General features: G+C 38.2%; 1 protein-coding gene across 1 annotated transcript; it reads right to left on the bottom strand.

Moving 5' to 3' along the window:
• Positions 1-10,655: 10,655 nt before the first annotated feature.
• ENPP1 (ectonucleotide pyrophosphatase/phosphodiesterase 1) lies at positions 10,656-78,512 on the bottom strand. The gene is made up of 25 exons (XM_081251268.1): positions 78,248-78,512; positions 45,533-45,605; positions 43,207-43,323; positions 42,348-42,473; positions 41,388-41,448; positions 39,170-39,267; positions 37,207-37,286; positions 36,186-36,305; positions 35,004-35,113; positions 33,557-33,622; positions 33,177-33,249; positions 31,918-32,026; positions 30,807-30,938; positions 28,411-28,442; positions 27,530-27,657; positions 26,210-26,279; positions 25,259-25,346; positions 23,620-23,789; positions 22,729-22,780; positions 21,207-21,361; positions 19,553-19,682; positions 18,400-18,480; positions 17,433-17,565; positions 15,654-15,816; positions 10,656-14,043 (listed from the first exon to the last, which is right to left on the bottom strand). Exons 1-25 carry the CDS (start codon positions 78,485-78,487, stop codon positions 13,873-13,875), a joined length of 2,778 nt encoding a protein of 925 aa, XP_081107394.1. The 5' UTR covers positions 78,488-78,512; the 3' UTR covers positions 10,656-13,872.
• Positions 78,513-121,896: the final 43,384 nt, after the last annotated feature.

The following is a 121,896-nucleotide window of genomic DNA, read 5'->3' as shown; positions in this document are numbered from 1 at the left end:
TGCAATTAAAAAAAAATAAAGGAACAAACTAGTGATATATGTAACAACTAGGATGGATCTCAAGGACATTGTACTGTGTAGAAACAAAAGCCAATATCAAAGAGTCACATATTATATGATTCCATTTATATAACATTCCTAAAATGACAAAATACCTTAATATATGTATATATCTCCTGAATTTGATTTACATGATTTACCTATGTCTTTCTATTAGTTGTTATCTCTGGAGGCCAATGTCATCTTTTACAGATGAACTGTTGTTAGGAGTTAGGGATGATGGAGGGAGGAGGTGGGTGTGACTCTCCAGGGGTAGCTGCGGGGGGTCTGTGGTGATGGAATACTTGATTGCAGTGGCACTTATGAAATCTAAACATCTGATAAAATGTCACAGAACTATGCACACACTTTATACCGTTATCAACTTTCTGTTTTGAAGATGCAATCACCGGGAAAACAGGATGAGGTATACGTGGGACTATCTGTACTGCCTCTGCAACTTCCTGTGAATCTGTAATTATTTCAAAATAAAGAGCCGTTCTTGAAAAATCCAACTAGAGAAAAAAGAGAATATATTAATGTACAATTAATATATTAATATTTGTATGATCAGATTACTTCTTCTTAGTGAATTCTAAGGGTAGGGATCCCATTTACTCATTATACTTCTGCTGAGTCTCTTTACTGACTCTTTATGCCCCAATTTTTATTCTCTAGTACACAGACAAATTCTATCACGTTTATAACGCTTGACTGAATTTAATGATTTACGTGTCAATGTCACTCTATTAGATGCCAAATTCAGGTCTACACCAGTGTCATCTTTGAAACCTGTGTTTAGCACAGCTCCTGGCACCTATTAGGGGTTAAATAAAGGTTGGTGAATGAGTGAGCTATATCCAAATGAACTGTATGGAAGAATGAATGAGTGAATAATTGCAGATAACAGCTATGGGAGTTTAGAGTCTCTACAGGAAATATTTTGGTAAATGAAAGCACCTAATTTACAGGGCACATGCTTATTCCATCAGTCCTGGTTATTTCCTAAAATGAAACAATTCCAAGATGGCCAGCAGGGGGCGAACTGCTCCTCAGTTTAGTGCTGAAATCTACCAAGTACCGTGGCTACAGGAGTTTCCTATATTCAGTTTTATCTCATGTTTACATTTACAGAACTAACAATGTTTCTAAAATGACAATTTTTTTGTTATTTTTGCTCTTGCTATATTTATTTTTGCTGTGAAGCTTAACTGTAAACTTGCAAATTCCCCATCTACAATCAGGATTTACCACCTATCTTGTCACCATGTCCTTCCCCACCCCTCGACTGAAAAAAAAAAAAAATGTGGTCAAACAAACAAAACCCACCTTACTTAAAATATACCATGTTGGGCTTCCCTGGTGGCGCAGTGGTTGAGAGTCCGCCTGCCGATGCACGGGACATGGGTTCATGCCCCGGTCCGGGAAGATCCCACATGCCGCGGAGCAGCTGGGCCCGTGAACCATGGCCACTGAGCCTGCGCGTCTGGAGCCTGTGCTCCGCAACGGGAGAGGCCTCAGCAGTGAGAGGGCCGCATACCGAAAAAAAAAAACAAAAAACGTGTTAACCATTTTTAAGTGTACAGTTCAGTAGTGGTGAATATATTTGCACTGTTCTGCAACAGATCTCCAGAACTTTTTTGTCTTGCAAAACAGATGCCCATTTAACATCTCCCTATTTCCCCCACCTACACACCACTGGTAACCACCATTCTACTTCCTGTTTCTGTGAATTTGACACTTTAGATGCCCCATATAAGTGGAACCATACAATACTGTCTTTTGTTGACTGACTTATTCACCTATGTCCTCCAGGTTCATGTATGTTGGAGCATGTAACAGATTTTCTTTCCTTTTTAAGGCTGAGTGATATTTTATTGTATGTATCGACAACATTTTGCTTATCTATTCATCCATCCATGGACATTGGGGTTGCTCTCAGCTATCGTGAATAATGCTTCAATGAACACTGATGTGCATCAATGTGTCCTTTCAAATATGGAATCAACAGTCGCACACAAATGCCTTAAGTCTCAATTTTCAACTCAGCCTTGTCCCCTTCAGAGTGTTTCACAAACAACTGGAGACAGATTTTGAAGAACAGCAACATCGTATAACACATAACTCAAGTAGTCCTTTCTTCTACCTTCAACAGTCTCTACCATTTCCAGCCTCTGCCCACTGCCTGGTCCCAAAGCCAATGTCACATGTTTCAAGTTGGGCTTATGATACCATCCTTGTTCAGGTATCAATTATATATTTTTGCATAAAAACCTCCCTAAGACATAGTAGCTTAAAATAATGATTTAATATTTCTCATGATTCTGTGACGGTGATCAGCTGGGTGGTTCTTCTGATGGTTTCCTTTGGGGCCACTCATACAGCTGCAGTCATCTGGCAGCCCCATTGGGGCTAGAGGCCATCAGATGGCCTTATCCTCTCATTTGGGCCCTTGGAACCGGCTGTGAGCTGAGCCTCTCTCCTACATATTTTCTCATCATTCAGTAGTTAAGCACTGACTTCCTTACATGGTAGTAGGAGCATTTTCAGAGCCAGAAGCATAAGTGGCAAGGTGACCTCATTGGTGGACAACCTCATTAGTGGAGAAATGTCACTTCTGCCACATTCTATTGGTCAAAGTAAGTCACAAGGCTAACCCACATTCAAGGGATGGAGCAGCAAAGTCACATTGCAAAGAGGCATTTGGAATGGAAAGAGCCAACCATCTATTATAATGGTTAAATAGGGACATAATGGGAGGAAAACCAGTGAAACAGAGAAAGAGAAAATACGGTTGACAGATATGTGAAATCTCTCTGGTATGCACTAAATTGGAGAAATAAGTCAAAGTCTAAAATTATCCAACATAGGATTTTTTAACCTAAGGTGAATTGTACCTTTCTCTGAGACACAATCTCTGAAGAAGATCTCAAATATCCTAGAAAGTCTAAGACAACCTCAGTCCATCTTTCCTCCCATCCCTACACTACCCTTGGACTTCAGAAAATTGGATAGGACATAAAATATTCCTCCCTGACACAGTTTAAAGGAAAACACAAACAACACTCAGACACAACTGGAAGATGATTGCTTCATCTCAGAACAAAATAGGATGAGTAATATAAAAAGAAATGGCATTAAACTCAGCAAATTACTACAGGATATAAAAGAAGGAAGGCTGGAAGGAAGGGCGGGAGGGAGGAGGGAAAGAAGGGAGGGAGAGAGGAGGGAAAGAAGGGAGGGAGGGAGGAAGGAACAAAGGAAGGAAGGAGGGAAGGAAGGAAGAGCTCATTACATCAATCCCATCTAGAAGAAAAACACATAGGTCAAAAGAAATGCTGCACATTACAGAACAGGTTAACAGAAATGTGAATCCAAAAAATAAGAATAAAGTTAAGGAAGGTATAATAAAACAATAGGAGGAGATTTTAAAAGAGGGGATAGTAGGCTCAAAAAAGTAATAATATAGAAATAATAAATTACAAATAAGAAAGAAGAAAATAAACATTACTGAAAAATGGAATCTGGGCCATGTAAGGAGGCTTAAGATAATCATAGTGTTTGAAAATATAACACAAAAAGATTGATGCAATTATCAATCAATTAATAAACTAGAAAGGATGTTAACAGTGGGTGGCTGCATCGGATGATTGTTATTTTCCTCCTTATATTTTACAATATATTTTTTAAATTACCAAAATAAAAACAAAAGCTGTCAATTAGGAAATTGTTATTTTTTTTAAGAGAGGTTATAAAAAGTAGTGAAGTTTGGCCAGGTGGTCTGAAACTAATTTATTGGAGTTTCCAAAAAAGGGGAGAGGTTGGTGAAGAAATAACATCAGGAAATAAAAACCAATCACTTATCTGTCCTTTCCTACAGTGAGAAGAGAAGACTGTGAGGCAGCCAGAGGGAACAGATGCCACAGGGTAAATACTTTAGAGGAATAGAAGAAGGACACGTGCATAGTCAAAGCAGAGATGTGGAATCAGTTCAGAGGTAGGAATCACAGATGTGCGTGTGAGAAAGAAGCATTAATCATTAAGAAAACAAAGCCCTGGAGGAAGTGAGGAGTCAGGCCTGGGGGAAAAAGAAAAAGAATCACACTTCTTCTATGATGGATTAGAAGGAAGTTGGACCAGGTGTGCACACAGAAAACAGGAAAGAAGATGATAAAAGACACATGTCTTGTGCAGTACGGCAGAATTCAAGTCAGAATGGGCCTTTTGGAATTGTGTTAGCATCGCCATGGCAAACAGCAATGTAATGAGGGAATGACACGTACACACTGTTAATCTGTACCAAGTCAATATCCTTTGGTACTGGATACTTTATGCTGTTCAGACATTTATTACCACCTATATAGACATGGGTAAAGATACTTCAAATACTTTATGACTTTTCAAAATATTTTTTGCCTAAATGAATTTTACTGCTTTTTTCCAGATTATAAAATTAATGCATTATAGAGGAACAAGAAACTGAAGATCACCCCAAATCCCACCACTCAGATACAAATATTGTTAATATTTTAGGGCATTAACTTCCAGAGGGAACAATGAGAGCGATGACACTGAAGAGGAGAGAAAGAGAAGAAAAGGAAGAGAAGAAAGAAGAAGGGGAAAGAGGAGGAAAGGGGACTTTATTTTTCCTTTCACCAGAATCGATAAATTATCATATGCCATTTTAGAAGCTGTCGTTTTGAATTCCTATGGTGTGAAGTTTTCCACTTTAGTAAATTTAGATAAGCATCACTTTTTAAGAGTTTATTCTATTATATGAATATACTATACCATTACTGTTTCTCTAGTAATAGTCAACCATTTAGACTGAGCATGACTTTGTATCTTCCAGCAGTTGAATCATGTCTTCTTCAGAACAAATTTGAAGAACTAAAAGTTCTTCATACAGAAGACTGAAGTGTTTGTGGACAATTTTTAGACTTTCAGAACACAGTTATCAAATTGCCGTCAGAGATGTCATAGCATCTTATGTTGTGCTGTCCTCCTCAAGGTCTGACTGCCTATAACTTTGAAACACTGGAGATCTGCATCTTTTTAATCATTTTCCTACATGGTAAGCACAAAAATATGTTAATTAATGAATTAAAACATTTTATGCATTTATGTTTTCTCTTTTCATTTCTTTCCTGTGCATGTCTTAATCCAGACTTTTGCCCATTTTTCAATTGAGGGTTAACGTATCTTTGTTTTGTTTTAAGTGCTTTTTTTTTTAAATTGGTGATATTTCATACTATTAATACACTATTAATAAAGTTATTTCAAGAACTGTTTCAGAGTTCAATTACTGATAGAGTACAACTTGATGAACTTGAACATTTTCAATGTGTTTATTAAGAAGGCAATATGACATACTCCTTAAATGTATGAACTTTGCCAGAACCTGGGTTCAAATCCTTGCCAGGGATAACCCACTAGCTATGGTTAGATGAGTATTTTCACATTACAGGATTGTTGAGAATATATATGTAAATCATTTAGCACAATGTCTGGAAAAAAATAAGTACCCAGTAATGGGTAGTTATTATAACTAACATCACATTTGATCTCAAGATCTTTGTTATCATAATAATATTACTGATTCATTGGTTATTTGAGAATTTAAGTTTAATCATTTGTCAACCTTCCATCAGAGATGGATGGGATGATTTCACCCACCTCTAACACTTCTTGGTTCACTACTATCTTAGCCAATGCTAGATTCCATTGCTCTAAATTTCAAAGATAGGAGGAAGGTGTGGAAAGAGGAAAATCTCTCCTCTTTGGTAAAGGGAAGTTGCCTGAAGTCTGTCTGTTCCAGAAGCTCCAGTGTGGTTGCTACCACCTACTTATTTCTTCCAGGCTGATTTGCTTTCCCCCACAGCAGCAGGTGTTACCTGGAGTTGATGAACATGAGAACTAAGATATTCTCCTGTATGAGATGTAAGGCCCCCTCTTGGGGCCCTAGCTGAACCAAGGCCCCCCCACCGCCATCCCCAAGCTCGGTCAGGGGCTTCTTTCCCACTCAGGTTCGCACTGCCAATAATGAAACTGAGTTTGGTGCAAGACAGGCTTTTATTCAATGGCCAGAGAATGGAGAAAGAGAGCTCATGCTCTAAAGGCATCATCTCCTCTAAGGGAGGGGAGTAAGGGAATTTTAAGGGTCAGACAGGTCATCAAGGCACTAGGAAAGGGGTGGAGATTTCCAGGGGAACCCCAGGCATGCGTGGTCTCCCACACTCCTTTGCACACAGCACCAATTGTGCAAGCAGAGTACAAATCCCCCTGTTGGGCGAAGACCTTAGCATGGGGATGATGCAAAGGTAACTCTTAGACTCCTCCAGGTTTCATCTGCACAGGTGTGGTCCTGTGGTCAAGTCAGGGCCAGGTTTGGAGCAGCTGACTGCTGTGTATCTCTCAAAGCATGTATCTCTCCTAGTACAGCTGCAAAGCACCTCTGCCCAACACCAGGTACTTTTGAAACAAACACAGAGATGTGTCAGGGGAAGTGTCTTTCAGCTTTCAGGGGTTGGTATGGAAACACAGAGATAAATCAAGGCAAGGAAAGTGGTGACATTTAGCCTACTTTGTCCACCATCTTGGATCAAGCCAGTTGATCCAAGCAGCCTGTGGCAGCCTGTTGATAAAACACAACTAGCCTGTATAGTTAAAAAAAGTTTTTGCTCCTGGGGCCTGGGCTACATAGCATGGATGACACTCCCACGCACCTTCACCTTTGCCATTGAATGTTTATGACAGCAGCTTGTTACTGGAGAAACGCTGTGTGCTTTATGGAGAGGTTTTCATTTGACATGTCAAAACTCTGAAGAGTTCCTTGTTTCGTTTTCAGTTCACCAGACATCATACTTTCCACAGGATGTAGTCAATGAAACAACTGTGAATGACCCTTGAAAGGCATTCTTGATCTTTTGTTTATTATTATTTTTTTAAATCTGCATTGTGCACTAGAAACATATCTATAGATGAACTCTTGTTAAAAAATATCCCATTGAAAATTCCATATGGCACTTAAAAACTAGGGATGCAAAGAATAATTAATTTCAGTGTGATTGTCCTCCAGCTGCATTTCTGTAACCTGTGATTCCTTGGCTATCTTAAATGGATATTTTGCTAGGATAATCTCATTGGTTTTTATTCACCTGGGCATTTTTTAAATTGAGCAACTACTATGTGCCAGGCATTGTGCTAGAAACAGAGGATATAAAGATTATTTCTCTTCTCAGTGACAGATGACTTTGCAGACAAGACAATAAATGAAAGGAATATATCAATTTAAGAAGCATGCTAAATCCCAAATGAGAGTTACGTGAAATAAAATTCATATTTATGGCAAGACAGGAAAAATTTAAACATAAAAATTCTTTTCTACCCTTTGGCCTCCCCTCTCCCCCCACTGTGCATTGTGTATCTGCATTATGCATTTACCAAACCTTCCCCTTCAGCAGGAATACCTGCTCAACCATAAACAGCAACATTCTCCTAGCATCAACAAGACAAGTCCTTAGAAGATAACATTCCTTCTTAATCTTGTAAAGGATCATATGACCCACCATCATGGCACTTAAACCTGGATTATGTAAACTGTCAATAATACATCATTTAATGTACAGCCATCTGTCTAAAAAAACTTATATGAACTGTGTCTTGACTTCTAACAGGCAAAACAGTTCTCATAGCTTTCTGAGATGCTCTTCCCGGGTTATAATCCTCAAATTTGGCTCCAATAAAATTTTCCAATTCTTTCTTAAATTGACTAATTTTCTTTGACGGTTACAACCACTGGGAGGAAAGAAATCCCACAGTATAGAGTTGCACTCCTGGTGAAAGAGCACATTCAACATCACTCAATATATATCTCATCAAAGTTATAGCTTTTGGAGATAAGCTCAAAGGATACAGTCTTAGCAAATTTAACAGAAGATCACAGGCTGGGAAAAGTATAGATGATGCAGCTTCTTGGGACTTCTCATTTTCCTTATATGGTTTGTGGTAATGTGTTCTCTTTAGGAGACAATCCTGCCAGGTCCCTCCCTGGAAGCCCCAAGTAGAAGCCAACAATCCCCTTATACCTATAACCACATCACCTTAAAATCATTTTATTTCCTTTTATGGTTGCAGGTTGCCTTTAGCAAGCCATGTATTTAGACCTAGCATGGGGTGGGGGTGTGGGGCGGTGGGGGAAGAGAGGGGTTGGGGACAATCTCTTAGTAGGTCTCGATGCCATCTAGCAACACTGTGCCCAGGTTATGGAACATGGGCGGTTGGGTGCAACTACGTAAGAATGTCTAGCCTTGAGGGCATGTGCTATTTATAATCTCCAAAGTCTAGGAGGGTATGATCCCATGATCGATCCCTTAGCAGGACAGAGACGAGGTTTCAAAAGGACATGTGCATTGGGCTAGAACTTAAGAGGTTGATAAGGAAGTACCAAGGGTGCAGGCATCCCATCTGTCCTGTTCCCCAATTTATCTCTAATGCCTAATTCCTTGACACAGAGTAAGCACAGCTTTGACATTTATTGTCAATCTTGACCTAATTGAATCTAATCTAGTTGCAGTGTCTTAAAGTGTGCTATTAAGTTAAAAAGTGGTGTTATCTTAAAAACAAACAAGTACACAAATAAAAGCCCCAGAGATCTACCAGCCTGTTTCTGTTTTGACCTTAATAAAAGTAACTCTTCAAAAGAATGAAATTGTGTCAAGGTATAGAATAGTTTATGACTGAGAATTTTGAGATTTTTTTAAATTGTGAAAATTTGAGCAATGAGATCTACTCATTGGACTGAGAAAATTTTGTTCTCATTTATTTAAAATTGTTTCAAGTTTTTATTAGCTTATAAACGTTCAGTTCTGAGACTTTTTTTTTTTTTTTTTTTTTTGCAGTACGCGGGCCTCTCACTGTTGTGGCCTCTCCCGCCGCAGAGCACAGGCTCTGGATGCGCAGGCTCAGCGGCCATGGCTCACGGGCCCAGCCGCCCGAGGCATGTGGGATCTTCTCGGACCGGGGCACGAGCCCACGTCCCCTGCATCGGCAGGCGGACTCCCAACCACTGCGCCACCAGGGAAGCCCCTGAGACCTGTTTTGCTTCCTTTAAACCCAGCGCAATGCCATCTAAGTGTAGGCATAAACGATTTTTGATAGTGAAAAATACCTAGACATGATGGGGCAAAATTATCAAGAGATGTAAAAATCTCATTTCCTGGATGTTTATTGAATTGTTTTGTATCTCTATTCTGTGAAAGCCAAAGTCTATTCTGAGTTCTGAATTTCTGATATATAATGAAACTGGATATGAGTTTTTAAAGTAATGTGTTAGATATTTTTATTAAAATCTTCAAATTGCCCCTTGAATTGAGGATTTGAGTGAAAGTATGAAGTTAAATTTAAAACAACCACGTTGGGGTAGGATTACATTGCTTCCTTTTGCCATCCCATGGGTATAATACCTATTCCAGAGATTCTTTCATCTCTAGTACACTAAAACGTATTTCATACCTCTATGGTTTCTGGTACAGATATGATTTCTAGCAAATATCTTTTTTCTTCACTCATTATTTATCTATCACAGAAAGGATAAATGCAAAAATTTTATGTTGAAAAAAATCTATGGAAGTTACAAGTTGGAGACTTTCCTCCTGGTTTCAGACCATTTGAAATACTGGAAAGATATTTATATATGCTTGTCACTGTTACCTAGAAGTACGACTAAATGTAATTAAAATACCGCAAACAAGGATATAGGTCACAAATCAGAAATGGTTAACTCTGTGAACCTGAAATGAACTTCGGATCTTCTTTCCTCCTCCTGACAACACAGCTGCAGTTAATTGTCTACAACCCTTGTACTCAGCACTAATCCCTGGAGAAACACCCCGCCCTTCCTGACCCCATCCTCCAAACACACATCCACATCCAGGCAGGAAAGCAGCCAAGATTCTGTATATACAACTTTTATTTGTAAATTCACATTTCTTAGCTTAGAGACACTTATTCTATAGAAGTTTTTTTTTTTTTTCCCTACCTTACAATATTTAGACTGGCCAAAAAATCAGGGAAAATGCCCTTGGACTGTAGCCATGATAAAATTTAACTTGGTGCTTATGAAAGCACCCACACACCAAATTCCTGTGATAGGCTTCAGCGTGAAGTATAATCACATTTAGTTTCCAAGTTCAAACAACAGTTTCAATTACAGATAAACATGTACCCACAGATCCGGGCTGGACAGTTATTGCAGCTAATGGCAGAAAATAGTCAAGGGGGAGTGGCCATAGCTTATCCTGGAGGACTCAGTGGTTCAGCTCTATCCCGGTGGGGTCTTATCTCCTTAAACAGGACCGACCAGGCCAACTGGCATAACCATGCTCTGCATATCTCTTTACCCTGCTGGAACCTGAACATTCGCCTTCTTCCCCCTAAGGTTTGCCCTCTTTTCTCTGATTCTTGGAAATATTTTTAGGTTTCACCTGATTTTTTGCTCTGCCATGAATAAACTAACCAGGTAGAAAATTATGTATGAGAGTTACTTACCTCATTTAAGAAGTACTCACTGGAGGCATGGCAGCAAAATTAGGGATAAATAAAGGTTTTGCTGTGCATTTGAAAAGGAAAGAATAGCCTTTATTGAAAAAAGTAGGATACATACATTTCCATATATGATCATGTGAATTTACCATTCAAACTGGGGACTAGTCACATGTCTTAAGTAGATGAAAGAGTGCAAGAAAGGGTCTCTTTCAAGACAAGAGAAAAGCAAAAGCACATCATATAAGAGCAACTGAAAGCTAAGTAGGAACAGATGTGGATGCCTTTTCCTTTAAAGAATCAGCACAGAATTTATAGTCTGACATTTCCTTTAAGAACGGGAGACTAACAAAGTAAGAAAAATGAAATAGTTGTATATTGTAAGTTGGTCACAGTGACACTTGTAGAAAATATCAGAAGTACCAGTAAATGGAAAAATGCCCCAAATGTATCCACCCAAGGGAGGCTAGAATGCCATTTTTTCACTTATTCACCTGCAGAGCTCCAATTCATCCTTCAAGTCCTAGCCCAATCATTACCACCTCTGGGAAGCCACTGCTGATACTGCCAAGCAGCACCCAGTGCCTGCTTTGTACTCCCTGGCACCCTGCCCACGGCTCCATTATAACATTTACCATCTCTTAGGGATCATTTACACTTCTGCTGCCTCCTCTCTCTCACCAAGACTGGAAGGATTGTAACTTGCTTTTCTCTGTATTCTTGCTGTCTGGCAAAGGAGAAAGGCATCTATCCATTTAATTAAGATCTGCTAAGATGCTCTATGTAGAGGCAACTGTGTCTGCATGTGTTTTGAAAAATATATAAAAATCAATGAGACACTTCTATAAAGAAGTAGATATCCTTCTGCTAAGTGCAGATAAAAATCTTCATTAGTATATATAAAACAAACATAAGAAGATTCTGAAAGGTGGAGAGGAGAAGGCAGACAGGCTAGGGATCTCGGGACCCAAGGAACAACACTGTAATGAGTTCTGCTGGGTTTTCTTTTAGTTCATATATGCTAGACTTGTTGCTGAAGAAGTCAGCAACCTTGAAATGTCAACGAGTACAGACAAAAAGAAGTCCCAAGAAAGGCCTGCTATCTCACCAGCCAAAGGACCAGAAGAGGAGTGGCCTAGCAAGGGAGAAAACAATAACTGCTCCACTCCAACTACACACCACATAAAAGACCATGATCCCACCCATGCCAGCAAAGACAGTGGTTTGCCAGGTTCTGAAAAGGTGCCCCAAGTCCTCTGCCAGGATAGCATCAGAGGAGACTGAGTAGGAACCTGGTAATTTCATTCCCACCTAGTGATAAAGTTTTCCCTGCCACCCCTGTCCACAACATCAGTGGAGACCACAAGGGGGAAGTAACAAGGTGCCCTGCACATCTCAGCCAGGGAAGCATCAATGGAGACCCAGTGGGAAGCTGAATTCTCACCCTGCCTAGTAACAAGGGTCCCCTCTTACCCCATGTCAATAGATGCTGAGTAAGGAACCTGGCAATAATGAGACAGTGCCCCCAATTCCCCTGCTAGGGTGATGACAGAGAAAGTCAGCTAAAACAGAAAGTTTAAATAAGATCCATAGTTTCATACATAATCCCTAAAATATCCAGGTTTCAGTTGAAAATCATTCACTACAACAAGAACCAGAAAAATCTTCTTGAATGAAAAAAGACAATAGATGCGAACACAAAGATGACATGTGTAGGAATTATCTGACAAGGATTTTACAACAGCCATCATAAAAATCTTCAATAAGCAATTATGAATATGTCTGAAACAAATGCAAAAATGGAAAGTCTCAGCAAAGAGATAAAATTTCTCAGCAAAGAAATAAAAGCTACAAAGAAGAATTAAATGGAAATTTTAGAAATAAAAAAACACAATAGCTGAAATATAAAAACCAGTGGATGGGCTCAACAGCAGAATGGATTAGACAGAGGAGAGAATCCGTGAACTTGAAGACAGACAGAGCAATAGAAATTACCCAATCTGAACAACAGAGAAAAAAACAGACTGGGGAAAAAAAATGTACAGAACCTTAGGGATCTGTGGGACTAAAACAAAACCAGTGAGACTTTCTAAATTAGTAAATAATTTTCAGATGCAAATTGTATTATCTAAATTAGGTCTTTGTGGCCCCTATGCTTTTGAAGAACAAGTATCATATGAAGGACAAATGCAGATCTTTGTTGTATTAATATAGCGCTTATATCAGACCCAAGTAGCCTAAAAGTGAATGTAGCTTTTGAAAGTCCACAGGTTGGTACTAAAGGTATAGTCTATAAAGCAGAGAAATCAAGTTCATTTACCATGACTACTGAGAAGATATAAAATGATGGTAACACATTCTCTTCAAATCAATGGAACTTCAAAATGAACAGCTCAGAACATTATAGCTCTGCTGCTGGTAGCATCATTTTTTGTGCACAGAGGAAAACATTCCTACTCTCTGGATGAAAAATGCCACCTTGCATGAGTTGACAAGCTCTGTGAAGCTTCACTAAGACAAGACACACTTTTAACAGTCTAAAATAACCATTTTGGGAGTTATTTTCAACCTATGTTAAATACCAGTGAGAAGGATGGGAATATTTTTCTTCTTTGGTACAAATGTTAAGTAAAATTTTATAAAAAGATGTACTCAATACAGGTCTTCCCTCAAAGTTTAACTTGAAAGAATCATTAAATCTGAAGACGCCCAGTCACAGTTAAAAAAATAACACAAGATTACATACTTTGGCTTTTGAGGGGCTGTACAGAAAAGATAGAAACAGGGCCTCAAATATTTTTGCTTCCATTAACTTTGATGATTAAAATCAAAATTAACTCCAAGTTAAAAAGAATCCAGAATCACTTTTAAATTCTTGTGAAGAAACGAATGAAACATGGCCTATTCCAATCCTACTCATTAGTGTAGTGTTTGCCAGCATCACAGAAGTTTATTAATGATAGTAAGATTCAAACATCTGGTGTCCAGAAAATGTTCACAGCTACTTCTGCCCTTAAGAGAAGTAGAAGAGCAGTTTTAGGTATGGTCTGTCTTTATTCCCAAATCTGAACAATTCTTACACATTCAGACACGTGCGTGACTCAACAGGAACACTTTCCTACTGTTATGCGGAGGCCACAAGTTTCCCTGAGATGGTTGTGTATCACAAAAGGATTCCCAGTTCTAACTCTGGTCAACAGTCTCCAAACAATGCAATAGTGTAAATACAGGATGTATAAAACAGAAGGTTCTTTCAAAAAGATTTACGGCGTGGTTTTGGAATAGAAAACATCAGCCTTCTTGCTTAAAGGTTGGCAAATGTGTTTTCAACATTAAAATGTCTGAAATTGGCTCTTTTCTTTCTTGATAGAAGCTGAGTCCAGTGATGTGTTCAACATCTGTGATTCGAGCTCTGTGTCGCCTCAACAACTCTTCAACCCATGAGGAATCATGCTTCCCATGCTATGAGGGTGGGAAAGGAAGACGAGTCACTGGAGAGCAGTCAATTAACCTTCCCTATGAACTTTTCATCTCCCCCATTTTAATCAGCCGTGACACCTTGGCTCTTAAATGGCGGATACCACAAGAGTTGTTAGGTATAATCCCTGCTCTTGAGTAGCTCGCTATCTAATACGTACCATGCATGTTTGTTTAATAGATGTATCAAATTTGGGAAAAGTATACGTGGAACAGATGTTCCTCTATTACTTTGGTGCAAGAAACAGCAACAGTATGGAGTTTAAAAATGTTAGAAAACAGAAGCAACATGCCATGTAGAAAGAATATGGAAATTAGCATAAAGAAACTTGGATTCAAGTCCGGTTTCTACCATTATCCTACCAGGTAAACTGAGGCAAGTTATTTAACATCTGAATCCTAATTCTCTTACCTGCACCCTCCTTACTGGGTTACTCTGAAGATCAAATGTAATGATGTGTGCAAATGCACTATACAAATGCTAGTTCTTATCCAAATCAGTTATCTATGTGGTTGCGATGAAGAAAGGATTAGGGGAAGTGGTAAAACGCACTTTCATTTCTGGTGAGGTAGTGAAGTTTTAGCTAATACGAGATCAAAAGAGAATTAAAGCCTTATGTTCTGGCACATGGAAGCAGAGATGGTAGCTAAGGCAAGTAATAGGGATGGAAATCATACATCCATGTGTTGGTATACATATTTCTGAAAATGGCTACTGGAGAAAGTCAGATGAAGAGCATATCCACTGGTTGGTGTGCTATGATTATACTTTAAAGGCATACTTCAATAAAGGTCCATGTACCCTTAAAATATTATTAGTTGGAAATGGTAAATATAGACTTTTCACATAAAAAGGAACAGACCAATAATTTCTACTTTCCCATTAGCCTCCAATCATCCACTACCCAAAACTGCTGCTCCATTCAGTCTCCTCCTCTGCAGCAGTCCTCACTCTGGCTTTCAGGGGAATAGCCCTGACTCAATAGACTACTTGGCCGGTAGATATCTGCCATCTGTTCCAATATTTACAGGAATAAATAAAAAGTACACACAAGGGATCTGTTGTCTCAGGCCAATATCCAGCTAATCCTTAGTCACTATTTCCGTAAGTATGTGTGATACACCTTCAAATAATCCTCTTTCTGGTTCATGTTCAATATTTAGTGTCTTCTAATTACACTGCCATTATAGAATTTGTTAAATGCTTGTATTTAAGATATCGGTAAAATAGCTTTTGGAATGGTACAGATGGAAAAGGAACTCAATGCCTAATTCATGGCACTTAACATCATTGTGGTCAGTGAAATGTAAGCATAAGTCTATTGCTGCCTTTTGTTGCAGGGGAGGGCCCAGAATTCATACACGGATTTAATGGCTAAGCCATACGAAGTCACTAAGTTTTGACATTTTGATCTTACTGTTAGTGCTTTTAACAGACAAGAATGATCTTCTCTGAAGATATGTCATCTTAGAGGATCAAATTTAAAACCATCCTATAATTTTGAAGTACATGTATATACCAGTTATGTTAGATATGACACACACAAACATATTTATGTATCAGTGTTTAAGGTAAATTTAAAAAGGTTACTTACAGCACAGCTCTCACTGTTATCAGTCCTGTGAGGCAAAATGAAAGCCAAGGTATCTAGATTTTCACACTGTGAGGGAGTCTGAGATGTATCTTTACAACTTGTTAGCACAATGAAGAAGTGAGTTGGAATCACAATTTCTTGATTACGGATGATTCTGCTGTTTCTGTAAAATATGGTAAGAAAGAAATAACTTTATTTCTTTAAGTTTAAGAAAGAAATAACTATCTTCCTCTTATTGAATATTTCACTCAAGTATATTGTTAATACAATACATCCCCCCCAAAATTCAGTCAAATAATTAAACATACTGTAAGAAGCTAGTTATCATAATACCTCAACATTTTCTGCCAGATGGAGAAAGAATAAGAATTAGAAGACAGCTAAACACAATCCACATAATGTGATTTTCTATAGAAATTTATTAAACTTTGGATTTTGGGGGGTAATTCTACATTAACAAACTGAAATTGAGACACTAAAGAGAAAATGTCAATTTTGAATATGTACAACCAAGACTCTAAAGCATTACTGATAGTCTTTTATATTCTAGGCAGTTATGAACAGAGAGTGAAAGAGAACTGGTTTGGGACTTTTTTATTCTAGATCCTTCAGAGAACCTATGAATTCTCCTATGTTTTACCTGGATCTTCTTTCCTATCCCATAACTTTATGTTTTTTTTAATTGAAGCATATTCTCAAAGATGTCCCAAGTGACACTTTTACCTCATCTTAATTCTGCCATTTCCTTTGGTCTCAAAACTAGATTTGTTTGAAATTTAAAAAAAAAAAAAAACTAGATTTGTTTGGGTGGTATTTTAGCATCTTTCAAAATTTAAGGTACTGGTATCATTGTTTTAAAACATAATTGTATGTGGAACCATGATACATAAAATAGATGGAAACAGCGCTCTGGTTAAAGCTGTGAATGGGAAAGGTATAAGTTCTCTTCTTTACCCATTCTATTGCTGTCATCTCTGAGGCATTTACATGGGACCCTTATGCCTCAAGGGATATAGTAAAAACAAAAAAACGAAAAATGTCATTTTACAAACTAAAGTGGTCACAGGTATATGTGTGTAAACAGTAATCCCTAAATCTGCCTGAGAGAGTGGTTCTCAGAAAGGGGCTGAATCTCAGTGGATGTTTCATTCTCTTTTTTTTTTACAGTCTGAATAGCAAAATTGCTTCCAAAAATCTTGTAATTATTGTTTTAATAAAGATTAACTAGTCTCTAAAATGTTTTCCCATCTCCTTTATAAAAACAGCACCACTGATGGTTTCTCAAGAAGGTCACTGTATCATTCCCCTCCCGGCAGAGTTGGGTAAAAGCTGTGACATTAGACCAGAGGCAACCCTGGGGCACTACCGCTTTATAAGCCTTCTGCTTCCTTGACTCAGGATGCCTCCAGCCACACTATATCATTCTTCATCTTCTAATTGGCAGTATGCAAGTTAAGACAGTATCTTAACAATAGCCACACAGAGAGATTTTCAACACTGATGTTATTTTCTTAACAAAGGCAGAGTTCAGTATTTAATATGAACTACAGAATTATTCATCTGAGCTGAGTGGGCGATAAACACTGCTTTCATCTAAAAAATATTTAACACTGAGCAAAACATCAAAATTAATCAGATATTTCAAGGGGCTTCCAGCGTAATCAGAAATGTCATGTACATAAATATGAACAGTATCAGATAGAAAAGGTTCTGCTGACTCAGCTGGATGGTAATCTCACTTGAGAGCTGTTTTTAAGAGTAAATGAAATAAGGTCTTACTGTTTCAGAGTCTCTAAGGAATCATAATGTCCGTCATAATCAGAATCAAAGATGGGACCACTGACAACATTGAGACCATTTCTTTCTTCAGCATACCTTTGCAGTAGGGTGCCATGAAAGTAGTGCCATATAACTGAAACAAGAAGAAAGACAGTATAGTTTCAAAAGAACAAGGTGCCATGTTGTCATGTGAAATAAATCAACACCATGATTCAAAATTAGAGTTTGTCATAATTAGGGATAAAGTCAAGTTTGGCCAAGAATACACTGTTCAGCTTTGGCCCTTGGAAGGACTAACCAGCAAATGCTGAATTCAACTCTACTTCAGGCATCCTTAAACATGTACATTATCATGAAGCTGTGATCACACATCATCATTAAGCATAAAAAATAATCATGAACACAAACAAGGCAGGTTATTCAAATTTATTGTTAATATCTGAATTTTTTGAAATATTCAAAAGCATTCTAGATGTAAATTAGAGTAAAACTTTCCTTGTATGCTCTATATTTTGAAATTCTATATGTCACAAAGTATAAATGTATATTTATTCTTATAAGAGTCAAGTATTACAATAATTAATAATGATGTAAAATCTATTCATTTTAAAATAAAAAACAATTATCAAGAACTTCCAAATAGTTAAATAGTACAATAGATTGAAATTTAGTATGTTAGTAGACCGTATTAGCTACATAACTTAGGAAGAACATTACATACTTTTTCCACCAGAAATGCTTGTAAACACTTAAGTACAAAGCATAATAATAACTATAGGAATATATCATAATTCTAATACTTGTAGAATTTTTTGTGTTCTGGTATTCTCAAAGTTAAACAAACCTATAAGAACATATCTGATGTTTAGTCATCTAATTTAGAGCATCAGTCTTATTACATATAAATCATACCTATAATTTAGGGAAATTCATTGAAATTATGAGATATAAGATTAAAAATTTTTACCTTGAAAACTCTGGTACATGGGCACTATATTAGTAGTAAGTAATGCTTCAGAATATACTTGACTTGAACCTTTATTTAATTCTACAAAGAAAATAACAAGGTCAACTATTTCATTCTTCACAAATAACACTAGGAATTATACTTTCTCATGGGAGGCATTTAAAAACATCAGCTGAGTATCATCTTAAACTTGGAAAACTTTCCCAGGTACCGGGTCAAGGGGAAATGCAATGTGTTTGGTCAAGTCCCTTAAAAAAAAAAGCAAAATATTTGGATCTTTTCTTCTTCAAGATGAATTTATCAATGAAACAGAATCTTTAATATGAAAGTCCCAAATTAAACATATTCAAATTTTACCTCATTTACCTTATTTCAACTAAAGTATATTGTGTTGACAATCTTCTTTCCTTAAACTCTCTCAGAGTGAAAAGAAAAAAGAGACTATCTGGCTTCAGAAAAACACCTACTAACTAGAAAAAACATCACAGGATGTCTGCCTCAAAATGCTGTACAAGGCTTCTTTGTGTGCACTTTTGGCTTAGACCTGTCTATTTTTATAATGCAATAGCCAAGTTCTGACTTCAGAAGCTTGCTCTGGGGACTCGATTGGATATTGAGTGTATTTGAGCACCTAGAGGCTTCTGAGTTTTGCCTTTTTAGGACAGATTCAAATTGTCTTCTCATTAACATACAAGTCTGCCACTTGAAAACACAGAACACTTAACTTCAAAAAAAGCCATTCCCTAGGGGCTTTGTATCAGTGAAAGAACAAGCACACTTAGGCTCTCCCTTTACCTAATTCTTTGACAAGTCACATTTTCCTTTTCAAACAACAAAATGGTATCTCCTTCCTAAGAATCCTGATGCATCCTTCTGACCTGAGTTTTCCCAAATTCTGTTTAAAAGAAACGCAGAAAAGTGAAGAATGTTCTACCTACAGTACCTGCACTAAATCCATCACCCTCCAAACAAAAGTAAAAAGGTTTCCAAAACTCAAGTTTTAGACACGAAAATTTTCCCTAATAGTTCTATTTCCCATTCACAGTTTTCACCAATAAATAAACAAGACATACACTGCCCCATAAGAAAGAAAAGGAAATGCAAGAGAGAAAGAAGATAAGGGAAAGGGAAGGTCAAAGAGGAAGAGACTTACGTGGTGGGGAAAGGAACCCATAACTCAGTTTAGTGTTATTTTTATAAAACGAACATTTATGGACAGGTCTAAGAGGAATTCGGAGATCCTGGTAAAGACAATTGGAAAAGTCTTCTGTAGAGAAACTATCCTGAAGAACAAAATGAAAAGGACCATCAGGGATCAGGCATACGGAAGAAAAAGAGAGAGTTTTATAAATATTAAAGGTGAACCACAACATAAAATCATGGAGTTCTGGCTGTCGGTTCATGTCCTTCACCATTTTCCATTTTTCTATGAGAGTATTCATCTTGCTTCTAACCCAAGTGTAAGAACTCTTTACAATATTAGGGTATTAATCATATGTGTGCAAATATTTTCCTACTATGTTGTGCTAATTTTGTTTATAATGTTTTTGTCTACTCAGTTTCAAACTTTTGTGTAGTGAATTGCTGATTTTTAGAGATGAGACTCTTTCATATCCAACACAGCCACAACAGCAAAAGTAGTGGGGCTTAGGGGGTGGAGAAAAGCCACTGAACAGCAATTCGATATGAAAATCTCAGGAGTAGTGATGACTCTGAATTTTTGCAGCTTTCATTATAGAAGAAAACTGAAAATTCAGAGTCCAAGAACACCATAATTAAGGTATTAAACAACAATAAATAGGATGGGGACCTACAAAACACTGGGTAAACTGCTATATACTACAAAGTCAAGTAAAATGTGTTTAAAGTGTTTGAAGATGCTCTTTAAAAATTAAAAATCAAATTAAGGTAAAAACATGTTAATACGTGAAATGTCTGTGTGTATTCGATATATATACACGTCTCCCTATCTTTTTATTTAGCAGTCTTAGTGAGTAGTAACAAAAGCTCTGTTTTTAAAATCTAACGGCTACGGTCAACTAAGCTCTCTCAAATCCCCTTTCCATCCCTTAAGGGCATCCTATAGCTTGCCAGACATTTTCAGTTTTTGAAAATCTGGTCAGTCTAGTTTAAAACTTCACTTCCAGATAAGATCTAAATCTCATCTCCTCCTCCCATTCTCTTTCTTAAGGCCTATTTCCTTCATCATTTATCTTTCTACCACTGCACCCAAGGGACGAGAGTGAGGGGGAATGGTGGTCTTATTCTGGGATATTTTCCCCTACTTCTTTCAAGGCCAAACTCTTCTAGTCTGGGTGGTAGACAGGATCCCTGACCTTTCCCTGGTTTGGTCTGGGTGTCTTCCTATAGGTGGTATACACAGTGAGGTAACTGAGATTTAATGGCCTTCTCCATCACTGAGGACCCCCTAAGATTTGGGCAGCCAAGGGAAATCCTTGTACTTACACAGCTATGTATTTTGAGATAAACTGATTGTAAAACTGAGTTCATTAAATTAGAAATTAGAATCATCAAATATTAAAACTGAGAAAAAACAAAAGCAAGGGAGAAATCTTCACTGCACACCCTCATTTCACAGAAGTTTGCTCTGGGTGTCAAAGTTACGTAGCTAGTTAGCAGCAGAGCTAGAACCAGAATCTAATTTTTCTGACTCTCAGTTCAGTGATCTTCTAATTTGGGAACTGATTACAGAGCCAAGATTGACAGTGAGAAACTATGCTTTCAATGTTTTGCTTAATGATAATATAAAATAACCACACAGAGATAAAGAGGTGACAAATACTTGCATTTCTGTGGATGGTGTAGGCTGTCCAAAGGGGCATCAGGATGTCATGGCTGTAACCACTCACAAACTGGTGCTGGTAAAGCAGACAGACAGTGTTGTTCTTCCAGAGAACTCTGGGTCTTCCATAAGGTAGAGTGCCATGCTTAATAGCCTTCTCTTGGGTCATAGGGGGAAAATGAAACCACCATTCAAATATACTTAGTGTGCATGATATGATAATACATAATGATACACTGATCTAATTCTTTCCTCTACTTAACCCTATTGAAAAATTATTTGTAACTATAAAATTAAACTAATTACAAAGAGCAGAACTATAAACAATTTTTTAAAAAAGGAGTTCACTGCAGTTTTTGCCTATGAAGATTCTGAAAGATCAATGTAATACTAAGATATCACAAGATACTACATGAAATTGCTAGGAATTTCAGCAATTAGGACTTAAATTATATTACTAAAATACTTTAACATTGTCTTTATTACTTATTTTCCAGGATATACTACAGAAGGAAAATTTTCTGGATGATGTGTGTACCTGGAAAGCAAAAGTTCAAAACTGAGATTATGAGACTACACTGAATGAAACAACAATAGTATGTATACCATTTACTGCCCCTTTTTCCAAGCATCAGATGCTTTTTTAGAGTCCTTTGTATACATCATTGAATTTAATTCTTATAGAGCCCTAAGTATTAAGGTTATATGCCCATTTTATAGATGAGAAGACAGCAATGTATGAGAGTAAATGCTTTCTCCAGGGACATACGGTTCCTAAGCTCATATGCAAACCCATATCTACTCAGTTCCAAGGTGTCACTTTTCACCACAAAACTTTGCCACCTTGGGGCCATCAGAGATTTCTCTAATCTGAACACTTGCAGAGATTTTATATAGAGACGTTCTACATGAATAGAACTTCATTCATATAAATGAATGCAGAACTTCATTCATTCTGCATATATGAATGCATAATTCACCTTTTTATTTCAGCAAGAAAAAGCTGTGAGCCAAGTAACTTAAGGATCAGAGACTGTGTCAAAGTGATGCTAAATATCCACATTTCATCAGCTGCCTGCATATTCGTAATTTTCATTCAAAAGTCATGAAGAAATAACTTTAGATAAATAAATCAATTTATACTCCCTTATAATTAACTAAGAATTAGGTAAGATAGAAAGCTAATGGGTATTTTAAATGGAAATCTGAGGATCTATTATTATAATATTGTATAAACCTATAAATATCTTCAAAATCTCAAAACACTCCACTAAGTTCATAAAGAGTGATTCAGCTTCCACTAATTGTATTACATGCTGTTTCCACTGTAAACACGCCTTCTTTCCTTATGACTAATAGTCTAGACTATCAAGCTAAGAAATCTCTCCGGTTCATCAGGTGGTCCTCCATTACTACCTTATTTTGTTGGTTATTCTCAAACAATGACCCGAAACTAATTCTGTGGTTCACATTGTTGAGAAAAAGCTTGCTTCCACATCCCAGGCTCAAGACTAAGCATGCCTTACCTTCTGCCATTGTCAGATTCAACTGTGTCCGAAAATCCACAATTGGCAAAATCTAAAAAATTGATACAATTTTTAAGGACTGAGAAACATGCTTTCATTTTGTAATAAATGAATTTTACAGCTTAAGTATTCCACCATAGAACAAAGATAAATTTAAAATCATTTTGTGCAAGTGAAAGTTATTTTTTTTGAAGAAGAGATAAAAGAATAGGGATAACAGTTGCAAAAAGACAAAATTGTTAGCATAACATAACACAAGTCATTGAAAACAAGAATGTAATTGCTGCTTTATAATTCTTATCTCTATTCTAACAGTCTTTTTACAAGTCTAAATTAAACCTAAAGCAAAATGGAAAGCATAAGATGAGCTACTCAAATGTCTATTTTTAAGGACACTCTCGATTTTGTTCATAACTTGTCATATATTTTCATCTCCTTACAACAACTGTATATTAAGATAGGAGTAAAAAAGGAAAAGTGTCATAAATCCATTTCATGCCAAAAAATGACATTTTCCCTCTAAATTTAAAATAGGTTGGGGTGTATTTTAGAAAAGGAATATTGTGATTGGTTCATAAAAGACCTCTCTGCTACGATATCAGCACGGATTCTGGGATTCAGTACATTTCAGGACTCAGCTAGACCTCTCCCAGCCTGCAGCCAAATCAAGTCTCGACACAGGGGGATAAAAATAGAGCGAGAGTGCAAAAACCCAGAGCAGGAAAAATAAATAAGAAGAAGGTCAGCATGTGTCACTGGAATTGAAAATAAATATATTATTACTCCCACTCATAAATTTTAATTTAATCATTATGTATTTCTACAACATATGCTATGCAGAGGGTGTTAAAAAATCATATCCACGGGGCTAAACTTCTTGGGACTACTTACCGAGGGATCACACGAGCAATCAAGGCTCTCTCTGGGGGCTCTTGTGAAGGGGCACTGGACCAAGGAGCGGAATTCTTTGGGATGCTTTGGGGTATAAACAGGATTCTTTAGAAGGTGGTTAAGGCTTCCATGAGTTCCATTATTAGGAGCTGGTGTTAAATTCAGTAAATCTGCATAATTTCAAGAATGGTAAATAAAGATTTACTTAGAAATTTCAAAACTAAATAAATAGTAGACTTGCACTATGAATTTTATCTTTTAAAGCCAAATCTATTTAAGAGTCCTTAACTCTTTACCTAAAATAAAACTATAAATCTCTCTCTCTTAGGTTGTAGAGTATTTATGACCATGCTATTCTCAATGGAAATACTGATATGCCTGCTGAACTTCTCTATAAAAATTTCTAAATTTTAATGTATACAATAAATATAGTTATCTCCTGTTGAATTCTTATTATATGCCGATCAGTAGGCTAATATATTTTTCTTACTTAATCCTCAAAACAATTTAATAAGTTATTGTCAATATTTGGTAGATGAGTACAGGCAGACCTCGTTTCACTGTACTTCATTTTACTGCACTTCAGAGACACTGCATTTTTTACAAATTGGTTTGTGGCAACCCCACATTGTCAGATGACGGTTAGCATGTTTTAATAATAAAGTACTTTTTAATTAAGGTATGTACATTGTTTCTTTAGACAGAAGCTATTGCACACTTAATAGACTACAGTATAATATAAATGTAACTTTTATATGCACTGGGAATCCAAAACCATCATGTGACTTGCTTTATTACAGTATTCACTTTATTGCAGTGGTCTAGAACTGAACCTGCGATTTCTCTAAGGTATGCCTGTAACCAGAGTGCTTAGCTCAAGATTTCAAGCTACTAATGTGGTAGACCTAGGATTCAAAACCAGCTCTGTCCAAGTCTAAGACTCACGCTCTTGATAATAATGATGGCAAACACTTATACACTAAAGCGCTTATTATATGCCAGGCACTGTTTAAGTGCTTTAGGATATATTAACTCATTTAAGTATACAGGCTCTCACTAAAATAATTATACTTAGAACATATTTAAGGTTTTACAAATGCCCAGTATTGTTATCAGAAAAAGGAAGTATATTTAAAATGCAATACTCAACCATAAAAGTACTAATTTGGAAGGTACAGAGTAAACTAAGAACGTATTCAATATGTCCTCCTCCATTTCTATAACCTTGACATTGCCATCCATTCAACTATTACTGCTACCAGAGGATCCACCTGTTTTGTCTACCTTTCACAACCCCAAACTCTTTTCTCTGGCTTCCACCCTGATCCGGTTCAACTGTCATTTAATGAAGTCCAGGGCCTGGCAAAGTACTGGGCACTTGGGATGTACAGACCTGCCTACTCTGAGTGTTGTATTTCACCACTGTGCAGTCTAGTGGAAGGAACAGGTCAGTCATCAGACGATTATGTTCTGCACATTTTTTCAGTGACTCTGGGTCAGGAAGAAGAAAGGTGGAAATATAAGGGTCTGTCTTGCTGTATCATCACTTCCAGAAAGGTGCCCAACATGTGACCTACTTTTGATAATCCTATTCCAGCTCTGTGTTCAGAAGGGAGAAAAGATGCCTGTTCACACTTACCACACATTAAGTTATAGACTTCAATATTTTCAAAGGAGTCAACTTCAATGCCATGCTTGAATCCAGGTCCGTAGCCAATAAAGAGGGCCTACGTTGGCCAGAAAAGAAACAGTTTATCTACTCATTTCAGTTATGTATGGAGTTGGTCACCAAAAAGGTATTTTATATCTTCCCCATTGTACATATATAAACTGGTTATATTAAGGTAAGTGGAAAAATACTGTTCCCAGTGGACTTTCTAGGATATTATTTTAACCCCTGTTGCACTTTTAATCTAAGGACATCTAGGTTATTTTTCTTAACTGTATTATAATTCCTAACATGACAATCAGAACAGAATGATGATGAAATCCTTTTTCAACTGTGAAATGGGATCTAAATCTCACTCTCACCACACACAGTGCCGTAGGGATCAAATCAGAAAATTATTATGAGTATATCTTGAAAATTTTAAAGTGCTAGGTAAATGGAAGGCATTATTATTTTGGGGGCGGCTGCGCTGCATAGCTTGTGGGATTTTACTTCCCTGACCAGAGATTGAACCCAGGACCTCAACAGTGAGAGCACGGAGTCCTAACCACTGGACCACCAGGGAATTCCCGGCATTATCTTTATTTAAAACATAACTATGATATCTTTTCACCTATTAAATTACTGGCTTTCATTTACTGTGGAGCAACATTCTTAATGAAGCACAAATACATACAAAATAATTACTAGAAAGTTAGTATGAGGTATAAGTCACATTCATAAAACATGAATATAAATATTTAACAAAATTCTATTAATTTATTTAATGTCCAAAGTAAAACAGCTACATGAAATTATAAGCTTCATTAATTCTCATTCAAGACATATAATGACAGTCTATGATTTTAAGTCTAAAACTTTATATATCAGTTTTTTCTTCAGATATAAAGTATAATTTTTACGTATAATAGGTTTACTCACTTGCATATTTGAAAATGCATTGTCAGAGCCGTGAAATCCACCTCCACAATATTTCCTTTCTGAAGGATTCCTAATTTTCACATAATATAAATTAACAATGTAAAGTCCATTCATAAAGTAAAACTGACAATCATGACATTATTTCCATTAATAAAGAGTAACTATTCTCTAATATTTTTCTTTAATATTTTTGTACATTTTTAATATTCTTTGATAAAAAACAAGTAACTATTGTTAAGCAAATCAAAAAAAAGTAAATAAAACCACTTGTCTTTGAAAAGCATTAAGGGGCAGCCACCTTTATCTTTCATTTTGTAGACGAATCAATTATAAGCAATATGGTATAAAGGAGAAAACCATTAGCATGGTTTTGAACCCTAACCATACTATTTATTCAGCTGTGACTTTGGCAATTTAATTATCTTCTCATGGTTTCAATTTGTCATGCTGGGTTTATAAAAATTAAATGGTTTGTACTAAAGAAGTGCTTAGAACACAGTAGATGCTCACTAATATTAGTTCTCCCATGAAGGTGAGGACCTCCTCTTCTTTCATATTCTTTTTTCTAAACACTGAAAGCACAGCTCTCTAATAAAGCAGAGACAGTGCAATTCTGTTGACTGAATTCTGGTTCCCTGCTTAGGTTTTGCTGGACAGGGGTATTTATCATCCCTGGCTTCCTGGCAACCATACAGAGTTAATGATCAAGTTTTGAGATATTAACAGTACGAACCATCCAAATAATGTGCTGAACACACCAATAAACTGAGGTTTATTAATGGACTAGTATAACAAGAATGAAAAAACAGCTCTAATGAAGAAGGTAATGGCTCATTATTATAAAGAGTTTTGCCAATTATTTGTTAGACTCTGAAGGTAATATTAGGCATAACTGTATCATGCAGAAGAGATACAATGGAAGGTGGTTACACAAATGTGGAGCATAAGAAATAATCAAGACGGATGTGAGGGGACACAGCAGTGGTTCTCAGCTGGAGGTGACTCCCCTCCCCAGGGGACTTCAGGCAATGTCTGCAGATATTTTTGGTTGTCACAACTATAGAAAAGGTGTTTTTTTCATCTAGTGAGTAGAAGCCAGGGATGTTTTCAAATATCCCACAACAGACAGGACAACTCCCCAACCACAAAGAATTATCTGATCCAAAATGTCAATAGGCCAAGGTTGAGAGACCCTGGGATAGAGTGAAGAGAATCATATTTGTAGTTTTCATATAACAACATCATTGGAAAGGGCCCAATGGTTACCTTGAATTACTATAAGATCAAGCTAACTTTACCTGGGAGATTGTCAGAACTTACAATGCAAGTTGCCACTGAGGGTCCAAATAGAATGTCAAGGGCTCAATCCTGTCACTTTTGGCAAAGTGCAAACGCTTGGGTAAGAAATGTTTCAGGTAAGGTTTGAAGTGCTGGTTTGGTTCCTGGCACTGAAATTGTAGAAGGCAAAGAAAAACCATTATTTCCATATTTTCTTAAGTGTAAACTTCCCTTGAAATTGCTTTCTAACTCCATATGAATTTTTTCTCACAAACATTTAATCAGTATGCCCAATAAGTCACAGATGCAAATAAACTGAGTTCTTACTACCTATATAAAGTACAAGTTGAATATTCCCAACTATTGAATATTCTTATTTTTCTAGAAAAATCATAATTATTACATGAGTCCCAGTATGCTTAGATTGAGTCACTAGTTTACCTTTGTGTTACTACTGATGATCATATTTTCAAACACTCTTATAACAATTTTAAGATTTTTTTTAAATTGTAAGAATTTTCTATCAAGTAAAAAAATGTAGTATAGATAAATCAGCACTAGGACAAAAGCTTATTTTAAAAAATAGGCATAAGAAAGACTGGTAGAAAATACATCATAATGCTAACAGTGTTTATGGTAGTACAGCTATAGGATTTTCCCTTCTATTGTTTTCAGTTATTTCTTGTACTGTCATATAAATTTAACAATGTCAATAAATAAATTCTTAAAATTTTTTAAACCTACATTATTGGGGTATGTCCTTAAAGATCTTTAAAAACTACAGAGCATTTAAATGTTGGCCCAGATACTCAAAAAATTAGATTAAATTCTACAATCCCAAGAACAAATACTGAAACTTTCTTCTAAATACATTTTATATAAAACTAGTAATAACAAAGTAATGGGGGGAAAAAGATACTCACAGAAAGATTTTTGGCAATGCCTTCATAATTAACTGAAGGGGGGCAAAGATAAGAATTAATAGTTGAATGGTATGCTACCATTAGAAATAAAAATAATACAAAAAATATATAATGTCAGACTCAAGCCCTGTATTTAAATACCAAAGCTGGTTTCAAACAGATCATTTAAACCAGGGGTCCCCAACCCCCAGGCCACGTACCGGTACCGGTCTGCGGCCTGTTAGGAACTGGGCCACACAGCAAGAGGTGAGCAGTGGGCTAGTGAACATAGCTTCATCTGCCGCTCCCTGCCACTCCCCATCGCTCCCCACTGCTCGCATTACTGCCTGAACTATCCCCCCTCCCCATCCGTGGAAAAATTGTCTTCCACGAAACCAGTCCCTGGTGCCAAAAAGGTTGGGGACCATTGATTTCAATTATTATATATTAGCCATTGACAGGAACAAGACAGATCTTTAGGAACCACCCAACCTCCACTACCACCATGCCTGTGAAATTATGTCCTATTGTTAAGTGAAAAGGCAAGTTATAGAACATCAGTTTATCCATCCATCATTCGTACGTGTGTCCATTCATCCATCTGCCTGTCCACCTGCCTATACATCCATCCGTCTATCTATCTGTCCATGCATCCAAATATCTATCCATCCTTCCATCCACCCATCTAGATCTGTATAATGTCACTTTGTAAAAATAAAAATGAATGTGTTTTACACATACATAGCAAATACCTGGGAAGACACATCCCAAATCTAAGTATTTATCTCTAGAAAGAGGAACTGAGTTGTGAGTTAGGGGGATTTAGGGTGGAAAACTGTTACTTTTTACATACTTTGATATTCAAGGATAATTCCAGAATTTCCAAATAAGGACATAGGGGAATTTAGAAGTGAGGGCAGGTAGAAGAGTTTTGAAATTGAATTTGCACAGCAAGCCCACAGTGTACTTACTTAGTGTACTCTGTGCTGTGAACAATAACTGCCTAGCTCCCTACGATTCTTTTAGCTATACTTTACATAAGTTTGAGAAAATTATCCAGATAAAAGAATATGTACTGTATATATATTTTAATGTATGAATGTAGATACAGAAATATGTAATTTTTACTTTAAATTGGGAAACTTAGGGGCCTAATTGAGATAAGGGTGTGGCTAAGCTTAGCCATTCTATCCTAAACATCTCTGGGGACTGCCATTGCCTGTATAGTTTTATAACAGGTTTTATAACAATCATGTACTACTTTAATAAATTTTTTAAACACTAATTAAAACTTGTAATTGTACAAGTTAGAGTCTGTGCTTTGGGTTACTATGTTAATATATTTGCATAACTATTTTCCTGCAGGGAAATATACTTCTTCTCATGAATATTCAACAGTATCTACTGAAACATATAGCACTGCATATACCCAAACCTAATCCAATGCTGATGACTGCCAGAAAAGCTCTTTTCTCTTTCCATTTCAAAGGTAATTGTAACAAAAAGATAAACAAAACTTCCCTTAGTATTTGCAAATTACCAAGGATGGTAATCAAAAAGAGGGGTATAGGGTTTCCCTGGTGGTGCAGTGGTTAAGAGTCCGCCTGCCGATGCAGGGGACACGGGTTCGTGCCCCGGTCCGGGAAGATCCCACATGCCGCGGAGTGGCTAGGCTTGTGAGCCATGGCCACTGAGCCTGTGCGTCCGGAGCCTGTGCTCCAGAAAAGGAGAGGCCACAACAGTGAGAGGCCCGTGTATGGCAAAAAAAAAAAAAAAAAAAAAAAAATAGGAGTATAATAGAGGTGCAATCAGTTCTGAAATAGGCTTGACTTTCAAAAGAATGAATATTTAAAATTTCTTGGTAGTTTAGTTTGAGTACAACATGGGGTCAAGAGAGAATGTGAAATTTCTTCTTCTCTGTTCAAAAAACACATTCTTATTGTTTTTTGGAATAGTTTAAGAAAGTCATTTCTGAGAACAGAAATTAGTTGCTTATAGAATTAATCATCTCTGCCAGCATTCCTCCTCATAATGGAATATTATCCTATAACATCTGTAAATTATTTTAATGAAATGACATTAATTAAAGTTGAATAAATGTAGCCGAACTTTTTTCTTAAGTTTTTATTTTTCTAGTACAAGTAATCTTGAACCCAACACAAGCAAAAGACACAACGATAACATAAAATTGTACCAATTCATCAAATAATATTCTTAGCCATGAATAAGAGATAAGTGGTTAGACTTGTGCCCTCACATCTGGTTCCATAAAATCCCTTTGGGTGCAGAAGATCAGCCCTGGAGATTTATTCATGAAAAGGAAATTAATTGATCCCCTTTAATTTAGAGACATAAGGATTCTGAGGAATGTATTGTGAATATAATCATATTCAAAATTAGCATAGAGATATACTTACATGAATAGTATTTATCTGGTACATCAGAGGGTCTCAATCGAGCTGCAGGTCCATATATAACTTTAACATTTTTAATATCCCCCAGATATTTACTCAGATACACATATTTCTTACAACTGCCTTGTTCCATGCCTAGGACAAAAAAATCCCCAAACATGTTACAACTTTAATAAAAAGCATTTAACATGTAGGACAGAATTTCTTTCACTTCCAGAATTTAAATCAATAAACATGAAGTCAGCTCTCATGACAGCTGAACATCTAATAGGTAAGACACAGAATTTCATGTATATCTACCACGTCACTTAAAAAAAATCTTTTCCCTTTCCTTCATCCAAAATTAGTGTTTCTTCTTACTTATATATTACAGTATTTTTATGTGAGTGATGAGGAATATCACAGTTTTAGACTGAATATGAAAGCGTAGTTACTTTCTCAGAATCACCTAGCATATTAACTATGAGTATAAAAACTCTCAACCTCATTCCAGGACTGGGGGCTTCTTTAGGATACAGCTTCTTAGGACTGTTTCTAGAAATAGCTTTCAGTAATTATTTCTGAAGCAAACAATAATAACAACAACAAAAAACAAACAAAAAGAACCTCTTTCCTATTTTCTTGTATATACATCGCTTTTACAGTCCCAAGGCTATACACATACATGTTCTAAAGGTCACAGTAAGTAAAAGTTAACTTAAAATATTGCCAAAATTAATACATACTGCTTTTAAAAGTCAGCTTTATCATGCTAGAGAAAACAGAAGCAGCACATAATAATCTATTTAAATTACACCTAAAATTTTTAGAGTAGATTTACCAAAATTTAATATTAAAAAAATTGTCTTAACTCTCCAAGTTCCTGGTGTAAGCCCTCCCCAAATCAGGAGATGAGTGCATTGTGGCTAATAGGCTCTTAGGTTTCTGTGAATTCTATGTTTCCCTTGTGATTTATATTTAATGTAGTATTTTCTAAAGGCCTTCTACAAGAAATCACATTTAAAAGAAGGAATTAACTACAAAAGTCAGAGGAAATAATAAAACAATAATCAACCAAGTAAACTTCTGGGGGCACCATTTAACCTGAAGGAAAAAGGATGCAAATTCAGGTTACCATGATCTGAGATAAGGATGAGATTCAAACATCTATGCAAGTTCAACTCCTTTAGACCATCCATCAGCATGCCAACCATGTTGTCAACCCTCTGCAAAGCTCTGATGACCTAAGAAAGGGAAACAATCTCATGTCATGCAGTTAAAAGTATTCATGAAATGCTTCTTATAGTTCTATGTACTTAATTTTTTAAAATTAGAACTTCTAGGAATACAACCCATTGTTTCCATACAAACTGTATTATTTTGCATATGAATATCACAAGGACACAGAATGGCGTATGATTTTGGCAAATTACCTCTGGCTCTTCTCTCCTCCTCTCTCCAGGCAAAACCACCGGAGGCAATTTCTTGTGCAGTTTTGCCTGTGTCTTCGGTACTGTATCAAAACAGTCTAACCTTTATCTATAGTCTGTGTATTTCACTGTATTATGAAACAAGCTCTTTCAACATGGTCTTTCTTTCACTCAAAGATATCCAAGCAACGTGGATTGGAATTTTTAAGTATGACGATAAAGTGGGTTTCGATGAGCCAATAATACTAGCATTTAACTGAGTTTATAAATTGATGAATATGATTTGAAAAGCAATGGGCTCGACTTTGAATGAAGATGAAACAGAAAAGCAGGTACTTTGGGAAATCTTTAGTGAATAGAAAAAATAGCACTGGTCTTAAAACTTATGTGATCTGATAATCAATTACAAAATGATCCTTAGACTTACTTGTAGCCAAACTGACCTAGACACGGGTCTTAACAGTGAAAGAATAAAAAGTATACTAGCATCTGGCCAATTGTTCAAACCAAGATAAGAACTACAGGAAACTTCCATTTGTCTAATTATGACATGGCCGCATTGATGGCCACACATCTCCCACCTCTAAGAAGGAGAATTTCTACTTACCTGAAGGACAGAATCAAAGAAGGGCATGTGGGTTGTTAACCACACTGAAGTTACTGGAGATAGGTTTTGATGGAAAAAGTACAAAGGGTGGAGCATGACAGGTCTCATTTGAAATTGAAAATATAGAATTTAACTCATCACTGGTTCAATTTAGCACTGTAGATAGTGTAAAACAAAACAATGCTCCCAACTCTTTTTGATTAAAGTGCATCTTTTGGTTTAATAAAAATGTGCTTAATACTCACTCTTTCCAGAAATCATGGATTCTTACAGAATGGTCTAGAAACCTACTCAAAGCAAGGTTCAGTTAAATATTACCAGGTTTAATGAAGTAATCACTGATAAAAATATACTTACTTCACTGCTGACTGGTCCATAAGAGTGACCTGAAGAATCTGGTTCTTCTAAATACAGAGTGTAAAAGTGTGGTCTAAATCAAACAGTATCAAAATGTAATATTTTACGAACACATTGTAAAACAGAATAGAAAGAATAATTCAACAACTGATAGTGAATAAAAGTTAATACAACACTGGGGTAACATTTCTAAAATTGCTGAGAAATAATTTACATGTTTAGAGTTCTTCAAAATGTGGCTGGAATAGGGCATTAAAGAGTTCATTTGGATATAAAACATCATAGCCAATAGCAAAGTTTTCCTGTCATCTATTTAAAATATTCTGACATTTTTATAAAACAAAGGAGTATTTTATGACAGAAATTAATCATCTACATACCTTTCATCTTTAGGAAGCTGCAGCCACTTAAGAACAGCTAAAATTCTTTCTTCAAATGGTACTGAACTAATATGAAAGATAAACAAAATGAAAACAAATCTGTGACAACTGTTTGGGTTTAAGATATAAATGTGTGTCTCACTGAAAATTGCATTCAGAGACACTAAAACAATTCAAGGCATCAAATGTGTTCCAAGCAATGTAAGAGTTTCATCTGAAAACTTAAAATTGTTTTCCCGACAAAGAAACGAACATTAAATTTTACACATATGGAAGATGTAGCCGGGTTTAAAAGATTTGCTTCCTATACTCTAGCTGAGGATCTTACTCCTGGACCTGAGAATAGCAATTGCTACAGCATGAATAACCCATATGTCAATACACTCTTCAAAGAGGACCTCATGAAGAACTCACTCATTGATGACTCTTAGTAAAATTGGGAAGTGGACACCTAATGAGCAGACAGTTCTCCAGGCAACAATTTCTGGGCAGAATTAACGACACCTTCCTGTGGGCACAGGATTTTGCTTACACGTCTCCATCAGAGTGCTTGCCCAACCTCAAGTACACTTAGCTGTACCTTGAGAAGGTCTCTATCAGACCTTGAGAAGCCAGAGAACATATATCACTACTCTTCAAATCCCCCAGGCCTAGGACAGTGCCTGGCACATAGAATCTCAATAACCGTCTATGGAATGAAATTAATGGCAAATAACAAGGTGCTCGTGTGAACCATAAGGAATAAACAAGAGCATAAGGTCACCAAAGAAAATCATTATGCATTTCTTGTTTGGAATTTATGAACTTTTCCTTTCGTCCCTCAAATACATTATCGTATTGATTTTATGACATAAATTTCCCAAGTGAAAGACAAAACTATTTTGCTAGTCTCCCTAAAACTCTCCCAAAGAGAGTTTTCCAGAAAAAAAGTTTCTGTTTTTTTCGTGGTACCTCATGGATTTTGAATATCACAGGAAGGTTACTCCAATCAGTTCTCACGTTAAATGGAACGTTTAACAAAGTAATTTGAAAATGTAAATCCAAGGGTGCCATTAATATCTTCTTTTAAATAATATTTCCAGATACCAGAGAGTCACTCCTACCTGTGTCCCTTTAATACTTTCACCTCCTTCTCCTTGTTCTTTCTCCCTAGAGTAAAAATGTGCAGGACCTCTACTTTCACCAGGACTTCAATCTTATTCCTGCCCAAAGATCTGAATGCGAACTCTAACATGTTACCAGTGCTTTCTAGAAAACCTCCAGGAAAAAATTCATCATAGTTTTACTGTCCATCTATCATCCATCTAAAACTCTTTGAGACAGAGCTCTTATTCTGACAGGTCTCATTTTTCAAACAACATATCATTCAAATGTGAGAACTCAGGCTATGATAAGAAAATAAATAATTTTATGCTATAGGTCCTAGAAAAAGTACAGCTATACATACCCATTATACACCTTATAGATGTCTGGGAAAATTCCATTAATTTTCACATCTGATCCTGGCCAAAAAAATGTGCCCGTCTTCAGGCCTTGATATTTAGCTGTAAGCCAAATCTGGGGAAGCCAGTGAAGGAAAGTTAGGAAATTATGCAAGCATTCATTTCTTAGGAAACCATGTGTTCACACAACACCAATGCTTTCCTCCCAAATGCTAGAATGTTTTTGACGTTAATAAGCTCCAGCAGTTAGACTACAAAATAACAATGTAATATGACTTTGAACAGCAGCAAAGAGAAATTAAATAATCAGAAATTAAATTAACCTAAAAAATATGAACAGTTGGTAACTCCTGCAACTTTTATAGTCATACTTTTACTTAATAGGTTCCTTCTTAAAAGAAGAAAACTTCATGAAAGGAAAAAGAAAAGAAAAATTTTAAAATATACATATCTTTAACTTATTGACATTTTTGCTTATGTAACTAACAATTATTAAGCACTTATTATTGCCAATCACAGTTCTAAATAGTATTCTATAAGCATCCTAGATTATTAATTCAACTAATCATCACAATAAATCTATGAGGTAGTTAACAGTATTTACAGTATTATTTACAGTACAGATATGAGAAAATTGAGGCACAGAAAGAATAATTTACCCAAAGTCACACAGCTTCAAATGTCAGAGCTAAAATTTGAATTTATAACTTGCAAATGCTCTTCTCCTTCCAAGAGGAATATCAAGACTATCCAAATAGACCTTATAGAATTGTCATGGCAATTTATAAAAACTCAAAAGGAGAACACATCTAAATCACAATCAGAGAGAATCTTCTAAGTTAGCAAATGCAAACAAAGTCAAAGTTTACACGTGTAGAAACAGTTAGCTTTGTGCAGATCAAAATATCACCCCCAGACTACTGCTCTTCGCTACTAGGACAAAAAGGTAAAATCAAGCAGAAAAGAAAACTGGCTCAGCATAACCCAAACCCCACTCTGGAATAAACTACATAATGATACAAGCTATATTTAGAGTTACCTGAATTCATCTCTGTTTGCATAAGGATGGCATAAAACATAGTAAATTAAATGAGTTATTAAAAGCTCCAGGGAATCTGGTATTTTACTCTGACAGAAACAGATGAGAATAATAAAAATAATTTTAATAGACAAAACAAACAACTCACTGGTTCTCCTTTGTACCACTCAGGATTAAATTTCTCTTCACTTTTAAGTGCAAAGTAAGCATTCCTTTGGGGATCATACATTTTATTGTCAATGAGGCCATGGGATTCTGGATAAAGTCCCTAAAAATATATAAAATAGAAGTTTTATGCAAGTTTTAAGTTTTTAAAGTTACAGAACAAAATCATCAAAGAGAAATAGACAACTTAAGCTACACGGAACTTAACCCAGCTTAAGGAGAGAAGAACAAAACAATGGGTATTGTTAAAACACAACCAACCGCTCAAGATTTTATGGAGTATTTGTGTTTTAATTTATGTAATAGAGAAAATAAATTAGGAATGATATGGATGAAGTTCTATATAAAGAAGCAGCCTAATTTTGAAAAAAGTACTGTGTTGTCCTTTTGCATTGCTCAGTGAAACATTTCTGCAGAACAAACTGCTTTTTGGTTGGGTCCAAGAATAGCTTGTACCAACACAAACTGAAATATTAATTCTCTGGCTTCAACCCTAAGGCCTAATGAATTCTACTTTTTTTTTTCTGGATTCAAATTAAATCTGCAAACTTTGAGTGAAACAAAAATAGAGCTGTAATCCTACCTAAAGTCAGGCAAAGTGGCTTGCTTAGAACTCGTACATCAACATGATTGGAAAGACAGCTGAGAACATGTGAGGGCAGACAGTCCGGGGCTCAAATAAAGTAAGATAAAAACTAATCAGAAAAAACAGGACCCAATAATCAGAGACTCTTAAATTGAAAGGGAACCAAGAAATCATTTCTTGGAGTCTTTAGTCACCTCTTTTCACAGATGGGAAATGGAGACCCAGAAGGTAAAGTGACCTGCCCAAGGCCACAACTAGTTAGTAGAAAAGCTAAGACCAGAACCTAGGTTTCCTTGCTTAACTACACAATGAAAAAGAAGTTATTTTTTTCTGATCTGAAATCTACTTATTCTCTTGAAAAATGTTACATTTACATCTCACTTCTGTGAACATATAAAAGTTGAAATGCAGAGCTTACTGTGACAATGCTGTAGTGATTGGGGAAAGTTTTTGTTGGATATACTGGTCTCATGTTTTTAGCATATGTTCCACAGGTTTCTACAAGGGAAAAGAATTAAATATTGATATTAAATACAACTAACAATCTGTTTCCCTCATTTAGCTTTGGTACCACAGACTTCTAAATAGTACTAAAAAATGAACCCAGAAGGGATTTACAACCATATAAAAATTCAGGGTGAATTACAAAGCAACATTTTGGATTCGAATTCAATGTTAAGAGTTAGTTTTTCTCTTACTTAGAAAATCATTAAACAAAATAGTTAAGCCAATGAAATAATTATCCCATACTTATCAATAACATTAAGTTCCAGATGGACCATAATGATTCTTGCTAGATCTTTGTCTGCTACTACTTGGTGGTAACATACTAAATTATAGGATGTAGTTATATTTTAACAACAAAAAACTGCACTAGTAGCTAAATCTGAAAAATTAAAACAAGAATGAAGCAGTAGCTGGGATGACAGTGTTCCACCCCAAAAATCCAATCTAGCTAACTCTAGACAAGTCCAACACTGCTCTAAAGATAAAAAGCATCTTCTGGCTTCAAGTACAAGAAAGGACAGAAGTCAAACTGCTCCTGATTTAGCCCTAGTGTCACATTCCTCTTCTGTCTCTACCATTGAAGAGGGAATACATAACTAATGATTCTAGCATATCAATACCCCATTGCCTGAAAATAATCCTCAGATTGGCATGTGTCTATCTATCTCACTGCCTTCCAAATAGTTCAGAATTACAAGCTACATTCCCCAACTACCCAAAGAGAGGACTTAGTCTAACTGTGTATTGATTTCCTTTCAACTTCATATATAGGTACCTACAGCTCCTTAACTCTGAACTCAGGTTCTGAACTCATATTTGGTGCTATGGAAACAAACTTTCCTCCTGATGATAACAAAGGGCCATATTCAAACCTCAAAGCTCATGAGCCTGGCTGGTAAGAACAGAGCCTTCCTTGCCCATGCAAGCTCTCTGCCAAAGACATTTTTATGTCAAATGATTATTTATAAAAACTATTTTCTTCCCAGGAGAAATTAAAAACTGAAAATTTTTAAAGTTCTCCAAATATTATTTTGGCTTGTCACAAAAGAAGTACGATAAACGTACCTATGTATTTACTGAGAGTGACTTTGATGTTTAAACCAACCTCATATACTCAAGTCTAGTAAATAATGTTTCAGAACTCCAGAAGAACACCAAGACAGTGTATTTACTTACTTCTAGTTCAGTCCAGCATTACACTGTGGCTACTTAAATACTGATCACTGATAACAAGCAATGTTCTACAGTTTTTATACCCATATTTAATTTTTTCTTTTTTCAGTAACAATGATGATACAAGTGATGCCCATATTACTGGTGGTTAATGTGATTTAAAACTTTGGCATTAATACTAAGAAAAGACTATTCTACTATTGCATTAGTAACTTATACAATAATCATTCAATTAAGGCTTTATTGAGATAAAGAAGTTGGAAGGATGCTACATGATACTATAAGATAAATAACAAATATTCTATATCTACACTACTAGAAACATAGCAGAAATACCTTCAGTTTTTGAAATGCTATTTTAAGACATAATACATATTAGATAAATCTATAGATAATTTGTCCATAAAAGGAATCCAAAAGTCTAAGAAAAAAAAAGTATATCTTATCTCATCCTTATATCTACATCTATCACCAAGGGATAAAAATCCTAAAATAACTACTATTATCTCAGAATTATTTAAAAGGCAGTTTCAGAACAATTACAATATTAAATACTAGTTCCTTATCATTAGGTTTAACTCTTTTGCAATAGAGGAGTTTAGTAAAACACATTCTGCCAGTATTTTTCGAAAAAAGACTCCCTCCTTAGTCTATCTCACTGAAACTGTGGCACTCCAATAGTAAACTCTGAAGTTACTCACTCAGCTTGCTAATAACAGGAAGAAGTCCACCCCAAGTGTGTAAATATTCTGCCCTGAAACCATCCAAAGAAAATAAGAGGGTAGGAGGCATTTCAAACCTGGATAATGAGAAAGAAAGAAAAAAAAAATTGTTTAAAGAAGAAGAAAGAAGACACAGATCCAGTGAAGGTTTTCCACTGAGGCTGGTATGTAATCTAAGGTAAACTAACAAGCTCAACAAACATCCTCATAAAGAATATTTTGTAAGCATCTATATTCATATAGATGCTTTTATATTTTATTATATATATCATCAAATAGTACTGATTAAGCACTCATACCATTTTGAGCCACCATACAGAGACCATCATTTATGATTCCTGCTATTCCAAAAGCTAGACCAAAAGCAACTAAAATGTAATAATATTTTCCCAATTTGCAAGAGAATAAATGTTAACAAACAGCATGTTTTAAATTATGTTCTTGTTTCCACTATTTTTTTTCTGTAAAAGCATTTTCTGATATTGTCTCTACTTGAAACTAATAGAGAGTATCTCATACCACATAAATTATATACAATATTTAGCTTTTAAGTTTACCATATTTAAAAGATATTAATATTTAATAGAGAAGTTGGTGAAGTATTTACTACATTTAAATATATAAACAACAAAGAAATGATCCAAAGCTAGAAATGAACAAACAATGAAGGTACACATACACACACACACACACACAGATTTACATGTGTGGTATGGAAATCCAAAGAGGGAAGCAAAAAAACATGTATAATGATATACTCAACAAAAGAGAATAACTATGGACAACCATTCCATGGCTACACCAAAACAGGCATGGTTCAGAAATTTTGCAGCTTCTAATGACATCTGATAGACAGTAGGAAAGTCGTATATCATTGGATAACCATGAAAAAACTTTCCACTGAAAGTTTACTCAGTAATTTAAAAATCTGAGCACAAAGATTTACCTTACCTTGCCTTTTCCAACTCTACTGCCTCCCCAGCTTACTCTCATACCCAAACACAAATGGAAAAAGGAGGAAATTTGTGAATAATTTCCACTAACTAGTATTTGTACCATAGTTCTGTTGGGAGACTCTGCAGAATCAGCTGCATATAGTCTCAATGGTCCATGTCTGTATAAAATTATTTCTATTCAATCAACAGAAAACATAAAAACAGTTTGCTGGGCCTCCAGGTAAATATATGGGTATAATAATTTCCCGTATAATAAAATGTGTCCTAAATTATGGTCTTCTTGTAAAGAAAGGAGGACTTATATTTTCCACTACAGAGTCAACATTACAATTGGAAAATAATAGTCAATGTTTAGAAGGAAAAGGAAGATTCGAAATTCATTAAGTGTAAAACTTCCAATATACCTTGGACTTAACAGACATCTTAGGATATATGAGAAGTCCTCTTTGAAAAAAGTCTCTTCTGTTGGAATTTTTTGGGTTTAGTTTTTGCTGCTGTTATTATTGTTGTTTTAAACAGAAAAGAACTCTTCCATCCAACAGAAAACAAAAATACATATTTAAAAAACAAAAATAAATTATATACATAAGTAAGCTAAAATACAGCGTTAAAATGTTTAACAGTCTGGAAAAATCATTATTTTAAAGACAGAAAAATATATTTCTGAAGATTAATAATTCAAATTATATGAATTTGAATTCATATATCTTTGTTCAAGTGGAGCAAAGATAATTATGTTTAATACTGTCACCAAATTTCCACCTGAATTTCACACAAAATTTTTTTGATGACCTTGTAAACATAAGGTATTGTAAAAATACTCTAAATACAAAAATAACAAGTAAAAATTATAAAAATTATGTAACATCTTCTCACAGACACGTTATCCCAAAAATATATAAATGAACAAAAACACACAAAAAAAATAAAAAGAAGTTGTAATTTGCTATAAGTTCAACTTGAAAAGCTTCAAATGAATGTAAAGATCCTTCCTTCCTAAGAAGGAAAACACAAATACTTTCACCCAGCACTCATGAATACTAAATATTTATGACCTCTCTTTTTTCCACTAGCTTCCAGAGTGGGGAGTCATGCCATAATCATCTCTATACCACCAGTGCCAAAAGAAGGCTTAACTAAAAATAATATTTACTGAACCAATGAATAATTATTATTTTTATTTGGAAAGAGAAAAAAATGGTACTCCTAAAAAAAATTAGTATCTCAGAATATAATCTTACCCTGCTGGACACTGTGCATCATTAATGCTCTCACATGTTTCTTCTGCCCAACTTTTCTCACCTAAAACATTTTCAAGAAGTACAATGAGTTAAACACACTCAATAGAAACAATGATTGTGATGCCTGTGAGACACATTAGGACAGATTCCAAAAACAAAATATGTTAACAGATACGTAGATAATATGGGACGTGATTCTAGGGAAACAAAACAAATAAAGGGAGTTATTCTGTTTCAAAATAAAAGTTAGCTGATATCAGGAATTAAAAAATGAATGTATAATTGCAAGACTAAAACATACTACTGTATTTGGGAGAACTTGAAGGCACCTTTTCCATTTTCAAATTGTTAATATTTTCAGCCAAAATTTACAACCCTTCTTCTATCCACCCAACAAAATCTTCTGGTATTAAATCCTTGATGTCTTAGTTCCTCTCATACAGAGCCAGGTTCTGTCAAAGAATTTCAAGGAACCCTGTAACACCTAGACATCATAATGACATCAGTTTACACAGAATCTTATGCCCTAACTTCACATCTACTCTCTCAATGCACAGCAGACATCGTCCTCACTTACTATAAAGGAACCTGTTACATAGTCAGCCAGGCCCGCAAAAGTGATCTTTCCACAAGTACAGCGTTAACTATGCAGCTAATATCAAAATAACATGAGGGGGTTGTAGCAGGAGAGTGAGTGACTACAGATAAAACAACATTGGCCATGTTAGATAATGGTAATTATTAAGCTGGGTGACACAAGCTTCATCACATATTCTCTCTATTCAGGTATATATGTTTGAAAATTTCCTTAATACAATGTTTTTAAAATATTTTTTCAGCCAATATGGTTGGCCAATAACTATGACTTCTAATGTAAAAAATACATCTGTGCTAAACCCCGCTAGGACCTAGGAAGAGGTAAGCCTGCATCTGAACCCGGCGAGGGCATGACCTCCTGACCTCGGCACACGGAGCCATGGTTGATGCAGCAGTCGCCCTTGTCCTTGCAGTCATCCGAACAGGAGCAGAGGCTTCGGGACAACCTTTTCTCACCACACCTGAATTTGTTGCAAGTCCATATCCGTTCTAGAAACAAATATCAACACAATACGCTTCATGGTCCAAATTCAACATGTCCAAAGTGAATACAGAAATGTCTCTGGAACATGATCCATGAAGAGAAAATGGACCATTTTCTAACCCTGAGTCAGTCACAGAACCTACCACCACAGTGGTCAATCTGAACTAAGAGAAAATATGCAGGCAGTAATTATCATTCACTGAAAAGCCAGAATCTCATCATTTTAAAATGTAAACAAACATAATTCTTAGTATACAACTCCCATGTCCGTCTTGGCTTCTTCCACCAGTCCTTGTCAGAGTTCTCAAAATTTAATCTAAACCTGGCTCGCTCTCATTTAAATGTTATTCCATGTCATACGCAGAGAAGACCAAATCAAACAGAAAATTTCCATAGTCTGATAGCTTCACTTTGAAGTTTAAGTGGACATCTTAAGAACTCTTGCTTTAATAAGCCCATAGAAATATTCATATATTTTAAGCAGCCTTTTTGAACTTAGGTGAAATGCAAATTAGACTACATAGGCTGTCAGCATACATTAAAAACAGGCAGTTTTGTTCTCCATAAAACTTTGAACAAGGCAAAATATGTAAATGTCTTTTCTCTCAGAAAATATAAAGGCCAAATTTTTTAAAATCTCAAATGGGTTAGGTAAATCACATACCTAAAAGATGCAGAACTTTTCTTTGCTCTTTTACCAAGGCCCATGACTCCATCTTTTCCCCTGCATATTTTTACCTGGTTCTATACACGTCTCCTGGTAATCTAGACAGCAGTTTCCAAGGTCAACGCAGGCAACATCACAGCGACAGTTCCCAAATGTTCTCTCAAAACAGCGACCTTTGCAACTTTTAACTGAAAATATTGAAGGAGTTAGATGTTTCTAATCATTATATAATTACAAAGCAAACATCAATTAATACACCTAAGTTAGTTATAGTCAGGTTCAAATATTGTTTTAGAAAACACAGATGGGGTGGGCAATAAAGTTAACCAAGAATCTTTTCACAAATGCATGTAGAAAATGACACAAACAGAAGGCAGTAACCTTATAGAGTTTGCAATTTTATCTCTTGCCATAGGAAAAAAAGACGACTTTTTTTCTTTTATATATTATAAACCCTACTGGGGGTAATAAAACTTAAATACTTTTGAATAATAAAGAAAAGAAAAATAAGAAGAGCTTGTTCTGAAGATTTTATGCAGAGTTCTCTAAAAAGTGATAATCTATGAATAGTTCAGAAAGACAGAGAATACCTGACTTACATCATTCTCAGTCTGGTGTAAAGGAGAAGTAATGTGTTTGTACAGAACATGTTCTGCAGGACCCATCTCCCACCATCACCTAAAACATCCATTGCACCTTCAGATCCAGCCTGCTCCCTTGGAGAAACTTTCCCAAACTCCCAGTCTAGGTCCTTTCTCCTTTTCTTAAGTTTGTATAAAACCTTACCCTTCATCTCAGTCACTTACTTCCATTTGTAACTAGATCATTTGGTTAATATCCCAGTCTCACCCTAGAGCACAAACTTCTTAAGAACAGAGACCACATCTGGATGTTACCCAGTACACTGTATCCCTGGTGCCTAGCAAGAGCCTTGACTATAGCTGGTACTAATACGTTTTTGTTAAATGGATAAATGGCAGATATGGAAGGAAAATACTTTTCATTAAAAACAATTTTACATTGTAACTCTTTACTAGTTATCTAGAATAAGCTAGGTTTTTATTGGATTACTAAAAAATCAGGATGGTAAGAAAAAAAATCCACTTATAAAATAATGGAAGTCCAAAAGAAAAAAATGAATAATCCTAGCTCTTGACTGCAATGGTCTCCTGACCCAAGAAGACACTGCCACAGAGTTTAACTCTCATTTAACACCAGGAAACTAGGCAATTTTAAGGACATGAAATGACAATAATAATTTCTAGGGTCAAAAATATTAACTTTCCTGACCCAAGGGGGAAAAGCTATTATAATAATAGCTATTACTTGGAGCTCACTAATATGTTCCTAGTCATTTAAAAAATAATATGCATTCCATGTTGAGTTTGGATTTAAATTGCTGTTTTCAATCATTCGGTTTTATTTTTACATGCCAAACTAAATTCAAGGGGAATTGCTTTGTGTCTAAAGGCTACATAGATGAACACTAAAGTCTATAGCTTTTTAATTTTATTAAACATTGACAGTTTGCTCTGAATAGTTGCCGACTAAATATATAAAATTACATTTCATTCATTTCAACAATAAATGACAGCTTAACAATCACTAAAATTTTTTAAATGACTCTTATTACAATTACAGAAGAGTTGAACAGAATGATTTGTTCAATTTTCAAAACCAAATTCCCTAGGAAGACCATCAGTGATTTTAACGGGGAAAAAATAAAAACTACCTCAGAGCCAAAATAATGACTGCTACAGTGTACTGTGATTCATAGTTTTATTATTCATAGTAATCTTGTCAGTGTTGACTAGATTTCTGTACTCAATAAAATATATATATATACATATATATCTAGAAGCTTAAAAATATCACTGTTGCTTTGACATGTCTGCAATTTTAAAAGACTTACAAGCATGTAAGGATAAGTTTCTGGTTGCCCAGGGATGCTAACTGGTTACCTAGTAACCTCCAGGGCTAACTCCTTAGGGAGAAAAAGTGTTTGAGAGTCACTGGAGGAAGTCAGGGAGAGAGGCTCCAGGAGCACAGCACCAGAACCTGTCAGCCAGCTGCTTGTTTGTGTCTTTGTTCTTTATTTTTTGTTGTTTTGAGGTTTTTCTGTTTGTTTGGTTGGTTGGTTGGTTTTTTGGTCATAGCCCCTCTTCATCATTTTGGGATGAAGTTCTGCAAGTAAATAAAATAGTATATGGCTAAAATAATAAAAGAGCTTCAAGAAAAAGGCTCAAACCAGCATCAAATTTGCACTATCTATGGAGTACTCAAGGGATTAGGACATAACGCTTATCTCAATCACATTCTGAAAAAGGCTGACTAGTACCCCTACACACACACACACACACACAAACACACACACACACTAATTACTATACTAATTACCTTCTTTGGCACAGCTTGGTTTCAACCCAAATATACAACCAAGGATTGTCGTTAACACACAGACTGACAATACCTGTGGAGAGAAAAAAAAATGATGTAGTTTCAAAGCCCTTTTATTTCTTCAAATTTTTATTTCTTTAAATACTTCTAAACTTGTTGGTGCTGCTCTGTTTCCTAATCTGGTGCTGGTCACGTGATGTGTGCACATTGGAAAAATTCAAACTGCACATTTTTGCTTCAGGTATTTTTCTGTATGTATGTCATACTTCAACAAAAAGTTTACTTAAATATTAGCAAACAAATCTATGCCTTCCTGGGTTAATGTCGCCAGAAATTTCCCAGTTGATGTAAATGAATCCAGTCCAAAAACTTATAATAATTAAAGTAGGGAGAAAAGAAAACCTAACAATTTTCTACTTGTTAATCCATAAAAGGCAATATAAGAATATCAGATGCCTCTTTTAACAGTTTAATTACACAAACCTAAACACTATTCTCATATTCACTGTGACAGCTTGTGGGAATGAGCAACAGACAGGGTTGGATGACTACATCCCGGACCCAAATGTTACCACAAACTAGTTGTGTAGAGATTTGGAGCAGGTCACTTTAACATACCAGACATCAATTTACTCACTTATAAAATTAAAGGGCTGGCCTCCTTGGATCCCTAAAAATCTTTCCAGCTCTAACATTTTGCAACTTTCTCATTCTCCACTATTCTTCACTTTGACATTTGACTTTAACTAGATCATTTGGTTAACATGGTGTAAGTGATTACACCATATAACTCCCAAGAACAATGACAGAAGTTTACTTGTGAGTTAGAAAAAAAAAAAAAAAAAAGGAGTCCTCAATAGTTTTCAGTGGAATGGAGTTCCCTTGGCAGCTCTCTGGAATGTCACATTTCAGGACAATTCAATAAAATATGCATTGAGCACCAACTATGTGTAAAGACTATATTATGAACTGAAGGAAAGAGTAAGAGATCCCCCAGGGAGCTTCTACTTTTTGGGAAAAGGCAAAAGCAACAGCACAAATGGCTCATATTTGGTAGACTCTAGGTGCAGAGTTCTATAGCTGTTTAAAGAGGAAAGGCTGGGGTGGCCAGTGAGAAAGAGATCAGAAAAGATTTCATAGAGGAAGCCTCTGGGCTGGACTCTGAAGAGGGGAAATGATGGCATGATATTGCCAGGCAGAGCTGATGGAAGGGAAGAGAGGGCAGAGCAGAGAAAAGCCAGTCTAAGGAAAGGCTTGCAGGAAGGAAGGCATATGGGAGGCGGCAGATGAATGATGAGCAGCCTACTTTGACTGGAACAAAGAATATGAAAAAGGGGAATGGACACAGTGTGGAAAGGTGGCATGGCATTTCCCAAAAGCCAAGATGAAGAGATACTAAAGACAGGAGGGATGGTTGAATGGGCCAGGGTGGGTGGTGGGTAGAGGCTTTTTTATGTTTTCTGAACTCATTCCCTCAAATAAAACATACTGAGTGTTGACTGTATGCTGATCTGTAGTTTAGGTACTGGGTACTCAGTAGTAAAAGAGACATGACCTCTGTCCTCAGCATGCCTACTGTCAAGGGACTGCAGAACTAAAGAGGCAGTGAATGGCAAATAAACTGAGGAAGCAGGTCTAACTCATTTCTAAAGAAAACGAAGGTTAAGGAAAAAAGAGTGAAAGTACAGTGGGTCTAAAATACAACAGGGTCTAGGTCAGGTTCTTTTTTTTAGGAAATCAAAAACCTAAATGTATATATGTCCATGAAAATAGAGAGCCATCAGAAGAAGAGCTTGAACAAATATGTAAAGAATGGCAAATAGAACAAGGTCATAAGAGTACTAATGGATTCTCCTAAGCCTTTAATGGTGGTGTAAACTAACACAAACTTATGGCAGAGTAATTCTAAAGGATCTATCAAAAACAATAAAAATTCTCTTACTGTCAATTATAAATATATAGGGAAATGAAAAAACAGTAAAACTAATCTGTATTTAGTATCCTGTAATTTAAACCATGGAAAATTAAAGTTTTATTTCTTTGTAATAAACCTATCAAGAATAGTTTGAGAGGGAAGGGATGTGGGAACAGATGTATATGTATGACTGATTCACTTTGTTATAAAGCAGAAACTAATTAAAAAAATAAATAAATAAACTTAAAAAAAAATGGATAACCAGTGGACCTACTATATAGCACAGGGGACTCTGCTCAATGTTATGTGGCAGCCTGGATGGGAGGGGAGTTTGGGGGAGAATGGGTACATGCATATGTATAGCCAAGTCCCTTTGCTGTGCATCTGAAACTATCACAACATTGTTAATCGGCTATACTCCAATATAAAATAAAAAGTAAAAAAAAAAAAAAAAAAAAAAAAAGAATAGTTTGAACACTGCTTTATCTACTTCTCACAATACAGAGTGAGAATCTTTTATATGCCTTGGCAAATTGTCACATTCCTTTCTAAGTTTAGATAAGTTTCCAACGTTTTAACCTTTGTACTTTTAATATCATGAAACATCTCCAAAACTTCCATTAATATGAATCTTTGTATCACTGTCACTTCCTCTGGGACATCTTCATCCTTTTCATCACAACCATGCTTCTCATGTCAATAAATTCACTGTCACTAAGTTCCTTTGGCTGTATATCTAGAGTGTGTTGAACAGCGGTAGTGTTTGCCTACCCACAGTCAGCTATCTCTTCCGTAACCCCAACTACATTTGATCTGAATTTCATTTCCAGCATTATCACTTTTCTTTTTTAAACTGCACTTTATCAGCCAATTCCCTCTTTCAATAATTCATTTCTATAAAATGTGATGTAGGTCTACCATTGGCAGATAAAAAAGCAACACAAATATTTGTTTTGCTGTCTGTGCTGAACTGACCAACAGATGCATAGTAACCAATCACTGATACACTTTAAAAGAAGTGACATTGGTCACTGACCATGATATGCATCTGCTATTTGCATAGTGTTTTGTGGACTGAAAAAGCTAGTAGCAAAGATTGTACTTTATGCAATTACTCATAGTCAATAAATCTTAGTTACTGAAATTTGAACCATGTTTTTGGGAGACTGGTGTTATTTAATTAAACTGTGGGAACTGAAATTGTACATGTCGGAGAACCATGCCAAGCTAGCACTGCCTGTACTCTCACAAGTGGGCAGTAATATAGTATATAACATAATAATATATATATCCAAGGATGTTTAATTCAGAACTGTTCGTATTTGAAAAAAAAAAAAACAGAAACAACCTAAGCTCATTATAAGAAACTGGTTTAAACAGTCAGGTTAATGATACAATAAAATACTCTCAGGGGATTAGCCTCAGAGATAGGTGGGTGAGAAGAAGGCTTAAAGATACAAAAACCAGAAAAAGCTGAGGGGTAGCCATAGGAAGTTGGAAGCAGCCCTTCAATCCTTCTCTGTAAGTAAGAAGCATCTGTGGGGAGTGAGGAAGCCAAGGTGGGGCTCTGAAGTGATGAAGGGGGCTTAGGAGACCCCACGTGAAGGATGGCAGCAAATCAGTAGGGACAACAGAGATGGAATCAATAATGGAAGAGTGAACAGACCCTCCAGCTCTGGGGGCCCAGCTTAACTGAGATCATGAATTGTTTGTAATAAGACCCAGAGGCCTGGAATTCCAGGAGTGGGAGTGGGGGAGTGGGGTAAAAAGATAACATGGCATGGGGAGATAGGAAGGGAGGGGAAACAGAAAAGGGAACAAGAGAGTCAAGGTGTGACTGAAACAGCTGAACAGGGAGGGTTAGGACCATGTGAACATGGGTATTTGGATGGAGAACTGTGAGAAGTGAAGGATCGAGCGAATGAAGGAGTGGGAATGAGGGAGGGAGTGAGGAAGGAAGAAGAACAGAAGTTATGGACTCTGAAGAGAATTTCAGAGCCTGAGTTCTCAGAAGTGGGATGGTTTGGAGTGGAGGTGAACCCAAAAGTAGAAACCCGAAATTGGCATAAGGTACTTGCTGGAAGTAAGATGAAAAAGTTCTACTACTTTTACTAGTAATCGGAGTTAAGCTTTTGACAATGAATGAAAATCATGATAAGAGAAGTTATTTATATTCTCAAATTTATTGACTTACAATACGTATTCCCTCACTGCTGAAGAAATTCAGTCATGAAGATGTATTACCAATAACCTTACTGTTCTAACTAAATATAAAACAAAACTTGTGAACAGTTCTGCTACAAATAAGTCTCATCTTGAAGAAAACTATGAAAAAATTTAGTGGTAAGCAAGCATTTAAATTGCAACCATGAGTTTAAAGCATACATGATATATGAAAATCTTTGCCCTCTTGTTAAGCTACAGAAGAGGCATGCTGATCTTTTTAATCACCTCTTTGCTACTAAAAGATGTTATTTAGATTTACCTTTTAGATAATGCATAGCATGAAACTGAAACTAAAGTATGACCATAGAAACAAACATTTCACCTCTGTAAAAGATGAAATTTAAATTACCTACTACTTTGTTACACAACACCCAATCAGAATAGATTTTAGTAGGAAATTTCTCTCCAACAATTAACAGAGCTGTGAAATCTAATTCAATTTGAATTTTCTTCTCAAAGTAGTTTAATCCAACAATGTCAAAATCCACCATCCTTTCATACCTCTATAACACTTTAGGTAGTTTTCAAGTTTTGATATTTTCCTAGAAGCTATAGACAAAATATTTTATCTTAGAAAACATGGAGCTTGGAGACATATAAGTAAAAGTAAAGTTGTTGGAATGTTTTGCCTCTATGTTAGAACAATATTTATTTGGAGTTTCCTGCTTCTTTAGTTAGAGTCCCTGAATCATTTCTTGGACATTTAGTGAACCAAAACAGATATAAAGAAATCACTCAATTTTTTTTCTCACAAATTCCCTTAAACACAGTGGCGTTAACATAATGAGTATTATTCTTTCTTTATCAAGTATTCATACAAATATGTGTCCACTGGCCTTTGCTAAAGGCCAGAGATGCAAATGAAAGCAATTCCTCCCCGACAGAGAAAGCAGGTAGACATTAAAATGAATGATTACAGGGCTTTCCTGGTGGCGCAGTGGTTGAGAGTCCGCCTGCCGATGCAGGGGACACGGGCTCGGTTCGTGCCCTGGTCCAGGAAGATCCCACATGCCACGGAGCAGCTGGGCCCGTGAGCCATGGCTGCTGGGCCTGTGCGTCCGGAGCCTGTGCTCCGCAACGGGAGAGGCCAGCGTACCGCAAAAAATAAATAAATAAATAAATAAATAAATAAATAAAAATAAAATAAAATGAATGATTACAACGGAACTGGACAAGAACTACAGTTGAAATATGTAAAAAATGTTAACATGCTACCAGCACAGTGGAGAGAAGAAAAGGAGAGAATGGTTACAAAAGGCTTCACAAAGAGAGAGGGGGGAAAAAAGGAATTTCCCCTTTAATCAATAAACAAATGTTTGAGCGCCTGCAATACGCACTGGACTTCGATTCTGTGGAGAAGTACAAAATTAAAACAAAAAGAATTTGTGGTGAAATCCCTAATCTGAGTTGATAATCTACTCAGGGCAACAACTCTAGAATTTGTTGATGACAAAGACATGAGACAGTGAGAAGTAACCTAAGAATTAAACTACATAGTGACAATGTGTCACCCATGCACCCATGCATAGGTACAGAAACTATTTTTTAACTGTACAGGCTAGCTGTGTTTTATCAACAAGATGCCACAAAGGCCCGTGGCAAAACCAGACTGAACCAGCTAGATCCAAGATGGCAGACAAAGTAGGCTAATGGTCGCCATTTTCTTTGACTTGATTTATCTCTGTGTTTCCATATCAACCCCTGAGAGCTGAAGGACACTTGCCCTGATTTATCTCTGTGTTTGTTTCAAAAGTACCTGGTGTTGGGCCAATGGTTTGCAGCTGTACTGGGAGAGATACATGCTTTGAGAGATACACAGTGGTCAACCGCTCAGAACCCGGCCCTGACTTGACCACAGGACCGCATCTGTGCAGATGAAACCTGGAGGAGCCCAAGAGTTTCCTTTGCTTCATCACCATGCTAAGATCGTTGCCCAGCGGGGGGATTTGTACTCTGCTTGCACAATTGGTGCCGTGTGCAAAGGAGTGTGGAAGATCGCGCGTGCCCAGGCTGCCCCTGGAAATCTCCACCCCTTTCCTAGTGCCCTGATGACCTGTCTGCCTCCTGACCCTTAAGATTCCCTTACTTCCCTCCCTTAGAGGAGATGGTACCTTTAGAGCATGAGCTCCGCTTCTCCGTTCTCTGGCCATTGGATAAAAGCCTGTCTTGCTGGCACCAAACCCAGTTTCATTATTGGCAGCGTGAACCTGAGCGCGGGAAAGAACTCCCTGATCCTGCCAGGGGGCCTCAGTTCAGCTAGCGCCCCAAGAGAGGGGCCTGGTATCTAATTCAGTAACAAATCTATGCAATGGTGCTTTGTGCAGAGCCAGGGAAGTATAGAAAATAACACCAGTCTGGGAAAGAGAGAGTAACAGTGATTACAGTAGTAGCCATCACTTCTACAGAATAGCAACCATCCCTTCTATAGTACTTACTATGTGCTAGGCTCTTTTCTAAGAGTTTTCTATCAAATCATTTAATCCTCATGATAACACTGTGACACAGTGTTATTGTATTTACCCAGTTTAAGGAAACTTAGCTGCAGAGAGGTTAGCAACTTGCCAAGGATCACAGAGTTGATAAGCGACATGGGCAAGATTAGGACTTAAGCAGTCAGATTGTAAAGGGAGTGGGGCAGGTGGGGGGCACACGGGAGTGTCTGAAAGGTGGCTGTGGCCTTCGGGGCAGTCAGTGTGGAGCTGCTGCGGATTTAAACATGAAAGCGACATGACTGGATTTATAAATTCTAGAAAGATCCTTTGGTGACACTGTGAAAGGCTGTGCCATAAGCCACTCACCTGCCTGTCTTCTCCCAGGAGATGCTCTGTCCTCCTCTGGGTCTTTCCAATTACTGCAGCCCTGACCATGCCCTGGGAGATTTGTTTATCTGTCTGTCTTTGACTGGACTGTGAGCTCCAGGGAGGCGTGGATTTATTGATTCATCTCTGTATTTTCCAGGTCTAGCAGAGTGCCTAGTGCATAGACATTCAAAGTAACTGTTGACCTGAAAAATCAGTAAACTGATTTAATTAAACAATTTGGGGGAAAATTATAAATTTCCCCCTTTTCTTCATCTGAGTTGACAAAGTCAATCAGTTTGTTAAGTGCCTTTATATAAAGGGTGCCTATAATAAATATAGGTGAAAAGCATTTTTTTAGGAAATGGACAATTGCTGGATTTGGTATTCAAATGTGACAGATGCCTCTCCAATTTGAAGATGAATTAGCTGACCACATTGCCTATCAGTCAGTCCTCTGACCTTTTACTCAAGCAGCATGCTTTCTGGAAACGACTCTGTGGGAACTCAGACCTACGCGTTGCTGGAGTCTTCAGGGGATTTCCTTTCCTAGAGGATGAGGATTAGATCCTAATGCAACAAGCCCAGTGCCAAGAAACTCCCACAGGAGGCTCAGAGGTATGTTATGCTCAAAGATAATGTCTTGTTTTTGAAGAACTTTGAACTGTTACAAAATTCAGTGTAGAAGTTAGAACAACTGCTTGAGAGTATTGAGAAGTTTTTTAAAGACAAGGTTCTAACTTTTGCTTGGTCTCTTATATACTCAGTATCATTTTAGTTACATTTGACTTAACTGAAGATTCTCCCAAATGGCAGTGAAATTTTATGTGAAGCAATTTATATAACTGGTCAAATGAAAATGGGGGAAGGAGATACTACGCACTGGACAAGCACATCACTTAGGGGCAAACCTCACACTCAACCTCTCAGTGAAACCTGAACACGCTGAAGAAGCTGACATCTACCTGGCAGAAAGGGGTTCCGTTTCAAAATGGCGAGGGTTCAAATCCCACCTCTGTTCATTCATTTTTTTTCAGCATTCAACAAATATTTCCTGAGAGGCTACCACGTGTTAAGAAGAGTCTCGTGCTGGGTATACACTAGGAAACGAAAACATTTCAGTGCTTTCATGGAGCTTACCTTCTTGTGACTTATAGACAGCCACCAACTATGTGACTTAGAAAAATGTTTCATATCCTTGCTAAACATTATTTTTTATCTATGAAGTGGTGATAATACACACCTCAAAAAACTGGCACAAGCCTTGGACATAATTTACAGAAAGTACCCAGATTGGTGACTGGGGCACTGAGGTGCTCCGTAAATGACAGTTCCTACTAGGAATATCCAACAGACTTAGAGCACTGAGACATTACAGATTCTTCCACAGGAACAATATAACCTTATCAATGTTTAATCAAACTTCAGGGCATTCTTTCTTATTTGCTGTTAAAAGAGATGCCATAAACTAGTATACTAATGTTTCCCTTTTTCTTGGGGGGGGGGTGTTAATTCTGCAGTAATCTGTTTAACAGTGATTGAAGACCATGCACTGGTAAAGAAAATATGTCGAAAAGGTGTAATAGAGAAGAAAAGCAAATTATTATTTTGCAGGGAATGGCTGTACTGGTAACTTTAGTTATACCTATACAGCAGCTCTCCAGCCCATGCCACTGAAAAAGGGATCCATGTAAACACCAATTTGTGTATTAGAGATTACTACAGATTCATATCTGCACACTTAACAAAGATTGGCTGTGGATGGATCCAAGCACTGTGCATATAAAAATCTCTAGAAAAAGTCTGAAACAAACACCTTAAAGTATATATACTTGTCAGAAACTACACTTCCTACACTTTATCCTAAGGCAAAAAAATTATGTACAAATATTTAGATATAAATATATACATGCAGTACTATTTATAACAAAAAATAGACATATGTACAATGTCTAATAATAGGAAAATGGCTAAAGAAAATATGGACTATGTATATAATATGAGTATTATACAGCCATTAACAGTTATGATTTAGAAGAATAGTTAATGACCTGGGGAAAGACACTGCTGAGTATGAACTGCAAACTGTAAAACAGAATAGGCAATATGGTCCTAATTTTATGTTATACATAATACATAGTTTACAAATAGTCTTATCTCTGGCTGATGGGTTCACAGTGATTCTTGTTATCTTCTTGGCACTTACCTTTATTTCCCAGTTTCCACAATGAACCCATATAATTTTAGAATCAGTAGACTGGAGAACCCAGGGGGCTAGCACGGATACTAGTGACCCAGAGTAAAGTTCACCTCATTCTGGCATTTTAGTGATCTTCAGCGTAACAGGAAGTCCTCCCTGCCCACTTACTCTAAACAAACTCTAATCAACAAATTCTGCCTCCATTTAACCTACCTAATCCCTCATTCTTAAATATCAATGAACCACCATGAGTCACCAGTCATTTGAGGTAAGCCTACAATATGAGATCAACAAAAAGAAAAGGTCTAAGATCAACACAAAGGAAAAACAGGGAGGAGAAGAGAGAAAAACATTTAAAACAAATCCATCTAAATAGTATTCTCAATGGGATTCAAGAAGTTACATACAAATCTTGAAATCAAAAGGCTCATACTACTAATATCAAGTAACCAGAATAATAAATCAAAGGCTCACACTTATTCACATCACTATAAAATACCAGAACACCAACAATAAAATGATCTTCAAGTGAAAGGCGATGCCAACTTCACTTCACAATAAGCAGTGAAGAAGTATAAGATCAGAGGTAGTTTTTCCTTGAAGGATAGAACTAACTGTGGAAGCTCTCTGGGCCTAGAAAGGTCTGTGCAAGAAGTTTATTGACTTCTGGTTCAATCTCTTCATTGATTATAGAATTACTTAGATTCTCTAATTTTTCTTGACTCAGTGCTTCTTGAAATTTTTCACTTCATGTGCATTTTCAACTATATTGGTATAAAGTGATTTACAATAATCACTTGTTATTTTTTCAGTGGCTGTAGCACTGAATTTGTGTTCCTTTTTTTCATTCCTGATGTAATTTGTGCCTTCTCTCTTTTTTGGGGTAATCAGGCTCACCATGGGGGATCATACCTTTTCAAAGAATCTGCTTTTTACTTTGTCAGTCTCTTTTTTATTTTACTGATTTCTAGTCTTATCTTTATTTTTTTCTTTCCTTCCATATCCTAGGTCTAATTTTCTGGGTTTCCTTTTATTAAGTTGTTGATATGGACGCTTAGGTTTTAGCTTTTTGGGACTTTATTCTCTTTTAATATTACTTTTATTCTAACTTTTAAACCCCTAAGACATTGTTGTTTTATAAGTACATTTATGTCTACCCAAATATTTACAAGTTTGTGCATTTTAATGCATTTTTTCCTTTACACTTTTCATCTGGAAACATCTGGAATCAGTTTCCTTCTACATAAAGAAATCTTTTAAAACTTTCCTCATGGCAGATTCTGTCAGTGTTTGTTAGTATATACGTGTCTTTATTTTATTCTCATTCTTGAACGGTATTTCTGCAGGGGTATACAACTCCAGTCTGGCAATTGTTTTCTTTCTGCACAGTGAAGATCTCATTATACTATGAGAATTCAGCTGTCAGTCCGTCACACTTGAAGAAAAGTTGTCATTTTTCTCCTATACCTTCAATGATTTTTATTTTTACCTTTGTACTCTGCAATGTTATTCTGTTGCTTTTTGACCTATATTTCTTTTATTTATTCTTTTTACGATTCAATGAGCTACTTGAATCTAAGGACTGATATCTTTCGTCAGTTCTAGAAAACTGTCATCTCTTCAAATAGTGTCCAAAATAAAAGGTAAAAGGGATAATACTATCAGTAATCAGGAAACCTAGAAAGTTTTTTAAAGAACCAAATAAATTTCTAGAAATAAAATGAACAAAATTAATTAAGGGATTAGGCTTCACATCAGAAGAGATGTAGAGTAGTGGAAGACAGAATTTGTGAGCTGAAAAATAGATCAGAAGACATTATCTAGCATGTATCACAAAGAAGGATCACAAGAAATTATCCTTCTAATTCAATTCACTATTATTTCTTCCATATTTTCTTTAAAAAGGACAAGAATTTATAATCTGTGTCTGATAACACTACCGTCTGAAGTCATTGTTTGTTTGCTTCTGCTGTGTGATGCTTCTGTTGTGTGATGCTTCTGCTGGTTCTGCTGCTTTTTGCTCATGTTGCCATTTTCCTTTGTGTGCTTAGTTGTTTGTAACTGTGTTCTGTTCATTGATGTTAAAAATTTTCAGGATTCTTTGAAGCTGAGGATGATGGTGTTTTCCTCCAAAAAGGATTTATGTTTTGCTTCTGCCAAAAACATTGGGGAAATTTCAAGTTTGAGACCACCTTCACAACTTGAGGTAGATAAAGTGAGATCAGCCTGTATATATCTTTATATATGGAGGATACGCCATAAATTACACAGTACCTATGTCCTCCACAGGATGTTCCAACTTCATACAACATATTACATATATAAGATAATTCCCTTATAATATAATACATAGCTTATAAGGTATATAAGCATGCACAATTTCTTCATAAAATGAAATTATGACTTCAAAACCATATCTCAATTTCTAATTGTTGATAGTTTCCAAAAACATATCTTTTGTATCTCTGTCTCTCTGGCCCATGCTCAACCTCTTCAATTTCAATTTAAGAAATATTAGTCCCTGCCAGTACTATTTCAGGAAATATCTCATATGACAACTGTATTAAGCTGAATGTCCTTTACCCTCACAATCACATCAGCATTGGCAATTAAGAAAATAATGATAATATTTATTCTCTCATTGACAGGTCTCAATTAGGAGTCACAGAAATCATTATCGCAATACCAACTTATGACTAGCATAGGTTGAAGATTACAATGACAGAGGGAAGAAGAGGTGCTAAAATGAAAGTGTAATGGGGGAGTCATTTTATGACATTTCAAGCAATAACTAGCAATTTCTTAAACTATAATACACACACACACACACACACACACACACAAAGAATGACAACAAAACCCCAAAAATATCCAGTGTCTTGGTGATCAAGGCCATTTATCAAACCACTGCTTATAAGAGTAACTAGAAGGAACAATCACGAGGCTAATGACAACATAACGGAGAGGAACACCATGGTGGGTTCCTTTGACTCTGGACAGATCCATACGTGTGGGGTAGAACGTGTCACTACCTGCACAAGCCCATCTGCTAAAGCACTTCTAGGACCTCTGTATGAGTTATAAGCAAGCTAAGATCACAAGCCATAGCACTCCCCCTCAGAGAGACTCTTACTTCTATAGACAGAAGGAACCTCTTCTCTGCGGATACTGTATTTTCCACAAACATAAAAGGGAAAATATTACCTTTAAAATGAGAGATGCTAAGACAGGAGTCCACAAAAACAAGCTTCAAAGACGTATCACAGAAATTTTGGTTGACTTTCTAAGAATTCATCATCGACACATTTTTTTACAATAATGATTAACAGAAGTGCTGGATGTATACCATCATTTCCAACAGTACTTCTTCCAATTTATGTCAGAAATATTGCCATGAAATCTGGCACATTTCTTAAGATACAAACTACTTCTCATATTTAGTGAATGGGGGAAATCAGTAGCAGGCTGAATTTAATAGACTTTACCAAAGTGAATTCTAGTCATGAGTAAAAAGAAATATATTCACATTGAGAAACTACACACTCTTCTTTGGTATTTTTTTTCTCATATCCTTTTAAAAAAGAACAGAGGAGAAATAAACTTAGAAGACAGTAGAGCAGTTTTATGAGGTACAAAATATCATTAAATTAATATTTAAATATTTAATGTAATATTTATATTATTATTTTTTAATACTGGCTCTTAAAGGTTCCCCCCATCTGTCACTCAGCGGCTCTGAGCTTTTAACCCTTTCCTAAGTGAGAAAGAAAGATAATGGCAGACATATTTTTTACCATTCAGATATGACACTATACACATGAAAGATAGAGAAGATAATACCCTCAATCAAATATAAATCTGTTAGGAGTCACTGATAATAGAAAGTGCAGTTCAAAACAATTATCTTGAATAAGCACAGTGCTGTACACACTTGGTTGAACCAGTCTCTCGGGCAGATAAAACTATGAGAGTTTTGTCTAAACAATAGTCCAGAGGACGGTTTTGGCACTTTTAATATTCAAGCAAATAGTCATTTCATCATTTCCCTAATTTTCAATGAATTATCCTGGTAAAATAAGCATTTGAAGAAAAGTCTCAAAGAAAGCTCAAATTAGTAGCCTATGGGAGCTAGTAATGATAATTGGAAAATATTTTTTTAGGAGAACAGGTTAAAATGGAATATCAAATTAGAACTCTAGCTTAAGAAAACAGAAACAATGTTAGAACTTTACCATAAACTGTAAGGAAATTATTAAAATTCTATCCATTTTCGATTAAAAATATAAGTCTGGCAAAATTGTAGCCCTAATCTCAAAGAGACCAATAACTCTCGTGCCTTTATATCCAAATTAAGATGTGAGTTACTTCTGGAGCTTTGTGATATTGAGAAAAGCACGTTATCTATAGCCCCTTTATTGGGTTGGACTGGGTATTTTCTCTTCTCCCTAATAAATCTAAAATATCTATGAATCTACTTTCCCCTGACATTTGATCTTACCTTTATTTGGATCACCCCTAACCCCACATCCTGTACCCTCCTCTCTTAAGGAATATTACCCCAAATATATACATGTATTAAGATTTCTTGTTGAACACAGGTCATTGGAATAAACTATTAGGCCTGTCATGAGAAGTACCTGAAACACTAGCCTGCAAGCCTTACTTTCCCAGGTGAAGCAGAAAGGGGGTCAGAAACTCACCTGAGCCATATCCTCCATATCAAAACTTTTCCTGGGGACCCTGCAAGGCCTCCAGAGAACTGCTTTATCTAGGCCAGTAATTCTCCTTTCCTATAGTGTTCATTTTTTCCCCCAAGTTTTAATAAGAAATAATTAACATATATCACTGTATAAGTTTCAGGCATACAGTATGATGGTTTGATTTAAATATATAGTGAAATGATTACCACAACAGGCTCAGCTAACATTCATCATCTCATACAGATACAATAAAAAGAAAAACATGATCATTTATTTTTGTTTCCAAAAGTACCAAACATTTTCAAAGAAAAAACATCCAGTACTTATAACTTCTGCTTGAGTGAGCAAATCACTTCTCCCAGATCACAGTGACTGCTTTCACAGACTTTTCCCTCTGAAGACTTTCCCTCACAGACTTTTCCCTCTGTTTCCCTCTGAAGTTAAAGGTCAAAGCATAAAAGTCCATTTGGTAGTTTAAAGTAATGGTCTCAGCAGAGATTCAGCTTTGATGGCAAGCTTCCTTCCACGACTCCCACACCCTCACTGAATCTTGAGATGCAAGCACCTAATCAACAAGATCAGTAACAGCAAACACCTCAACACAAAGCAGGATCCTCTTAAAAAGCTGGTGGGTAACTCCTCAGATATAGCCTCCTGCCCCTAGAATTTCTATTCACATCCACAAGTGGGTAATGCCCACAAGGGATCACAGAATTATTAAATATCAACACTGTTCTTAGTCTGACGGCTTATTTAACCGTCTTCTGTCTTCAACAGGACTGTTAGTATTGAAAAATACATTTTTGTGGCCTCTCTTTATCTAATCTTCAGAATTACCTTAGCTTTTTAAGAAAAGCAATCTATTGAGAAAAGAGATCTTGAGGGAAATATATAGTAAACTGGATTTCTATCTCTTGCCTTACAACAAAACAACATATGAAATAAATATTTAAAGGTTTAACATGAAATCACTAGAAGAAAATATAGGCATATATTTTTATATTTTTAGGGTGATAAATACCTTTACAAGCATGGCACAAAATCCAAAAATTATAATGGAAAAGCTGATATACTTGATTTCATAAAAATTAGGAATTTCTGTAAAAATTCCAAAAAAAGAACCCCTACCACAAGAAAAATCAGGGTGGGAGAAACTAAGGTAAAACTTTCCAACATATGACAAAAAGTTAATTTCCATGATAGATTATGAGTGTATAAAAGTTAAGTAGAAAAAGATAACTCACAATTTTAAAACACCAAAAGTAATAAACCGGATATTTCGGGAAATAAAACAGCTAATAAAAATATGTCATACGCCTTCATTAAAATTCAAAGGAGTATAAATCAAAGAGTCCCTTTTTTACCCAATGAAATCGACAAATGTTAAAAAGATTGATAATTACAAGTGCTGGGAAGGATATAAGGAGAGACAGGCACTTTCACACTGTCTTCACAGAAGCATAAGTGTCTTTCTCAAAGGTCATTTAGATGAATCTATCTGAATTCAAAATGTCCATATCCTCCACTCTTGCAATTCCAAATCTCTTAACTTATCTGATGGAAAGGTTCACATAAGCAGATAAGGATATGCACAGAGATATTTATTTATTGCAGCATTATTTGTAATACCAAAGACACGCAAATAACCTAAATTTCTGTCAATAAACAATTGAGTTAATATAATGCATTATGGTAAACCCAAACAATATAAAATACTATCCAATTACTTTAAAATTATGTAAATCCATCACTGAAATACTTACTCTTAAAGCCTTCAGCCCCCATGCTGGCAGTCTACTCTGAGGCCTCATGCTGCGACTAAGCCCAGACTATCCTAGGCACAGAGACCAGTGGGAAAGTCCTGAAACTACCTGAAGTGGGAGAGAGATGCCTGGCCAGCATCTAGATGCTCCATTCCCTGTTGCAACTCCAGCCACCATCTGACTGCAACTGCATGACAGACCCTGAGCCACACCTGCCCAGCCAAGCCTTTCCTGAATTCCTGACCCATCAAAAACCACGAGGGACTTTTGAGTCTACAGAGCTGATGACCAGATGCTGAACAGAGATGAATTTATCAAGCTGGTAGTACTAACCAACATGGCTTCCTGACCACATGAGAGAACATGCTTGCTTTTCTTTCTCCCAGACTTTATGCTTAAACCATTTCCACAGCAAAATGGTAAATGAAGGAATCTAATAGCTGATTCTGCTGAAAGTGCACAGCTGGCCAGCTTCATTCAGAGGTAACCACCTGCTTCTTCATCACTTCACAGAGAAGGGAAATGTCTGAAAACTATTCCACAGAGTGATAAAGGGATGTGAGTGCTGTGATGTGTACTTGTGATGTGTGCAATGCACAGAGAGTTTAGGCATATATGTTTACATAAGTCCACTTCTAATTTTCAGGTGGAGAAGTGGACTTCTGGTTACACTCACTAGTTTTATAGCAGCAAGAATGTTAGTAAACATTTAGGGGGAAAAAAATAGGACAAGAGGAGCCTAAAAGTCCTATCCCAGAAAATAAGGGGAGGCACACATACACTCACATACAGACACACACACATGCTCACACAATGATGGGGTATGTCAAAAGGTATAAACTCCCAGTTATAAAATAAATAAGTGATAAGTGCTGGAGATGTAATATACAGTATCATGACTATAATTACTAATACTGTAGTGTATATTTGAAAGTTGCTAAGAGAGTAGAACTTAAAAGTTCTCATCACAAGACAAAAAACTGTAACCATGTGTGATGATGTTTTAGACTTTCAGACTCATCTTCTAGCACCAGAAAGTAAGGGAGTACTAAACACATATACACAATGATGGGGGTATGTCAAAGGGACACAGGAGCCAACTCCCAATGGCCAAAGCTGGAATAATTTGAGCAAAAATATGAACAACATATTAGTAGGTTATAATCCAAAGTGTAAAATAAATATCAATGAGTTAATACTGATATAAATAAATGATTGAATAAATGAATAAGAGTAGACACATCTCCAGTACAGAAGAATTCCAAACAATCTATGTAGATACCCCACTCTCGAGGTGAAACAGAACTCTCTCCTCTATAAGTGTGGGCTGGACACAGTGACTTCCTGCCAAAGAGTACAGAATGGAAAGGCACAAAAGACAATATCTTTGAGGTGGAGAATCCTGATAAACACTACCTCAGCCAGGTAATTAAAGTTAACATCATCGATGATTAAGTCATATTAATAGCATAGACTCTTGATATGGTATGTTGAGAATGACACTTTACCTCAAAAGCATATGATACCCGTCTCAGCATGAGGAAAACATCAGACATTCCACAAATATACATGACCAGTCCTCCTCAAAACTGTCCAGGTCATCAAAAACAAGGAAAGTCTGAGAATGTCTGAGAAACTCAGCCAAGAGGAACCTAACGAGACGTGACATTGAAATGTAACATGGTATTCCTGGGTTGGATACCAGAACAACAAACAAAAAGGACATCAGGGAAAAACTAAGGAAATATGAATAAAGTTTGGACATTAGTTAATAAGGCTGTACCAACACTGGTTCATTAGTTGTGACAAATGTACTACACTAATGTAAGATGTTAGTGACAGGGAACTGGGTGTGTGGTATATCGACACTCTCTGTACTAGCTTTGCAACTTTTCAGTAAATCTAAAACCATTCTATAAATAAAAAGTTTATTTAAAAAGAGAAGGAAAAAAAGAAATAGGCATGAATCCATATTATTCCACCACAAAATTTCCACTATTTAAAAACGTTGGCTACTTTTAATTTTTTTTTAAATGCATGCACACACACATAAATGTACACAATATTTTCTATATACATTTTTTATCAAGAAATTCTTCTATACATAATTTTGTTTCTTTTTTGCATGTAATACTATTTCATAAGCATTTCTTATTTTATCAATAAGTTCTTTAAAATATATATATTATTAAATTTATGTAGAGCCATAGGTTGGGATATAGACCCATTTAAACAATACATGGTATTGTTAAGTGAAAAAGCTGAACCTCCGCTTTATATATTTCAGCGCTATATGATTTTTAAAACTAAACAATGTGCAGACGCTGCTTTCGCATCTGCCACCATCAGTGGTGAAGACTGTGATAAGCTGCCTGGACTTGCCTTCGGGAAGGAAGGAATTACTCCCCTGGCTGCTGGGGGTGCCAGCCGGCAGGGCCTGCCTCAGCTGAAGAGAGCACTTGCCCAATGCCACACCCCTTCCCAGGAAAGCCAGCTCCCTCCTGGACAGCTCTAAATGGTCATGCTAGGAGGAACAGCTCACGGAGTCGGGGGAGGCCTCCACTGAGAGACTGCTTCACAGCTCACCTTGCCCTCCCCGCAGTCCTTTTCCTTCCATAGGAGCTGATCTCAAGGGCACACCTGATAAAACCCCTGGGATGCCAGTCTCCATCTCAGAGTGTTTCCTGAGAAACCCAAACTCTGACACTGTCTTTCTCCTGAGCTTCTATCTCAGAGAAAGGACCTCTTAGTAAATATCAGTATATTGCCCAGGCTCCCTGGCTCCAGCATCAGACCAGGATAAGCCAATGGGAAACACAGAAGATCGGAGGGTGGGAGGACGGGAGAAGTCAGCATACATCTTCCCTGTTCTAGCCTCAGACAGGACCCCTGGCAGGGGCTGCATCTCTCCAGGGTCCCAGCTCCTACAGGGAAGTCCTGGCTGCCAGCTCTGGGTTTCATCAGCTTTTCCCCTTTGCCTTTCCTGCCCTCAAGGTAGTACAAGCTTCTTTCTGGTACTATTCCCTGGGTTGCCACATTGCCATACCATCTCATTTGGCTTTTGGCTCTTCCAATATTTGACTTTCAGCTCTTCCAACACCTTTGTAACTGGTTTCTTATATTAAATTCTCTTGATTAAATTACCAGGTATGGACTTGTCTTTTTCTAATTGGCCGTACAGCAAATGATCAGACATCAGATATACACATACATATACCCCAAGGCATGAACGAAGCTAAATCAAATATAGGCAAAGAACTTTTCATTCTGAGAGTTTACTTGTTTTTAGTTCTCAGCCTCCTAGATGCAAAACATATTTTAATTAGATCTTGCTTCAGTTGGATCTCAAGGGGGAAAAAAAAAAGCACTGCCAAAATAATCCGGAAAACAGTTTGTTTCATTAGAAGCTACAATCAAGAAAGACATGACTCACTAAATAAAAGGAGTATTAAGTCATTTTAGGAAAATATGTTTTAAGTTTTGTTTTAGCTCATAAGACAGGAAAGAGAGGAAACCAGTTTATTAATGGTACAGGACAGCCCTTGCCACCCTCACGCGGAGGATGAAACAGATGGACTAAGAGGTAAAGGGCTATGGGCTTTGTCTAAACGACATTGTTTTTCTTGCCTAGGCAGGTTTCCTGCCTATGCAGGTGGTACGTCAGAGACGAAGAAACACAAAAAGAGAAAGAATATCATATTCAGTTGTTTATGTGATTTATTTCTAGTTTTTTTCTGAAATAATTTTTGGAACATAATGACTAGAGCACCTTGCATTTATTCTTGAAAAATGAGCTCAGTGGAAATAGACAACAAAAAGATAACTTCCAGAGGATTTTTGGTATTCTTCCTGAGAACAGAGAATGGGATTAACAGGGAGATTAAAATGGCCATTTACTTTCTTTAAAGATCCAGTGGTTAGGTACTCAATCACAATTACAGTCGCAACTTAAAGACAGAACTTAAAATCTGGTAATGGATATAGAGGTTTGTAATTTAGGAGGGAGCCATAATTTTAGAAATGTGTCACCTTTTAATGTGTATCTTTAGGCTTCAGTCAACAAAATTACATGCCTTCATTTGGATAAGGAATCTTAAAATTATATTTGTAAAAACATTCACAACTTAACTCCCTTAAGCAACTTCTTTTCTTCTACCAAATGTTTCTTCAACAAACATTTGTTTTATGCACATTTTCATTATTACTTGCTGGAAAAGAACATAAAAGTAAAACACCCTATGACATCACCATCTTTGGCACGACTCAAGTTTTTAAGATGATAAAATGTTCCCTCTGTCTGTGCTGCCCTACAGGGTGGTACCAGCATATCACTGTGAGCACTTAAAAAATGGCCAGCAGGATGAGGAACTGAATTCCTTTTTACACTTTTTAACTTTAATTCATGCAAATTTTAATTTGCACAGTCACGTGTGAAACTTAAAAATCTAGTAGAGAAGAGAAAGTAGTTATGAAATAGCCAAGTAAAAAAATAAGACGGTGCTCTTTCTACACCCAACGTGCTCTCTTTAATTTGTTCTTGCCGCTAAAGCTAAAATGACCTTTCCAAAATGTAAATGAGACTTTGTCACTATGAACAAAAGTGGAAACGAAACCAAGCAAACAGAAAAATATGTCAGTGATTTTCAATTGCTCTTAAAACAAAACCCAAAAGCCCTAAGATGGTCTGCAAGGCCCTGCCTGGACCTGGCCCCTGACTACCTTTCCCGCCTCATCACCCATCACACATCTCTCTGCCTACCAAGCTACCTGGTCATCTCCCAATTCTGGGTCACACCATGCTCCCTGCTACCCCAGGCCCTTTGTATGTGTTGCTGCCTCCCCTCAGAATCCTCTTCTGCTCGCCTGTCACTTCCTCCTGGACACCTTCTTAGACCTCTCTGACTAAGCCAACTCCCCCTCACTACCCTCTCTCACAGCCCTGCATATAAATTCTAGGCAGCACCAATCCCAGCTGCGGTGAGAGACACTCTTGCAGGAGTTTTTGATAAACATCTAGTCCTGTGGGGATGGACCATGAGAACAAGGAGTAAGTCTTTCCTCTCCCCTCACCACCATTTAGCCCCCAGCCTCTTAACCATTACTGCCCACACAATAGGAACTCTATAAATATTTGTTGAAAAAGTTACTAACCATAACCATGATAATAACAATAACCCCTAATCTAGCCTCTACTATCTTTCAGGCACTTTTCTAATTAGTTTACATAGATTAATTCATATAACCCTCAAAACAAACCTGTGAGGTAGCTACTATTACTCTCTCCATTTTATAGGTGAGGAGACTGAGGCATAGAGAAGTTAAGGGACTTGCCCAAGGACACTCAACAGTTATGGGCAGAGACAGGATTCAACTCCAGCAGTCTGGCCCTTAACCACTAAGCTCTACGGCCTTTATATGATTAAGTGGCAACTGCGGTTAAGTGATCCAGGGACAGGGGATACGAGACAAAGAGCAGTAAAGGAACGTTTCCTTTGGGAGGATAAATTCAGTTGGATCCCAGGGGGTACCTGGTGTTGGGTGAGAAAAAAGGAGGTGAAAGACCATTTCTGGGGTAGAGGAAAGAAATGGTCCCTGTAAACTGTATCTGGCGAACAGTAAAAATCTGAGCTGTAATGGAGGTGTGTTTCAACACAGCTGGAACTTTTGTGAGACAGGCATCTTGAGACTCTTTCTGACCCCCTAAATTGGCAAAGTACCACCAGAGCAGAAGCTGAAAAATAACCTGAATCCTTTGAACTTCTAAATCCAAGTTATGCATATAACATGTGCGAGTCCCCTATAACATATGGGACATAGAGTCCCCTGAGGTGTGGGCTCCATACCAGACTCACTCACCAGCCAACACGGTTGCTCCCTCCTGCCTCACACAACTGTGCCAATTAAGCAGATAAAGGGCTTAACATAGGGTCTGACATAGAGTCAACTCAATAGAGGCATATGGGAATTCAACAAACACACAGCACTTACTATGTCATGGGTCTGCTCTGAGTGCTGGACAAATATGGACTAATAAATGGCTACATATATATGTCCCAGGCCTGCAGGATTTCTGTGAATGGATGAAGCTCTAAGTGTTAAGCCCTCAAGTGGTAACACTGTTACCTGAGTAATAAGAAATAAAGCTGAAAAGAAGAGTGCATTTAAGAGTACACAATTTCCCACGTGTTGTGGCAGTCTCTGAGAAATTCTGAGCGGAAACAAAGTGCAAGGAAGTAATTATTTTCAGAAAACTAATAATCGAACCATAAGAAGAGACACAGGCAATGGAGATGGAGTTGAGGGATGAATTAAACAAAAACTGTGTCCTAAAAAATATTTAACTTCTTGGGGAATGATTATGTCTGAGGTATGAGTAGAGATGCTTTCAAAGATTACCCCATGAACTAAAGTTGATAAAAGTCTCAAAATCCCATTCATGAAAGGTGCATTAAAATGCTATCTAGCAGGACTTCCCTGGTGGTCCAGTGGTAAAAAATCCGCCTTCCAATGCAGGGGATGCGGGTTCAATCCCTGGTCGGGGAACTAAGATCCCCCATGCCGCAGGACAACTAAGCCCAAGTACCACAAATACTGAGCCCATGCGCCTCAACTAGAGAACCTGCATGCCACAAACTACAGAGCTCAGGCACTCTGGAGCCACGTGCCACAAATAGAGAAGAGAAAACCTGCATGCCACAACTAGAGAAGCCTGCGCGCTGCAAGGAAGAGCACGCACGCTGCAGTGAAAGATCCCGTGTGCATCAACGAAGATCCTGCGTGCCACAACTAAGATCCGACACAGCCAAAAATTAAAAATTAAAAAAAAAGCCATCTAGCAATGGAAAAATCTCGTAATGGAAATATAAGTTAAAAAAGAAAATAGAACAGTATACGCAGCATGATCTCATTTTTGTTAAAAAAAAAAAGTGATACATACACATAGAAAAGTCCTGAGAGAAAAATACAAAATATTAATAACAGATAATAACAAGTACACAATCTTTATTTTCTCCTTTATACTTTTTTTTATACTTTCTGAAATTTCTGCAATACGTAGTACCTTTATAACAAGGGGAAAATATTATAAGCTCTCTATACAAATATTTAAAACCTAGAAGAAATCCGCCTAATCCAAAACTCTCATATTATGGTCACAGAAAGTGAAACAACTGCTCAAAGGTCACACAGCAAATAATTCTTGTGACTCCAAGTTTAGGACCCTTCACATAACCCGTCTCTCAAGATCTTTGAAGCTTCCCAGAAAAATCAATGTTCTTTTTTCCTTTGAAAGTTTCCAAGAAATGGCAAAGGCATAAATACTTTCCTATGTTAATATTCTTCACATTTACTTCCTGTGAGCTGATCAGTAAGGTATTTAAATAGTGTACAAGCAGAGTTGTTTTGTACTGTTTCTCTGGTTAATCCAAAAAGAGATAAGATCAACAGTCTATTCACAGTGCTCCTAACCTACATCCTTCCCACCTGATATACTTCATTCACCTATTTCTCCTGGTCTTGGAAGTTTCTAATCTAAATGGTGCAGGGTGGCACTTTATAGGAAGCCAATGTGTTTAGGCGATGAAGTATTATGGAGTAAACTCTGTGCCAAAGACACCAAACCTGACTCAATACCTCACCACCACTTGAAAAAGCCCTGGTCTAAGACTCCTTTGTCTTGGTATTATGTCAAGTATACTGTAGATTGTTGAGAATGTACTGAAGTGGAAACTCTGAAGAGTTCTGCTGCTGGAGCAATGTAAAGTGAAATCTACTTGATATTCTGAGAGATGGATGGTTGGATTGGAAAGAACACTGGAGTGTTATCAGATCACAGCAAAGGCAGAAGACTGGCTCAGCGGACAGTGATAAAGAGCAATTAAAGGACAAGCCAAGGCAGGGTAAGGAAAGGAAGTTAAAGAAACAAACAGACTGTGTATGAAATGTCCTGTAGACATGACAAAAGCGGTGGGGCTACTTTAATCAATGTGCCTCTTAAGTTCAAGGAAGGCAAGGGGCAAATGCAACCAGCAGCAGCACCACTTCCACCCAACGCTAACACAGTTGAGGTTAGTAAGGAACATTCAGTAATTTTTTTTTTTTAAATCATAGCAACATGTATGAAGTCAATGACAGGATAAGGGTTGACTGGAACCCCCAGCTAAAGAAATCCAGGTGGGGGCGCCTTCTGTGCCTCCTCATAGCCCTACGGAGTGCTGTTTCTCAAAGTTCAATGTGCAGACAGATCCCTGGGGATTGTGAAAATACAGATTCTGGTAGGGTAGGTCTGGGGTGGGGCCCAAGAGTCTGCATTCTGTAAAAGTTCCAAGGAGATGATGCTCATATGCTAGTCTACAGACCACACTTTGGGTAGCAAAGATGTAAAGTGTCTTCTGCATAAGGAAAAATTTTTAAATTCAGTAACACTGAAGCTTATCAAAAATAACAACAAAAATGACCACTTATTCGGGGCACACTATGTGCCACTTTGTATACTTTATCTAATTTAATTCTCCTAACACCACCACCAGGGTTTTATCAAGCCTATCTTACGGTTGTGGAAGCTGATATTCAGGAAATTTAAGTTATTTGCCTACCTTCAAAAACAGCTAATAACAGTACCAGGATTTAAATCCAATTATGTCTGACTTCATTTCTCAATAAGCTACAGCAATGAGATTAAGAGAATTATTATACTAGTTTTATGATCTTGGAAAGCCCCCTTAATTTCTCTGAGCATGATTTTTTCATCTCTAACATGGAGATAATGGCAGAGGTGTGGTTTAGACCAAACCAGGTGGTAGATGTAAAAGTATTTTGAAATCCATAAAGGATCTTACCTAAATAATGATACAACTGTTGTAAATAGCTGATTCTTTTTATATGCCTTAATTTCCTTTCCCTCTCTCCCTAGTACTAAAAATAGTATTGAATGAACACACCTTTCCTTAAAGCAGATATTCTCAAAACTGTTGGTTTCAGAATCCCTTTATACTCTTAAAAATTACTGAGGACCCTAAGAAGCCTTTTCAGATAATTGTATACATTCTTATTTAAAACTAGACTAAAATTCTTAGTTATAATTTCTTAAAGGCGAAATGCAACATGAAACTTGAAACAATATTAACTTTTCATACCATTATATTAAAATTCATTAGTCTATCTTGCAGTTTGATTGGCACTCACACCCATGCATAATTTTGTAAATCATCCATTGGTCCTTTGGAAAATATTGGTTCACTGCTACGTATTTCTTTCAAATGTTGACACATGTCATTGTACCAGATGAAAAAAATCACATTCCTTACTATCTCCATCTATTTCGTCCAAAAAATCTTTAAGGATTGGGATGCCGTCAAGCTTACAGTGGCAGAAACAAGCTCTCCAAAATTTCAATTTTTACGTAAAAGATCGAATTTTATCACAGGCAGCAGGTACCTCATTTTGTTTTCCTGGAAGTGACAAGCTAATGCTTTTCATTTTTGTGAAAGTATGTGCCAAATACCCAAGTCTGAATCACTGGTTTGTCAGTTGCTCTTTCCAATAAAAATGGTGTTCCATGAAAAAGGCAGCTAGTTCAGCTGACAACTCAAACAGCAGCTCAACTGCTTTCCCTCCAGAAAACAACAGTACTTCAGGCTGCAGCAGACGTGCTAAAGGCAGACTTCCAATGTTGTCGCACAGAATATTAAAAAGGAAGGTAATTTAGGTTCAAATTTAATAAAATCTGCTTCATTGAGGATATTTTTACTTCTTCATTAAGTGAAACTGGCTTTTTTGGTTTTAACTGCAGATGCATGAGGACGTGTACAATTGGTGCCACTGCCCTGATTCCTGCTGAGGGGCAAGCAGTTTTCCGGCAGTGTAAATGGCAGCACAGTGAGAAGAGTGAATAATGTCTATTAATGTTCAAATGGTTTAGATTTCACAGTCCCCTTGGAAGGCTCTTAGGGACCCCTCAGGGATTTACAGACCACACTTTGAGAACTGTTGCTTGAAATACTCTGGCTGAAGCTTTGTTCTACCTGTCTTGCCTTTTGCTTCTAAACGTATTTATCCAAAATCACTTACAGGTACTCTGGAGTAATATGAAACTCTATTTGGAAAAAAAAAATCACATAATAATAGCTAAATTTATTTTATTGTATAATAGCATCATAAAAAAAACTGTTGAGTTTTTCAGTTCACTCTCTCCATGAGAGACCAAAGGCTCCAGATGCTTGCTAATGCCAAAAAACTTATCAAGGGAAAGAAATCAGCTTTTTGGGTTGGCCAAAAAGTTCCTTCGGTTTTAAGTAAACATAAAAGGCATTTTTCATTTTCACCAAGAACTTTATTGAACAACATATTCATTAACCGAACGAACTTTTTGGCAGCCCAATACTTTCTCAGGACTATTCCCTGAAAACCAAGGTAGAGTGATCTTTAAGGGTCTCAAACCACATCAGTGATAGAATATTTGCCACCTAAATCTGTGTAGAGTCCTAAGGTATGGTGAGAAAATGATTGACCCACAAATGAGATATGCTTGCGAAAATCCACTCACTCCAAAACGACTACCATGACTCTATTTTCCCGTTGTAGTACATCTAAAGATATATTAAGAAGGAAACTCAGATTAAGAAGGAAGTCGGGCTTCCCTGGCGGAGCAGTGGTTGAGAGTCTGCCTGCCGATGCAGGCGACGCAGGTTCGTGCCCCGGTCCGGGAGGATCCCACACGCCGCGGAGCGGCTGGGCCCGTGAGCCATGGCCGCTGAGCCTGCGTGTCCGGAGCCTGTGCTCCGCAACGGGAGAGGCCACAACAGTGAGAGGCCTGTGTAACGCAAAAAAAAAAAAAAAAAAAAAAAAAAAGAAGGAAGTCACTTTCCCCCAAATCTGTATACTTTGGAAGCTCACGATAACATGATTATTGACTTCACACTGATAAAAGGGAAATAAATGGGGGAAGGAGGTAGCCATTAGCCCAGAATAAAAATCTGTAGTTAAAAGCCCTTTCAGTTCTCATAGTCCACTACTTACAAATGATGTGACTTATGCCTATAAAGTTAACCCACTGTTTCTAGAAGTGGAATAACTGAACCAACTACATCTGAACAACTTGAGGTACTTGTTTAAAAAATACAGGTTCTTTAGATCCATTCCTTAGTCTGCTCAAGTTGCTATAACAAAACGCCATAGACTGGGTGGCTTAAATAACAGAAATTTATTTCTCACGGTTCTAGAGGCTCAGAAGTCCAAGATGAAGGAATTGACCAATTTGCTTCCTGGTGAGGGCTCTTTCCCTGGCTGGCAGATGGCTGCCTTCTCACTATGTCTTCACATGGTCTTTCCTCTGTGGATGGGTGTGTGTGCTTAGATCTCCTCTCTCTCTTCCCCTTTTTACAAGGCCACAAATCCCATCATGAGAGTTCCATCCTCATGACCTCATCTAAATCTAATTACCTCTGAAAGGCCCCACTTCCATGTATCATCACATTGGTGGGTTGGGACTTCAGCGTATAAATTTGGGAGGGACACAAACCTTCAGTCCATAACTATCTTCTAAATCACTGTCTCTGGGATTGGAGCCCTGGAATCTATGGTCTTTTAACAGTTCCCAGCTGGTTCCTATGCACCCTAATGTTTAAGAAACACCTCTGCGAGCCTCACTTTCCTTATCTGTAAAGTAGGATTGACTGTCACCATACTTTCCTATTTCAGAGTTGCTGATATGCCATGGATCAATTAAAAATATATGAGAAAATGCTTCTGAAAGTGCTATGTAATAATCATCTGAACTTTTACCGCCTACTTTTCCACCAAACGTTATTCTAAAAACCAAAAGTGGGAGGATAAAATGAAAAATACTATCGATAATACCTTTTTTGTTTGTTTGTTTGTTAATGAAGACTGTCAGGGAGGTGGGAGGGGGCCCAGCACAAGATAGACTGACTTAGATGGAACTAGAAAGGATTTTCAGAACTGATTTCTACGTCACTGACCTTATACTTGCTTAAAAATGAGAGGTTTACATCTTCCCACGCTCCCCTACATATGGATGCTCAGCTTGATAATAATATTTTTCTCATCTCTGAATTTGCTCAAGATCAAGGTAAAATTAGTATCTCACCTTATGAGATGAAATTTAAAAAAAGAGAAATGTTAGATTTTAATAGTGGTATTCTTTCACTATTAAGTTATTTATTTCTTCTAGTATAGTTCATATTTTAGACAAATGTCACATTATTTGATTTCTATAATGATATCGATAATATCTTAATTCTTGTAATCAAACCTCATACAATTAAAACAATCAGGAAACAGAATGTTCCAGTTAATATTTAGCTGAACATTCTGATCATTATTTTGAGAAGCCCTTTTAAATATATTATTATTCTTTCTTTCCTTGGTAAATACATAACTTAGCTCTTGTTTGATGCCAAAGGGTTTTCATATTGGGTCAGCACTCTGAGTATCAGTTTTTGTTGCACAGAACTTAGAAGAGTAATCTATGTTCTGCCTTGGGCTCATTTGCTAAAAGGTTTCTTGTTTATTTTTGTTGTTTGGGGGATATTTCATGGTTGATGGAGGCATGTTTATTTTAACCAGAGGCAGATCTCTAATTACAAGTTGTATTCCAAAAGTTTTTTTTCCTGTGTTGTTTGAAACTTGAAGTGGCTTTCCCCCTACCTACCCTCCCAAAAAGTTATGAATCATGATTAAGTTCTTTGGCTTGTCTAAAATGTCCGTAATATAGATGAAATACATTTGCTATGTCTTAAAAGCAACACAGATATTTTGCAATGGAGTTTATCAAACTCAAAAACAAAACTGAATTTAAAACTATTTTCATTTGCCTTTAATACTGATATCTGAAAGAAAGAGTTGACTGGAGGAAGATAAGAAGCTGATAAAAAAATTCCTATAAATGTTCTAAAAAGGTTAATGGTCCCCCGATCTTTATTATACAAAATGCATAAGGTCTCTCAACATGGCTCTAGCGAGAGTCATGATTCACAGTCATGATTAGGATATGATGGGGCAGGAGATGGCAAAACTGAGTGCCCAGAGGTAACTGAAAAAGTGGAATAGAATGGAAAAAAAAAAAGGGGGTTGAAAGGGTGCCTGTGTATTCCTAAGAGGCTGCATGAAGAAGAAACAGCTAAAATATAAATGATGAGAGAGAGAAAGACCAGAATATGACTCAAAGCAGAAGAAGGTAAGTCACAGAAAGCAATGCTGAAGAAAACAGTTTCCTACAAGAGCCACAAAGACTGAATTTGGGGTGTGACAGCAAAGTCACCAAAAGAGAAGATGCCTTGGTATAAGCAAGGGAGACCCATTTGTACCTGAAGGATGGTCTTATTTGTACCTGCCAAACGGCTGCACCTGCCTTGTTTCTTTCTGAGGGCGTGCCCAGTAGCTAGATCTTGATTCTGAATCCAAGTTATCATGGAGGCCCTGCTGGCCTCTTCAGTATGCTGGCCTTAGTTGGGAACTTTTGTTTATCATTCATTCACTGCCTCTTCCACCTCCCTATGTGCTAAACAAATGATATTCCAGTTTGATCTTATCCCTGAATTGATACCCAATGTCATCTCTATTAATGCATCTATATTTGGATTCCTGACTTTCAACTGGCCATATGGGTAAGTGGTTGTGTATTTAGTCTTCCCATCTTGTCCTTTTCCAAGTCAAAGTGTTACTCAGTCTAAGTAAAAGTGTACTTCATTCATTCGACCAAAAGCTGACACTGAGTGTGAGGTACCATCTTAGGCCCAGAAGTAAACACAACAGTCTTGCTGGGTTCCTAGAAACCTTGGGTATGTTTTATTAGAACGCGTGCAACAAACACCATAAGGGGAAAACAGGAGATGACTCTGGCCCCTAAGATGTTCTGGTCATTTTTTTTTTTTTTTGCAGTACGCGGGCCTCTCACTGTTGTGGCCTCTCCCGCTGCGGAGCACAGGCTCTGGATGCGCAGGCTCAGTGGCCATGGCTCACAGGCCCAGCCGCCCGAGGCATGTGGGATCTTCCCGGGCCGGGGCACGAACCCGTGTCCCCTGCATCGGCAGGCGGACTCCCAACCACTGTGCCACCAGGGAAGCCCGTTCTGGTCATTTTTGAAATAAAATGCTCAACTATAGCTGGACAGATATAAAATTTTACAAACCAAAAAGCAATGTCAATTCTGAGTCAGATTAAGAGCAGAGGACTGTCTTGAATATTCTCCATGCTGTATTCTAGAAATAAGATGATATGATGCAAGAGGGAGAGAAAAGCTAACAGAATTAATAACTTTCACACTCAAATTTCTGATAAACAAGGGCAACTTCTGCCGCTCACAAAGAACTCTTTCATCAGAAGGTGAAAGTTGTCTGCACTCACAGCCACCCACACACAAGGCCCCTTATGAACACACACACAGGTATATGTATTCATAAGGACAGCAGAAGGCCACAAACACAAAATTATGCCGTGGAAGAGCTTACTGTACAGTGGAGAAGTGTACTGCAACGTGGTTGAAAATACCTGCCAGGGAACAGGAAAGTTATTTCACATAAATGTCCGTGGCCAACCTCAGTGGAAGCTGACATTTCAGTTCAAAACTTAACTTGGAACCAGTAAAGGCATCCAGATCTAACGTATCTACTGAAGCATGTACTTATTTACCCTTCTGGGGTTTTCCACAGTCTGGCTCAGTGCCTAGGCATGAGTACTTCCAGAGCCCAGGGCCAAAGCCTCCAGAGCAGAGCCTGTGGTCTTCCTAGGGATCAAATGGGGAGAAGCCAGGGTAGGGCGCGATCGTCCCTTCTGCATCTACTCTCACATACCTCCGGCATTTAAGTTTATCTGAAACACTTTCAGAAAAATGCAACAGTCATGTCACCACTGCCTATCTCTCCAGAAGGCAACTCTTGTGTTTATCCTACTAGATAACAACTGTGTGGCTGAGGACCACCTCAGTGGTTGGGCTCTTGTAATCCCAATCCCAGATGCAACTAGTCAACCCATTTCTTCAGGTTTATGAAAAGTGTGATGTTTCACCTGAAAAAGGAATCCCATAATTGCAGCTTCTCTCTAGAAGACATGTCCCAGAGCTCTCTGATGACAACTGTCAAGCTCCTCTTGGAGGCTTTTCCCTTTAGAAGTGCAGCATTTAGGAAAGTCTAGAGGGAAGAAAGGTATTGAAGGAGGGGAGGGAAAGAAGAATGGGTAAGAGGTTTCACTTTCACCTGAAACCATTAGTTAAGAGTTTCAAAAATACAGCAATGAGTTTTGGTGTACATTAATGGCCCACTGTATTTCATCAAAAGTCATGAAGTAAGAATTCTGTCCAATTCAACGTGTGTTACAGCAAGAGACCCCTCCTAATGGCATAAAATATATTGATGATTGTCCTACTTGTAAAAGTACTAAAGACACTTCCATGTCAAAGCCCAGAGTTGCATCATCAGAGCATAAAGAAATGCTTTTTGACCAGCTGACTGCAGGTGTCAAAGACTGAAATGCATGTTCCAAAGGCAGATCTCTGCTGATACCTATTGTGGATTTATAGGTAAATGAATAGGAAAGATTTTAAAATGGAATTTAGCGACTGGCAATTTACCAAACTTTCAAGACTGTAGATTGGCAGGTAGAAGTGATTTCACACGGGAGTTACATACAGATTTGACGTACAATTATGGAATGCCTGCCAAACACTGAAAAGTACTGATACTAAGTTAGGTGATAGTGTTGCAAAAGCTAAGGTCTTCCATTGACAAAAACAAAAAAGGTGACTCAAAAGACTAAAACTAAGTTCTCATCAATATCAGGTGTTCTTAAACAGTGATATATGATGCAGAAATGTATCTTGAGATACAAACAGTATGTGTTTCGGGACACTTACCCTTTGAATCCTAGGCTTATTTTTAAGTACTACTTATATGACACCATCTCTTTAGTCTAGGAATGTTGGCTCCTCAGAGCACTGTATCATCTCCACGATACCCAAGACACAGTGAAAATGGAAATGCTTATGAAAGGAAAGGTTTCAAAAATCAGAAAAGATATCTTCTACACTGCATTGTTTAATCATAATATGTAAGTGATTATATGCTTGAAGGTACACTATACATAGAACTGTCCCTTCCATATAATACAGTAAAATGATTATATCTCCTTGTAGTTTTCGAATTTACTCCCCCACATGCAATGTTGCTCAGTGACCCTCACAAGAATCTTATCTGATGCACATAGAAGTGATGTTGTCCTCATTTTAACATAGAAGAAATTGAGGTTTGGGGAGAGTTATAGGAGGCCCCAGCAATTAATAACGGCCATGAAAGCAAGAATCCAGGCTTCTGACTCGCAGCCCAGCACTTCCTATCATACATGTAGAATGAAAAGCCACCCCACATTTCATAAAATTGACTGTGGATCCTGCAGCTGTCACGACAAAATAGCAGAGGGAGAGGGTGTACCTCTGTTAGCAACAAAAACCGTGTAACCTATGATTGAAAGAGTAGACGAAGAATCATTAACTTTTCTTCACATTCACATAACATGAATATTGACGGAATTTCTGAACAGCTGCATGGAAATTCCTAAACAGAGCCAAGAGAAAAAGTATTTCCTAGAGTTCCTGATACAACTTAAAGAGCTCTGTTAAATCTTTTCAAGTGGAATCGGTTAATGCAAGGAAAGTCAGCAATACTGCACCCAGATTCCCCCAAAAGAGGTTAAAAAATTAAATTAAAAAATAAAATTAAAAAAACAAAACGAAACAAAAACACCTTGTCGGTCCTTCCTAAGACCAACAATTTTCGGGCTGGTCATTTTTCCCCACGAAAAAGCTTGTGCTCTCTTGGTGGGGGAAGAGGTGGGATTTCTAAAGATCTCGATTTTTAACAGCCTGGTTTCATAAACAGGCCCTTCTGAGCCTCAGTAATACAAGTGAGAGGGAACTATTCCCCCCGGGGGTTAGAGAAGGCTCGGCGGTGATTAGCACCGATCAACGCCGGCAGAGGAGAGAGAGAAGGCGTATAGGAGCGGCACAAAAGCTGTCTCTCTCCGTCCCCGGGTGCTGACCGCGCCCGCTCGGAGCGCAGGAGCGGGTGCCGCCCTCCCCGCCCTCCCGCGCGCCGGGACCTACCAGCGAGAGCACTTTATAGGTGTTAGGGTCCTTGGCCGTGCGGGCGCGCGCCGCCTTCTCCAGCGGCTCCTCCCCCACGTCCATGGGGGCCAGCAGGGACGAGGCCGCCTGCGGCTCCCCGGGCGCCTCGGCTGCAGAGCCACGGCCCGGGTGGCGGCCGTTCCCCGCAGGGCCCTCCCGGGAGCCGCGCCCGCTCTCGCCGCCGCGGCTCCCAACCCCCACGTAGCCGTCGCGCTCCATCGTGGCCCTGGGCGCTCGGCTCCCACTGCCCCGCCGCGCCTTTAATAGGCTCCGCGCGAGCCCCGCCCCGCCGCGCCCGCCCCTCGCCGCCAGACCCTTGGCTCGGCGCCCGCAGCCCGACGCTGCGAATGAGGGGAAAGCAGCTCAACGCCCCGGATTATTTGGCTTCCTGTCTGATGGCGGGCGCTCTGTGTGTGGGTTATTTTGGGTCCTTTACGTGGGCGCGTCTTTAACTCCCCCCCTCCCACACCCACTAGCCTTCCCAGCCTCGCGCCCCGGCCACCAGCCGAACACTTGCAGGAATCGCCCTCCGTGGCCTCGCGGCGCGGGCTGGACTGGAGCTGCAGAGCGTGGTCTGCAGAGGGCATGAGATCATGGGGCCCCAAAATAGAGCGTAGGAGAGGGAGGATCCGGCCGCCGGGCTAGTGCAGCTTCTCAAAGGCGGGAGAGTGCAGTCAGGACAGACCTGTGTGTTTCTGGATGGACAAGCAGAGAGGCTATGGGGTCAAGCGTTGGGGGAAGCGACCTTTGTCTCCTACGTAGCAACAGACAAGAATTCCCTCAAAGCCCTGCTATCCACTACCTACGCTACTCAGGACTATCCAACCTTAAAATACCTGAATTTACAAATGCACACATAAAAGAGATAAATATAATAATTTTCTGTGGTTTCTGTGCTGGGGGTGAGGGCTGCTCTTGCTTTATTTGTTTATTAGTTGTTGGGTTTTTTCTTTGTTTTTTTTTTTGCGGTACACGGGCCTCTTGCTGTTGGGGCTTTTCCTGTTGCGGAGCATAGGCTCCGGACGCGCAACCTCAGCGACCGTGGCTCACGGTTCCAGCAGCTCCGCAGTATGTGGAATCTTCCCCCACCGGGACAGCAGCAACAGGCGCCCTCTCAACCACTGCGCCACCAGGGAAGCCCAGTTCATTAGTTCTTTTAGACTTTATACATCGAAAGCTTCAAAGAGTCCGCGCTGCGCTCTCCTGAGATTGCTGCCGATACTTGTTAGCAACGTCAAAATTTCAACAGTCTGGAATACTTTGATACTTTGTTTTTGAACTAGGACACGAACAGTAGGCTATAATTCTTGGTGGGTTTTTCTTCACCTTTGATTCTACAACTTTTACATTTCCTTGCTCATCAATTAGAAAAACCACAAGTGTGTAGTGACGTGAGTCTTGGTTGTCAAGCAGAAAACAATGACTTTCCATACCCAGAACTGACTTTAGTGACCAAGGAAAGTTATACCATCCAATATCAATTAATTTTCAATTCATTTTGATTTCAGGAATATATACAAATATTTTTTTGAATGAGAATGGATGCTTAACAGATATAAGATGTGTGTTGTCCCCTTTAAAATAGTTAACTTGGGATGCTTTCCATTTATATTGCTTGATTGATTCATTCATTCAATAATGAATCCTTCAGTTCAATCTCTTGGCTTCCAACAATGTCAGTGGTCTCCAACAATATCAAAGATGCACAGAAGTATATCTTTCCCAAGTGGCTCTCAGTCTGATCAAACATGGTGAAGGCAGTAAACAAAAAACTAAAACCCAAATTATATATGCATAATAGAATCACACATAGGATATTACAAGAGCTTAGTGGAAAGGGTAACTGACATCTGGAAGAAATAAAGGCCATCCCTCAAAGCACTATTGAGCTCTTTTTTTTTTTAATACCTTTGAGTCAGCTTTCAAACCAAACCACCCAAGAGAAACAGGTTTTCACTACTACAGAGTCACACACTTTTCTACCCCAAACGTGGCTCTAAATTTTCCTTTGACTGTTTCCAAAAATCAGAGTCAAGGACAAAGATTTACGGAGACTGGTCAAATGAGTGTCAAAACTTCTAAAAGCAACTCAACAGAGTCATTCCAAAGTGGCTTTGAACTTGAGAAAACAAATGAAATAAGTGTACTCTCTGCATCCCAAGTCAACAAATCATTTTTTTGCGGTATGCGGGCCCCTCATTGTTGTGGCCTCTCCCATTGCGGAGCACAGGCTCCAGACGCAGCAGGCTCAGCAGCCATGGCTCACGGGCCTAGCCGCTCCACGGCATGTGGGATCTTCCCGGACCGGGGCACGAACCCGCATCCCTTGCATCGGCAGGCGGACTCTCAACCACTGCACCACCAGGGAAGCCCTCAACAAATCATTTTAAAGACCCCACCCATTGGTGGAGAGGACTGCAGTGTCACAAACATCCAGGGACCAACAGGAACCATAAAAGAGTGAGGCAGCCCCCTGTAGGTGATTGTGTGCCCTGTTAAAGGCTATGACACTAACTCAGAAGGACTGTGTGCCCATTGTGGCCAGATAGTCAGATTTTTCAAGAGAAACAGGAAATTTAGATGTTTATGTGAATCCTCCAGACTGCAAAAGTGTGTCTACAAAATTCAGAAAAACAATTTCTTTAAATACTTTCAAGGCTGAACAAAATGTAACACATCAGCAGGGTGGGCCTGGCACTCAGGCCAACAGGATGTGGCCTCTGCCTTATGCTCAGGCCTTGCCTGTGCCAACTGGGACTTTTATGGGTAACTATAAAAATACAGTTGAAACCCTAAAATTAGAATAAAAGTGGATCAAGTGGGCCACTCATGTTGTTTAGCCATACGCTGAGATATAGACAAGTCTTGTCTCCATCTTGTTTGTATTCAAAATGATCTGAGGGACAGCTTCACACTCCAAAGTACAATAAGGTCAAGAGACAGAAACTGCAACAAAACTTCTCCGGTTAGTGTAAAGGTGAACAATGAATGTGTCATTCAATGATTGAGAACTCTAATCTAGTACAGCAGAAAAGATGAGGGTGTAAGATTTTATGATTCCTTAAGTTGTACTGTACAAAAATATGTAAACACTTCCCCCTTGGTGCCTGAAACTTTGGATATGAGTAAGGCCAAAACAGCAAACACAACCAACTTGTTATCTGTGTTTGAACTATGACTTCTCAAAATTGAGAAACAACTCTCTTCTCAGCTTTTAAAAAATGAAATATACTATAGAGTAATTATTTTAGCACCTGCTCCAGAGCTTCTCCAGCTGAAATCCCTCCAATTCTCCAGTGAAACATGGAAGACATCTAGCCCAGTCTAAAATGAAAAAACAAGTTTCTTTCATCTTCATGAGATCTAGAAAAAAAAATTTTTTTTCCATGGCATTAATTTATTTTTCAGACTTTGCCTGACATCCTGATTTCTCTTTCTTTTTTGTAAGTGCAAAAATACTCCCCATGGAAGAAGCTTGGATTGCAATGTGACCTTGTACAGAGTACAAGAACTCTCTGAGCTTTGGTTGCCTCATTTATAAACTGGTGTTACAAATAATAACATAAAATTGCACTAGTATCTCTAAATGTCAACAAAATGTTTTTCATTTTCCCAATTTTACATAAAAATTTAAATAGATCCTTTCCATATTTAAATCACCCAATCTCTACCCCTAAGAAAGAGAATAAAATGATTTAATTTTTACATAAATTATGCATGATTTAAATATTTAAATATAACAACTATAAATGATTTAAATATAATTTAAATATAATTTCTGGGAAGGTTTGAGAACTCCCATTGGATATATGCATCTGCAAAGGGAGAGCCCATGGGATCAGGAAGGGATACCGACCCCTCTGTGATGGAAAAAACACACCTCGTTGTCAAGTAACAAAATCAATGAAATGAGGGCAGAAAGTGAATGCAATTGAGTCATAGAAACTGTGGAAAAATGGCAAATGCAGACCCCATCTAAAGGGAACTGCTGTCCAGTCTTCACTTTTTGGTTGTCCACGGCCTCTGCCACCCCCCATTGTCTCTTTTATACCTCATGTCAAGCAAAACCTGGGGTTGCCAGATAATCTGAATTCATGCCTGCCATTTTGCTATTTGTTTCCTCTATGCCTCATGTCTTTTTTTTTGTCCTTCTGTTTCTCCTTCACTTCTTTAAAATTGTATTTCAAATATGTTTTATTATACCATGTTAATTCCTCTGTTGAATTTTACTTTTTCTAAAGAGTTACTCTCTTAGTAGTTGCTCTAGAGGTTATAATATGCATCTTTAATTTACCATCTACTTCAGATTAATACTGACTTCATTCTGCTAAAATATAACATTGTTTTCTGTAATAGATCTCCATGTTCTGATTCCTCATTTCTGCCATTATTATCATATGTATTAATGTATATGTTATAAAGCCAATGATGCAGTGTTGTGATCATTGTTTTCAACCTTAGGTTTTTTTAAAGAAATTAAGAAAACAGAGTATGCATACAGACGCACACACACACACACACACATACACACACACACTGATTTTTTTTTTCATGAATCTGAGTCAAACTTTCTTACTTCCTTGCAAGTACTGTAATTTTTGGTTGAAAACTGGACTTGTAGGTAATATTTTATAGCTACTCTGGATTCTGATTATTTTTCTGAGAATTTTTTCTTTCAGTACTCTCCTGGACTTAAAACTTCAGATTCTTCCTGCTGTTTTCTATAGATTTTGCCATTTTCACACTCCACCATCACCTCACAAAATCAAGCCTGCCCCTCTGGTGGCTAAAGGCTACAAACTCCCACTGTTCTTATCCAACCGTAGCAGTTTTTCAAGAATAAATGCTTTCTCAACTTGTCTGCCTTTGGTCAATTTACAGAACCCTGAGATGATTGTTAGGGTCATCTTACCTTTGACTATAAGGCCCACTGGGTAACTCCACTGGCTCTCAACTCAGGTAACTTCCACATCCCCAAAAGGCATGCGAGAAGTTCAGTATTGCTCCCTTCCTACAGTAGAGCCAACTTTCATCCGCTACATCAGATTCTGCCTAGCCACACGGTGTAAACATTTTTCATTTGGATGAAGCCCCTCCATATCCATGAGGGGAACGTTCTACCCACAGAGGCCCAACCAGGAAGTAGGGTAGAAGCATCTCTGCTTCAGGCTTTCTATTCAACCTACCTAACACTTACCTTCCCATCCAGGATTTCAGCTCACAAAAGGTAAAGGCATCATAAAGGTGTCTAACTGAGCACTTCCCTCTCACCCTTCTCCTTTCCACACTCCACAGAATCCAAGAGTCAACTTTCTCTCATGGCAGTGTAGCAGGGACTTTTCATGCATCCTCTCCTGAGTTCTGTATTCCCACGGTTTATAGTCCACTGAACATTCAAGTCTTTCAGGCCTCACACTTAATTTGTTTGTGGGAGCTTAAAAAATTTAGAAATTACTTTGTCTCTTAACAACACCTGGCTTTGAAGTAGGTGTTACGTATCCTTGAAGTAGGTCTTACAATTATATTTTTGCAGTTGAAAACTGGTAGCAATTCCTTTATCTTTGTATATTAGGCATAACAAAGCCAAGGCTGCCCACCTTACCTTCCTCTCCCAGCTCTGAGGCAGGTGGATAATTCTAGTTGGTCAGGGATCAGATCCCTCACACAGAAAAAAAAAAAATTTAACTCACCATTCTTTTCAAAATTATTATCCAGTTTTACCCCCACAAGTATATAATCACATATAACATGTATATAGGAAAGATCCTGACATTTTTTTGATTCATCATTATGGGGAATCCCATTTTTTCTGTTGATGTGGTCATCAAAGCTGGTTAGGTATGATCATGGGACACACAGGACCAAGCCTGAGACAAGCACATGGCTTTCCTTCTCACTCATCTGAGAGAACATTTGCTACAAAGATGCCATAGTTGCAGGATAGTCTAAAATCTTGGGAGACAAGGAGGAATGTTGCAGCTGTGAACCCCAAAGAGTAAGAATTTCCTCTTCCTCACTGTGCTGGTGACATAATCCAGAACATCAGATGCTTAAGTCTGGCCCAGTGTAAGACAGATTTGTTCATTCTCGTAATATGGAGAATAGTGGGGAAAAAAGCTTTGTACTTCTTTATACCTTAAGCCACATAAAGCCAAAATATTGGAAAAACAGTATAAAAAATATCTCATATTTTATTGCAGTAAAACTTCTAAAAGATAAAAATGTGAACATAAACACATGCACAAAAACCCCTCAAATGCATATGAAAAAAATATAGGTGATGATCAAAAATTACCTCATAGCTCCTGGTTTTTCAAACAAACATTTTTTAGAAGAATGAATAAATGAGAGTGATAAAGTATGATCTTTCTTAATATACAAGGAACTTTATAATCATTTAAAGTTAATGATATTTTGAAAAACTTAAGTATTTTAAAAAATGACAAAAAAAACAACTCTTTTTATTAAAAAAAAGGCACTTACCAGAAATAGAAAAGCATATGGCCAAGAAAACATCCAAAGCAATGCCCTAACTAATAATAGGAGAATTGCCAATCAAAGGAATACTAGATTACCAATAAAATAAAATTAGACAAAATATATTAAAAATGTCTTTTCATCATATTAGTAGTGGGCAGCTAAGGACTGTTATCTTTTATATAAAAGAAACAAACATAGTGAAGAATAGAAATTAATGAAATCAAAGCCAGAAAGAAATGGAGAAACTCAATGACACCAAAAGATATTTCTTTGCAAAGCTTAATAAAATTGATAACCTCTAATTAGACTTGTTGGGAAAGAAACAAATTCCTAATATTGTGAAACAGGTGGCACAAACACTACATATTCTACAAACATTAGGAGGATAAGGGAATATTATAAACAATTTTATGTGAAATTCTAGAAGGACAAAACTGTAGTGACAGAAAGCAGGCTTGTGTTTGCTAGGATCAGGGTGAGTGGAGGAAATTGACTATAAATGGGCACAAGTGATAGAAATGCTCTACATTATGATATTGGTGGTTATACGACTGCATATATCTGTCAAAACTCATTGAATCATAGACTTAAAACCAAAGAATTTTACTATGTATCAAATGTACCTCAGTAAAAGTGATTTTTAAAAATTAAAAAAAGGAAATCATGCAAACAGGGACGTCTGGAAAAAGATGATGGATCAAACAGGTACATTTGCTTTCACTTTCTCCCCAGACCATACTAAGACAAAAGAATGCCTTTTTTAAAGGCATAAATCCTCGGGGACAAAGAGAATTGGCAAGACGTGACGGGAATAACACAATAGTGGATGGAAAAACAGGTGGACACTTGATAAATGCTTTAACAGACCAAAGAAAGCCTAACCCTAAACCAAAAGTGAAGAAAACCAAGATGTAACCAGACATAAGCAAAATGGGCTACACCAGGTACTTCTGTTAGAGGCTGGGAAGGTAGGACTAAAAGACAGGCAAATTGGTTTGAAGTCTGTTTAAGAAGCAGTTAGGGGCTTACCTGGTGGCGCAGTGGTTGAGAGTCCGCCTGCCATTTCGGGGGACGCGAGTTCGTGCCCCGGTCCGGGAGGATTCCACATGCCGCGGAGCGGCTGGGCCCGTGGGCCATGACTGCTGAGCCTGCGCGTCCGGAGCCTGTGCTCCGCAACGGGAGAGGCCACGGCAGTGAGAGGCCCACGTACCGCAAAAAAGAAAAAAAGAAGCAGTTAGAGGGCCAGATCTTCTCCCCAGTTCCATGCAGCTGGTGACTATCTCTTCCCCCTTGTCAGCAGAAAACTGGAGGTTTATTCTGTGGAGAAAATAAAACAGAGCCTTTGGACTCTAAGGGCTCCAGAACTGAAAGGTGACAAATTACCATATCAACATATTTGGCTAATTACCATATAATTACCCCCAAAATACATTTAGTGTGAAAAATAGGTTGCAAATACGCATACTGAATGCTAATCCGCCTGCCCTCTGGAACACACATTTATTGATTACTTACTGTATACCAAGGACTGTACCAGAAACATGGGATAAAGAAAGAAAAACAAGAATTGTCCAACCTCACGAGAAGCTCCTAGCCCAGTGTGGAAGCCAGAAATATTCACAGTTAATTGTAATATAGTATGTTGAGAACTCTGAAAGGGCAGCCCAGTGTATTGGGAGCCCATAGAAAGGTACCAATCCCAAACTGGAGGGCTATAGTCCTTATGACTATCATTGCTTATACCTCCTGTAGTCCACTTTAGAAAACCTATTCTCTTGAGAGCCACTAGAAAGGACAGCCTTACATATCCTGGGACATGGCCCTGCTCTTGTGGTCACAAATGATTTGATCAGATGCCTCACAGAAATCCAGCCCATCCATTCACTCTGCTGTGACCGGGGTTTTCTCTGGCTTGAGCTCTAAGTTTTGCTGTCGCTTGAGAATTTTGCAATCAGACAGAGCCGAAAGTCACAATGTAGAAACAGCAGCTGACAGAGACCACACTGGACACTGTGCAAGGTGAGTCAGCAGAGGACTCGGGTAGATACAGAAAGGGAAGCATGGAGTGGGCACTTGGAGAGAAGCAGAGTCAGGAGAAAACGTGAAGTGACCTCCTGATTTTCAACACCCTAACCCACTACCGGTGTGGCTCAGCTCTACCTTACTTACTGTCTTTGGATCTTACCTGTTGCTGTATTCTCAAAAGAATGCCCCTCGGGCCTCCCTGGTGGCGCAGTGGTTGAGAGTCCGCCTGCCGATGCAGGGGATACGGGTTCGTGCCCCGGTCTGGGAGGATCCCATATGCCGCGGAGCGGCTGGGCCCGTGAGCCATGGCCGCTGGGCCTGCGCATCCGGAGCCTGTGCTCCGCAACGGGAGAGGCCACAACAGTGAGAGGCCCGCATACCACACACCAAAAATAATTAAAAAAAAAAAAAAAAAAAAAAGAATGCCCCTTCTTTTGGCCATGATCTGATTTTAGTGGGTTTCTTTCCTTTCATACAAAAAGAATAGAATGGGGGTCATGGAAGACTTCCTGTTATTAGTCTGTTACTTCCAAGGACCAGTGACAGTCAGGCAAAGGATGAGAAGGATGGTATTTGAGGATGAAGGAGCAGCCCACACAAAACTCACAGGCACAAGAAAGAGTACTTGCAATGAAAGCACTTGAGTTCAGCTGAAGCACATCGCAGCGGGGAAGAGACCAGGGATGTACAGCTGGCATCTAGGCACTGAATGAGAAAGATGATGGGGTGAGCTAAGAGTCCAGCCATATACGACAAATTTGTTTCTACAACTCAAAAAAAAGGTAAATAAGTTTACTGGAAAGTTTGACAAGCCAATTAAAAGACAATGAGTTGTGACATTCTGGTTCCAATAGAAAAATTAATAAAAGTATTGCTGTGTGTAAATGTTCTGTTTAGAAAATAATTTCAGTGGGAAAAAAGTGCTTTCAAAATATCTTCACTGTCTATGAGCTATAAGTAAATTCATTTTAAGAAATCAAATGTAATAATGGAATGGTAATTAATCACAAGTCTCAAACTTTCCATGTGAATCTAATACCAAGTAATTCTGAGTCCTTGCTATCACTAAATTGAGAATCAAAATGAAAATTAACTTTATTATAACAGAAAAATAACTATTTATCAGGAAATCCCCTATAATTGAGATTATCATATTTTATTCTAAAGAAAAATGAAGTCTTGAACTTGCAAATTTTATTAAAGTGTTCAAATTAAAAGGAATAAAATCAAACTTCTCAAAAAATGAAAAAAATGTATAAGTAATTAACCTTGTTTACTTCTGGTCATATATTGTTGATTTTGGAAATCCTGATAAGAATTGATAAAACTTATACTAAAAATTTAACTGTTTTAATAAGAAATTAAATCAAGGTGTATATATGTTATAATATGCATGATTACTAAATAGAAAAATTATTTCACATATTTTTATATCTAAAAAATTATTGATTTATTCCTTATTAACACAGTCACATGTACACATACACACACGTGTCTCTTTCTATCTCTATCTATATATTTGTCTATTGCACAACTATAGAAAAGAATTCAATTGTAAGAAACCACGTATTTGAAAGAGCACATAACTTTGTTTCTGAAGCCACAATCAAGACTTCAACAAACTAAAATACTCAGCAAATTTATTTGATCTGGAATGGAGACCAGCAATAATAATATCAACTATCATTTTATTGAATGCCACCGTATACTGGTCACAGTTCTGGGGACTTTAGTCATTCATTCATTTTTTTCACCTCTATTTATTCATTTATTCACTAAATATTTGTTGAACTCCTACTATGAGCCAAGCATTTTTCTAGACTCAGGATACATGGGTAAGAGAATATCAGTCTCCTCAAGAAATTTAAGAGTCTAGTGAAGGGAGATCAATATTAATCAATTAAATTTTGAGAACTATAATAAAAAATGGTAATAAACACTATGGTAAAAAAGTATATGAGGGCAGAATATATAACTGGAATGTCTGAACCAATCTGTGGTAGGAGTAGGATGTGGTCAGTGAAGGGCTCCTTGAGGATGGAATGCTTTCACTGAGATTTGAAAAATAAGTAGAAATAAGACCACAGACCTAGATGATTTTGAAATATGGCTTTTGCTAGTTGTGTAAGATCTGTGTATAAGAAGAAATGAGATATACTGACTATGAGTCATAAACTGGAAACTATTCGGACATCAGTTCTTAATCCACCAGTTTTACGGGTTCCCTTTTATAAATGAGAATAAGTCAAGATCCGCCCCCCACCACCCCCGCCCGGACAATGCCAGAAACAGTTTGGTAATTCAGAGAACAGGGAAGCGCTGGAATGGACAAGTTTAAAAAAAAAAAAAAAATTGAAAGGGATGATAACAATAATATACATTTGAAATGTGATTCAGGTATGTACATTTTGAACATAGGAAACAGTAAATTAGAAAATCGATTCAAATATCTATTTGAAAATAAGGTTTTATCCCAGTAAATGAGGTGTTATACATCTGAAAGGAGGTTTGAAAAGAAAGCAAATCACCAAATGATGTTGAGGAAGGAAATCAATAAAAATATTTCTTGTTTTAACTTGAGTTCTAAGACACTCTAAGTAACAAGTGATCTATAATAGGTTATAAGGAAATTGAAAGTTGTGCCTTTTCTCCTCAATCTTACACAGTTAAACTTGCAAAAACATTCAGAGGAATGCCTGCTTGACAAAATGAAAAAATACAACATAAAGATTCATCCTGGTTATTTTTACACTTTCTTCAGACTAGAAATATTTGAACCTCGTCACAAATTGGAAAATGTATCAAAATTTTATTTCTGTAAATTATTATGTGTCTTTCCAACCGGGGTTGGGGGGTGCGGACTCTGTGGGTCACAATGTTAGGCCTTTGTCCTCAGGGAAGCGATTGGCCTCCCAGCTGGGAGCAGAGGTTGCCGCGTGAGCAGAATGGGCAGCCCTGCTCTCTAGCAGTTGCTGTAGTGTAAACAAGAGTGAAGCAATCCCAAGCAGAGATGAAAAGAACTTTAAGGGTTCACTCAGGCATGCTCTCCAGCTCCCTGGCTGTAAGCCATGACTGGGACTGGCTGGGAAACAGCTGCTTGTGACAGACCCGTCTGGCGAGCAGCTGAGATGCTTTTTTTTTTTTTTGAGCAAAGGCTTAAAGCCAATGATATCTCTAATAGACATTGATACAACTCCAGGTGGCTTGTGGAGCCCGTGGCAATGTGGCTCTATTATATGGAGAAAATAAATGATGACAAATAATGAAACAATGCCAGTTACCACTTTGGGGGCCTTTACAATACGCTAGGCACTGAGCTGTGCAATTTACAGACTGCTTTTGCTCCCTTCTCTTCACTGTTTACAAGACAGTGACAGCTAGAGAGCTGTGCCCTCACCCTCCCTCCCTACTCATGAGGCAGTTCTCATCATCTGTTTACTCTGAGGAGACTGAAAGGTTTTCAGTAGTTTCACAAGATCTTATTGTACCAAGGAACCACATTTTAAGACCAACTCCCTGTGGATGGAGTGCGATTTTAGGCTGTTTCTAGTCTTGCCACTACAAACAATGTTACAATGAATACATCTGCATATACCTTATTTCCCAAATGTGGACCACATTTGTAGGATATATACTTAAATACATGGAAATGCTGGATTGTCCCTTCTTTTAGTTTCTAAAGATCCTGGCAAATGGCCCTTACATGGAGTAAAGGAATTTATTCTCCCACAAGCAGTGCATGTGTTCCAGTCCCCACCCCCAGCCTCTCAATTTAGCAGTAATTACTGCAATCCCTTATTGATGCCTATTATAATGCTGGACGCTATTTTAAATGGCTTACATACGTTAAGTCACTTAATCCTCACAAAACCCTAAGAGATAAATACTATTGTTATCATTGCCATTTTACAGATGAGGAAACTGAGGCAGGCAAAGATTAACAAATTTGCCGAAGGTCAGCCAGGCAGCTTTGGATTCCAGGGCCCATACTTTTAATTCCCACATTCTGTGGTTCAAGTTTTATTTTTGTCAGTCTGTTGGGTGAAAAGGGGTACCTCACTGTAGTGTTTGTTTACATTTCTCAGATAATGAGTAAGATTGACATTCTTTATACAAGAATTTGCCATTCTTTTTTCTGTGAGTTGGCTGTTTACTCCTTTTGTTAGTCCCCTTTTCTGCTGGGTTGTTGGTTTTTTTCTTACTGACCCATAATATAGTCAAGATCCTTTGACTTTACTTATGACTCTTGCTTATGATTTTTTCCCAAGCAACATATGATTTTTGTATGTAGTCATATTTATTGATCTTTTATAATTTCAGGGTTTTATATCACACTTAGAAAAATCTTCCTTCTAAGCTTTTTTTTTTTTAATTCTCCAATGTTATCCTAGTAACATTTTTGTTTAAGTTTTTGTATTTCACTCTTTGACCCATCTGAAATTTATTTTGGTATGAGATATGGGTTTTATTTTTCAGATGGCAACCTATTTTTTTTCCAGAACCATTTAATGGATACTCTATTTTTCCCCTACCCATTCTAGTTACCAGTGCTGCTTAATAAACCACCCCAAAGTTAGTGGTGTAACTAAAAAACCATTATATTGTGCTCACAGGTTCTTTAGGTCAGGAATTCAGAAATGTCACAGGAAGAAAGCTTATCTTGCTCCACAGTGTTTGGGGCCTCAGTTGTAAAGAAGGGAGGGCTGGGGTCACTAGACAGCTGGAGACTGGAATCATCTGAAGGTACTCTCACTCATCAGTTGATACTGGCTCTTAGTTGGGACCTCAGCTGGGGCTATCGGCCAAAATGCCTCTTTGGGCTCTCTTATGTATCCACGTGGGCTTCCTCAGAATATGGTGGCTGAGTTCTGAGAGCAAACTTCCCAGGAGAGCCAGGGGACAGTTACTGAATTTTATGACCTAGCTGGTAAGTCATGTAGTGTCACTGCCACATTAGGCAGAAAGCCCACCCCATGTACTGCCTAAGAAGTCAGTACAAACTTACCCCTTTGACTAATACAAAAGGAATATACCTGGAGGAAATAACCCCCAAATGAGACAGGGAGTGGCAAAAACAGAACATCATAATAATGTGTTAGTGTTCAAAAGCAGAATGAAGAATAAAATCTAATGGACAATAAAATAAAAATAAAACAGATTCAAGGAAAGGAAACACAGACTCCACCTCTAGAAGTGAGGTGTCAAAATCACATTATATATATATATATATATCTGCCCCCAGTTCCTAGTGTAGAAACACTAGGAGTATCCCTTGTTCTAATGAGGTGACTCTGGCTGGGCTTCTGGATGGGGGCTGGTCACCAGAAGGAACAAGCCATGACTAGAAGCTTAGAATTTTCAGTCCTGCCCTCCTCACTTCTCTAGAGGGGAGAGGGGCTGGAAATGAAGTTAATAATTGATCATGCCCACGTGAGGAAGCCTCCATAAAAATCCCAAGAGTGTAAGGTTTAGGGAGCTTCCAGATTAGTGAGCACATCCATGTATCAGATGGCACCCCACCTCCACGAGGACAGAAGCTTCTATGCTCAGGATGCTCTCAGACTTCACTTTATGTATCTCTTCATCTGGCTGGTCATCTGTATCCTTTATCCTATTTTTGATTAACTAGTAAACCTAAGTAAGTGTTTTCTTGAGTTCTGTGAGCCTATGTAGCAAATTAATCTAACCCGAGGAGGAGGTCACAGGAGCCTCCAATTCATAGCTAAGTCGGACAGAGTTTTTGGGTAACCCGGGAACCTATTACTCGCAATTGCCATCTTAAGTGGGGTGGATTGAGTCTTCTGGGACTGAGCATGTAACCTGCGGGACCTGATACTGTCTCCAAATAGATAATGTCAGAAGTGAGTTCTACCGTAAGAGACCCAGCGGGTGTCACACAATTGCTTGATGTGGGAAAATCCCACACACATCTGGTGTCAGAAGTGTTGTGAGGACAGTAGTAGTGTGAGTGTAGAGGAGAAACCTAGGAAGATGAGTGTAGGCTTTTCCTACATGAACACACAGAGAGAAGACAATATGAAGACACAGAGGGGAGACCATCATGTAAAGCTGGAGGTTGGGATTACACAACCGTAAGCCGAGGAACACCAGTGACTGCTGGGGGCCACCAGAAGCTCAGAAGAGGCAAGGAAGCATCCTCCTCTAGAGTTTTCAGAGAGAGCACGAACCTACTGGAACGTTGATTTCAGACTTCTAGCCTCCCAGAACTGTGAGAGAATAAATTCCTATTGTTTTAAGCCACCAGTTTATGGTACTTTGTTACAGCAGCCCTAGAAAACAAATACAGCAGTTTAGACCCCATATCTAGGTTTCTGAGCATTAAAACTCACATCATCAGAGAATAGACGCCACCATCCATTCACAGCCTTCAACTTTAGCTGGATCCTTAACATGTCAACGTACTTGAAGACATCTCTGGTATAGCTGTGCAAACCTTTATCAACTCCCTTCAAACCTCCTAAAGCTGTCCCCCTGCTCACTACCACATGTAAACAGCAGCTGCAGTTGTGGTTATAACTTGTTTATTTTTGCAGTAGTCCAGTGTCATCTGCCAGGATCTATCTGGCTTATGTAGGGGCCATACTTTTAATTGCCAGTAAATTAAATGTGGACATGAAAGGGACCACCACCCAGAAATCCTTTAGTTCTTTAAGGGTTGCACAAATTTCTGCCATTTCTCTTGGATTGTGGAATTGTTTTAGGTTCCACTATTTGGGCCAGAGGAGGCAGTTTTAGAGGTTTGTACTTGGCCTTCCCACTGTGTGATCGTTTTTACCAACTGACCAAGGAATCCAAAGGAGCATTTTGACAAATACCAAGTCTGTCCACTCCAATTATACACTCAGGGACTGAGGAACTGAGCACTTTGTCAATCCATGGGCCCCACATGAGCTGGACAACTCAGCCTGTCCTTGACTCAGTATGATACAGGTCTGAAAACTGGCTCAGTTCTGGAAACTAGGCTAGGGATTGTGACATTTTATTGGGCTGTTTGCCCTCACCCCTCTAATTTTCTATCCTGATTTCTCTTGTAGGTTACATTGGACAATATCCTTGTTGTCTGCCCAGCCATCTTGCCCTGGGAACATGATGCTCCATTAACCACCTTCATACCTCTTGGTGGTTCAGCCTCTTCTACTTGCTACTCCTACAGTGCTGTTCATTATGATAATCACATCCACTTTGCTTCACAATGTTAAATGGTATCACCTAGCTTCCATTATCACCATGGCTTTCATGGAGCCCAGTTCTGTAGAGCTGCTCCTACCCTCAGCCCTGTTCTCCAGATAAGAACATCACTGAGCTTCACACCAACACTGCTTCCCAACAACAGCTCTCCCTCATCAGTGCATCCCTTATGGGTTTGGTAAACTGCATTCATCCGGGCTCTCCCACAGCAGGTGGACTTTCTGGCCTTACATAGTATATCCACTCTAGCATGCCCGCTTCTGTGAGCCTCCTGATCCCTTGCTCAAACATTTGCCAGGAAGTTCTGGAATTTCTATTTCAATAAGTGTGAGCCATTATTTCCACAAAGTTTCCAGAGTCGACCTAGCAGTGTATTAGCATCATCTTCAGTGGACCCTACCAACGTTAAATCCTGCGTCAGGAGAGGGGGTTCCTGTGTCAGTAAACTTTTATTTTATTACATCAAATATTATATATTATATTCCATCTCACTTGACTTGTCACACTCTCAAAAGTTCTCTCCTAGAGACTGCTTGTATATGTTGGCTAGATTCTACATCTCATTTGTTATTAAGTCCCTTTCCTTCCCTAGCAGGCCCAGCACCTCCCCAACCAGATATGATTTCCCCAAGTTGTGATTGGACCCTAGTTATTGGTCTGGCGGGCAGGTGGCAGGGGAAGTGACTTCCTGAGGTGTACTTATGTTTTCTCACAAGGCTTCAGCACCATCCTCAAGGTGGGAGTACCAGCCTTCAAAAAGGAAGAGTGAGCTCAGTCTGTAGGTTTGAAGTCCTGTTTTCCAGCAGAGAACAGGTCGCTTTGAAAGGTAGTAAGATAAATACTTCTGAGGTAGGGGGCATGAACCCAAAGCAGAATATAGACACATCATGTTAAAAGCTGTTGCTTAACTGTCCTGATCACCTCTGTGAAGAGTGTGAAGCTACATTTATTACATTTTGAAGCAACAGAAAGAAGAGTTATTGCTGAGTCAGGATGTTTGTATTACTGCTTCAGTATTTCACATACTATTTCATTACATCATTTCTACAATGTGCTAAAGGCATGCTAAGTACTTATGTGTCCATCTGTTATGTGGAATCCAGAGTAGTCACAAGATCTTTTAAAAATGGTTGTTTCTCAGACTCCAACCTGTTTGGAAAATCTGCTTCCTAAATATATGTAATCATACAACTTCCTCCGTTGGTTGCAGATTTTTTTTTTCTTTCTTTTTTGCGGTACGCGGGCCTCTCACTGTTGTGGCCTCTCCCGTCGCGGAGCACAGGCTCTGGACGTGCAGGCTCAGCAGCCATGGCTCACGGGCCCAGCCGCTCCGCGGCATGTGGGATCCTCCCGGACCGGGGCATGAACCCGTGTCCCCTGCATCGGCAGGCGGGCTCTCAACCACTGCACCACCAGGGAAGCCCCGGTTGCAGATATTTTATTATAAGATTTTTGTCTGGAAAGTGGGTGAAGAGAAGGGGAGGTGATGGCAGTAAGGAAGGGAAGTGTATGATTAGATTTTGCCTGATATCCCTGGGTCCCAACTGGACCGCACTCCAATATGACCGTTTTGAAGGGTCTGCAGCTGTTTGTAAAGGTAGTTATATCATTTTGTGGTGAGAAAAACCTTTGGAATCAGAATACCTTTGTTGAAGCCCTCGTTTCTCTATTTAATGGTTGGGTGACCCTAGCGAAGTCATTTAACTTCTTTCTGCTCTGGTTTCCACATTTTAAGAATGAGGGTAATACTACTACCTGTTTTGCTAATCTCAAATAATGCTGTTTGAAATATTAAGATTCTGAACGTAAAACACTTTGTAAATTTTAAGGGACCCCTAGGGTTGGTGATGCTGTTCCTCTTGTAATTACTATGGAGTAGCTGCAAACCAAAGGCGAAGTGTTTATTCCTAAAGTGTGAATTTGTCTCTTTGGGGTGGCAGTTTGTTTCCTCTAAAATTCCTAGGATTTCGTTTTTTTAGTTTCAAACTACAGAAGTATTGGCAAACATAACTTGTAACCGTTATGTGTTTTAAATTAATGCTCATTTCTAATTTCATACCATGATTATTTGAAAACAACTTTTTCACTTTGAGAAAGTATCTACAGCTTATAACCACAGAGAAGGCAAACTGGTTTTTCTTATTTGCTCCAAAGGACATTCTATCCTGAGGTGATAAATGTGTAAATTTGCAGACATGTTTGAGGATCCAAAGTAAATTTCTAAATCTACAGAACTCTATGCAAGAAAATGTCCTTTTATTTCAAAGTAAAATTTGAGTTTAAAAATAAAAGTCAGTGTGCCTCAAAAACAGAACTATAAATCAATGGAACAGGATAGAAAGCCCAGAGATAAACCCACACACATATGGTCACCTAATCTATGACAAAGGAGGCAAGGATATACAATGGAGAAAAGACAGCCTCTTCAATTAGTGGTGCTGGGAAAACTGGACAGCTACAGGTAAAAGAATGAAATTAGAACATTCCCTAACACCATACACAGAAATAAACTCAAAATGGATTAAAGACCTAAATGTAAGACTGGACACTGTAAAACTCTTAGAGGAAAACATAGGAAGAACACTCTTTGACATAAATCACAGGAAGATCTTTTTTGACCCACCTCCTAGAGTAATGGAAATAAAAACAAAAATAAACAAATGGGACCTAATGAAACTTAAAAGCCTTTGCACAGCAAAGGAAACTATAAACAAGACGAAAAGACAACCCTCAGAGTGGGAGAAAATATTTGCAAACGAATCAATGGACAAAGGATTAATCTCCAAAATATATAAATTATATATATGAATATATAATATATATAATATATATATTATATATAATATATATAATATTGAGCTTATGTATTTCAATATTAAGAAAACAAACAACCCAATCAAAAAGTGAGCAGAAGACCTAAATAGACATTTCTCCAAAGAAGACATACAGATGGCCAAGAGGCACACAAAATGCTGCTCAACATCACTAATTATTAGAGAAATGCAAATCAAAACTACAATGAAGTATCACCTCACACCGGTTAGGATCGGCATCATCAGAAAATCTACAAACAACAAATGCTGGAGAGGGTGTGGAAAAAAGGGAACACTCTTGCACTGTTGGTGGGAATGTAAATTGATAACAGCCACTATGGAGAACAGTATGAAGATTCCTTAAACAACTAAAAATAGAATTACCATATGACCCAGCAATCCCACTACTTGGCATATACCCAGAGAAAACCATAATTCAAAAAGACACACAGGGCTTCCCTGGTGGCACAGTGGTTGGGAGTCCGCCTGCCGATGCAGGGGACGCGGGTTCGTGCCCCGGTCCGGGAAGATCCCACATGCCGCGGAGCGGCTGGGCCCGTGAGCCATGGCTGCTGAGCCTGCGCATCCGGAGCCTGTGCTCCGCAACGGGGGAGGCCACAACAGTGAGAGGCCCGCGTACCGCAAAAAAAAAGAGACACACACACCGCAATGTTCATTGCAGCACTATTTACAATAGCCAGGTCATGGTAGCAACCTAAATGCCCATTGACAGACAAATGGATAAAGAAGATGTGGTACATATATACAATAGAATATTACTCAGCCATACAGAAGAACAAAATTGGGTCATTTGTAGAGATGTGGATGGACCTAGAGACTGTCATACAGAGTGAAGTAAGTCAGAAAGCAAAAAACAAATATCGTATATTAACACATATATGTGGAATCTAGAAAAATGGTACAGATGAACCGTTTTGCAAGGCAGAAATAGAGACACAGATGTAGAGAATGAAAGAACGAATGTATGGACACCAAGGGGGGAAAGCAGGGGCCGGGATGGTGGTGGTGGGGTGAATTGGGAGATTGGGGTTGACATACATACACTAATATGTATACAGTAGATAACTAATAAGAACCTGCTGTATATTAAAAAAAGAGATAACTAGTGGCAAACAAAAAAAAACCCAAAAAACAAATTGCTGACACAGGTGAAAGTAAACAAATAAAATTATTGTTAATTTTTAAGCTCAAAAAAGTCAGTGTGCCTTTTTTTATAAGATCTGTGGTGAGAAAACGGACATGCCTGTCCTCTCCCCTCCCCCAACCATAATGAACTTCATTTCTAAAGAAATCACATAAGATGTGTTTGCTGCTTAATATTACTTCTTTTTGACCACATCCTGGTCTATTCTTACTCGCTTGAGTGAGTAATTCCAAGCTGACAGCAGTTTTCAGGTAATAAGCAACATTCAATCATCTTTCATAAGGAAGATTCCGGATATTCCTTGATCCTCTTTCCTCACAGTTAATATCCCCTGTTGCTTTCCTTCCACGGATGTATTATTTTATGATATATATATATATATATATATGTAATTAGACATAATAGTACAAAGATGTATTATTATTATCATGAATACCTAAAGATCTTGCTGATTTTAAATTATTCTTTGGCGAGTAGTAGAAAGAAATCTTTGAAAGATATCACCCTGTTAAAGACACAGCACTTTGCAATGATTCTCCTGTACGTATAACCAGCGTACAATGGAAAATAATTAAGCTCATAAAAAATAATTACCTGGCTTGCATAACATTCTATGTTTCTAAACTTTCCACCAATATTAGAACTAATTTGTGAACAAGCTGTAAATCTGGGAACCATGTGCTTTATTCCACAAACAGCAGGCAAACTAGAATGGAAGGAAGAAAATATGTTTATCAAATTGAAGTATTCCAGTTGACTGTTCCACTTAATCAAATCACTGGGATAACTGCCAAATACATTCCCTTGGGTGGCATCCCACATGGTCCTAATAGAACCAAAATACCAGGAGTTTTTATAAAGATGAGCCCCCTGTAGAGCAGGAAACTGGGCAATTCCAGTGGTTCTCTACCACCCAGTCCCCAGCCCCAAGCCTCAGGATAACCATGACCCCTGGCGAGATCACCCATACTTCCGAGCAGAGATTTTCTGTGGTGTAGATTAGACTTTCAGTGAGGTACGTGTGTTTTGAAAAAAAAAAAAATCAGTACTATAATATAATTTTATATCTGGAAAACCAAATAAAAATGCTTATTTTGAAATTTTAAATCATTTATTGTTAATTTGGTTTTCCAAGGGGGGCACAAAGTTTGAAACATTGAAATGCTGTCCAGACTTTTCCCTCCTTTCTGCTCTTTGTGAGAATTTGCCTGACTTTGACGACCAAGCCAAGATCCCTGCTGAGAGTAGGTGTCAATGAGACCACCAGCTTCACAGGGTGCAAGAAAGAGATATCCAGCCTCCATCACTGCCCCAGCCCAGGACACAAATGCCCATGTTTGTCTCCACCCCTCTCTTCCTCGGTCAGCCTGCCTGTAGGAACTGTAAACCCAGTGCCCAAGGGTCACAATGAAGCTTGAGTCATGTGCCTGGAAAATGAGCTGACAGAGCTCCGGATGAGAGTTTGAATACAAGGAGAGTTGCCATCCCAGACAGAACAATTTTCTCCACACCAATCTCCTGGGAGAGAAGTAGGATGGAAGAGGAAGAGGGGAAGCCTGGCCCACCTTTATCAGCATGAGCTGACTTAAGCCTTTTGCTAAGTAACCATAGAAAAATACATTGAAACCAGACTTCACTACTACAACCAGAAAGTATTTTTCATGATTAATTGCTTCTTAGTGTCCAACTCCTGGAATACAGCTCTGCCTGTGAGAATACACTAACAGCTCTCAGAAAACCCATGAGCAAGGTTGAAATCCCATATGCTGGAACAATCAGGAAATGTTAACACATACATGTTGTGATGTTGACGTTTTCTTATGGAGAAATAAAGACGGAAGTCACTTTGCCACACAGAGTAACCAATGGGAATTGACCAAAAAAATGATGAACTGGCTAGCTTTCTACACCTAAGATTTACTTAATATTTACATTTCTTCTTGATCCATGGTGATTCAGAGGAGTGAAGTCTAAAGATTTTATGATCTCTACATTCTCTAATCAAAAGTAAAATACCTACTGTACATGGATCAATCTTTCAAGGACCCTGAGGGTCCCCAGCCTTAAGAAGCACAGAACTGAAGGTGTCAGCAAGGCTGGCTGGCTGCATCTCATCTACTTGCTCACCAACAAACACTCTGATCTCAGAAACCAAAGCCTCCAGGTTCCAGTATCCACCACCAACCAGGAGATGCTGAAATTACATAATTACTGCATTAGGAATGCCTTTGATTGGCTTAATATTTTATGTACCTATATCTATAATTTATTTACCAAAATGCAAATATTCTTGAGAGGGATAACAGAATTTGTTTTATCTAGTGTTTATAACTTAATGGAGAAAGATTTATGACAGCTCGAGAGCTGGTTCTGACAGAGAAGGAAGCGAGAGAGGATGAGGGCACTGAGCATCTGAAATGACTGTGACAAATGAGGGGGCACACAGAGGGCACTGTGGACTCTGAAATCGGTTTGCTTATTTATTGTCCAGCCTTATTTTATTGAACCTATCCCTGACAGCATTCCCCCTTCACGACAGCATTCGTTATCTGGATAAAAGAAAGCAGAAACTAGTGAGCTAGATGAACCAGGATCCCGCATCTGATGAGGCAAGTGGAACAAAATGGAATATCCCCTGGTCAATAGGGATGAAAAAATCCAGGGTAAGTGGCCGGGCACACCTGGAGAAGGTGTTACAGAGGGCACACGTGGAAACGCTGTAAGAACACACGCAGCCTTGGCATGAAATGATGATCCATGTTCCCAGAGTATTCAGGTTGCCCTAGTTTCTGCTGCATCTCACTGTTCTCTCTGCTCTCCTACCCTCCTAGCTGTCACATCTATACTCCGACAGCTCATAACGTCCTCCATCCCCATGACCCTGGGATTCCTGGGTTGTCCTCCTCAGGATTCTGTTTTCAGAAAGCCGTGCTCTTAATATCAGTGACGTGATGGCCCAGGAATTGTCACCAGACGTCTAATCTACTTCCAATGTGGAACTAGGTCAGAAATATGTTTAATCTCACCAGGCGCATCAGACCTTCTCAGTCCCTCAGTCTTCCCACCTCATGGTCCATCTGCCCACCTTGCTACCTATGTGAATCTCTACTATTACCATCACCACCACCATCAAAGCCCTTACACCCATTTTTTTATCGGGCATCCATCCACGTATCGGACAGAGATATTGGGAGTCTGCTACATGGCTGGCACTGGGAATGTAGCAGCGACTGAAAGAGACACAGATCCCTGTCTTCCTGGCATTTGCAGTTTACTGGGGCGGGGGGGAGGCAGACCACAAGGAAAATAAATAAATACGACATCTGGTATATTAGCAAGGGGTCAATTCTGTGGATATAAATAAGTGGGGAGAGAGAGGTGGCTGCAGTTTTAACCATGGTGGCCAGGGAAGGCCTCACAGAGAAACTGACAATTCAGTAAAGACCTGAAGGAGAAGAGGGGAGACATCTGGGGACGAGTGTTGCAGAAAGCAGGATGTACACAGCCCTGAGGCTGGAGCTTGCCTGGCCAGTCCCAGGGATGCTGGGGAGGCCAGTGTGGCTGGAACAGAGTTAGTGAGGGAAGAGCAGAGCAGATGGGGTGGAAGAGGTAAAGATGATGGGCCCTGGAGGTGAGAAGCAACTCTGACCATCCCCAGATCCCAGAAACGTGGAGCATTCCTCTAGGGAGCCCTCCACAGGGACTTTATATCCTTTATACCTGAGAGCAGCCAGAGGATTTACTGTTCACTTCTAGACATTCTGCCCTCCATTTGGAACCTCTGCCAATTTAAGGCAAAACACTTATGCATTTCTTGGTTCCTTCAATGGCAGTTACATTGATAGGTTTTGTCAGGAATTGCTTTGCTCACAGTTGCTACAAAGATAGAAACCTGTGGAGATTTGTTTGCTGTTGACTCTTCAGTCAATTAATTCAAGATCAAAGGAAGTATACAGGAGGATTCACAATCAGAGATATATGCATTTTTCAGCCACGTCACTAAGAATATTGAGGTAAGACAGTGACCCACAGAATATGGGAAATGTGGTGATGCTTTCTAAAAGAAACACAGTGGGCTTACATCTGTTGCTAGGGATCCCTAGTGCCTAGATCGCGTCACAGTGATGTTTCATACAACTTCTCTGTATTAAAAGCAACTATTTAGAACACTTAATCTGTACCAGATGTTTAGATAAGCATATATTTTTACATATATTAATCCATAAAAATGTCTGATGTATTCTATTATGCCTTTTTAAAGATGAAAAAATCGATGCTTAGAAAGTTACAGAAATTTTCACTGTGTTGCTATGTGTAACTGCCTAAGGCACACATTTTCATTCACTCTGCAGAGGGAGGCATGGAGAACTGGTAAAATATATTCAAATCTCAATAAGCAATATAATTATCGTTAGATAATGATACCAATATCATTAGATCTGTCTGTGATATTTACTCTATCAAGAGTTTATTTCCTGATGGATTTCTCTGATGGATGAGGGAGACATTCCCTTAAGGAGCTGGGTGTAGGTCAGGAAAGCTGTAGGAAATCTTGGCTTGTTCAGGTTTTACAGGCCCATGAATTGGCCTGAAAACCTTGGAAAAATAGATGCAGACACATTATCTCACTTTTTCCACATCAGAGTCCCGTTTCAACCAAGGTCAGAATTGTGTGCTTCAGGAAAAATCATGGAAATAAGCTAAATGAACTGAGATACACCGAGGTACACTGTTGTCCTGCTGGGCCTCACGCAGCACTGCTCCTCTGGCATTTAGCTGCACTTTCCTTATCTCAGGATGAGGAATTCAGAAATGTCTAAGAAGTGAAACAAGTAGGATGTACTTGTTTCACTTGGGTCTTGGCCATTCCTTTCTTCAACCTCAGCAGACAGAGAAGTGGTTCTGAGACTCCAGAAAATTCCTCTGTGGGGACACTGGTGAATCCAAGGACACATTGTTTTCTTTCCTTGTGGTCGAGTCCCTCAGAAGCACACAGAGGGCCAAGTATCTCAGAATCCAAACTCCTTATGGTTTCTGCATCAAGATCCTCCACCCACTTCACTCCACACCATTTCCTTGTTCACTTATTTCAGTACCATCTACTTGAATCCATAATGTTTACATAAAGTGAGTCTTTCTTTACAAGCTTGTAGCATTCTAGAAAAGTTCTGATTTGCTTATTTGCAATTTTTATAAATCTTATTAATGTTTTTCCCTGGGATGCATTGTCATTTCAGACATGCCATCTCACTTGAAGAGGACAATTTGTACGTATACATATATCTTTTTGATTTATATATTTATATATGCAAATATTTAATATACATATATTAATTTACAAGCTATAGTAATAGTCACATGTTCTGATGCCTCAAACTTCTCGAAATCTCATATCTAGGACAAATATAATTTCTGATAAAATTGTTTTTTTAGTCTTGAATTAAAGCTGGTAGATACTTCTGGTAAAATAGCATGGTAATGAGATTTGAAAAATTCAAAAAATATTTTGTTCTTATCTCCAAATATTTACAGATCAACATCCCTCTTCCAAATAAAAAAGAAAAACTCATTCTTTTAACAAATATCAATTCATTCAACAAATACTTATTGGGTGGTTGATATGCCCTTGAAACCTATCACCTACCAGGCACTACTGCTAAGCAATGGAAATAGAGTGACCAAATGAGCACAAACAAAGGCGATCCCTGCCCTCCTGGAGTCTAGAGTCTAATGAAGGTGCTAATAAATGAATCATACCAACAGTATAATTATAAGCAGATAAGGACTATGAGGGAAAGGTACTCAGGGCTTACCAACAATTCAAATTGTATATATGGTAAATGAATTTTATTGATAAACTGTATTAGGATGCATAAAATTGATTGAGACGCACCCAACTGCTTACTCAACTACTGCATTTTGATGTCTGATCAATATCTGAACCTCAAGGTGTCAAAACTAAGCTCCTCATCTTCTCCCTAGCCTTTTCTGTTTTAGTTAATGTCAACTTTATCCTTTGAGGTAGAACAAATACTTCGGTGTCATCTTGACTTCTCTTTCTACTTCGATCCTTTTATCTAATCATTCAGCAGATCTGTGGCTCTATTTTCAAAATACATGCAGAATCTGACCACTTATTCCCTCCACTGATCCCACTGACATCTGGGTTATCAGAATACAAGCGATATTAAATCTTGCCTGGGTTTTGCAATACCTCCTAAATGGCCTGCCTTCTGCATTCTCCCTGTTAACAGTCTGATCTCGATGTGGATGATGTAGTGACCCTGCTCAAAGTTAAGGCAGAATGTATGACGCTTCCCCTCAAAACATTCCAGTGCCTCCTACCCACCCATTCAATTCACAGCCCTACATGGAGCCTCATTTCCCCTCTGACCTAACCTCTTGTTCCTCTGTCCTTCACTCCCTCTTCTCAGCATCCTGACCTCCTTGCTGGTGCTCGGACTGGCCAGGCACATCCCTCTCCAGAGCGTTTGCTCCCACAGTTCCCCCTGTCTGGCAATCCTTTCCTCAGAGATCTGCCTGGTTCCCTCACTCCCTCACCTTCCAGTCTTGGCTCAAATGCCACCTTTCCAATGAGGCTCACTCTCTAATATGGCAACCTGCCCTGGCTCACACTGCCCAGCATTCCTGATTCTTCTGATTGTGCTCTTCTTTTTCTTTTTTCCCCAGCACTTAGCACCTGTTAACGTGTATATAATTTTATAAGAAATTATGTTGTTTCTTTTGTCTGTCTCTCCCACTGAAATCTAAAACTCATAAGGGCAGGAGACTTTGTCTTTATTCACTGATGTATCCTAAGCACTAAAAACAGTGTCTGGCATCTAGTATGCATTCAATAAATATTTTTCAAATAGATAAATGGAAGTCAGTAGGCAGGGTCATGTAATGGATGAGTAGAAGCCTTGAGGAAGCAAACTTGAGTTCTAATACTGACTGCACTTTTAGTTGGGTGAGTTACTACATACTCTGAAGTTTCAGTCCCTACCCCCATAAAAATGTAAACAATAGTGTCATTATAAGAATTACACATGAAGCACTCAGTGTGACATAGGCTTTACAGGTGTAGTAATGACTGGTCACAATATTTTTATTTGAAATATTTAACAAAAGATTTAATGCTCTATTTTTTCAAACAATGTTCTATAAGTCATAAAGATACCTTGAATACTTAAAAAATACTTGCTCATTTTGGTACTGTAGGTACTACTCAAAATGTGAAGCTCATCAATTGTTAAATTCTTCTGGGTTTCTCTGTAAGAACTTCAGTTCAGTTAGTGGAACGTGTAAGGGAACAAAATGTCTCTTTGGCATGTGGATTATTTCTAGCTGAAAACAGTCAAGGCCCAAAAGATTCTGAAAGAAACTCTGACCTTCCCCCTAACTGCCTAAAAGAATGTAGATAAAGGAACAGTTCTAGGAAGGGAGCTGTCACCTTTCATAACTATGGAATGAGCCAGGTGTCGTAGACAGGGTAGAACCCAGCAAAGCCCGTTTGTTAAAATTTCTCTGTGTCCCACTGTCTCTGCCTGGCCCAGCAAACATTTGTTTACCAAATATTTGCTTTCCATCTCCATGTGAATTGCCTTCCTCCCCTTTGAGGTCCCAAACCACTACCTCCAATATCCTCTTTTGTCCTTAGCTGAAGGTATTTAAGTTAAGGGAGTCACCATTTTGGAGAGTTACTCAGTTTTTCTCAGTCTCTCCCACGTATACATGTTATTAAAATTTTGTTTGCTTTTCTCCTGTTAATCTGTCTCATATCAATTTAATTCTTAGACCAGCCAGAAGAGTAGAGGAAAGTTTCTTCCTTCCCAGCCTAGAAGACCCTAGAAGAGTAGAGGAAAGTTTCTTCCTTCCCAGCCTAGATAACAGCAGCTGAAAGACACACAAAGTTTCTTAAGCCATAAACACCTAAGGACAAAAAATAGTCTCATTAATAGTATTCAAAGTTAGAAAATTAGAGAAAACAGTCCCATTCCTTGTGGCACATAGTGAAATGTTAACAAATGACAGAGAGGAAGACAGAAATAAATGACAGATGACATTGTCATTTATTTATGTTAAATGTTAACAAATGACAGAAATAAAAGTTTGTTCGATTTTTTTTTTTTGGCCTTCTTTCAGGGAGAATGAACTTCAGACCAAGAGTGGTAGAACAAACATCAGTGAGAGGATGTAGATGCCTAAGATATGTGAGGTTGTGAGAGAGAAAGGGACACTATTCTGAACCAGTTCATCCCCACAAAGTAAAGTGGTGAGCACCCAGGAAAACTGCCTTTAAGATTTCTGAGCCACTTTCAATTACTTTTGAGAAGCAAATGGAAATATATTTTCTGAGAGATGGAAGATGACAGTAGGGCTGCTTTAGTTACAATTTCCTAAAGTCAATTGCATAAGCCATAGCTTGACTTTAAAACATATACGCTAAAAGCTAGTCTGAGGGAGTAACAGAAGCCAATATAATTCATGAAGTATTAATACAAATTCATTCATTCATTCATTCATTCATTCATAAGTCACTTACTGAGTGCTTACCATGGGCTGGGCACTCAATAATGTCTTTTTTTTTTTTTTTTTTTTGAGGAACGTGGGCCTCTCACTGCTGTGGCCTCTCCCATTGTGGAGCACAGGCTCAGGACACGCACGCTCAGCGGCCATGGCTCACGGGCCCAGCCGCTCCGTGGCATGTGGGATCTTCCTGGACCGGGGCACAAACCCGCGTCCCCTGCCTTGGCAGGCGGACTCCCAACCACTGTGCCACCAGGGGAGCCCCAATAAATGTGTTTTGAATGAGAAAAAATTCCCACCCTCATTGAAAATAACACCTTGTTCTTTTTTTGGAGCCTGGTAAATAAAGGCAATGCCATAAGAGCAGAGCTAGATCTCCAAAAAGCATTTGATAACACCTTTTATGGGATACTAATTACGTAGTTATCTTCTCAGCAGACTGAAGGACGAGTCCTTGACCAATGAATGGTGAAATGTGTAGGTAGACTCTGCGACTTGATGTAGATCAGTAGCAGATTGAGTGAACCAAGAAAGTGATTTTGATCTGATTTGTTAGAGAAATCCCATTCAGAAAGGATAGAAAGGCCACCTTCTGCAGAAGTCACCTCACCTTGGGTACTGAGCTCAGTTCCAGGTGCCAAAATTGAAATGGGAAGAAATATTGTTAATCTGAGGGCAACACAAAGATGCTGAGGAAGTACAGAGACTCATATTGGGAGTGACTGAAAAGAAGAAAGCCCCAGGTGTTTGCCCTGAGAGAAAAGAAGGATCAGGGGACACATAATAGCTGCCTCTGTTATAGAAAGGGTGCTGCCAGGGTGGGCTGGAATTTGAGGAACAGGCAGAACATTTGGGGCCCATCTCTGAGTCAGGCACTCCTCAGGTACATTATCTCATTTAATCCTCATATTTAGCATTAAAGTGCCTGATCCCTGATGCACACACGCACCTGACATCTCTCCCCAAGTACATCAGGAACACTGGAAGTCACCACTTCTGTACATCCAGGCTCATCTTCCAAGGCTTTGAATTACTGCTTTTGTATTAACAGAATCTCATTGTTTGTAAAATTTCCACACAGTTAAGGTCAGTGAGGATTCTAAAGAGGAAAAATAAAGTATTTTAGCCTGAGAGACAAATATTTAACTGAGAAGTGGAGATAGAGAAGCCACTCCAGCCATCAAAAGTGATTTCAGAATCTGAAAGGACATGGGTTGTGTGTGCCGCCTGAAACGTCACAGGTAGAAGCCCAATCTCACAGAAAACTGTAGGCACGTAGCACTAGCCTGTGTACAAGGAGCTGTTGGCAGATTTCCTAAATGGGACTTTAAAACATGGGGTCTGCTTTGAAAATGAGAAAAATTGGTGTGTCTGGATGGGAGAGTCAGTTGGAGTTCTTCAGCTCGATAAACATTTCTGAATCAGGCTTCTGTTCCTTTAAGAACCATGCTTACCTTCAAATTCATTTTGGTTTATAGAAATCCTCCTAAATAGCAATGCTCATGAAAAAAGGAATCCTTTCAGGGAAACCTCAGAAAATATATGAAAAGGTTCTTTGAAAGCTATAACATTTTGCAACTGACTTTCAAAGAACTGCTGCCAGCTGCAGTGATCAGTTTAAGTAGATTCAATGGCTTTTCTTTATTTTTAATATTTCATAGTTCACTTTTTCCTACTATTCTCAAATAACCTAAATATTCTGAGCTTTCTGGTATTTGCTTTACCAGGAAACTGACAGCATGAGAAGAAGCATTCTTTTTTCCCTGGTAACGTTCCCAGCAGATTTCTGCACATCTGAAGCTCTGTGGTTAAAGAACATAGATTTATAGGCATAAATTTTATGAACTATTCAAGAAAACAGACATCCAAACATAACCTCCATGAAACAGTAGTGCTGTTTGAAATACTATGGTTTGGGGTTTTGGAATAGAAAGAAGTACATTTACTGAAGACATAAGTACCTAGATGACTCCACCGGAGGGGAGTAGGGTGGTCACATTCCCCAGTGAGATGGAGTCTGGTCATCAACTCAGTCCAGTCTGTCCTTCCACCACACCTCAAGGAAGAATCAGGCCAATCCTGAACTCCCTCACAGCTGTTCTTTGCTAATGTCGACTTTTATTAAATACTTATTATATGCCAGGCATTTAAGGACACAACTGAATTTAGTCCTCACGGTGACCTCTTGAAATGAGTACTGTTTTTATTCCCATTTCACAAAGACAGAGACTGAGGCTTAGAAACTCTGCTTAAAAAATTGCTGGTGGGCTTCCCTGGTGGTGCAGTGGTTGAGAGTCCACGTGCCGATACAGGGGACACAGGTTCGTGCCCATGTCTGGGAAGATCCCACTTGCCGCGGAGCGGCTGGGCCCGTGAGCCATGGCCGCTGAGCCTGCGTGTCTGGAGCCTGTGCTCCGCAATGGGAGAAGCCACAACAGTGAGAGGCCCGCGTACCACAGGAAAAAAAAAAAAAAATTGCTGGTAAGTGGTGACTCAGGCTCAGAGCCCTTCCTTCACTGTTACCCTAAAATGCCTCTCTCCGCCTTGTTCCTTCTACATACACTGGGTCCACGGATGCCTGAATTTAATCAGAAGTGTTCTAATGAAAAGGAAAATCCCAGCTAGGCAATGAGCGGAACCTGAAATCTCTGGCCGCTAGAAACAAAAAGAACCCCCTGGCAGGAGTATCAGAGAATACCACGTGTGAGATCAGTTATTCTGGCAGGTTCATCCCCCAGCCTTGGCTTGAGAGAAGAGCACAAGGCGGGCTGCCTAAGCCCTGAGAAAAGAATCTAGTCTTTTTCTGTTCATTTTTATTTTTATTTTTTTTAGGCTTCTGGGCTTTGGGAATCTGCCCGCAAAGCCTACAAACAGCCTTAGGAGACCTGTTGGCAGCACCCCTAGGAGTTATTAGCCAAAAGCTTCCAGATCCTCTCCTCATCACCGAGACTTGTCCATTGGGAGTAGCTCAAAGATACTCTTTCAACCAAGATAATTAGTTTAGCAAAAGGGAGCCATTGTGGTTTGGAGAGCTCACCATTGATTACTAGGTCGAGATAAAGATTGTTCTCTCCTTTTTTCCCTCTTGAGACCTTAGATAGTAAAGCACTTTTGACCTTGGGCAATAGGGATCTTCTTTCCCATTGAGAATAATGTGGGGAGGAAGTGGAGGGAGGCGGGAAGAAGTACGCGTCCATTGTACTGCTTCTCGGTACTTGCGTTTACCCCATCAGCCTTCACTAAACCCGCAGGCATGTGGCCCTCACCAGTAGTGTCAGGGGAAAAACATGGCAATCCTAAGGCCAGTGATGGCCCGTAAGGGGTTCAGAACATGCCACCCCAAAATAGGCTGCCTTGACATACTGATTATTTTGAGTTGAAAGCACTCAAGAAATAGCAGGTACAGGAAGGGCTCTCTGACCTCCTTTTTCTACCTAAAAGCACATGATAAAATTTCCCGTGAGGGAGGTGCCCACCCTACACCAGGAAGAGAAGAACATCCTCATCACCAGAGACTGGTGTACAAACAAACCTACTAAATTAACCCTTATCTTCCATTAGTTCCTGCATCCATTCTCTATGGCTGTCTCACAATTTACTCCCCCTAGCCCAAACCCCTTTGTCTTATTGTATTCCTACAATTTATCATTCTTTGCTTTAAAAGACATATAAGTTTTGGGATCCAATGGCTTCTTCTGGTTGTCATTTTCCTTTAGAAGACACCCATATACACATAAAAATATGTATGCTTTTCTCCTGTGACTCTGTCTTCTGTCAATTTCAGTCCACAGAACCTAGGAGGGTAAAAGCAAGTTTTTCCTCCCCTATAGCCCTCTTGGAATGCATGGAAACTTTTTTCCCCAGATAATTTGATGACATAAACTAGCCAAAGTTATAAAATGCCTCTTTAAACTATTTTTCTCCCTTTTTTGCCCTTGTGTATTCTATTCATGATCATTGAAGAAAGTTTAGAAAATGTAGATCAACAAAAAGAAAATAAGTAAATTAAAACCACTCAAAATACCACTACCCAGAGGTAATTATTACTAACAATTTTGTGCCAATTCTTCCAAGCCTTTTCTATTCAAATATAAACATATAAAAGTTAACTCTTTTAAGAAGTGTCAAATTCTACACATGGCTTTGCAACTTGCTTTTTACTTAGCAATAGATCTTTTCATATACAAATTAAAACTTCCCTTATTTTACTGCCATCTATATAGATGAGCGTACCCTCATTCATTAATTTGTTCAATCTTGTTGAACATTTAGGTAGTTCCTCATTTTTCACTACTACTTTAAGCAACAACACAACAGCATCATTCATACATTTTCGAGCACTTGCCAATTATTCAAAATACATTGCCAGACTCAAACCAGCACATTTACTGAGATTTCTGAGACATTGTCCTCCAGAAAGATGATCTCCGACAACAGTTCACTAGCAATGCTTGAAAAGTGCCATAAAGCCTTTTCAAAGGGCAGAGCAAACCAACGATCCCAAACACAATCCTAGGAGAGGAAAGAGGCAGATACACTGCTTTGCCAGGAGGCCCTTCCACTGGGGCTCTGACAATTCACTGAGATAATATAAATGATTGTCGCTCTGTTGCCCCCATCCCAAGCTTGTAAAATGAGAAAGCAGCAGAGTTAGATTATTATCCAGAACAATGGAGAGTCCCGGGGGCCTTCTGAGAAGGCATTGCTTCAGTGCGCAGCGTTGTTAAGAAAACAGAGGAAAAGCCAGCATTTGGTGAAAAGCTCGGTGGCAGCAGCTGATAAAAGCTGACGGTTTGGAGGCGCAGAAAGTATTTATTAATCAAATACTTATACAGCACTTATTATGCGCCAGCCACTCTAAGTGCTTTATAAATCTCAAATCATATAATTCCCCTAACAATCCCATAATAAGGCAGATACCACTTTTAGCCTCATTTTTACAAGGAGGTTAAGTAAATTGTTGGGGATAGTTTTCGAGTCCGTGAGTCTTAACGACAAAGTAATGTTGCCCGTCAGGGGATGTCCCCAGTCCCACTAAGAGCATCTCCAACTGCTTCCACATATACAGGGTGGTAAGCACTCAATTTTCCAATCAAGCAGGAAGCACCATTTAACTGGTATTGCCACAGTAAAAACAACAAAGACCGAACTTTGCACACAAAAAGCCACTTAATACCTAAAATAACTAAGATAATTTTAGATAGCAACATGTTCCCTGTACCTGATTTAGCCCTGGTTTCATTTGTCACTTATTAATTTTAACTATTTATTTGTCTGGAAGGTTTCCTTTTTCTTTAATAAATCATAACTGAACTATGTAAGGTCTTATACTTTGCAAAGCCCTGTGACATATTTCATCTCATTTAATCCCCAAAACAACCACTTTGGAAGGTATTGAGGCTTAGAAAGGCTAAGTGACTTGTTTGTGGTCACTCAGCTAGATAAATAACAGAGGCAGGACATAATGCACGGCTTCTAACTACTTCCCCACTCTGTCCTAGCTACTAGCAGCCATAAGCTTGCAGCAGACGTTGAAACTAAGGAAAGAAGTGAGGGAGCATGCTACTAGGTCAAAAGATATAGGTAGTTATATAGATAGATAAATATCTAGACACACACATCATAATATTTCATGTATTTTTAATTCAACCATCTGGGGAACTCACCTTCCAGAACTCAAAACCACCTGGCTGGTCTATCTATCTATCTATCTATCTATCTATCTATCTATCTGCTCACCAATAATAAGCTTCCTTTTCCAAGCCCCACAGAACTATTCTTAAATTTCACACATCTCAAGTCTTCTGGATTCTTTTCTCTCTGCAGTTGACAGAGGAAGTTAAGGCCACTTTTCATTCATTTATTCATATGTTCACTTCTATAAACCTGCCCTGGTGTCTTCTACACAACTTAGCAAAACATTCTCAGTCTCTTTCAACATAAACATGCACACACACACCCACAGGTGCACGCACGCACCTATTAGTTGCAGATAATTTTTGCAAATTTACCTACACATTTAAAGCATGTTTGTCACATCTTATCCAACATACCTAGGTGTTACTTAGCAAAGATGTTTCTGGTTAGCTGGTCCTTCTTAGTGCCTGAAAAGGGAAGTTATTCTCTTTCTCTCTAAACTTCCCTTTTCTTTGATGTGTCCACATTTTATTGCTTCTCTTCCTCTTTGTTTCTCTTCCCATTTCTTACCCCTTAAATATCAGAATTATCATAAAATCTGTCCTGGCCCCTTTATCACTCTAATGTGCACTTCGTGTGTGATCATTTTCATAGACAAGACTGAAAACAGTGTGCTGATGGCTCACAAATCAGGATCACAGAATTCTCTTCTTGACGTCCAGAACTTTATGTCCAATTACCTCCTGCATAAGTTCAGGAGGTAATTGGATATACCTCCATATGTTCATACCTCCTGAATAGGCCACTGGAACTTTAAATTCAGCATTTCTAAAACCTAACTCACTCCTTCCCCCAAATCTTCTCTTTTTCTTGTATCTCTAAGAGACAAGCAATGTCATCTACTCAAGTCAAAAAAACTTAAAGTCACTCTTGACTCCTCCTCTTCCCTCAGTTTCCACTTCTGCTTCCCACCAGAATAAACAACTACCATATCCAATTAGGTCTATTTCCCTTCTCTTTTATTCAATCCTCCACTTGCCTACCTTTTCAGGCCTTTGTCATCTCTCTCTGGGAAAACACAATAGCAGCCTCACCTCTGCTCTATGCTTTCCAACCAGGACTGACAATTCTAGTAAATAAATATACAAGATGCCCAATTAAGTTTGAATTCCAGATAAACAATCAATATTTTTAGTGAAAATATTTTCCAAATATTGATGGGAAGACTATAATTTATCCAGCAACCCTACAAACACATCTTTGATATTGTCATCAAAGTGAGCGGAAAATTTACTATGGTATTCCTGGCTTGATATCCTCAAACATTCCCCATTGTCCACAAGACTGTCTTTGGCATGGCACACAAAACTGTCCATAACCTCACCACTCTATACCTCTTCAATTTTTCTCACCTATCTCTCCCTTTATTCACTGTATTGTAGCCCCACTGGCCTCCATCTGGGTCCTAGAATGCATGGAGCTCTTTTCTGCCTTGGAATTTGCAGGTCCATCTACCTGGACCACTCTCCCTCAGATCTTTGAATGGCTGCCTGACTCTTATTTTTCAGAACTTAGCTAAATGTCACTCATTCATAGAAACTTTCTCTGGGCATTCTATCTATAGTAGCCCCTGGTTACTCTTCACCTCATTCTTGTTTCTTTTTTTGATAGCATTTCACAATCTCAAAGTATCTTGTTTATTTGCTTACTAGTTTATTATATATTCATTAGAATATAAATTCAGTAAGAGCAAAGACTTTGCTAGTTCACCACTGAACTCCCAAGGTTTAATACAGTTCCTGACACATAGTTGGTGTTCAATAAATATTTATAGAACAAATGAATAAATGCATGCATGAATGAACAAATTAATGAACAGTTAAGACCTCTAGCCATGAGTTTCTTTTGACCTTCGCTTATGCCCTGTGCTTCATACCCTGTCTTAGTCAATTCAGGCTGCCAAAACAAAATACCTTAGACTGGGAGGTTTAAACAATAGAAATTCATTTTATCACTTTACAGAGGCTAGAAGTCCAACATCAATGTACCAGCATGGTCAGGTTTTGGTAAGAGATCTTTTCTTGGGTTATAGATGGTTACCCTTCTCACTGAATCCTCACATGTTGGAGAGAGAGAGAGTGAGCAAGCTCTCTGGTGTCTCTTCTTATAAGGGCACTAATCCCAACATAATGGCCCCACCTTCATGAACTCATCCAAACCTAATATCTCCCAAAGTCCCCAACTTTAAATACCATCACATTAGGGATGAGGGCTTCAACTTATGCATTTTGGGGAGACACAATTCAGTCCAAATAATGCCCCAAGAGTGATTCCCTCTTTTCTCTTCTGTGTGCTCAAGAATCACCATTTCCATAGACAGATTTCAAGTAAAATAAATCACTTCTTCCTTTGAATCTCGCCAACATCCTATGCACCTGTAGTGTTTTACTGTAACTAGTTTCATACATGACTGTCTTCCTTTCTGAGACTTATAAGCTGCCTGAAGGTTGTACAAACACTTCATTGTGCCAGACATGTCTGGCACAATGTCTGGTACACAGAAAGAGTTCAATAAATATTCACTGATTAAATACACAATTGGATGAATGAATATTAGCATCTAAGAAGGCAACATAATGTAACTAGGACTCAGGGTAGCCAATATTCATATCATAAAGCTCATAAGAACTACTCACAGAAGATATATTCTTTCATTCTCTCATAGTCTATTTATAGCTAGTTTTCATGGTATTAATGATTTCCAAGTCAACCTGTATTAGTTTGCTAGGACTGCTGTAAAAAAGTACCACAGACTCTGTAGCTTAAACAACAGAAATTTACTTTCCCACAGTTCTGGAGACCAGAAGTCCTAGATAGGTTGTCAGCAGGGTTGGTTCCTTCTAAGGGCTCTGGGGGAAGGATCTGTTCCAGACCTCTCTCCTTGGCTTGTACATGGCCATCTTCTTTCTCTAACTTCACATCATCTTCCCTCTGTAAGTACGTGTCCAAATTTTCTTTGCTTATAAGGACGCTAGTCGTATTGGAGTGGGGCCCATCATAATGACCTCATCTTGACTTAATTATACCTGCCAAGATCCTATTTCCAAATGAAATGACATTCTGAAGTAACAGGGGTTAGGACTTCAACATATGGATTTTGGGGAATCACAATTCAGCCTATAAAACAATCTCTGTCATGCTAATGAGAAAAATAGCAGGCAGGTCTGGTCTAAGCAGTCACACAACAGCAGAAAGAGAAGTGATATCCAACCACCTGAAGCCAAGGGAGAGAACATGGTGGATGTGGGGACCATAAGGGGTGGGGGAAGAACATAATGAAGAATGAACACAAGACATTAATAAAAGGATACCGACCAAAGGGCAACGTGCACTGCTGTTCGTGAAAACACACAGGGTCTTTAGGAAAATATTTGGTTATGTGTACAGTAGCTTATTTAATGGAGCAGGAAAGGCTGTAATACATTTCATAAAGCAATCCTTCAAGTATGGTTACATGATTTTAAATATTGCTTCTTAAAGGTAAACCTCCAGGCACGTGAAAAATTTAGCTACTTAAAAAGACTCAGCCCCTCAGTGGTCCCATTGTTTCCTGATAACTTCCATCTTAAAGTAAATTACCACAGATCATAGAGTAGAAACGAAAAATACCAAAAGATCAAGTAGTTCCCTAAAATGGGTGAAAATACCAGGAACATACATTCAGGTGAGAACCCATATGTGTAAAATAAGACACATTATACTCTTTAATTCTTGTTCTTGCTCTTCTTAGCTTCACTTCTTTGCCACCCACCTTCTAGGACATCCGCTTAAACATCCTGGAAGAGTGAATCACCATGTGTATGTAAACCCAGTATTGGTTTCTTGGAAGTCTGACAGGTGACTCATATTTCATAAATTTTGCCTTTAAAAATTGCATTTGGAAAGAAGTTTTCATGTTTCCCAAATGTACAGTGTGTCTGTTAAGAAATTGAAACATGGTAAAAGAATGCATAGCTTGTTAAAGCTAAAAAGTGTTATGTTATATACTTCTTGTAGCATAAGATATTTTCACATCATCATGTTGTCTCTATATTCATTTCTTAACCACAGCTATTATTGTAATTGCATTAATTATGGTAATGCTAACTGTTTTAACAAATATCCCAAAATATACATAAGGTTCAAACACACTGTCTTGATTATTTGGGATGGCTAAGCTCCTCCTTTGGCAATCTTAACACTTTCATATTTGAAATGAGTCAAGTATAAGGATATTATATTCCAATTCCAGTTAACAAAGAAAGAACTCTTTGTATGTTGGATATTCCCAAATTCTTTCCTCAGTAGATTAGGAGATTTGGATTTGGTCTGAATTTCTTTATATTCCTGAAATCTCCTTGTGGAATTCTTCAACTTAGACCAGTGTCTGGACAGCTAGAATTATGGTGAGCACTGCAACATAAGTGACAACAAAGCTTACCCATTTCATGTGCCATAGGCCATAAATAAATAAGACTGCTCTTTGGAAAACTTCCAAAGGGGTTAATTTCTACCTCTTGGAAGAACCAAGTGCTTCCATTTATGTAAGATCCCATTTATTTCATAGTATAGAGAGAGGTTTAATAAAATATTGTATGTAGAGCACTTAGCTCAGTACTTGGATATAGGAGACAAATAATAATACACAGAATATGGCCTTATACAAGCAGCACTAGAAGTATATGCATTCAGATATTATCAGTGATTTACTCTGCTTGGTAGTATTTCGAGTATTGTTTCTTTTGCCTGTCTATATTTCTCTGTTTACAATAAAAATTTATAGGTTTATAACAAGTAAAATTAAAAAGTTATTTTTAGCTTTTAAGGTAATATTTTAAATTCCATGCTAGTGTTTATTAATTCATCTCTCTTTACACCTGAAGTTTCCCTGTTAAGTGGGTAGTCCAAAATACCCATTTGCAAAAAGTGTCCTATTAGAATTATGAGTTTAACATGTGTTTAAATTTTTGTTAGTGACACACAGAGAGAACCATAAAGCATACATGAAAGAAAATACTTTCTCATCTCAGAAAGAAGTCATTTTTTGCTTCAACATTCTAGGTTGGAAGACAAGTATTAATAGCGGATAACCTGATAATCATAACAACATTTTCAATTGAGAGATGGATCACTGCCTGAAAGTCTAAGTAACCCAGGTGTGCCTGAAATTCTGTGGTGGCTTCTGCTCTCACCCTGTGTCTACTCTGAAATTAAACTCAGCTCTTTGCTACATCCCCCAAAGAAGAATTCTGACACTAAAATTCATTCATAAGTAATGCCAATTTTACTGAAGATTTCTAGGGGAGGTGAAGAAAGGAAATTACATCACATATCACCCAGAAAAACTTAGTAAAGTTAATCTTCACGGTTTGCCCCCTTCTCCTGTGTCAATCAGAAAATCCTCTCTACTGTCCGAAATCCAGCCTTGGGCTTGTTGCCAGCAATACCCTCCACAAACAACAGCCCTCACCATTGCAATAAAAAACAGACCAATAACTACTTAACACTGGTTAAGTCTGGCCCATGAGTGTTTTATGTTCCTTCTCAGGCAGTTTATCAAAATATTCACCCAATAAAACAGGAATGTGTGTGTGGTGGTGGTGATGGAAGTGAAATTTTGTAGCTAAGAGAATATTATTTCCACCAGATGGATAAATACACAAAATCATTGTATACCCATAAACATATATGAATAAATATACAATATGAAAGTGACAAGGACTCTTTCAATTCTGCTCTCAGCCTGTCCTTGTCCCAAGCTTTGGCTCCCGAGAAGAAAGAGCTGGCCCATTCCTGGAGCCCTTGGTGACAGGACTGGGACTCCTTAACTTAAGTTCCCTCTACGTGGGAGCCTTCTGTATGCCCTCTCAGAAAGCACATTGCAGTGGCTTCCGAGAACACATGGAGCCTCCCAATGCAAAGTATTTTTTTAAGAAAACTTTTTTAGAAATCTAAAAAAAAAAATTCCCTCTATACTTTTGTATAACACTTGACAAATCAAGATGAATTTTAATTGGAAATACATAGCAAACTTTGACTTTGCTTCAATAATCATGTGTCCTATTAATATATAAACTATAACATGAGGGTAGGAAGACTTACCTTGATAGCTGTCATGAATCCAAATTCAAGCTTTTTTTCCAACTATTTACGCCATCACTCAGCAACCATTTAGTAATTGCCCAGTTACTGTTTCCAAGTATGTGGGCTCTGGCTTGTAAAGTCAGAGTGGGAAAGAGGAAAACCCAGCCTACAAAGTTTCCATCAAATAAGTCTAAACTCTAGACGTGTCTTGAGTCACTCTGACTCTGCTTGGTTATTGAAATTTTATGGAAATTTTTTCTCCTCATTGGCACTACTCAAACCTCCAGACCACTGGTTTCCAGCCTTATGGTGCACTGTGCTGTTTTTCCCTAATTGCTTTTTGAAACAGAGTGTAACTCTTCCACTTTCATCCTTGCTGTTTTGGGGGTTTCAAACTTTATGCTCACATATTATCTACGTTATTCTTATTTTAAAATAAAGACAATCACAATTTTAGGCTTTAATAGCCAACCTCTTCATATGCCATTGTGTCTTAAAACCCAAGTTACCCACTCTGTCTGAGGCGGTCACATTCCACAGTTGTCCCAGAAGTACCTAATAAATACAGCTTTCCCACAGCAAATCTGTGAAGGAGGAGAGCATGTTAGCCCTGGATAGCCTCTGACTCCCCTTTGCTAGTCCTTCCGCATTATCATCAGCATCTTATACTCCAAGTGTTACCCACATCTCGGGCATCTATCATTTCTTGAGATCCCAGAAAAAAATAAAGAACTGAGTGAGTTAATCTCTTAGGAATATATGCAGTTCAAAAAAGGTGCAAAGGTTTCAGGTGAATTTAGCAAATCTCTGATGGGCAGAGTTAAGACTCCAGAAGGAAATTGTCTAGGGGCAGGGCCCTTAATACCAGTGGGTTTCACCCTGTTGGTCACCATATACTCTTCAGAGGGGGGTATCATATTGGACGAGGGACAGCACTCTACATTCTCTGAACCTCACTTGCTGCATCTGTACCTACTCTCAGGGTTGTGTAGAAAAATGGTACTGTGTAAATATAAACAAGTAATATTTTATGAATGCATGTGAAAACTGGTGAAATCTGAATAAGGCCAATGGGCTAGTTAACAATATCGTACAATGACATTTCCTGGTTTTGGTATTTTACTATAGTCGTGTAAGATGTTACCGCTGGGGAAAGCTGGGTGAAGAGTATACTGGACTCTTGTATTATTTTTTGAACTTCCTGTGAGTCTATAATTATTTCAAAAATAATTTCTGTGTGTGCATGGAAAAAAATGAGAAAGGATTTTAAAGTCTTCCTAGAAAGGTACAGTGCATTAAAGAAATACTAAAGTTTTACCTGCTTCATTTCCAGTAACTTTTATGTCCCTAAGTACTGTGTGCAACATTTTTAAGTAACTAATAATAACTACCCCCCATAAATTCATTAAGCAAGAAGCATCTTTAGTTCTCCAAAAAAATTCATTTTGAAAAGCATTAAATGGTGGGGGGTGGCCACGTGAATGGTGGGGGGTGGCCGCGTGGCGCGGGGGGATCAGCTCGGTGCTTTGTGGCCGCCTGGAGGCGTGGGATGGGGAGGGTGGGAGGGAGGGAGATGCAGGAGGGAGGGGATGTGGGAACAGATGTATATGTATGACTGATTCACTTTGTTGTAAAGCAGAGACTAATAAAAAAAAAAAATAATAATAATAATAAAAGAAAAGAAAAGCATTAAGGTAATTTTTCTCTTTTGCCTATTTTGAGCACAAGCCGTCATCCTGACTTGCCAAATGTGGATACGGGTGAAGTGGAGAAATTAATGTTTTGCATTCCTTTATCAAATACCAAAAGAAAAGCTGATTTTCTAATATTCAAAAATAGGACTTTGCATAAAGACAACTAGACCTTTATGGCAGATTATTATTTGGGGAAACGATTGTCTTAATTCCTCCACCTCCCCTTTAACATATTCAGGGACTCACTTGATTGCCAAAACATAGAGTTTTCATTGAGGAGGCTCCAGAAGGAGAAAAGACTGCTCCTTTTTGGCCTCAGTGAACTGCAGAAAGGAGGAGAAAAAAGAACAAGTAGAAGAAACAATCAGATATTTGTATCAGTTTTTATATCTCTGGCAGCCCAAAACATGTTAGGTTCATGAGGCAATAACTTATGGGGGTACAGGGGAGGTGGTCTTGCATTGTGAACTTGGGGAGGAAGCTATCCTGATCCAATGTAAGGCACAGTCATAGACACAGAGAAGAGTGGTAGACAGATGGAGCCCCTGAAGTTAGCTTTTCTGAGCTACTCAGTTTCCCTGTGGCCTGGGTCCTGAGCTCAGGGCCAGCAGTGTGAGAGAGGAAATCCCACAATAGGGGATAAGACTGGATTTCAGGGCCAGCCGGATAGATGGAGGATGTCGTGAGAGACTCAGAGACTGAGGTGGCCAAGCCATATGGATGGACCTTGAGTTCACCACTGGTAGATTTCGAGCCTGGAGATGAATAGGGCAATTCCATGAAAGGCAGAAAGGAACTTACTTCTGAGGCCAGAAGATGCCAACCAGCGCATGCTCATGGACAACAGGAGGCCAGGGATCTCTCCCCCCAGCCCCACAAGGTCAGAAACTCCACTTCTTTTAAACCTGGACTCCAACCAAGAGAGAAGAAGAGGGGAGGCACTATATGAGAACTAAATATTTTCATCCTAGAGTGTCTGAACACTACCCAAAAAACATCACTTACATTATAAGGTCACACTAGGCTTTAAACAGGACTGGATTTTGGTTAAATTTTTTCCCTGTCAACCAGCATATGGTGACTCCTCTGCATACCTGAATATAATGCAGTTAATTATGAGATAAATTTTTTAGTCTGCTGTCCATGTGTCTTGTAAACTACAGGCAATCTACAGGGTACCTGGGTGGCTAGAGAAAAGAAGAAAGGTCAGAATTGAGCAGAATTTTTTCTCACTCAGGTTTAAACATATGGCAGGACAAATCATGTTATTACATCCTTACATCTAAAGTCTCCCTAAGCATAGTTTAGCATAGCCGAAGCTCTCAGCGTTTCTCTAACATAAGCTTAAACGGGTCCAGATAAGTTTAACTTAATGTTTATTGAGCCCTTCTCAATCAGACACATTGGTAGTTACTGGTACAAAGATGAATAAGACAAGGTTCTTACTCTCAAATGGCTCACAAGCATCTAAGTAAATCATTCTGATAGAATATATGCACTAAAACTACTTTAAAAGACAGTGATGTCAACGTAAGTTCTGAAGTTAAGGTCCATCAGAACAGAACAAAGATCTATCAGCCAGTCTTTCACTAAGACTCTAGTTGACAATGTAACTGAATCTCAATAATGTGTCTAATAGTACCTCTACTATAATTTTAAAAAATTATATTTTAAAATTCATGGGTTGTTTTACATGGTCATTAAAATGCATTTTTTTCTGCAATCTAATTTTTAAGACTAGTCTAAATTCTATCACATTGGGACCTATAGGCTTGCTGTAAATTTTCAGAGCAAGTATCAACCTATAATTGAAGCACTTTTCACTTTTCTAAGCATATTTCATGTGTTGTTTCACTTAATCCTTACAACGGGCATTAAATTATCCCATGTTATCAATGAAAATGAACCACACGGAGTTCATGCAACGTGATGCAAGAGTCCGCCTCTGACCAC

Source organism: Mesoplodon bidens (genome assembly GCF_964165515.1).
Source record: "Mesoplodon bidens genome assembly, chromosome: 12".
Taxonomy (NCBI): domain Eukaryota; kingdom Metazoa; phylum Chordata; class Mammalia; order Artiodactyla; family Ziphiidae; genus Mesoplodon; species Mesoplodon bidens.
This window is presented reverse-complemented; position numbering and strand designations above follow the sequence as displayed.

What these genes read in the sequence shown, in the direction of transcription:
- ENPP1 (XM_081251268.1), bottom strand. Translation starts at nt 78,487, where the DNA reads ATGGAGCGCGACGGCTACGTGGGGGTTGGGAGCCGCGGCGGCGAGAGC. An exon ending in TCCTGTTATTAGCAAGCTGA is followed by an intron (nt 37,287 to 39,169) that starts GTGAGTAACTTC and finishes TTTCCCTTGTAG; the next exon opens with AAACCTGTGGAACATATGCT. An exon ending in CATCCTTATCTCAGATCATG is followed by an intron (nt 30,939 to 31,917) that starts GTAACCTGAATT and finishes TTTTTGTCCTAG; the next exon opens with GCATGGAACAAGGCAGTTGT.